Raw genomic sequence first — 107,415 nt, 5'->3', positions numbered from 1 at the left:
CTTGGTATGATTGATAACAAGGCATAGTTTAAGTAGTAACTGATGGATGACGGGTTCGAATCATCAAGAAAGTAAGTAGAAAACTACAATTGATCTTTTGAATAAAATAAAAGGAATTTAAAAAATTCTTAGTATGATTCAATTTCTAAAGAATTAAAACTAGGGGAAATTACTAAATACACCCTTGTTATTTAGCTAGAGCTGTCAACGGGCCGAAACCAGTCCCTAGTCAAACCCAAATCCAGTCCATCACATTTCCAGATCGAAAATTCCTTCCAAGTCCGTTTATCCGGTTCGACTTGAATCTGAATGATATATCATCCTAAATGGGCTGGATAGATATGTTGTAACCCGTTTCGCTAAAACGAAGTCTGTGGAGGAGAATTTGATAAACCAAAGCATTCTAAGGTTTGAAACATGTTGAAAAAATTTCAATTATGTTTCATGTACTTTGATGGTTGATGTACAACCATTGCTCTCTATATCTGTCTGGGCTCCCGCACGTAAAATTTCCTATTTCCTTTTGGTTACTTATGGTGATCATTGATAAGCAAATGAAGAATAGGGTTCGTAGTTTAATTGAGTTTGAGCCCTCGGTATCATTCAAATTTACCAATTGAGTACACTATAACATTGATTTGAGAAACTTAAAAGAGTCAAATTAGGGGTTGTTAAAGAACATAAACAATACTATAGGCTTTCACGAATCAACATTTTGTTCATGATGCAAAAGTTGAGATGTACAACAAGAAAGATAAAAACTTACGAATTATAGAAGAAATAACATTCATACTTATAATTCCTGACCCCCATGAATTAACAACTAAAGAATAGTCTTAAAATAACAACCAAACCTGGAGACATTTTTTGGCATCTTCTCATAGAAGGAAAAAAAAAAAAAGGTCATGACGTTTTTACCCTAACGTGTTTGGATAGCCATTATTTAATTGGCTCCAAATTATTTGCTTGCATCACAAACATAATATCCAACACAGTTTCTAATCTTTCCAATTATCATTTTATCTTACATACATTATATCGCAAAAAATGTCACAGTATTTATTATTTCAAATAACATTTCAAATAATCTCCTGTCCAAACACATTTAGCGCTTTAAATGAATGCCACAAATTACATGGGGGACACAGAATACATACATACTCTTGTTGCCGTGGGATAACATGTTCAACACAACTAGGTGCAATATGAGGTTAAAAAAGAAGATGCTGAGATTTGTAACTCAGCCAAAAACAAAAATAAAAAATAAAAAATCAATAAAACAAAATAAAGTAAAACTGACAATTAATTATTCATTCACAGTAGCAAATGTTAAAACTGACAATTAATTATTCATTCACAGTAGCAAATGTTCCTCAATTTAAGGATAAACCTCAATCAGGGACCTTACGGTACCCAAGATTGGATATACCTTGTAGCTAGTAAATCCAGCCTCCATAAACAGTTTTGCCCATTCCTTCTCAGTTCTTTCTTTAGCAGGACCGAGCGCAACCAACATCTGCATGTCCGTGTTGATCTGTGTTTGAAGTGATGCTTTATCTTGTATCTGGCTTCCCATTACAATGTCTATAATGATCACTTTACCACCATCGTGTTTCTCTGCAATGGCCTTTCTGCAGTTCTTGAGAATTTTCGCACAGTCTTCATCACTCCAGTCATGGAGGATCAACTGTTCAGACCATAAAAATCACGCATTACTATCTTGGACATATGCTAGTTCCAGATCATGCAAGCAAAACAGTTCCTAAGAGAACAGCAAAAAGGGATACAGAAAATCCTAAATTCCCGGGAAGAATGTCTTTTATTACCTTGAGTAAGATTGCATTAGCATAGGGTACACTTTCAAACATATCTCCAGCAACAAAGTCCACGTTCTTATCTCCTCCTTCATTAGCAACCACATGTGGGAGATCATACACAGTACATTTGATGCTAGGAAACTTTTTGGCGATGGCCCTAGCAAATTTGCCTGTGCCACCCCCAACATCAGCCAAAGTTGCCAAGCCCTCGAACATGAACTTGCATTTGGTCATCAGAACCTCTATACAAAACTCAGAATCATTAGCCATGACTTCATTCAACATTTGCCCAAATGGGACTTCTCGAGCTGCATAATGCCAGAAATTATTCCCGTGTGCGGTATCGAATGGAGAGAGATCATCATTCTGGAACCACTCACTCAAGAAAAACGTACCAAGGCTTCAACACGACAGGATCAGCTGCCATAAAAACGTATGCCCTTACATTGAATGGCTCATCTTTTAAAAGAAGCCGGCCTGCAGGGGTGAGTGCATAGCCTTGATCAGGTTTTTCCACGAAGAAATCAGAGTTTGCTAGGAATTGCATCAAGCGATGAAAGTGATCAGATTTATAAGGGTGGATTGGGAGGGCAGAAATCAGCTCAGAAAGTGTAATAGGCTTCCCATGTTTACCTATTACTTCTGGGATTCCCAACTCAACTGCACATTTTACACATGCAGATTTCTTGAAGTTGAACAATGCACGCTGTGTATGAGTTAGAGCTTCAAGAAGCTCATCAATATTCACAGCTTTTTCCATGTGTTGCTAAGAATTTTTTGGAACTATATCTTCAAATGCAACGCCTTTAGATCAGTTGCCAAGTTAATTTCCAAGTGCGCAAGCAGGAGGTCCATTTATAAGCTAGTAATGTATGCAGCGCATTGCTATGCCTCCTATCATTGATTGGTTTCGGCTCTTATGGAAGCAGCAGTCAAACTTCGCCCAATGAATTTGGGTTTTTTAAGCTGTTACAACTAGAAGGTGACCCAATGACAGCTGCTAATATTTCAGCAGATTCGATTCCCTCTCATCACATCTGACTAATAATTGGGCAATTTTTTTTTTTATCTGTCAAACCTAACTAATAATTTGGCAGATTCGAGTCACCCATCAAACATCTAAACCACACTTTAACTTTTTTTTCCCGACTATTTTCTTATTTATGCAGCTTGGAGTTGGAGCACATAAAGCAACTTTGAAACTTGAAAAAAGAAATACTTGGTCATACATTTGATATGTTATAGTTGGTTAACCACCTAAGTACATTGCAAAAAACAAAGGAAGGATTCCACGAGAAAATTGGCAAATAATTGTACCATGCCAGTTTCCAGGATGACCCTCGCTAATTTTTTGGGATCACTTGAATCATGCTGTTGATGTTTTCTTTACTGAATCATGCCTGCAGAAGTTTCTTTCTTGATCTAGTTGGTGGAATCTCAGATTGGACTTTACAGTGCTCTACTGTTTCGAAAGTATTTATTAAAAACCTGAATCACGAGTTTGTAATTTATCAAAGAATTCACCTGCATTTTTTGACTTCATTGTGAAAAAATAAACTAAAATATCTTGAGTCCAGAATATCTGTTATAGTATCTTCAGTCAACTGTAGTAGCAGACTAACAGTAACTTGCCAAAATTTTCTCGCAGCCATAGAATTACCTTGCTCAATCTTCATTTCCCTACCTCCACTCGCTGACTGCTTATGGCGAACTGAAATAAATGCACAAAAGGATGATGGTATGATATTTCCACTGAAGCGGATTATGTAAATCTGTGTTTCTTGCCAGCACTTGCCATTACTATGCATAGCATAATGTGGCCTTATTATGTTTTAAGCAATAATCTTGTCCTGAGGTTAAAGCATTTCTTAAATACAATACTTATAATCAGATATCCAGAAAGCTAGACAATTAAACGATAGAACCCTGCCATTTTTCCTGAGTTAGTCTACACATCAATGTTGATTAATGAACACTTGTCTTGGGGTGCAGTAATTGGTGGATCAACTAACTGTATATCCCACTTGTGTTCCACTAATTGTATTTCCACTCTAAATAAACAATGGATCCATCATTTCTCGACACAAGTTATGAACACGAGCAGTGAGATCAATTCTCTACTTCTCCGAACCAAAATTCTTCGATCTCTCACAAATCTTAGTTTCTAGATTGGGTGTTTTGAAAACCTTATTTCGGTTGCATAAATTTCAGGGCAGCATTATTGGCTCTAGACTTCATTCACCATCTTCAGATTTCTTAGAAGAAAAAACCAAGAAAAGAAAAAAGTAAAAAAAAATGTCAGCAAAATCAGAGTCGTCTATACTACGTCCAGGGATGCTGGAGGAAGAATTGCCTGAAGAATGTAGGAACATTCTTTCAAATCTGCCCAGAGAAAGGGGATGGGGTGAGCCTTATTTGTACCTGTTCGAAGGATTTTGGTACCCAAACATAGCGTGTACAAATCTCCCAACATGTCAAAAACGCTTCCAAGCTCATGATACCCATATCATTCTTGCCTGTAACCCCAAATGCGCACCATCTGGCTCAAGTCTTTAGCATTTGCGTGTCGAATTGAGAACGTTATCCTCCTAGAGACAACAGCCACCCGCTGCTGACGAAGAATTCCCACAAACTGGTGCCGATGCTGGAGTACGATTATGAATTTGATGAACAAGTGCCTGATCCTGATCCCGCTTCTCCTCCTAGGATCATAGCGATTCACATGTCTTACGGTCATTGCCAAAATCCGTGAAGGACTCAGGGTGCAAGCTGATCTACATCTGCAGGAAGCCCAAGGATGCTTATATATCCCTTTGACACTTCACAAACAAAATGAGAAAGCCTGAAATGGGAAGCCTTTCACTGGAAGAGGCTTTCTACAAGTTCTGCAGGGGAGTAGTGAGTCTGGCTGGACCATTTTGGAACAATGTGCTACTGTATTGGCAGCAAATCCTGGGAAAGTTTTGATCTTGACATATGAAGAGCTGAGATGAACCCGATTTCCACATCAGATGAATCGCTGAGTTCATGGGGTGCCCTTTCTCTGAGGAGGAAGAATCAGCAGGCATTGTGGATGAGATTGTGGACTTGTGCAGCTTTAAACTCTCGAGCAACTTGGAGGTAAACAGAAGTGGTAAAGGTGATGATGGATTAGTGTTGCTCATTCCTGCTTGTGACGCATTTACCTAAATATGTCAAGCAATCTAAGATCTGAAAAACCTTTCACTTATTTTTTCAATAATGTACTGTGGATAAAAGTATTTACAATGTATCAGCTAAAGAAAGGTCTAACTATTTCCTACACAGTCTGTGTTATCCTCAGAGGCAAGAAAGATTTAAGTCAATCCTAATTTTATTATACTCTCTTGATGTGGGAAACAGAGCACATATCAAACAGCACAGAAAGACCACAAATATATTCCAGAAGAGAAGAAATCAAATCTTACCTGCCACGGCTTATGTCCACTAATATAAATGGTTCTAACAATTAGAAGCAAAAAAAAAAAAGGGATTTTAACGTGGCTGTATGCACGATTGCAATTGTGAGAGAATTTACCACAAAATGCAGTCCAAGCGGCTTACCCTATTATCCTGCCATCCAACATTTCATCTATGTAAAATCCTCTGCTAGAAAGTAAAATTAAAAAAAAAAAAGAAAAGAAAATAAATGAACAAATGTTCAATCCACTAAGGAATGTTCACAAACATATGCAACTAGACGCAAAAAATTAAAAGGATGTGAAGAAAACTATAAACTCGATTCAAGTTTATTATATAGAGCTTGTTCAAAATTGAATTAGTACTAATTAGTGCAGATTTCATGATATGAAATTATATTATTTTATAAAAAAAAAAAAAAAAAAAATTGAATTAGTACTAATTTTGAATACCAATTAATTGCTAAACTTGAGTCGAAGATCCTCCATGGGGACATAATTGAAAGTAGCTTAAACTCTAATAGACCAAATAGTAATTACTAAATAATACCTTTCAGCACAAAACTCACCACTCTCCATTCCCCAGTTCCCCCTCGCCACCGCTGTGTATGGCTTCTGCAGCCCTCTTATCAGCCACCAGAAACAGAATCACAAAGACCCATTTACCCCTGAACTTAGAACTATTCTCCATTTCATCCTCGTTTTCTTCACTCTTCTCCACCTTCTGCAAAAGCCACCATTCTTTCAGCCAACCCCAGGCCCCTCCAGTCCCAAAGAAAGTACCTTTCACAGTCTCTGATCATGGACTGTCGTGGCAAGACCCCTACCATTGGATGTCCAATACTAACGACCCGGATTTCATCAACTACCTTCGTCAAGAAAACTCTTATGCGGATGCTTTCATGAAAGATACAGAAGAACTGCAAAGAACCCTTTTTTCTGAGATGATAAATAGAATGCCCTCCAAGATTTCTACCCCGCCTGAACGATGGGGAGATTGGTATTCCCTTTTGCTCGAATCCCATTTTAACTTATATTGATTTATATATTCGTAATAATCGTGCATGAATAGGTGTAATTGGATGCTAGTGTGTGAAAATTTAATTTCACATTTATGAATGTGTTGAGTTTAAAGTGGGAAGGCGTAAGCCTTTATTAAAGAGTGTGTGTATGTGTTTGGAGGGATGAAAGGAGGATCAAGCTACTCACATCGACTCGAGCTCCACTTGATGAGAACTTGTTCAAGAGTGGATTGGTTTGTCAACTAATAGAATGAGTCTATACCAGATCAGTGTTTTTTTAGCTTTTCAAGCTCAATTTGAGCTCGGCTTAACAAGCTTAGCACTTCCAATGTTACATGTGAATAAATCACCTACTTGAGCTCGACTGGGTTTCGACTTGAAGAAAGCTCGTTTTACTTCATTTTACATAATTAGGAAGCCAAGTTTAAACACGATTTTAAGTTTGTTAGAAAAGTAAACCCAGCCTGAACTGTATCGTGCTTGACTCGATTAGGATCGTTTACTCCCAGGTCTGTCTGTGCGGCTCAATTGTTTTGTTTATGAATGTTGTGATTTTAAAAGTGGTAAGCCTTGACAACATGTCAACATTGCTTCATTTTCTTACAATTTCTGATGCATGGAATCAACTTCATGGCATGCAGGAGTAAAGCTGAGAAGACCTAGCTCCTAAATCCTTCTCTGCTTTCAAGATATTCCATTTTTCATAAGCTTTTACCTTATTGGTTTTTATATAAGTGTCTCGTATATATTGTTGAAGGAGCTGAATATTGCTCAGCCTTCATCTTGTATCCTTCTGTGTCTTAGTTAAAGATAACATTTTTTTTAAGTTGTTGACTCTCTGACTAACATGACTTTCTTTGTTGAACGTTATTATATTGTGTTTATGCATCCATCTTCTTTATATATGACCAGAATTTAGTGGGTTCTTAAATGTTGAATTGAAAATTTTTCTTATGGGGTTCATCAGGTTGTACTACCAGTATATTCCGGAGCGAAAGGAGTATCCGGTCTTATGTAGGAAGTTGGCTAATGATGGGAAAGGTTGGATGAAGCAAGTTGTCAACTACATGAGCAAAGGATTTTGGGAGGAAGAAATTTTGCTAGATTGGAATGAAATTGCTGAGCTATATGGTAACTTTATATGTCTACTTTTGCTGTAGATCTCAAGGATTTCATATTGCTCAGAACTATTGTTTTCTAACATACATTTCCTTTCTTATTGGCAAAATATTGCATTATGAGGAAATCAACTAATATATTGTTCTCTAGTATATTTGGAAAGACTTACTAGAAAGTTGTTCGTAAGTTCAATTGTTTCAAAGTAGCCTTTTATACAATTACCATGCATATTATATTGCTAACACAGTATAGTGCCTTATAGCACTTATGGCTTTTGCAATCTGAGAAGCCTACAGCGAGCAACTGTCCCTATTAGTTCAGTGGGCTGATTTGTATTTTTGTGTTTTAGAATCTTGGCAATAGATAGCCTTATCGATTGAAGTGATAAGGCTGGAAAGTACTCAGTTGTAGTTGTAAAATTGTAGTGCATCTGAAAGCATCGATTTTTTAAGTTCTTTGTCTTTAAATGCAGTTTGTCCATAGTGCTGTCCTTGTGGCTCTTATGTTGCTTTTGCTTCTATAGGATATGTACATGTGGGTACATGTCGCGTATCACCAGACAACAGATTTCTTGCATATACGCTTGATATAACTGGTAATGAAAAATTTGTGCTTCAAATCAAGGACCTTCGAAGAAACTTTGTTCTTTCAAATCACAGAGTTGAGGGCGTTGTTAGCTTGGCATGGGCTCAAGATGGCTGTACTTTGTTCTACACATTATGTGACCAGAACCAAAGGCCATACAGGCAAATTCCTATTCATGTTTCTTCGGCCTTGAGCTTGATATCATTATGTAGTCTTACCTATATGTTTTGTTATTAGTGTACAATGCATGAAACTGGGATCAGATTCTGTGGACAGTAATATCCCAATATTTGTGGAAAGTGATTCCAGATACTGTGTGGATATAACAAGCACAAAGGACGGCAAGTTTATAACTGTGAATTCAAACTCAAGGGCTTCATCTGAGGAAGGAACTTGTTTGTATCATTTTTACTTCATTCCTTTCAATTGCATTTGGACAAGCTTTTGCTCATATATTTTGCACCTTGGTGGTTGCAGGTTTATGTTATAGATGCATTTAATCCAAAATCTGGGATTCTAAGATTTTGTGAGCGTGTCTCTGGTGTGCAGTACTTTCTGGAACATCATGATGGCTTCTTCTATATTCTAACTAATGCTCCATTAAGGAAGGACGAGTTATCTAACTCTGGAGATTATTACTTGGGTAGGTGCAGAGCTGACAATTTGCACTCAACAAATTTGCAGGTAATCATCAGTGGATAGTGTATCTTACTTTCAATTCCAGGATTTTGTTTTCCTAGGTCATAGGCAAGCTAGATTCGTTCATATAGGTGGATTTGGTTAATTCTTGAGGGCAGTACTTGCGCCTGAAAGTACCAGAACTTTAGTGTATCAGTGTGTTGCACTTAACCCTGCTTTCTCTTCTTGTGTCACAAACTGGAGCTTTCATGCGAAAATTTTAAGTGCAGATACTCTAGTTACATGTTTTGATTTGATGAATTTATTTGTTCTTCCTTATCAGCCTATCATTCTTCCAGATGAAGATACTTGCTTTCTAGATATGGACATCTTCAATGAACATCTGGTACTGTTGCTCAACAAAGAGGGATCTTTGTCTATGTGTTCAATCAAGATGCCCATTATGTCTGACTGTAAGGTAGATTCTCTTCCCTATTTCTTGTGCCTATAAATGGAGGCCTGGATGTATGTAATTTTCTACACATTTTAACTTAGCAAAAGGAATGTACTAATTACCTTATGTCCTTAAGTGGAATATATCCGCCTGATTTCCATTTGGTTAATTAAGACAAAATACATGTCCATTCTTAACTTGGTACTTTAAAAACCAAGATTCCGTGAAATGCAATTAGACTAAATACCTAATCAGATGATATCATGCATCCTTGTATGCTTTGTTTTACTTGTTTCTGAGACATTTATTTGGTTTTGTTGGTGTTCTTCCTATTCCCGTATTGCATTTGCACTAAAGGAGATTTGGTTCTGCTATATTGTTCTTTTCGAGTGATTTAGTGTCATGCCTGTGAGATCTTTTCTCTTGCTATAAAAGGATGGCTAATATATACATACAGTAGAACTTAATACACATGGCTCTCATGCATCTTCTAGATGTTGGTTATTAAGTAAAGATCTTAACTGAAATCTAGTGGGACACAATGCAAACAATACCAATCTCTCATAAGAGGAGGTTTAAGATTTCAATTTCTTGTAAATTGTCATTTCACTTTGGGGTTTGTACTTTTGTTTGTAATGACCCTCAGACTGTGAAAGCTGCATGCATCTGATTAAAGTTTTCCTAACTTGCTGAAGCTGGGATTCATTTCTTGGTCCCTGGTACGGATTTCAAGATGATCTGACTTTGTAGTGAGAAAATCTTTTCAAAAATTTACTCATTCATGGTTCACTTGGATTCTTGGTCCACTAATACTTGATTATCAAGAAATAACTATCTTTAAGTAGTGTTGATATATACATCTAAAGATGATTTTCTTTTTAACTGCAGACAGAATTGAAGATTGATGATCTTCATGCATGGTTTTTCCCTCTGCCTTCGAATATGTGTACAATATCGCCTGGCGCAAATCTTGATTTCATGAGTTCAGTCTATCGTGTTGTGCTTTCTTCTCCTGTGGTATGATGCCGAACACTCCCCTACCGATGACATCTATAACTGTAACCGCTACCTTTAAGTTGCTTGTTCATTCCCCACCTTATCTCTTTTTGTTGATATGTATATTCATGTTACTCTATGATGGCTTATAGATCTTTTGTCTACAACAATATTCTTTTCTTGATTCAGATAGACTGCCAAAAGCATTTATCCATGTAGTCATAAAATATCAAGAAGAGAATGAATTACACGTGTCAGGCTGTTTATTTTACCCAGTTTCCCACTGTTTGAGTATTGTTTTCAGACTTTAAGTTACGCTTAGATTAAATAAACGGGTGCTTGAAGTCTCACTTTATGGTTCTTAAGATGAATAACAGGCATGATATCCATAAATATGCAATGTTTCAACTTCTAAGGTTTGCTGTTTGAAGGCTTGTGTTATTGCTCATTCAATAGTTTAGTTTTTACTAGATATGTATAAGTGCCTTGTGTTTCTCTCTCTCTCTCCATCGTTTTTGTTGTTCTTTATTCTGGGTCTCTTTTTGAGATCAAATAATTTGGTTAACACCTGATTGAGAAAGCTCCATACATCCTTTTGTCTTCATTTGCATTTTTTGAAGCCTTTCCCTATTCTTTTCCTTTTGTTTTCTTTTGACTTGAGGGGAAGGGGGAGTTCTTGGGGGTTGGGGGAGAAGTTTAATTAAACTGCTATGGTGGAAACTTTTAATCGAAATGAACGATGTTAAATGAATATTTTCTTTCTCCTCCTATTTTATGCTTTTCTCTGTACCACTAGTTTATCTTTTGACAATTGAACTTAAAGACCCTCAGACAGAATATCGGTGGGTGGAAATTAGAAATTCTGCTGATGTAACAAACTCAAGTAGAAGGCACTAAGCACAAGCATCTCATATTCCTTTTTGAATTCCAGATGCCTGATGTTATTGTCGACTATGACATGTCGAGAAATTCGCACGTTGTTGTGCAGCAAGAAGAGGTGTCTAATATTTGTTCCAGCACTAACCACTTGCAAAACTATAAGAGCGCAAAGGAGACTGAGGACCTTCTGTGTGAGAAGAAAACAAATGGTCATAAAAGTGAAGCATCGGGATTGAAAGACCTTTCTGACCTGTACTTTTGTGAGAAAAAAGAAGTTATTTCACATGACGGCATCAGGGTTCCCTTGACTATCTTGTATTCTAAAGAGCTTCATAGAAAAGGAAAATCTCCAGGGCTTTTACATGGCTATGGAGCGTATGGGGAACTCCTTGATAAAAGCTGGTGTGCAGATCGGTTGAGCTTACTCGATCGTGGTTGGGTGATTGCATTTGCTGATGTAAGGTAAATGGAAAAGAAGTGAGATATTTGTTTTCTAATATTTGGGGTGATACAAGGAAGACTTCTGCACAAAAGTTTCATTTCCTTTAAGAAGAGTGACCTTCATGATTCTTTTTCACCAGGATTTAAATTGTCATATTATGGCGATGCTTGGTCATTTGTGACAAAAGCTACGTTCTTTTCGTGGCTTTAAGATTTTAAAGGTGGATATATAGTTTGTAGTTTCCATGTAACCTGAAGAACAGATTGTAAGTGTGTCAATGTGCTTGCTCAGTTTTCCAAGTGAAAATGCTAATGAACATTTAGCTATTTATGTGCTGACCAAAGCATGTGGTAGTTATATTAACCTTGGGAGAGCATTAGATGCTAGCGGACTGTAACCTCATAAGCAACTCTGTAGAGCAAGAAATATAAGAAAACAAAGACTCTAGATCTCTAAACTGTTAACTCTTCATTCACCAAGGTGGTTCTGTGATTTCCTCTTAAATCAGCCATCTTATCTAATTTTGGTCAGTTCTGAAGAAATATTAAATTAATGATAGTATCCTTGTATATTGCTTGACTGTCATGTGTTTTGAGGGCAGGGGTGGTGCTGGTGCTGATTCTTCATGGCATAGCTCTGGCAGTGGATTGCACAAGTTAAACTCGATATGCGATTTTGTTTCTTGTGGCGAATACCTAATTAATGAGGGCTATATTCACAAACAGCAACTTAGTGCTGTTGCCCACAGTGCCGGATGTTTTCTTGTGGGTGCAGCCATGAATATGCATCCAAATCTATTTCGAGCTGCCATATTGAAGGTAGGTACGTAGTATGGCTCTGTTTGTGATCTTACCTGGTACAGTAATGATTGGATTTCTTTTGTTTTATTCTAATTCTTTCATGCAAATGTTTGCTGGGAGATCAAAGTGGGTGTGGCTTTGTAAAATCATCATAAAAGACAAATGGATAAGGGAACTCAATTAAACTGATATGCTAATGATTAAAAGATCAAAAATTACATTGAAGACAAAGACTCATTAGTTGATTCTGCAACAAGATGCTACTCAATTAAAGGAAAAATGATGGTTAGATGAAGAAAGAAGTATGAAGAGAAAAAAGAAAGGCCAGAAAGCTATAGTTTGATGGACCCTTTTAAGAAATGTTGCAAGTTGATTTTTTCCTGCCATGACACTACTGGTTCAAATGTCTGGTGAACACTTCCTGTAATACCACCGTTTGTATTATCCAGATTGTCTTTGGGAATAAACCCAATTTTTGGGTTATTTATGCCAATATTGTCCATTGTTTTTGTAATTAAACAATAGTAGTTGCTTTTATTAAGCTTCCGAAAACTTAAAAGTTGATTTTTAAGAAGTCTGCTTCTAAGAAATCGAAGTTAAAGTCTACTATTAAGCTTCCGATGTTAAAGTCTACTTCTGAGAAATCGACTGCCATTCTTAAATTATCAAATACTCATTCCCTTAACGGCTTCCTAAGAAGAAAGAAAAGACAAAGAGGATTCCTTGCAACCAGGTTGATACTTTTAAAATTTTTCCTTATGCTGCTCATGTGCATAATTTTTCATTGCAACTCGCTACAAAGTTTAAGACAGTGGACCACGGCTTTGCTTCAGATGGTGTTATCCTTGATTTGTTTGGGTTTGTCTTCAATTTTTTGACTGTTGCTTTTTGATTCCTTGCAACTTGTGTATGAAGTTTGAAACAACTAAACATGGCTTTGCTTTAGATAGGTTTCTCTTCATGGGTTTTTGTTGAGAAATAAGGAGAGAATAAAAAGATGGGAAGGTGTTGGGAAGACCCAAATAAGAAGCACTGAGAGAGTTTGGCATAGAGAAAGAAAGAAGAAAGATTACAGTGAGTTTTGAAGTCGGATGTCTCCAAAATTGACTTCCATAATTTGGGAAATCAAATAAAAAAACCCCTTTTGTTTTTTATTATGAATACAAAGGTCAATATTCTTGTTAATTCTTGCAGGGTCATAGACTCTTAGGTTTTTTTTTATTTGTTCAATTAATGTTTCAGCAATAAGCTTGTTGGGGAAAATGATGTGTATAATACATGTATCAGGTGCCCTTTCTTGACGTATGCAACACATTGTTAGACACTGATTTGCCGCTCACTGTACTGGACTATGAGGAGTTTGGGAATCCGCAGATAGAGTCCCATTTTCACAACATCCTGAAAGTTTCTCCTTATGATAATATCCGTCAAGGATTTTGTTATCCTGCAGTGCTGCTTAAATCCTCATTTAACGACTCAAGGTAAGCTTGCATCTGAAATTTCCTTTTGCATAATTCTTCTCTACATGACTTTGTGCTTGTCTTCTAAATTTAACCCTTTAAATTCATGTCTCAATTTTTGCCTGCCTATTTATTTGAGCCTGAATGTTATGCTTAAATTCTTGGCGAACAATGAGCCATTTTGCCTAAAAATGATCTTGAATCATCTTCATTTGTATGCGCATAATGCCTTTGCATGCATCCTTCTAAAACAATGATCCTGAAGATGTTTGTGCATTCAAGGGTTGGTGTTTGGGAAGCAGCCAAATGGGTGGCCAGGATACGGGACGCTGCGTGTTCAACTTGTTCTTCTTCAGTCATTCTGAGGTGTAGCATGAGTGGAGGACATTTTGATGAAGGTGGCCGCTTTAGTCATTGTGAGGAAACGGCTTATGAATATGCTTTTCTATTGAAAGTCCTGAGTACTTGTGGGTGATGAAAATGCCAAAAATCTGCCGCTTACAGGTAGAAAATTGTTGGAACATGCATCGGTCATGGTCGTTATTCATGTAAGAGGCAATCAAAGGAATAGGGAGGAAAGAGTATATTAGAAAGGTTTTTAGTGTAGGACTTCGAACTCGCAATCGAGAGAACACATTTGAGACCAGGTAAACTACTTGCTATCTGCAACAATATGGTCAGGCTACTATTAACTCCCTATCTGCAACAATATGGTGGTTGGATATTCAGTTTTGCTTGAGTTCCATGAATTGTTGGTTACCGTATGTGACCTATTCTTATATGGAGATTTCTAACATCTTAGAGCAACCTCCTCAACTTAAGAACAGCTAGCGCAGGTATATCAGCAATTGCTGGTATTGAATGTACCTCTTTAACACCTTGTAGCATGGAACACTAGTGCTCCGTAAAAAATGACATTTATTCAGACGGCTTACCATTTAGTCAGATGGATTTTCTTTGTGTAAGTTGTACTCAGACAATGATAACCATGGACCATGCGTCCACTAATTGGACGTTACAACGTCCGTCTACACAACCTTCGCTCGCGCTCATTTACATTATGCGTACGTGCATGTTCATTCAAAATTGCTAGAATCAAAAGACAAAACATGGTACAATGAAGGCAAGAATGTTTGAGGGCTCCAAGGCCTTTTTTATGGTAACCACCTGCAAGGAACTGAGAAGAGACTGCACAAACGCCTTTGAACTCTATCACGTCAAATAAGCTGGAGGGTGGATTCTTCAGTCCGCGAGCAAAGTGGAAGGGGAGATTGGGCAAACAATGAAGAGTGTTTTTGAACAAGGTCCATTGCATTTCAGATGGGGATTAAAAAAGAAAAAAACGAAAATTGGCGGGGCAGTACCAAGCCTCTAATGATCACCAGAAATTTTGTACAGAGATAAACCATCTGTTTTTGAAAGCTGAATCGTTGCCAATCGATGAACCTAATTCCAGTTTCCAACAAAGGAACAAATATGAACCACTCCAGGCAGAAAGTCGAGAAGGCGCAGCATATAGACAAGCAAGCAGAATAGCCTAAAGCCCAAAGATTAACATGAGAATTCCAGCATTTACATTCAACTAGCCTTTTCTCCATCGGACGAGACAAAACTGAGCCAAGCACACATTGATTCGGAAAGCATGGACGGTCACCTTTTCAGCCTCTTTTGGGCTTGACTGAAATCTTCACCGTTGCTTGTGTCCCGATATTGCCCCGCTAATTGATCACCAGAAGGTGAAGGTCGCTCATGATCCTGAAGCATAATAAGGGAATGAAATTAGCATAGAATAGAGAAGTTACCAACTGCAATCCAAGAAGCTGAGTACTCTTCCACACACCCCCCCCCAAAAAAAAACCACAAAAAAAAAATACTGAGATCATTAAAATGTCATTACTTTAGTGACGGAAATCCCAGAAGCCAGTCCGCTATTTGCTCGCTTTCCTAGATTAATCTGCACCGAGACAGTGGCCTGAGAGAGATCCACTCCAGCAGTCTGCAATGCTTGCGTCAATGTGTTAAGCAACCTGATTAGAAACAATTGCAAAGCAAGGTCAGCTAAAATCATCATAACCTACTGAAAGATTTCCTAAATCTATTGACAGAAGAACATTAAGCTACACTGGACTATCTCCTGCTGAACATGCGATCACTGCACAAAGAATACATAGAAACCTTGTAGAGAGGTAGAAAAAGAAGAAAGAATTGAATAAAGCACAAAACAACTGATTTTAAACTCCAAATGCCCAGACACAAGACACTACATAGAGACAACCTCGAAAAACCAAATCAGTCAGCACAATTACAATGATGGAGCCAAGGGGGGGCAGAGGGGGGCCATGTTTTGAAAATTTTAATTCATAATATGTAAATATGTGTGTAAAATAAAATTGGCCCCCCCTAAATTTTTACAATTTTAGTTTATATTATGAGAGTTGATATATATATATATATGTATAGATATGAATTAGTCATCTTTGAATTAATTTTTTTCTTCAAAAAAAGCTTTATTTTTTATTGTACTAATTATTTAACTTTCAAAAATTAAACATATAATTTGATGATCCATAGTAAATTGACTCAATGTGATGTATTAGAATAAAAAGACCCAATTTATAATTGTTAAAAGCAAGAACTAGTACGTCTAAGAATAGAACTTCAACATTTTGAGCTCGACATTCCAAATCATCCTGAATTGCAAGAATTATCTAGTATTCATGAGTTATGTCAAGGCTTGGTGAAGACAAGAAAATCAGTGATATATCCTCTTATTGACAGATTGATTATATATAGAAAAAGCTCCGAAACTACAGAGCGTAGAATGATTGTCTTTTTCTATATATCACTTGTTCTTACTCTTCCTGTATCAACTGCAACTACAGAGCGGGCATTTTCAATTATCAAAATAATCAAGACAAAGCTCCGAAACAAGATGGAAGATAATTTCTTGAATGATTGTCTAATTGTGTATATAGAAAAAGAAGTTGCTGAAAAATTTAGCAGTGATTCAATCATAGATGAATTTAGTTCTATAAAAGAGCGTAGAGCTCAATTTACTTCTAAGAAACGATGTTGAAATTTCAAATTATGTTAACATAACTTTTATCTTTTTTCAATTGAAAATAGTTACATTTATATTACATGGTATATATATATATATATATATATATATATATATTGCATAGGTAACATATTGAGATGGTTTGTGATGTATAAGATATTTAATCAAAAGTTATCTTTTTTGTTAATTTTTGTTATGACTATACCGCATATTTATGAATAGACATACCTTTATAATTGAATTTAATATTTGATATTTTTAGATGTCATATATTTAAATAGAAGAAAATTATTTTGAACATAATATATTAAGATAATTTTATTAGGAAAAAATTTTGCCCCCCCCCCCAAAAAAAATCCTGGCTCCGTCACTGAGCACAAATATTATGCACCTGAAAGCAGAGCCATAAAAACAATAAATCCTACTTAATATATCAAAATCTCTAATAGTGAAACCACCACCACAAGCTGTCCTCATCTTAGCAATCAGGCCAGAACACTAAAAAGTCCCCAAGCGCTTGACTGATAATACGTAATTGGAGATAATCTCTCTCTCTTTCTCTCTCTCTCTCACGCCTCCAATAATTCCCCCCATCCCAAAGAAGGAAATGGATATAAAATTATATATTGCATTGTGACCACATTTTAAAGCAAATTTAGGAAATGGCAAGTAAAACCTTAATGAATGCAGGACATTTGTCAATGGTTCTAGCTACAAGTTTCATGATGCACCAACAAACAATGAAACATACTCATTTATTAATGCCTGCCCCAGAGCATACAAGAGAGTCGGGATTAACAGCAACTATTGAGAATTCTGTGGTAAGAACATAATTTGAATTACGCATCAGAGACAGTAATAACAGCCACAGAAGTTAATTAACATGAAACACCATGTGCCAATCCATAGCATTAAAACCAATATACAAGCTGTAAAACCACTCACCCTTGCGAATATATGCTTGAGATGCTAATTGTGCCCCCTTCAATAGTTAAGCCCTCCGGATGGTTTAGCATATCATCAGTGATCGGACAGTCAGAAGACTGCGCATCAGGAGCTGGCCTAGGTTGGGAGTGGGAGAAGGCACCATCATTCTGGATCGGAACTGGCATGGCTGCCTGCAAAGGCATTGGCATGGGCATCGCCTGGTTTGTCAGTTCAGTTTGCTGATCAATGGTTTTAGAGGTAACCTCCCTCCCAAGGTCAGATTCAATTGGATTTTGTTGACTTGGTTGCACAGTTGAAGATACGGTGATATTGTTGTCCTCTAACCTTCCAGGATACAGTGGACCAGAACCAGAGCCGTTTTTCATTGTTTGTGGATGACTGACAAAACTCTGAGTCCGCCAATGACTGTTCCTCTACTCCAAGTAAATGCCATAAAAACGTGGTCAGTTTGAAGATATGCATCAAAACAGAAATGGAAACCAAAATGCAGTTTTCTTGAGAAGATTTTGATAGTAAAATGAATTTCCTATATGGATATCCAAAAATCTTGCTAAGTTTCTTCTTTGTGTCAGAGAATATGTTGTTACTGTCGAGGAAGGAATGGGGAAATGGACCCCGGGCCGGGGGGGGGGGGGGGTAAGGCACTAGGCATGTAAGAATAGCAAGAGAAAAGGGAAAGAACATTGAAGGAAAACCTAGATTAGTATTCCAACCAAATAAGCCATGGAACATTAGTGAAATTGACAGTAACAGCCAAACTATATCAGTTAAAGTATAACAGCAGAATGGCCACGAAACATCTTACTATAGTTGTGTGTAGTTGCGCAAGTGGGAAAGAGAAACAAAATAATTACCATAAAGGACACCCAATTAGTACATATCTTCCATGATCTAGCCAAGTGAAATACATGTTTATAGAGCCAACAAAGATGGCTTGCATGGGTAAAATGATAAAATTCATTTATATGGTAGATATCAATGTTTTACCCAGGGCATCAGCTTTGTGGGCTCTGAATTCCAAGCCTGATATGATCCTTCATATTTTTGAACCTTTTCCTGTAGATATTGTACATACTGGATCACCTGTACACAGGCATAGACAATCAGCCAACCTACAGTAAATCAACCATTGAAGAGACAAGGAGGCAATTGCAACAACTTATTTTGATCAACTGATGTACCTCCAATAGGAAAGATGCAGTATCTCGCTTTTGATCACTATGGGGTATCAGCTCTCTCAAAATCTGAAATCTGGGAAAGAAAATAAAATTTAATTACTGGAAGAAAGACTAAATTTCCAATATGGATTGCCTGAACATTAAAAGTTTATTCCTCTCAATTTCCTATCATAATTCACTTTATTCCAAAAGAAGTCTCCAGAAGCTCTGAAGTCTTATAGACCCACGTGAATGTCATACATAAGCCAAATAATTTCCCAAACTTCACATTTCCCTAGACAAGTCAAGCACGAAGAACGTGAAACTTAAAAAAGTGTAACTTATTAGGGAAGGGAGTATTTGGCATCATATCAAGACAACAGCAGTATTGGTCAGACAAATGTCACTTGGCAAACAGTTATATTTGATATTTAGGCACCACGCGTGGCCTCAAAATTTAACTGCTAGGTGGTTAACGGAACCACATGCCGCAGGGTTTCAGAAGAAAAAGGAGGAAATTGCGCTTCTAAAGACAGCCAACCAATAATTTCTTGATGGTAACTTGAGCAACAATAGCAAAATCAGATCAAAGCAGTAAATATAAGCTACTCACATGCTCACAATTATTGCACCCACCATTAACACAGGAAAGACCAAGTCTTTTTCTCCTGGTGAAAACCAAACATTAGAAGAAAACAAGAGCTACACGTATTACAAGAACTAAAATGGCCAGGAAACCAAATGCCGCAAGTACAGATAAAAATGTCGAGACATACACAAAGCCACAAACTCCACAATTCTGATGCCTTCAGAATAACTTGTCTCATTTCACACCTAGAACAGCTGTGACCAATCAAAGTAGATAAACCATTGAATGCTATTGGAGCTTTAAACTAATTTTGGATGAATCCTGTTAACACTCTATTTTTTACTTGCATCTCTGTCAGTTCCTCTTCCTGCTTGTCAACCCCTGCTACTAGGTACTACTTGAACTAATATAACAGTGAAGGCAATGCCCAGAAGAGGCTGATTTTTCACCAAAAAGGAAAAGCATTAATCCAAAGTTTTTCATTCCACAATCTCCTTATCAATTTGTTAATGAGAAGATTTATATGACATAGTTCCACTTCCCAGGTCAAGGATTCAACAGCATAATCCCACACGAATCCCAAACATCCACTCCAAAAGCTAGAAAACTCGCAAGTAGGAAAAGAGGCCAAGCAGAACTGTAGACAAAGTAGAGTTCTTCTTTGACTTACAACATTCTGTGTTTGACACGACACAGAGAGTCCACAATTGTCAAGCAATGGCCCCACATTCTGTGTTTGGCTAGATATGTGGGCCATATCTAGCACTTCTTAGAACACCAATGCAGCTGACTCATTCATGAGAATTGGCATTTCAATATCTTTGCAACTTCAGTGAAATGTATCTTTACTTATACAAGGAATTTTGAGAAGAAAAGACAGAAAAGAATTCTGGTACTGTGCTACAGGTAGACTGCAATAACTACAAAAACAGATTATCCTGAAACCACAGGACAAAGAAAAGACATGGCCCCACATGCTGTGTTTGGCTAGATATGTGGGCCATATCTAGCCCTTCTTAGAACACCAATGCAGCTGACTTATTCATGGGGATTGGCATTTCAATAACTTTGCAACTTCAGTGAAATGTATCTTTATTTATACAAGGAATTTTTGAGAAAAAAAGACAGAAAAGCGTTCTGCTATTGTGCTACAGGTGGACTCCAAGAACTACAAAAACAGATTATCTGAAACTGCAGGACCAAGAGAGGACACTTTTTTCCTTTACAGGGACTTGAGAGAAAGAAGGAAAGACCTCAAGTTAGTCATTCAATATGGGAACAGTAAGACATGCTACACAGTATCCATTTTTTTTTATTGCAGCCCAGATTTTTTTTTTCCCATCCCTGACCAAGTTGTCACAAAAACACCCCCATCTTCAAGTAACAAAAAGGCTTAAAACGCATAATGAGAGAGAGTTCATCTCTATTGGAAGTTGAATGTTCTCTAACCTTCCTACCTATCCAAAAAGTCCTCAATAAGTCTCATGACCACCATGCATTACGGTAAAGCAAAAGAAAGGCATCTTACTAAAGCTCAAATTCTTGCATCTTCTCTTGACAAAGAAAGGATTATGTAAATGAAGATTGACTACGATAAATCAAGCAGCTTGGTCACTTTATCACTCTGTAGCCACATCAAACATTGGCCTTTAAAGGTATAGTCTTCAGAAAAGTATCATAACTAATTCGAAACTACACCAACAAGGAGTTAAAGATTTCATGAAACTGATCATTACAACTACATTTCACTCAATTAAAACTCGTCCAATTAACTACTAAACAATAAACAGATACATGATTAACAATAATAAAAGCCACCAAATATAGCATACCTCTCATTAATCTTGCTTCTTCTTCGCTGCTCTGTTACTGAATGCTTCGACCTCATTGCATTTGCCTTATCACTGCTCTTCCCATCTACTCCTACCAATTCATCCAAAAAAAAGTCATAATTCTGAAACTCCAAAAAAGAGCCAATTGTCACTTCTTTTCTCAACAAATCCCAATAATCCAGTTATAAAAGGGGCCAATCTATCAAAAACTGCACTAAAATGAAATATAAGTGATCCTGAAACTAGACTAGAACAATTAAAGGGCCACCGTCAAAAATTACTTATCTATATATGCATTGGAAAAGAAGGAAAAAATAAAAATAAAATAAAAATTCACCTATGGGATTATTTTGGGATGGTGTGGAGTCTTTTTTGGCACCAAAATCGTCCTCCTCCTCTTCTTCCTCTTCCTGATGACCCTTTCCAGATTTCATACTATTTTTTCCCCAAGATTCAATTCTTATAAGCTGATTCTGTGCATAAAACCCATAAATTAAGCAAACCCACAACATCTATGCAATCAAATGCTAGAATAGAAATGATAAAAAGAGATCTAGACAAGAATATCGGCTGAACTAAACCAAAAATAACGAATAACACCCAAAACCATAACCAGAGAGAGGAGCAAAAAATTACTTCTTTATGGTAAAGTTTGGACTTTGGAGCTTTGGGAGAGAATTTGATTAATTTTGGCAAGTGGGTTCCAGAAATTTGGTTGAACTGGGGTGTCCACTGCTCCGGTGAGCGTGTGTGGCCGCAACACTACTAATGCACCGGCTTTTGCTTTGGTATGATGACCAGAGTACAGAAATGGGCTGGTTTTTTAATTTCACCTTTCTTCCCATTTATTTTTATAAAGGGTTTTTTCTTTTTTCTTTGCATATACATAACATATCTTTACCACCAGTGAAAATAAGAAGAGTCATGGGTTTGTAATGTCTTGTATTTACTTTCTTACGTGTATTTTGTTTTGTTAATTAGCATATCAACACCAAGAAGCAAGAACTAGTAGTAAATACGAAGAAAGTCTATAAATAGAAATGCAATTAACTGCTCCGATTTAAAATAAAAGATAAAAGATGGAGAAGCACCCGTGAGTCACGTGATTCATTTAGCCAAAAAATTAAGATGAGTTAGGTAGTTTAAATAAATTAGATACATGGAACAGGTTAGGATGAGATGAGGGCTAGCCCATTTAAACCTCGTGATTTTTTTTTTTTTTGGGCTCCCTATATATCTTCATTTAAAATCAATTAGTGAAGCCTAATTGGAGGATGGAGCAAATAATGCAACATTTTCAAGGGAAAATGCATGCTCCAATGCATGCTTTCTATGGATTAAATGTTTTTGGAGTATTTTTCAAAAATTTTATAATAGCAATGTATGTCAAAATCTTACGAGCCTATTTGGCAAGCAAGTTTTTGGTCAAGTTTGTCTGTTACAAGTTTTTAACAACTTTAATTACAGTAACTTTAAAAAACTTTTCTAAAATTTTAAACTATACACTTCAAAACATTCAAAATTTACACACTTCAAAAAATTTTTATACAATTTTTTACAGTAAATAAGTTACAGTTTTAGACAAACACCCTAAAATTCATTTGTCAAATGCAACCTACATTGTAGATATATTTAGGAGTGTTATAAAATTTAAAATTTTATTGAATTTTTTAAAATTTGTTTAAAAAATATCCTACCACAACTACCCACCACCCTACCCATCACCCTCCGCCAACACAACCATCCCTCTTTTCTTCATTGCTATCACCATCTTCCCTTATCCTCCTTTCTTTTCTGTCTCTCCTCCTCTTCCATCTTCCTCTTCCATCTTCCTCTTCCTTCCCTATCTTCCCTTCCATCCTCTTCCCCTCTCCTCCCCTCATGTCATTTCCCTCTTCCCAGCATCCCTCTTCTTTTCCCTTGGCGATTGGTCGTAGCTCGTTATCTAGTCATAGATTGAGACCAAATCTAATTGCGACCCGAGACCAGATTGCAATGAGGGAAAAAGCAGGAGTTCGGAGAGGCAAAAAGTGAGGAGAAGAAGAGAGGAGAAAAGGGAGGAAAGAGGGGGAGAGAGGAGAGATGAGGAGAAGGAGAAACGGTGACGACAGTAAAGGAGGGAGAAGTGTTGGCAATGGCAGTAGCGGAAAGTGATGGGTGGTGGTAATGTTTGGAAGAAGAAAATGGGAGTTATTTTACTTAAATATTTTTTTTGTTATTTCTAGGTGTTTGAATTTGCGTGTTTTTTAAGTTGTTTTTTGGAGTTTAATTTTCTTACTATAGACTCCACAAACAAAAATAGTTTTTGAGCAGAAGAGGGAATCCATACGGAGCCGTAGTTTTAGTCTAGCAAAATCAAATTAGATTATCAATATTTAGTATATGTACAATTTTAGTCCGTAAATTTTTAGTAAGAACAAAGCTGACTCACAATGTATCCAATTGAAAACAAATTTAGGATATTTGAAAATTTTTCTCAATTACTAACAAAATTAGGTCACGTGCAGTCATGTATCCGTTGAATTAAATCTATAAATAAAAAAGCAAAAAAGTGATTAATTTTAAACAACAAGGTTAAGGACTAATAATTTACATGCTAATTAAGTATGTATAAAAATAAGAAATTTGTTAAACTACAAAATTGAAACCAATTAGTGTACTGGTTCATTGATTCATGAAGGCTTATGGTAACTATAGTCTTCTAACATACTATTTTAGGGACTCTGATATCTAAATGATAGTGTATTGTCAAAAGTTTAAAATGTTGAATGAGTAATTAAGTGTGCTAGTTACTTCTTTTTCTACCTGGGACATAAAAAGAATTTTTTTTTTCTTTTGCAACTCCTTAGATCTAATTTTGAGATGTTACTATGCTAAAAAAGGTAAGTGCTGTATGGAAAAAATACAACAACTTCACAGCACCTCTTCGTGAAAATGTCATAACAAAAGGAAGCTAACTAGCACTTGGTAGATTGGATCATTGGAAGGACTACCCAAAAAAAAAAAAAAAAGGCTTTTACAAAACCAATCCTTGCTTCTTATCGACTTTGTTCCAATGTTCTGGAGAGTTAATTCCATTTTGTACCTCTCAATTTTACTAATTCTTATTTTAGTCACTAAATTATAAATTAGGATATTTTAGCCTCTATTCTATGAAAACTATCCCACTTAAGAACAATTATTAATGGAATCTCTAAAAAACGACAGAATACTAGTCAAGTGAGTACAAAAAAAGATTAAACAATAACCCAAAAGACTTCTAAAAGTAGAGAGAAGAAAGGAGTTTAATGATCAAATTAAGAATCGTGATATAATTTAAAGGCTAGTATTCTAATTGATAGTCTAGGGATCAAAGTAAAAATAAATAATAGTTGAAGGGTGCAAAATAAAATTAACTCTTTTTGGGACATACAACATAGCTCATCCATTTAGACTTTTTCTTTTTTTAAGTCATTCTCGTGCAACATGTTGACGAAGGTATACATCATGTGATTAGGATGTTTTACTGGGTGTCATGCTGTTTTTTAGGGGTTTTTTTTTTTAGGAAAATTTTTTAGTGATTCAACGCGGGACAAGGGATTCAAACACTCGTTAGAAAACTGTTCAAAACAATTTTGTGCAAAATACACAAGATGTTGATTTGTATGTATACAATGTAATAAACTTTCAACAACACGTACTTATAAAATACCCCCTCATTTCATTTTGATGGTCCTGTATTCATTTTTCATCTGTCCCAAATTATAGTTCACTTTCCAATTGAAGAATATAGTTGTATTTTAATTTTTCTAAAATACTCTTATTCAATGTAAGTAGTTGTTACTATAAATCTAACCCATTTAATGAGAGTTGATTCTTTTTTTACCATCAATTCAAGTTCTCATAAAATTGTACCATATTTAATGTGAGGGTATTTTAGGAAAATAGCAATCTAAATTTACTTTTCAAACAAAGTTAATTACTTTTTCTTAAACTGTGTGAAAAAAGAAACAGAACTATCAAAGTGGGACGGAGGGGAATAAATTTTTATGAATCTCACACATAAAATATAAAAAATAATATACAACATAAAATTTTGACTTTAGATTATTTTTTCTGGCCAATTTTTGGCCCTGACTCTCCAATCGTCCTGCCCCTCCTCCTTCAATGCCATGTGCTGACAGTTTGAAGTCACGTCACGTTAATCTGCATTCCCAATAATGTTTTTTTTTACAGTCTCCGAAGTTCGGATGATGCATTTCTTAAACGTGTCAAATTATAGTACACAGACTCATCTTTCACCTTTCACACTAACATCACTGGAGCAGCTGCATTCATATCACATCATTTGCGATTATAATGGAACAAGAAAATCATGGAATCTTTACAACAATCATTTTCTTGTCTATTGCTTAGCTTCTGTTTTGGCTAACCAATGCATCTCCTGCACGGCTTCACCTTCCTGTCATTTTTCACCTTCCTGTCATTTTTGAAGCTGTTTATCGTTCTTGTTTTAGGAATCATGCTTCTGCCTTGGATAATTCCTGCTCTGATCTTCCTCTTTCTTTCTTTAGTCCTACTGTTTCCAGTATTTTGTATCCTCTTCTGGGCCTTATTGTTGTTTAAGGTCATATCCAAGTGTCAGACAAAAGCCTCACAAGGAATGGATCATCATCAAGAAGTAAGTGAGCAGCAGGTGAGCCTGGAGATGGATTCATCTCAGTTTTCCTTTGATCCCGGTGAATCAGGAGAAAGCAAAAATGAGACACCGGAAACACCAAAGGCGAGCAGCAGGCATTTCGAATTGTGGCAAACTTGGCATCCACAATCTGTAGAAATTCATGAACGAAAACCGGTTAGTTTTCTTCGGAGCTGAGATTCTTCTCATATTTGAAAGAGTTGTACCAATATTCAGTCATGCATCGCGGCATTCAGGGCTTAAATTGATTATCATATTCCCCTTAAAACTGTGCATTTGCTTGTACTGAATTTAGTGCTGAAGTAACTTGTTGTACGGCAACAGTAAAAGCCTTCAAAATTTCTAAAATTAAAACAAAAATACAATCTTTGTAGACCACTATTGAATACTTGGCCAATCACAAGTTTGTTGTCTGGACTCTGGAGCTGAATTGAGTGTGACAGTTAATTTAACCAAACTCCAGCTTACAAGTCAAAGAATATACATCACCCACTCTGCTCATAAAAGACATATTGCTGTCTAGTTCAATTGTTTTTTTTTTCCCAATGTTATAAACTTCTGCTACTTCTGCTACCGTTTATTCTCATGAGATGCTGTTCTGTCTTTCCTTTTATAATCATATGTTAATGTTTGCTGCAGTTTAATGAATTAATGGCATTTTGGAGAAGGCAAGAGAAACTCACAAGTGAACAGAGATAGCAGCAGCACACTACGGAAGGCATAAGCCTTCAAGACCCATCTCTGGAACTCCTATGCTTGCTTTCAGCAATGGTTGGAGTTTTAAGAAGGTAAATACCAAATACGTTATCAAATGCATACCCGGAAACTAAACTGCAGTTACCATGTACTACATATTTTTGCATGGTATAGATTTATCTTGATTCTGGGATGCATAATTAACAGGACGAAGTAAGACACGATACATGAATATGTCACATGGCACGCTTGCCTGGGGTTTTTAATGATTTATGGTATCTAAGATAAGCACATTCGTTAGGAAGCTGAGGCAGTATTAATGTTTTGTAAATGATCGACTTACATGCAATCATTGGCTGCCACAACGCTTTGTTAATTCTGGTAGTTTGAGTGGAAAATTACGAAGTTTCAACAATTCTGGTGGAATCTGACTTCTGTTCTTGAATAAGACAGGGAAGTAGAACTGAACTTTATACTTGGAATGATACAGGCATTGATCAGCGATGATGACATCCAACGAATCCTGAGCAAATCGGACTTTCTGGGCTTTGGAGATATGCTCTGCTACAGCAACCATGGCTGCTGGCTTCAGGCACTGAAGGTGCGGTATAACATTTTCGCTATCATCATCTATGAGAAAGATTGAGAATTCTCTTAATTGTTAATGGGAGTAATTAATACTCGTGAATGCTTTGTTGCAACCAATTCATCAGTGTCATTAATTGCGAAGTTATCTTTGGCTGGATCGCATGTTCAAAAATATCATTGCAAGAACTTCCGAGTCTAATGAATCGATAGCTGATTTTTGGTTGAGAAACTACAGAATCATAGATTGATCTGAACAGAAATGGAATAACACAGCTCGTGGGACGATAATGTCGCAGACACTTGTAAATGTAAGCAATTCAGAGTACAATTTGCACCAAAAATGCATGTAGACAATACTAGTACTATTACAAGTATGATTTCTGTATCAAATGGAGTACCAATCTTTCTTCTTCTTAATACAGAATACAGTACCACTTGAACCATCCATAATCTCGAGGAAATGAGATTTTGCTCTTGCAACTGTTTTGACGAGTATAATTAACCAAAGTGCACTTTATGGGCGCTAGAGAAATGCTTTGCAGCTGCTACCATAGCTGCCTCAGGGTTACAAGGCACTGCAGCTGTTGAAGTCTTCTTGATTTCATGCTCAGTTGAGGCTGTAAAGCACGAGCTGAATAACCTAAAGACTGCTGAGTACCACTTCATTATTGTATTATCCTTACTCCTCTTGTTGCTATGTTGTTAAATGTTCAAACAAATTGGGCTGCTCTCTTTTAATCAAATAAACTAGAAAATGAACAAATAAAACTCTCTCGAGACTAGGAATATTGAATCTGCTGTGTAGCACTGGAGATTTAATTCTTTTGGATGTTTGATTTTTGAATGAGCTAATAAGTAGACATATTCATCAGCCTTATACATACTTATAGCTAAGATTTCTTGGGGATGCAGTTTCAAGTCCAAAGGAAATTATCTTGGCAACCAAGCTAGTAGAAGGTGACAAAATGGTTCCTCTTTTGAGCTTAATTTGACCATTGACATTCACCTCGTTTCAGGACACGTTTTCTTTGATTTTTTTGAAGCACTTTAGCTTCTGATATGAGTGTGTTTTCTTACTTTCGTAGAAAGTGATTTTAACGACAACCAACCTTCATTTCTCGCTCTGTGCATCGGGGGGGAAAAAAAGAGTGGCAAGGAAAGGAAGAAGTTTGTGCACCAAGAAATAAAAACCAATAGATTATACTCTCTGGTTTTCATTTCCGCGTTGTCCCAATTCGATTATCTCCTTTTATATATCGATTAAAAAGAATGGGCAAATAAACTCCATCATTGTTACTTTTTTTTTTCCTATTAACACAAACTTGATGAATTTCCAATCAGAAAAACAAGAAAAAGGCACGAAGGAAACATTTGAAATGACTAGTAATAAAAATAATATGCTGAGGTTGATTTTGTTGGAAATGTGCTTGCTGGATGAGTTGTATTAAATTTTGATCATAAGTTGACGATATTATTTGGGGGATTAAGTTCAGGTTGGAAGAAGGTCCAAATGAATGTAACCAGTCAAGCGACCGAGGAGAAAATGACACACATATGTTTTTTCCTTCTTTTTGAGCTGACTTTTACCTAGGGGTGGCAATTTCTGACACGACCCGAAAACACGACACGAACCTAACACGAAATTAATGGGTTTGGGTTGAAGTTTTGGGGGTTCGGGTCAGAATCGGGTCGAACCCGATGAACCCGAAAAGAAAACAGGTCGATTTCGGATCAACCGGTGGTGACCTGATATGACCCGATATGACCCGTTTACAAATTAAAAATAATTTAATAAACATAAAAATTATTTTATCTAAGTAAACTAAATCATTCTTTTTTTTTCAAAAGCATTAATTACTTAATTCTAAATGAATTTATTTACCTTGTGTGAAGTTAAAATTATTATATTTGGACAAATAATATAATTCGTTTTAATTTATTTTATATTTGATTTGGGATAAAACAGTTTTACGATGTTTAATTTATTTTGGATTTGATTTGAAATTATTTATTTAAATTTTTATTACTTGATGATGTAATTAATTTTGTGAGAAATTGATTTTATTAGAATTTACAGTGATAAATTAATAAATTAAAATTAATTTCGGGTCATTTCGGGTCGACCCGCCAACCCAAAATTTTCGGGTTCGTGTCAGATATACTGACCCGTCACGGGTTGACGGGTCGGGTTCGGGTCAACAGATTTTTTGACGGGTCAGGGCCAACCTGATTGGACCCGAATTGCCACCTCTACTTTTACCACATATATACCTCACATATGCTTTGAAACATTCTCTCGGAAAGTGATTTTAGCAGCAGCGTGGCAAAACAAAACAAAAGATTAGCACCACGAATGGAAGCAGCCTTGTTTAGATTCCCATTTTTCTCTAAAATTTTTTTATATTTTTTATGAATATATTTTTCAATTATTTTTTTATTTAGCATATATTAAATTGCTTCGGTACGTTATTTTATTAAAAAACCTCCAGAAATTAGTAATTCAAACCGGCTGAATTATGAAATTTTACGTGATTTGATCGAATTGACCTAAGTGCACTAGTGAAGGAATAGCCCAAAAGAGAGTACAAAATCCTAAAACAGAAAGAGAATATAAAAAGAAAGAGAATATAAAAAGAGAGTACAAAATCCTAAAAAATAATTTTAAGGCCCAAAAGACACCTAAAATTAAAAACACAAAAAAATATAAATAACACAAATTACTTTAACGATCCAAAGGTCTATAATTTGCTCTTTTGGTTTGATATCTAACCGGAATGCACCGACATAACAAACCACGTCACGAACCTTGCACACCCAATTCAGCCCCTATGCTGGTGGCCCCGCCGATACTTCCCAATTCCTTTCCTCCCTACCACTGCCCCCCACCCACAAATCCACTGTCTTTGCCTTCATTTTTCCTCCACTTTGAGCCTTCTGCTCCTGAGGCAGCCAATATAGCAGCTGCTAAGCATTTCTCTAGTGCCCATAAAACGAGTCTTGGGTGATAATATATATAGCTTTTGGTGACAATTGTTTGATCATCAAGAATCAGATGTCCATGGCTATGGCTATCGGTGCTTCCAAGGAAGAAAACATGGAGGGGGCAAGGGTTGGACAACGTTTCCAACTCTTGTTCCCTGCCATGTGAGACGCATGGAGTATGTAATATTTTCTGAATCGACTTCCGGTTCCAGTTTGAAGTAGTTTCATGCTCTCCTCTCAATCTTTTCGGAGGAAACGTTTTCTTCCTTTGGGAATAAATGATCAAGAATCAAGAACGTGATATGAGAGGTCCAGGGCATTGGATATTAAATTATGTAATCCAGTAGTAACTATAAAAATTTCGTTTGTTAAACTTAAATCATCGTGTGGGTTTATATTGATTTGTAGCAATTTTTTGTTAGATTAAGCACTGTGAACTTGCATTACCAGCAACTCTAAATCATTGCAGTCTGAGCGATTTGTAGCTATCCGAACGAAGTATTGGCAATTTTTGTAATTTGGTTAATTAGTAGAGTTGCTAACAAATTTTCATCAAGCATAAATATCAATCTACAGAACCCTAATTTTAGCGCCTAACAAATTCCACTTTATAATTAAAAACAGACGAATATTTTAATGTTGGATTCCTCACCCATTCAATGAGCAGATTTTGATAAAAATTGGACAATCCAGACCTGTAGTGCATCTGAGCCCTGAACAGTAAATTCAACAATTCATGCTTTTCAGTTCATAGGTTTTTTTTTTTTTCATTTTTAACTTCCTTCTTTTATTTGGTTTTGCCACAGCTGACCAAAAATCACTTTCCAGGAAACTGGTTTTAGAAGCTAATAGTAAAATGTTTCAAAGCATACATGGGATAAATAGAGGGATAAATGTGGTCAAAATGAGCTCAAAAGAAAAAAAGGTGTCTTTTTCTGCTTGGTTACTTGACTGGCCGTATTTCATTTGGACCAAACTGGCTTCCAAGTTCCCACCTGATCTTACTCCCTATGAAATATAGTCAAGGTTGATGACCATACGTCTTAAAACAACTCATCCAACAAGCAAATTCCAAGAAAATTCTTGTCAGCATACCAGATTTCTTACTTCGACTGTTTCTTTTGCGCTTTTTCCTGTTTATCTGATTTAAAATTTATCCAGTCTGTGTTGGTAACCCCCCCCCCCCCCCCAATACCCACAAAAAAAAAATAGCATGATAATTAAGGATTAGAAAATGATGTAATTGAGAAGAAGGCAATTTTTTCAAATTCTAATCTCATTCAATTCCCACTTCACATAAGAAACCAATATAGTCCTTCATACCTCTTTCTTTTTCTTTTTTTTTTGGCACTTTATTTGGCATTCTTTTTGACCAATAATGGAACTTATTTTGCCGTTCTGTTCAACCATTGTATATGTGGAGACGTTTGAATGGGAAAACCAATTATGCTAAGCTTTTAAATAATTGGAGTTGTATAATATATGGTTTTCATTTGATGGTGTACAAATCTTTTTTTATAATATTTTTTTGAAAAAATGAGAAATTTAAGGTTGGTTGTCGATTAAATTCACTTTCTAGGAAAGTAAGAAAATGATATATCGATGTTTGGATAGTGAAATTATCCCAAATATTATTTCGCTTTTATCATAAACACATTTTTCGACCCACCTTTTTATATTCTCAATCACCTTTTTATCTCACATACATCACATCACATCACAAAAAGTGCTACAGTAATTATTCCAAATAATATTTCAAATAATACCCTATCCAAACAATATCACGAGCTAAAATGTTGCCAAGCAAACGCGTCCTATAAGACAAGGTGAATGTCAATGGTCTAACTTGTGGTTCACAAGAGGAACCACTGAATTTCTACTAGGTTGATTTCTAAGATACTTCCCTTGGACTTGGAACTGCATTCAACTTGATGTTCAATCTTCACCCCCAAGAAATCTTAGCTATATAAAAGCTAGGCTGATTTATGTCTACTTAGCTCATCCAAGAACCAAACATTCAAAGAACTAAATCTTTAGTACCACACAACAGATTCGATCTTTAGTCTTGAGAGACGGTAATCTCTATTCATTTTCTTGTTTCCTTGATCAAACGAAAGTAGCCCAATTTGTCTTCACATTTAACAACATAGCAACAAGAGCAGTGAGGATAATAGAATGAAGTGGTACTCAGCAGTCCTTGGGTCATTCAGCTTGTGCTTTATAGCCTCGACTGAGCATGAAATGAAGAAGGCTTCAACAACTGCGGTGCCTCGTACTCCTGAGGCAGCTTTGGTAGCAGCTGCAAAGCAATTCTCTAGCGCCCATAAAGTGCAGTTTGGCTAATTATTCTGTCACAACTGTTGCAGCATATTAAATTATGTAGGAAAATGGCAACATCACGGTACGTAACTTGATGCTAAGTTACGGACAAATGCTGGCCATTCATCCATGTTGAAGGGAAAATGGCTACCGGTCAAACCAGTCAAATTACACTTATCCCATTCTTGTTCTCTCTCCCTTCAACCCATCACATCATCACCTCTTCCTCCTCGATGTTCTTCAGCCACCAATAAACTCCTCTGCCACATGAAAAAATTGAACACTTGAAAAGAAAAGTTGGCAGTCCAGATTAGTTTAATTCCATCAGGGGCTAATAGGGACTAGAGGATGAAGGGAATATGTGAAGAGAGAGATTGCAAGATTAATGACAAAGCCTCAAAGTGGAGGAAAAATGAAGGCAAAGACAGTGGATTTGTGGGTGGGGGGCAGTGGCAGGGAGGAAAGGAATTGGGAAGTATCGGCAGGGCCACCAGCATAGGGGCTGAATTGGGCGTGCAAGGTTCGTAACGTGGTTTGTTATGTCGGTGCATTCCGGTTAGATATCAAACCAAAAGAGCAAATTATAGACCTTTGGACCGTTAAAGTAATTTGTGTTATTTATATTTTTTTGTGTTTTTAATTTTAGGTGTCTTTTGGGCTTTAAAATTATTTTTTAGGATTTTGTACTCTCTTTTTATATTCTCTTTCTTTTTATATTCTCTTTCTGTTTTAGGATTTTGTACTCTCTTTTGGGCTATTCCTTCACCAGTGCACTTAGGTCAATTCGATCAAATCACGTAAAATTTCATAATTCAGCCGGTTTGAATTGCTAATTTCTAGAGGTTTTTTAATAAAATAATGTACCGTAGCAATTTAATATATGCTAAATAAAAAAAATAATTGAAAAATATATTCATAAAAAATATAAAAATTTTTTAGAGAAAAATGGGAATCTAAACAAGGCTGCTTCCATTCGTAGTGCTAATCTTTTGTTTTGTTTTGCCACGCTGCTGCTAAAATCACTTTCCGAGAGAATGTTTCAAAGCATATGTGAGGTATATATGTGGTAAACAAAAAGAAGGAAAAAGCATATGTGTCATTTTCTCCTCGGTCGCTTGACTGGTTATATTCATTTGGACCTTCTTCCAACCTGAACTTAATCCCCCAAATAATATCATCGTCAACTTATGATCAAAATTTAATACAACTCATCCAGCAAGCACATTTCCAACAAAATCAACCTCAGCATATTATTTTTATTACTAGTCATTTCAAATGTTTCCTTCGTGCCTTTTTCTTGTTTTTCTGATTGGAAATTCATCAAGTTTGTGTTAATAGGAAAAAAAAAAAGTAACAATAATGATAGAGTTTATTTGCCCATTCTTTTTAATCGATATATAAAAGGAGATAATCGAATTGGGACAACGCGGAAATGAAAACCAGAGAGTATAATCTATTGGTTTTTATTTCTTGGTGCACAAACTTCTTCCTTTCCCTGTCACTCTTTTTTTTCCCCCCCGATGTACAGAGCGAGAAATGAAGGTTGGTTGTCGTTAAAATCACTTTCTACGAAAGTAAGAAAACACGCTCATATCAGAAGCTAAAGTGCTTAAAAAAAAAAATCAAAGAAAACGCGTCCTGAAACGAGGTGAATGTCAATGGTCAAATTAAGCTCAAAAGAGGAGCCATTTTGTCACCTTCTACTAGCTTGGTTGCCAAGATAATTGCCTTTGGACTTGAAACTGCATCCCCAAGAAATCTTAGCTATATGTATGTATAAGGCTGATGAATATGTCTACTTATTAGCTCATTCAAAAATCAAACATCAAAAGAATTAAATCTCCAGTGCTACACAGCAGATTCAATATTCCTAGTCTCGAGAGAGTTTTATTTGTTCATTTTCTAGTTTATTTGATTAAAAGAGAGCAGCCCAATTTGTTTGAACATTTAACAACATAGCAACAAGAGGAGTAAGGATAATACAATAATGAAGTGGTACTCAGCAGTCTTTAGGTTATTCAGCTCGTGCTTTACAGCCTCAACTGAGCATGAAATCAAGAAGACTTCAACAGCTGCAGTGCCTTGTAACCCTGAGGCAGCTATGGTAGCAGCTGCAAAGCATTTCTCTAGCGCCCATAAAGTGCACTTTGGTTAATTATACTCGTCAAAACAGTTGCAAGAGCAAAATCTCATTTCCTCGAGATTATGGACGGTTCAAGTGGTTAAGATTCTTGACTCCCAAAACCAGCAAAGGGAAATACGCTGTAATCAGATTATATAGGTCCCAGGTGTGCTCTCTTCGTTTCTTCTTATTCCATTAACCAGGGGCTGAGGGTCCATAGCAATATTTTGGTTGTGAAATGGTACTGTATTCTGTATTAAGAAGAAGAAAGATTGGTACTCCATTTGATACAGAAATCATACTTGTAATAGTACTAGTATTGTCTACATGCATTTTTGGTGCAAATTGTACTCTGAATTGCTTACATTTACAAGTGTCTGCGACATTATCGTCCCACGAGCTGTGTTATTCCATTTCTGTTCAGATCAATCTATGATTCTGTAGTTTCTCAACCAAAAATCAGGCATCGATTCATTAGACTCGGAAGTTCTTGCAATGATATTTTTGAACATGCGATCCAGCCAAAGATAACTTTGCAATTAATGACACTGATGAATTGGTTGCAACAAAGCATTCACGAGTATTAATTACTCCCATTAACAATTAAGAGAATTCTCAATCTTTCTCATAGATGATGATAGCGAAAATGTTATACCGCACCTTCAGTGCCTGAAGCAGCAGCCATGGTTGCTGCAGCAGAGCATATCTCCAAAGCCCAGAAAGTCCGATTTGCTCAGGATTCGTTGGATGTCATCATCGCTGATCAATGCCTGTATCATTCCAAGTATAAAGTTCAGTTCTACTTCCCTGTTTTATTCAAGAACAGAAGTCAGATTCCACCAGAATTATTGAAACTTCGTAATTTTCCACTCAAACTACCAGAATTAACAAAGCGTTGTGGCAGCCAATGATTGCATGTAAGTCGATCATTTACAAAACATTAATACTGCCTCGGCTTCCTAACGAATGTGCTTATCTTAGATACCATAAATCATTAAAAACCCCAGGCAAGCGTGCCATGTGACATATTCATGTATCGTGTCTTACTTCGTGCTGTTAATTATGCATCCCAGAATCAAGATAAATCTATACCATGCAAAAATATGTAGTACATGGTAACTGCAGTTTAGTTTCCGGGTATGCATTTGATAACGTATTTGGTATTTACCTTCTTAAAACTCCAACCATTGCTGAAAGCAAGCATAGGAGTTCCAGAGATGAGTCTTGAAGGCTTATGCCTTCAGTAGTGTGCTGCTATCGGTGCTTACAAGGAAGAAAACATGGAGGGGGCAAGTGTTGGACAACGTTTCCAACTCTTGTTCCCTGCCATGTGAGACGCATGGAGTATGTAATATTTTCTGAATCGACTTCCGGTTCCAGTTTGAAGTAGTTTCATGCTCTCCTCTCAATCTTTACGGAGGAAACGTTTTCTTCCTTTGGGAATAAATGATCAAGAATCAAGAATGTGAGATGAGAGGTCGAGGGCATTGGATATTAAATTATGTAATCCAGTAGTAACTATAAAAATTTCGTTTGTTAAACTTAAATCATCGTGTGGGTTTATATTGACAATTCGAACGAAGTATTGGCAATTTTTGTAATTGGTTAATTGGTAGAGTTGCTAACAAATTTTCGTCAAGTGTAAATGTCAATCTACGGAACCCTAATTTTAGCTCCTAACAAATTCCACTTTATAATTAAAAACAGACGAATACTTTAATGTTGGATTCCTCACCCATTCAATTAGCAGATTTGGATAAAAATTGGACAATCCAGACCTGTAGTGCACCTGAGCCCTGAACAGTAAATTCAACAATTCATGCTTTTCAGTTCATAGGTTTTTTTTTTTTTTTTTTTCATTTTTAACTTCCTTCTTTTATTTGGTTTTGCCACGGCTGACCAAAATCACTTTCCAAGAAACTGGTTTTAGAAGCTAAATAGTAAAATGTTTCAAAGCACACGTGGGTTAAATAGAGGGATAAAGTGGTCCAAAATGAGCTTAAAAAACAAGGTGTCATTTTCTGCTTGGTTACTTGACTGGTCGTATTTCATTTAGACCAAACTGGATTCCAACCTGATCTTAGAACCCATGAAATATAGGGCCTGTTTGGAACCTGAGTTTTTTGGGAGTTTGTCTAAAACTTTACTGTAGTGCACTGTAGAAGTTTTTAAAAAAATTTTATAGAAGTTTTTGTAAGGTGAAAAATTTTGTAGAAGTTTTTGTAGGGTGAAAAACTTTTTTTTTCCTTTTTTTTTCTTTCTTTCTCTTTCTTTTTTTCTTTTTCTTTCTTTTTCTCTTTCTTTTTCTTTCTTTCCTTTTTCTTTCTTTCCTTTTTCTTTCTTTCCTTTTTCTTTCTTTCCTCTCTTCTTCTTTTTCTTCTTCTTCTTCCTTCCCCCTCCCCCTTCCTCGTTACCTCCGCCACCCCCAGCAGCAACTCCACCAATGCCACCTCCTGCCACCCCTCTCCTCCCTTTCCCCTTCTCTTCCCCTCTGCCCCGCCACCTCCCTCTGCGCCTTCGCCCTCTGGCCCCGCCACCCCCTCTGCTCCGCCTTCCCCCTCTGTCCCGTCACCCCCTCTCCCATCCCTGCAAAAGCTCCCTTTCCCTCTCCCTATGCCCGCAACCCCCTTCCCCCACCCCTGCAAAAGCTCCCCCGCCACCCCTCTCTCTCCCTCCCTCTGCCGCCACCACATGAGTTTTGCAGCAACAGAAATGATTTTTTTTCCAATGTTCCATCTCCTCTCCTCTCCTTTCTTGCCGGCAGAATAAGCAGCAACAGCCGAGTGTAATTTTTTTTTTTTTTTTGCAATTTTCCTTCTCCCCAAGCTGCGGGAGGGGGAAAAGGCAGAGGGAAAGAGGGGAGGGGGGAGGGAGAAAGAAAAAAAAAGAAAAAAGAGATTTTGGAAACCAACATATCGGTCAAAGGGGGAGGGGAGGGAGAGAAAAAAAAAAAGAGGAAGGCCGGCAAAAGTTGGCTGGAATAGTTACCGGCGCCTGAAGTGGTGGTGGAGGTGGTGGTCGGTTGGATGGGGGAGGAAAAAGAAGAAAAGTTGAAGGGAAAGTTTTTTGTGTATTATTTTAAAGTGTGCAAGTAAAAAACTTTGATAAGTTTTTTGGAGTTCCTGTAGCAAAAGTTGTTAAAAAACTAGTAGCTAAAAAACTTGGCCAAAAACTTAATATTTCATGGGGACTAAGATCGGGTTGGAATCCAGTTTGGTCCAAATGAAATACGACCAGTCGAGTAACCAAGCCGAAAATGACACCTTTTTTTTTTAGCTCATTTTGACCACTTTATCCCTCTATTAAACCCACGTATGCTTTGAAACATTTTATTATTTAGCTTCTAAAACCAGTTTCTGGGAAAGTGATTTTGGTCAGCTGTGGCAAAACCAAATAAAAGAAGTTAAAAATGAAAAAAAAAAACCTATGAACTGAAAAGCATGAATTGTTGAATTTACTGTTCAGGGCTCAGGTGCACTACAGGTCTGGATTGTCCAATTTTTATCCAAATCTGCTAATTGAATGGGTGAGGAATCCAACATTAAAGTATTCGTCTGTTTTTAATTATAAAGTGGAATTTGTTAGGAGCTAAAATTAGGGTTCTGTAGATTGACATTTACACTTGACGAAAATTTGTTAGCAACTCTACCAATTAACCAATTACAAAAATTGCCAATACTTCGTTCGAATTGTCAATATAAACCCACACGATGATTTAAGTTTAACAAACGAAATTTTTATAGTTACTACTGGCTTACATAATTTAATATCCAATGCCCTGGACCTCTCATATCACGTTCTTGATTCTTGATCATTTATTCCCAAAGGAAGAAAACGTTTCCTCGGAAAAGATTGAGAGGAGAGCATGAAACTACTTCAAACTGGAACCGGAAGTCGATTCAGAAAATATTACATACTCCATTCGTCTCACATGGCAGGGAACAAGAGTTGGAAACGTTGTCCAACCCTTGCCCCCTCCATGTTTTCTTCCTTGGAAGCACCGATAGCCATAGCCATGGACATCTGATTCTTGATGATCAAACAATTGTCACCAAAAGCTATATCTATTATCACCCAAGACTCGTTTTATGGGCACTAGAGAAATGCTTAGCAGCTGCTATATTGGCTGCCTCAGGAGTAGAAGGCACCCTGGTTGAAGCTATGAATTCTTTACCATTTGCCTTGTCTTTAAAGCAACAGGTGAATGACCGAAAGGCTGCTGAGTACCAACTCGTTTTCTTACCCTTACCCATCTTGCTGTAGTATTAAGTGCTAACAAATCTTCTGCAAGTTCGAATCAGATAGCAAAAAGAGTGGAGGAGGCTTTTTTGGAAAGTTGTTTTGAAGCTAATAACGGCTGCTGCTGTTGATCAGATTTCTTTTGGAAATTTGTTTACTGGATGATGAGTTGCGGGAAGACATTTTTCAGGATTATATACTGCTAAAATTTCTTGGGGATCAAGGGTGAGCAATAAGATTTGCCCAAAAGAAGGTTCGTCGCGACCGAGCACGTAGAAAAGTAGAAACTGACCTGTCCATCTGGCAAGCTTCTATGAACCACCGGAGTTTGGGTCATTCTGTGGGGCTATCAACAAACCTAGTGGCCCAATTAGATGGGCTCTCGAGTTCAGTTCAAATCAAGTTAAAGTTGAAATCAAGCTTACTGATTAACGTTTATGAGTCAGGCTCGAGCATGGCGATATTACTCAACTTGAATGTTGCTCAGCAACTCAATAGTACACATGTATATCAACAATTATAATATAGTTATCAATAGTACTCGTGATTGACTCGACTAATTTAGACCCCTAAGCCATCTCTATAGCCGGAAGTGTAGACCGGCCCAGTTCAGGTAGCGTAATTCAGCTGGAACGGGCCTCTACAAACAGTTTGCCTTGGTCAAAGCTGGGCCTCGAGACACAATATATCCTTAACATGGTCGCCATGGCCCTAAGACAAGATTTTCCCAAAGGAATTGCTTTTATTATTCATCAATACGAGGAGCCTATTCTTCAAGTTGCAGGCAAAAATGAGTAGTTCCAGTTGTTGTTAATTGTTAATATGATAAATTCTTTATGAATTTAGTACAGGAAGCACACATGTTCTTCATAGATTACACAGCACATGCATATCCTTGGGATGTGTAGAACATGAGTGGGGGAAGTGCTTCAACTTAAAGTTAAGAATCATAGTACAGAAATAATCTATTGATAATTATAATTTAACGTGTCATCATCACCCCATCCCGTCTGGACAAATTATTAAAGCTGCAGAACAAAATATCTACTTGTGGTTAAGGCACCGATCTGCTTGCACTAGCCCTATAGGAGATGGGGCAAGGATTGCAATTGTTCGTAAAGTTCGCGGTCATGATTTGATTAAAAATGAAAAAGAAAAGGATTTTTTTTAATAATATATTAAAAATGAGTTATATTTTAAATAAATGAAATTTTTGATGACGGCTTGGGCTCTGGTCCAACCCTATATTAAAAATGAGTTACATTTTAAGGAACCTGGAACGTACACGTACAAGTGTTCGCTTTTGGGTTGGAATACTTTGAAAAAAAAAAGTTTTCCCTTTTTCTTTTGGACGTAGACCCAAAATCGGAGAACCATTGTTCCATTTTGGGCTTTTGCCTCACGTTCATAAATGTATCTTTTTTTTTTTCTTTTCATGCATTTGAGAAAACCCTTTAGTGTAACAACTTTTCTTTTTCTAATTGAAACTTTTGTACATAGATTAAGGTTAGGAGAAGAAAAAGTCCTTAAAAAGTTTCAAATCGCACTATATACACAAACATTGGAGATGTGAAATTAATCTTTTGATTACTACATGAGTCGATATGTAATAAAAATATGTGCACGTCAAAGTAAATGAATTCTTCGAAGTGTAAATATTCAGTTTATGGTCACATCAAATGCTCCATCAAGTTTTGGTCAAAATGCAATAGATGAATCGCATAAAAGTTAATGTGATATGGAAACGTTACCATCTTACACTGTAGTTTTCCCCTTCCCTTCGTACGTTGGTTGGCCGAGAGACTTTGTCAACCAAATTATGTCACCTTCCTTATTCCAAAGAAGTGTTGCTATCAGTAAAATTAATCATCATCAGTAGAAGTATCAAACTTCTTCTCTTTTTTTTTTTTTTCATATTTTGTGTTCTTCTTGCATTTTTTTCCTTCTGGGTTTTTTTTCATAAAATCCTTAAATCTCCCCGTTTGGAAGGTGAGTTTTTAGGGTGTTTGTCTAAAATTTTACTGTAACTTACTGTAAAAGTTTTTTAAAAAATTTTTGAAGCGTGTTTTATTTTTTGAATATTTTGAAGTATATAGTTTAAAATTTTTGAAAAGGTTTTTGAGGTTACTGTAACTAAAGTTTGGTAAAAAACTTGTGGCTTCCAAACAAGGTCATAATGTTCACAACGTCTGTTTCCTAGCTGCAGTTGAACATAACTCACAAAAATTTTTAAAAAAATCTGCCCAAAACCCTAGTCCAAGAGTGAGTGCTCACAAGCAGGTTGACTATGCATTTTTTTGCAAGCCAATAATTGCTATTGCAGTTATTATCATGATATCATTATCAGTATAAATATGATGGTTCAGCAAATTGCAGAAAGAAGAAGAAAATGAAAAAGGTCATGGTTTTGGAAATAGTCGGGTATGGGACGCACATAGAATTTGTTCCTTGTCAATAATGTCGAAAACCAAAATACGTACAAAAAAATCCAACCAACAAGAAAAAAAAAAAAAAAAAACAGCAACGTTGTAGCCGTACAATGAATCTTATCCAGAAAAACGGCTAAATAATATACATAATATAGAACACCCAAAACAATAGGCGCAGAATTGGAACCCTCGTGCCTTCACGACTTCACGACCTGACCGCCCCCCGGAAAACAAAGAGAGAATTTTAGCCCAAGTGAGTCCCCCTTGCTTTTACTTATGAAAACAAGGCATATATGGTCCAGACTATGTTCCATAAATTAGTCTATCTTCATAGTTCATAGAACTGTATCTTGTTCCATCTCCACCCATACCGGATAATCAAATTATTCACCTGTCGTTGGCTACATTCATTTGGATACCACATCTCTCTCTCTCTCTCTATATATATATATATTCACCTAAAAAAGTTAAAAGAGTTCTTTTATACAACTAGGAGATCAAATGCAATAGAAATGAAGGTATAATAGAGAGTGGTTCGAAATTAAAATGGCCAAGTTATTAACATTTTGAAAGCCAATTAGATGGTGGCAGATATAAATTGATTGATTAGAGGTGATTTACTAGTGTTGGCTAATCTGTCTAGTCGTCAGACATTATGACACTTATGATCCAATAATCCAAGAGCTCGGAGTCCATTTGGATTGAATTATTTGGCAAAATTTTTTCTTATTATACGCAAAACATAATTGCTTAAGACTAATGTCAGAAAAAAAAGATAGAACAAAAAATAACAGTTTCATATGGATTAGGTGTTTTTGAAGTGTTTTTCAAATACTTTACTATAACGGTGCATGTGAAAATTTTATTTTACTTTACATGGTTCATTTGGATTCGGTATTTTTGAAGTGTTTTTTCAATTAAAATTTTTTTGAATATTTTTTAAAAAAATTTGTTAAAATTTTTCTATCACCAACCACTGGCTACCACCATCGATACGCATCCTTCCTTTTCTCTCTCTCTCTCTCTCGACTTCCTTGATGACCTCTGGTGGTGGACAGTTGTGGGGGGAGTGGTGGTGGTGCGTGAAAGAAAAAAGAAATTTAGAATTTTATTTTATTTTTATAGTGTATTCGAGATTGTGTGTTTTTGAAGTTCAATACTATAGATCCCACCAACAAAAATAACAACAAATCCAAACACAGCAATGTCCAAATTATTAAAATTTGCAAAGCCTAAATTAGTCTCAATCAGTAGGTGAGATATGGTAGTAAATCGACTGATTGGAGGTGTGTACTGGATTTAGGTAATCTGTCTAGTCAGGCATCATTATTTATAATCCAAGAAAACAAAAACGCAAAACTGTAGCAAATACTAGTACATATTTTCAAGAATAAGGGTTGCTTAACTCCAAATCCGAGAAAAAAGAAAAGCAAACATTGCAGGGGAAGGGTCCAAATCCCCTGTCGTGAATGGGTATTTTTTCGGTCGGTTCAGAGCATCTCCTCGATTCTCATCATATACCTAAGACTGTCAAAAGAGGATCAGCCTAAGCCTGTCGGACAGAATTCATAGAACCGTCCAAAAGTACTCGAACCATTTTTCGGCTTAACTTCTAGTTCTAGCTCATGTTTTTCAACTTATCATCAACAGACTTAGTACCATGTTAATCATGCAATGACCCAAAATGTTTTCCCTCAAAGTCGGTTAATAACACATCAAAAATCCAAATTATAACCGGAGAGAGAAAAAAAAAAGGGAAGAAATCTTGGTTTGAAGCATTTAATGAAGTTGTAGTAGTACTAAAGCATAAACAGTAAGGCCATCCGTGACCCAATTTCAAGGCTTAATCAAATAAGCCAAGAAGAAAATAAGAAAACACAAGGGCACATGGGTATGGAAAATTAACCAATTACTTTTAGAGTAATTGACCATTAAAAGAGTCTTAACCTCTATTTGAATGTATCCTTTAACCTGTATTCTAAAAATTCAGAATTTTTTGAAATATTTTATTAGCGAATGTGTAAGCATCCGTCTAAATCGATAGTGATTCAATTCTCTTGAATTCCCCTCCTTTAGTCTCGCTGAATTATACTCTTCCCGTAGTATAGAGTAGAAATAGCTATATGGTATCTAGAGAAAAAAAAAACACAGGTATGGAAAATTGGTACTCAAAATAAGGATAAAATAAAAATTTCAAAAAAAAAATGTAAGAACAAGTGGGGCCATGCAAGAACGTGGCAGGATAATGCCAACAGGTCAGAACAGAATTCAGATACAATAAAAAGAATAAAAATTAGCAATTAAGAGTAGCACCGGACATCAACAACCAGTCACCATCACGTGCAGTCTTGGCTTGTACGTTGACTGAATTAATGAATAGTAGTAGTTGGTAACATTTAGAGGGACTGCTAATTTTTTTTTGGCAGAAAAATGATTAAAAGGAAAACGAAAAAAAATTGTAGTCAGAAAAATCGTGCAGATGAGTCAGCGCCTAGGGAGACCAAAAGAAAGCCTATCTATGAAACCGCGACCGTCCTGGCGTCCTTGCATGGCCTTTTTGCCAACAAGCTTCATCAACAGTGCCGCCTTCCACCGTTCAAAAACCCATTTTTTATTCTTCGCTGTTGGCTCCACAAATATATCTTCCCATTTTTGCAATTAAAGGCCATCTCCACCCGTATCAGTTGAACTGCACAAGAAGAAAACACACAAAACGGTACGGTCAAAGGATGTTATGCGGCTAAAAAGGGCTCCGAGAGCTCCTTTAAACCTTTTCCGTACAAAGTTGGGGTTCAAATCCCGTCCAGTCTTATAAGAAGTTTGGCAGTCATTTTCTTTAAAGTAACGCACTTATCTAGTTTGGTGGTTCACTTTCAATTTCTATATAAGTCTCTTTAAGTTCTCTTCCTAGGATAAGGGTAGGAGTATGAGTAGGTTAGATAGTTGTCACATAAAATATTATGAACTATATTTTTTTATAATAAAAAATTTAGGTAAACTCGACTCTGGCCACCATTATGAATCAGAACTAACTATTAAAAGCATAAGTTGTTTATAGAGATTCTTACATATTGTAATACAACATTCACGTTGGCAACAAGATTCAAACACAACTTTTTTATGAGAAATTAATTCATTCTTACCAATTAAATCAACTTGTATTGGTAATTGTGAATTGATCTAGTGGTAAGAATCTTTACATGTTCAAAGTACTAGATGATAACCATTACGGTGTGTTTTCACCAATGAAATTGTTTAACTACTTTTTTTGTATAACAAAAAATTTGAAATTTCATTGCATCAAATTGAAAATGAAATTATTTAACTGCTTTTTTAGTATCATGAAAAAACTAAATTTTCATTGCATCAAATTGAAATTAACTCCTCCTCGATAAATTTTTGGCTTAGTTTAAGGACTAAATGTATTGTACGTAAAACAGTAGGAGATCAAAATATTTACTACCATAACAGATCTAGAGGGTATGGAGAAAGAGGCCACGACACTTCAAGATTTGAAAATTTAGGTTTTTTACTCCCAAAAAATTGAAATTTTTCAATAAAAAATCTTTTATTGAATAAACCTTTTGATGACCCTATGGTAAACTTTGCTCCTTCAATGTAAATTTTCCGGTTCCATACACAATGTACATATTTCTTTTAGTATGGTGGTAGATGTGAAGCAATTAATTAACTATATATATGTCATCTTACGTATTTACAAGGATAGAAATTAGAATAAGACCATCATTAGGAAGTCAATCCATTGTGCCTAAGAAATGGAAAAAAGGGTGAAAGTTTGAATATTTCTAGTGACACTTGCCAAATAATAGATTGACACGCTTATCTTTTTTTCTATTGGAACATCGAGATAGCCGATGTTTTGGCTCTTCTATGAACTTTTTCCACAACTTGATCGAGATGTTGAAACTTGAAACCAATCAATGCCTATCGAGACGAAAATATGTATGAGATAGGTCACATTTGAGGGGCAGCTCAACGTATTCCAAAGACATTGTGAGGAAGCAAAATACTTAGCATGCATGTAGATTATTCAGTTTTATGTGAGGAGAATAAATCTACTTCGTGACTGCCACCAGAAGCCCCCTCTCTTTAGCTTAGTGGAGGATATTTCATGCTGATGTACCTATCACCCCAAGAAATGTATCTATCATGCATAAATAACATAAGAAAGTTCCATCATTGATTTATATATGAGAAATGCATGTAACATAAGGTCACAATGATCGCTAGGGTTTCAATGGTGCTTCATACCAATATACTAGTTTTGTTATTTACTTATGATATATTGGTTAAACTAGTTTTACCTCAAGACAAATTAATCTTCTACCTCTAAATGCTGGTCATTTGGAAAAAGAAAAATGAATGATCAAACAAAATGTTCATGTGGAATGAGTAATAAACTCGATGCACCTGAACCTCCCATACGTGAAACTTTTCTATTTGTTCCAGTTAGCTGATTTTATCGGTAAGAGCATTTAACAAAAACAGGAAGCTTAATCCTGATTTAGCCATGCATGCAAGAGTTTTAATCAGAAACTCGACTTTTATAGTGGCTTTTTCTTGGGATTAAATACTAAGCTGGATCCAGCACGAAAGTCAAGGGTTTGCCGCGTCTGAGTAAGAGACTCCAAATCAATAAGATGGCCCTTTCCTGCGACGTGGATAGCATGCATTAAGCTGGCTTGATTAAACGTTTACCAAACTATATAAAAAATTTCACCTAATCCTAATTCCGAATTATCAATCCATCATGCCTGCTTTTGGGTGATAGTGAAATGCTTCTATATGGATTTCATGTAAACTAAAGTGAAATGTCGATGAGATTAGAAGAAGGAAGTTTGATGACACTTGGTTTAGTAACAACAAATAAAAGCGGTTTTGAAAATAGTTGTTTGGATGGTAATTAATGTTTTTATCAACTCACGTTACAATTACAATTTCCAGTCAATTTTTTATCTTTTCAATAATCTTTTATTTATCTCATATACAGAACATTTACATTACAAAAGTGTTATAGTAATTATTTCATATATCCTCCTAACCAAACAAACACGAATAACGAAAGAAAATTGAACTAACACAATATTACATGGAACTGTGCAATTGAATTCAGACAAACAACATCCACTGAATAGAAAATTATACTTCTTTGGGTAAAACTTGTAAATGTTTTTAGACTTTGTGAGCAACTAGAAAGTTGGCCGACTCAAAATTCTCTAATAATGGGGCAAAATTTGTATGTTCTGTACGTAGTTGACAACATGATGGCGTGACTCGAAGAATTAATTTGCTTAGATAATCCTCACTAAATGAAATTCCAATTTTTATGTACCTATTTTGTGGCTCTAAATGCTAATATTAGCTTCACTAAAAAAAAAAAAATCTCATACCTGCAAAAACTTTGCCTTTTTTCACGGATATAATAAAATTAGGCGTTGATTTAGTCAGATAGTGACTTATTAGCTTGGCAGTTACAGTGGATGTTACAAAATGTTGGGAACTGGATATGCAAGAATAGTTAAGCTTCCTCAATAATTAATTCCACCAAATACCTAAAATATTGCAAACTACTTGGCGACTTGAGTGGCTTCTTGGATCTTTTGCTGCCTCCCTAACCAGTTTAAAAAGAACTTGGTGATACTCCAATAAGTACAAATGGATAGGGTTTTAGAGGATTAATCTTTAAGGCTTTGTTTGGATTAAGGAATTTGACGAAAGATCGATTTGAAATCCACCCAAATCCCTCTAATTGTTTGGATTATTTAGGAGGTTTTTAAATTTATAATTCATCAATTATCAAAATACATTTTAAACACTATAATAATTTGTGATTTATAAAGTCAAATACATCCTAAATAATCCAAACAATTAGAGGGATTTGAGAGAATTTCAAATATTTCGTTAAATCCCTCAATCTAAATGAAGCCAAGATTTTTCTAATGAGTGCATTTGTTAAAACACTTAAATTTATGCACTTATCCTAAATAATCTTAACACTTGAATTACATATTAAAGAGGGCACAATGAGCATCCCTTAGACAAACCGGCTCTTTAATAGGCACTAATAATTTTGTTGCCTAATAACTATGCTTAATACTATTGTTTATTTCTCCATAGACCACTAAAATATCTCATCTATACTGGCTATAAATCATTCACAAGAACATTTATTATTATTACTGCACAATTGCTTCAGAAAACTGTAGGAGGGATTTGGCAACCCCATGTATTATGCCTCCGATTGATTATCCTACTCTCCAAGACACCAGTAGAAGTAAGAATTAAATCATCGGAGGTTTCCAAACCATTTCAAATTAATTAAAAAACAAGCATAGAGGAAATTATTATTGAGACAAAATTGATCCATACAATCCTATTAAATTTTGTTCCTTATCTACCGAGAAGAAATGGAAAACATTATATTATTCAATTTGAAGAGAGCCGAGATTGAAATCCACACATTTGTCAAAATTTAGGGGAATTTATTATTTATTTTTTCTTGTTTAGTTATAAATTGAGGAAAAAAAAAATTCCCACATTAACAAATAATAATGATTGTTGTTAGACTCTTTAACAATACATGCCATATTTTCTTTTTGCAAAATTTTATTCACTTTTGGACTTGACTAATAAAATTCTAGTTAAAAATCAATCAACATACTTAAAAATTAATCCCTGCAAATCAAGAAAGAAAATGACACCAAAGCTTCTTTTGTAATTGTTACTGATGTCCTTAGTTATAGGAACAACTCAACAACCTCCAAACTCTCCATAATTCCCTTTGATTTGATGATCAAAGAAACGAAGAGGAAGAAGAATTCAAGTCCTCAAATTCTCATCGCTACCGTGTCCTCCAGGTCCTTGACCAATAAATATCAAATTCAACCAAATCAGCCCCCACCATCACAAATGACAAAACCCTTCTCTCTAGTAGTAATAAAAGATAAAGAACACTCCATGTGGGCCCACCCGAGAGAGAAGTCCTCCGTGATCCCCTGATTTCACATCATCATCCATATGATCCACCCCTTCTCTCCCCCGTTACCGTACGCACGCGACGCACCGACTCAAAACCTCGTAACTCGTCAAACCGCTCTTGACGATTTTTTGATATTATCCTAATACACAGGGATATTTTGGTAATTTCATCTTGCTAAAAGACAAAAGCCCAAATACTACTAACTAGTCTAGGGACCTGAGAGCACAGAAAAGGTCCTGCCCGATTTGTTACGGGTATGAGAAGCAGTCTATTTAACGCTGCCCCCGCCACGTCACGGCCCAATCTCTTATCTCCACGTCATCCTCCTTCTAAAATGATCGACGTTTCAGAGTCATCCTTCCGCTTCAATCCAACGGCGGAAACCCAACATTCCAGACCCTTCGGTCATCCTGCAAGAATAAGTAGCCAGGGTTAGTCAATCCAGTAACCATGATTCCCGTAACATTACCCACTGTAGACTGTAGAGGGGTGAGAGAGGAGAGTTGGAAGGAACATTCTTGGAAAAAACCCAAAAAAGAAAAGAAAAAAAATTTAAGAAAAAAGGAAAAAAAAAAAAGAGATCTGTTTCCTATTAATATATATTATTGTTGATACAGATTCCAACTATATTATACAGTGCCAGGACAAAAATAATAGAGTGTTGGGAGAGATAAAAAGGCGAGAGAAGAAGAGCTCAGTGCAGAAGAAGAGGAATTGGAGATAGAGGTTTGGAATTGCAAAGCCGTTGTACTTGTTCTGATTCGGTTGCTGGATTAGTGGGGCGGGGACTTTTGAATCTGAATTGGGTTCAACAGTCTCTCTTTTTCGTTATTTGGTGTGTGAGCGGAGGAGGGAGGCAGCTGCATAGGAGGGAACAGGTGGAGCTGCTTCTCAGATCTGGCCATCTGGTGAGTAATTTGATCAACTTGGTGATCTGGGATTTTGATTAATTGTAATTTATCTTGTTCTTTAATGTGGGTTCTGGGTTTCTTTTGTTTCCTCCTTTTTGGGGGCTTTGTTTTGTGATTTGATTGGATTATGTTGGATTTGCATGCTTAATCTGATTAATCCAAATGTGAGTAATGCATGATATGAGTAATAAGATTAAAGAGTGTGCGATTTTTCAGGAAAAGGTTGATTTTTGAATGCGTGTGAGTGTAGTTTTGGGGAGTGGCTCTTGTTTTATCAAGAAGTAAAAGGGAAGGAAGTTTTTGGATTTAAACGTTAAGTAGATCGTTTACTTGGATCAGTTTCAGTGGATTAAGTTTGTAAAACGCCTAAATGACGCGTCTTATGCAGTGAAGCTTGGCAGGAATTTAAAGCTTTGCATTGATTAGTCGTTTGAGTATTAAAAGTACCACTAGACAAGGCCTTGGTATTTATATTTTGAAGATCTTGTCATTTCTTACTGTACTAGAATATGTAAAGGAAAATCAAGAAATCTAGTAATGGGATCTTGTAGCTTTGTAGCATATGATAAGAAGTGACCTTTTCCTGCAAGCATGGACGTATCAGCACTTTTCATTGTAGTTATGTTCTTATTTGGAAAGTAGAGACCGCAGAGAGATTTACTTGGTGAGATTTTCAAATTAGACCGTTTTAGTGTTGGAATCCTGACGGCTGTATTTTGATATGCTGGTATTTGGTTTTTGTTATAGAGTACTTAGTGCTGCAGATCACTTTTTTTTTTTGTTGGTTTTTGATTTAATTGTGTTTCTTTTTACAGATTGTTCGTTTTGTATTATCCGAATCATCAGATGGCTCTCTCGATGTAGTGGTCGGGATTTGTTATCTTTTTTGTCAGTTCTTGTAGTCGCCAGTCCTTGCTTTGTTCCGTTTTTCTCATTGGCTGAGTTTTGGTTTCGGTGTGGATTTGCCAATTGATGATCATTTCTGCACCGCTTATATTGGTGGTTCAGTCACAATCGGCTTTGGAGTTGGCGCTCGACTGAGAGAGGAGCAGCAGTGCTCTTCTGCCGCCACTCTTTTGTCGGCTGTGAGAGCCATTGGTCTCTCTCTTCCTTTCATGTCTCCTAACTTGGATAGTCCTGTTCAGACTCAAATGGCTGTGGCAGTTTTTAAAAGTCCGATTGCTGGGGAGTACCACGGGAACAATAGGATGGAAGGGAAAGCTGCAGGGAGGAGACGTGTTTTTGTCCAAACCGAGACTGGTTGTGTACTGGGAATGGAGTTGGATCGAAGCGACAATGCACATACTGTGAAGAGGAGGTTGCAGCTGGCCCTCAATGTTCCAACTGAGGAGAGCTCATTGACATTTGGCGATATGGTGTTGAAGAACGACCTTAGTGCCATTCGAAATGATTCCCCTCTTCTCCTGACTCGGAACTTGCTGCACAGAAGTTCTTCGACTCCCTGTCTCTCACCCACTGGGAGGGATATCCAACATAGAGATCAGAGTGGTCCCATTGAGATATTGGGGCACTCAGGTAGCTTTTCCAAAACTAAACAACTTGTTAAGGAAATAGTGAAGGCGATCAAGGCAGGGGTTGATCCTCTCCCAGTTCATAGTGGACTTGGCGGTGCTTATTACTTTAGAAACACCTGGGGGGAGAGTGTTGCCATTGTGAAGCCAACTGACGAGGAACCATTTGCACCGAATAATCCGAAAGGTTTTGTTGGGAAAGCTCTTGGTCAGCCAGGGTTAAAACGCTCAGTCAGAGTTGGGGAAACCGGGTTCAGAGAGGTTGCTGCTTATCTTCTTGATTATGACCACTTTGCTAATGTACCACCCACTGCATTGGTGAAAATTACACATTCAATATTCAATGTCAATGATGGTGTGGGCAGCAGCAAGCCTCAGAACAAGAAGCTTGTTAGCAAGATTGCATCTTTTCAGCAGTTCATTCCGCATGATTTTGATGCGAGTGACCACGGAACGTCAAGCTTTCCAGTTGCTGCTGTGCATCGAATCGGGATATTAGATGTTAGGATTTTTAACACAGATAGACATGCAGGTAACCTTTTAGTTAGGAAGCTTGATGGTGTTGGGAGGTTTGGTCAAGTGGAACTCATTCCTATTGATCATGGCCTCTGCTTGCCAGAAAGTTTGGAGGATCCATACTTTGAGTGGATTCATTGGCCACAGGCTTCAATTCCGTTTTCAGATGATGAGCTTGAGTATATAGAAGAACTTGATCCTATTAGGGACTCTGAGATGCTTAGAACTGAGCTACCTATGATTCGAGAAGCTTGCCTTCGCGTCTTGGTCCTCTGTACCATTTTCCTGAAAGGTGCTGCTAGTTATGGGCTTTGTCTTGCTGAGATTGGTGAGATGATGACCAGGGAGTTTCGAGGTGGTGATGAGGAACCCAGTGAGCTTGAGGTTGTGTGTATTGAGGCCAGAAGGCTCATTGCTGAGAGGGAGATGCTATCTCCCAAGGCTGAAGGGCATGATGAGGAGTTCCAATTTGACATAGATTGTGAAGATGATATATATAAAATTGATCCAAAAATGGTCTCAGAGGACTTCATGGTTGGCTCGCCATTTCATTTTGGATTTGGTGGTGTAATTGGCCGCTCTCCACTTTCTAAACTGGATGAGAGTGTTGAGGAGGAAGATGAAAGTGATGTTGAAGAAGAGGAGGATGATTTTGTAGGTGTTTTGGGGCCTGCAAGGAACTCGAACATTTCAAAGTTATCCATGTCGCTCAAGAATACCAGTTTTGGTGAAAAGAACCAGAAATTCTCCAAGTTGTCTGGGACAAAACCAGAGTATGGCTACTTAACTAGTTCATCATCTGGCCACAGAAGCGCGAATGAGCAGCTTCCTGTAAGTGCGAGTTTTGTGAAGCTGGCAGATATGAATGATGAGGAATGGGCAATGTTTCTAGAGAAGTTCCAGGAGCTGCTGTATCCAGCATTTGCTAACCGCAAGTCTATAACTCTTGGCCATAGGCAGAGACAGAGGCTTGGGACTTCTTGTCAGTTTTGAGATAGAGCCAATACCATAAGTCGTTATGAGCAACATCGAGGTTGAAGAATAAGACTGCAGGCTAGTGGGAGTGAGAGACTATTAGGGGTAGGTTGAATCCGCGGTTTTCTTGGTGGAAGTTGTTGAAGCAGTGAGTAGCATTATAAGTCCTGTAAATATATGCTTTGGAGGCTGCTGAGTGAAAAGGGCCGACTAGAATTGTTTGTATTTTCTTTTTGACATTTTTGCTTTTAACTTCACTCCTCAGAGGGCTTGTTAGATAAATAATTTGTAGAATGAATCTGAAAAAGGGAGAGCATGGTTTTGTATATACTGTGGAGCACATGTTTCCATTTCATTCTATTTATTTGTTTGCATTTTGACGAGACTTGAGCAGTGGCTTATTTGTAGCTGTGATTTGATTCTCAGACTGTTAAAAGGGGTAATATGCTCCCCTTTGGATTGAGATAAAAGGAGGAGGAAAGCTCTAACGAGAGATCTGGAAGTGCATGGAGAATTTTTAGTCCTCTTGCTGTCTGATCAAATTACAAGGAAGATTTTAATGGAAAAACAGCAACTGAAAAGTGGGATAATTTTTGGTCCACTGTTGTATATATATATATTTTTTTGTTGCCCTCTAACTTTGCTATCAAATGCCATCAATCTCTCTCCATCATCAATTGAGGATATTTTGCATTTATGACCTTTTTTTTAATTTTATTTTATAAACAGCTGGTGATCAGTTCTGACGTATTATGTAATTATGATGAAGCAATAAAACCTTCACATGACCAGGTCCCACTGATCATATTCAGCTTGATTTGGCCCTTGAGCGTAATTGGCCAAGCAACCCTTCTTGAGGCCGTACAAGCAAAAATGTTTGTGATAAGAAAATCCATAACACAGAATTCAGCTTTACTTCTTGATGGAAAAAAAAAATTAGTCCATTTTAGGAAGGCAGAAACTCAGAAATTAAAGGTCTTGGAATCAAATTTCCATTATCCCTTTTCGCACCTTAAATCTCACTCCTCTCCTGTTAGGAAAAAAAATATTATATAAAAAAATTGTATAGTTTTAAGAGTGTATTCTGCAGCAGAAAGCAGCTGAAATATTATTGGCATGGGTCCAAAGCCAGATTACACCATTATCTAGGATTTCGTACTAGCAAAGTTACACAGCACCTGAGCTCTGACTGTGAGATCACAGGCAATGGCCGTAGCAGTACAGTTTTAACCATATTCTGAAGCCTAGTGTTGTGGTAGTGCATGCCAATCATGATAAAAAAAAATCTAGTGATAGCTAAATTGCAGAACAAGGATAATCACAAAAAGTTGGCGAATCCATAATAAGAGTAGTAGGAAGGGGAGATTAATTAGTAGCTAGTTGTAAGAGACAGTTGTAAAAGTTGGTTTTATCCTGTTATTGGTGACTGAGGACTGCATTGCACGTATAGATCAAAGTTAGCTTTGAAAGGAGACGGGCATATCAGGCTGGTGGAAGTCTTCATCAGAGGTCTCTTCATCTATGAGGATTAGAAAGCTACTAATAATTTTTACTACAAATGGCACAGTAGGGGGCATTTTTAAATTTAAAAGATAATACTAATACTTTGATGCCGTGGACGTGGAGACCTCATCTATAATTGGCCTTGCTTTGTTTCTTACTGCCACTTGTTTTTTGGTGGGGTGTTGCTGTGGGCAAATATTTTTCCTGCCTTGAAGTTGAAGTTATAATGATAGGGAAACAGGATAAATAGAAGTGGGGCTGAGAATTGTCCCTTTGCTCCTCCTTCTCCTGTATATTCCAGCAAAAGAATGTCTTTAAGGGGGGCATTTATTTTAAGATTATAGGAAAAAAAAATGATTCATCTAAGAACATATCATCTGTAAAAGGTCAGTAAGAGGATAGAGTGCTTCCTGAACTCGTACAAATATGATTAACAAACGGATTTCTTGAATATTTCTTGACTCGGACTACCAGAAAGAGAACCATCTTATGTGCTTCTGGTATAATAACATAAGACCTGTGAAGGTGTGGATTGCAGCATGAAAGTGGAAGCAGAGAAATTATTACACGGTACAAAAGATCAGTAATTGAGGATGATGAGGAGACAAAAAGAGAGCGTGTTTGTCCCACAGTAGCCGGAATTGATAACTTCTCTTATTCCCTAACACATTTGGCATGGTCAAGCTATCCAAAATCTGCACTCAGTATGGCATTGGGCTACGAATTAAAGAAGCAAGATCGTAATCTCACTTTTCTTTTGAACTTTAGTTCAGAAAGCAAAAGCCTAAGCTCCACTACCGAGTTTAAACTATTATAAAAGGCTCACTTGTTAGAAGCTGCATCTTAGTAGGTTGATTTCATGGCTGAAAATGTAGATATCTTTCTTGATTAAGTTAGAATATGATTGCTGAGACATGCCAGCAACAGCGTGTAACTTCTAGCCAAAAAGAATAGTCGTACGCCCATAATACATGCGTTACCTACATCTACAGGCCAGTGATTTTGCATTTGCAGCAGGACTGCAGCAGCCTGAAGGTTGTCTTGGAGAAATAACGCAGTAGGAAAATGCATCTTGCTTGAAACTGGGGGACTGAAAACATTGCGCTTGGCTTAATGCTAGCTAACATTCTTGGGATTAATTTGAATTTCTTTATGATTTCCATAATGATGGACTAATGAAATTTGAATTATTCGTTCGTTACTGAAACTAGAATCATTCATTTTGGCCTGGAAATAGGCGATCTGTGTCATCGAGATCATTCCAAGAAAACATTTTCTGCAGTCATGAGCTCAAGACTCAGAGGTCCCATCCTTGGTGTAGAGCCCAGGACTGTGTATGCAAATGTCACCTCATGCATCCCCTCCTTGTTATGCGCTCAAGCAGAGCAATTTTGTCGTCTGGTGCCTCTGGAAAATCGGCATATGTAGGCGTCATTGGTTATCCTGATTACCGCGTGCAATTATGTGTTCTCTTTTGCATGGAGAATAGAGATGATTCAGCTGACTAACAAGGCTGATTAGTTGACAGGGGCCTAACATTCGGAAGATTTTGTCGTCTTGATGTTTACTGCCTTGTGCAATTTTCGGCCTACCTTAGCTCAGAAATTTTGGTAAAAGTCAGAAATTTTGGTAAAAGACCATGCTAAATGCTTATACGTGGTAGTGTAGACCCTAAAGCAGCCACTTTGAATTGCTATTTTTTAGAGTTTTTGTAAAAGAATATACTATAGCGACTTCATTTATATAAAGTAAAACAGTGATTGAAAAATGTATTTATCAGAATACAAAAACTTTACGAAGAAAATGGCAATCCAACAAGGCCATGAACAGAAGGCCATGAACAGAATATGAAGAACTAGTTCTCATGGGCAATCTGGGACATCTTTTCGTTGAACAGGGTTTTCAAGGCCTAAATAACAAGATCGTGAAAGCCCAATTGTATATCGAACCCAAACTACTGTACTTCAACAAGAATAGCAAAACATTTCTTATGGTCTCCCGGGATCGGAACAGAACATTTCACTCTCCTAAAAAGTACCAAGAATTTGTCGCTTTTTATTGCAGTATCCACTTTTCTGTCCTCCGCCTCCGAGTAAGCTTGTAGCTAGGATGGTGTGATTAATATCTTTAACCATTTTCTAAATCAGAATTCAGTCACCTAAAATAAGTAGACGGAAAACATACTCTATCTCCAGATGTTTATGCATTCTTTTAACATGTAAGGCAGAAAAAAACCTTATATATCTTCATTCATTTAGTCATATTCAAGCCGAGGAAGCCTTAATCAAGTGGTTAAGTTTGAAATCCCAGGAATTAGAGGTCATGGATTTAAACCCCTCTATTCCCTCCCCACTTTTTAAATTCCATCCCTCTCTTATTGAAAAAAAAAATAAAAACAAGAGTCACATTCAAGTTTCTATAATTGAAAAGTTGAAGTAGGAAAGTAATTAAGTCGAGCCGAACTCGAATATTGTCGTACTTGAGCCCAACTCAGCCCTAGGGAAGCACTGCTCTAACTCGAGTTCGAACTAGTAGCAATAATAAAGCTTGAGCTGGAGTTCAAAGAATTGTTCGAAAATTCGAGATCTACTTAATTATACTCGATTTTTTTGCAAGTATGATCGAGCTCGAAGTCCTTGTCCAATACCAGAAATGCACAATCTTATTTTTTACCTATAAAATTAATTTTTTCCCATGTGAAATGACTATATGGCCTATAAACATTTTAAAACCATAGCCAATATTCTGGTAATTTATACAACTCCCAAACCTAAAAGAGTAAAAATATAATAACTAAATATATAATTTTTAATTAATTACTTGGTGCTAGATAAGTCTCAACAAGCCTTCGAAGCTAAAAAAATAACACTTGAACTTTGATTGAAATACTATCGAGCCACTCCATCTCGACTCGCACTCGGCTTTCTTGACTGCACTACTCGCAAGGTGCTCGCGAGTAGTTTGGTTCAAATACATCTCTAAGTTAAAGATTGGAATTTCTTCAGTTGCAACTTTCATCTTCGTATTTGGATTATGAATGATTAAATATGATCATAAACTTCAATCTAGGGAACGTGGTCGAGAAGGCATCCATCCCTGTCCTTGATATGATGACTTAGGAGCAATTGAAGCCAATCAAACTGACTCAAAATATAATCATACGTGTTAAATAGCTTCTTCTGTCAACAATCAGGAAGTGACTGGACTAAAACCATCATTGGATAAACCCCATGTGTTCTAGACATAAATTTACAAATAAATTATCCAACAAGAAAGCCATTGCTTGGAAATTTAAAAATTAAAAGAATTACAGCAACAATAATAATTTAAATCTGTGTGACTTAGTATTAAACATGCCTCCAAGGTCTTTCGGCAAGGTTTACGCATTCACTATATCTAAAACAATCAACAAGATGATCAATTGTCAATCCGGCAGCTTGCATGAATGAATGCACAATCACAGGTCCTACAAATCGAAATCCACGTTTGAGCAAGTCCTTGCTTATGGCCTCAGCTTTTGGACTCCTCAAGGGAACATTTCTGGGATGCTTGTATCTGTTGATTATTGGCTTGTAACTCACATAGTTCCACATGTAGCTGCTGAAAGATCCAAATTCTTTCACGATCTGGCAAATGCTCATTTGCAACAGCAGTATGAAATTAGCAAATTAATTTGGTTTTCGGATTAATATAGGATTAACCATCTATACACTAGCTTGCAGGATCGATTGAGTGTATACAGGCTGCGTACATGAAATTTAAAATTTAAATTTAATTTAAAATTAATTGTCATCAGTGTATTGAAAATTAATTCATAATTAATATACAGTTATGCACTGGAACTGAATTACCCTTTTCTATTCCAAATCGATTGGCAATGTACAAAACTTACTTTCAATATGCAATTGGCATTATCGACTATGCATCTAACTCTGCACTCAGCTAACATCAGTGCTTTGTTGGAGACTATGTCCATAATCTCTTTTTCCCCCATTTTGGCCACATTGTTAGCATCAAATCCAGCAAAAACTTCCCTGCGAGTACAAACAGTTCCTCATCAGTACGAAAGTAAAGAAGAAAGACATCAAAATAAAAAAAAAAAACCTTGATTGGATTTCTCTTTGTTATGATAAAAGGAAATTAATTAAGGGCCCAAATGGTTGTTAATGACCCAAAAAAAAAAAATTGTACGTGTTACTCTAGCTTCCGTATACAATAATCCAATGAGTGTACACTCAAATCAAAGTATATATAAGCATTACATTTTCTAATGTACGATCAATTTTGACAAAGTGAAAGTATATATATTCGCGAGTATCGATCGATTGCTCCTCTTGAAATGCAAGCAAAACTTATACCTGAATAATTCTTTCCTTTTTAGAATTTCCGTCCAATTGAAATCCATCAGCATCCCGGATAATGCTAGCAGCTCGAAGAGTTGACTGTTGAATTCGTTCAACAAGAATAATTTTAGTCCTTGAATCCCATGATCAGCCATGCATGCATCAATCAACCTTTACAATTATCAAAAAAAAAAAGAATATCTGCACTTACTGGTCATCATAAACTGGAACTCCCCAGCATTCGTCATGAAATTGTACGTAAATATTATCTGCACATGAAGTTCATTTAGTCAAAAGGGTTATTGGTACTCACCTACTTCAGCAAGCCAAAATGTTAACGTTGTCTTCAAAAATATTGATAAAATGGTGAATTTTGGAATAGGGAGTGAATGATTAATTAAGTTCAGAGAAATTCATATTGGTAAACACATGAAAGCAACAGTATATCAACACTAATAAACATCGGCTTTTCTTGAGCAGCGAAGTGGTTGTAACAACTATACTATTCAATAACATATGCTGCATGAATCTGGCCAGTGACATTACTCAAATTAATTCAAATCTTTTTTTTTGGGAAAGCAAGTATAATAGTATTGTTTTTGATAATTCAATGTCTTCAGTTAACTGAGCACACGAATGATTCCACGTCCTACTCCAGCCGGCCAATATTGTTATAGTAATCAATCACTATAGCTATGTTAAACCTGATTTAGCAGTTGATTATTTTGGGTTGGAATTTAATTTTATTGCAAGCAGAAGAACCAACATGTACATATGCACATGAAAAGCATATATTCAGACTAAGGACAAATGATGTCCAGACTTTTCTTGTTAATTGATCCACCAAATTTTTGTAAGTTTAGTTTTGTGTTCGAGAATTTTTATCCTAGTTATCTGTTCCCTCAATTGAAGATGGTAGTCTCTCCGAATATAAAGCAGTGTGACGTGAGTGTAATATTTCCTATTCCACGGTGTGAAAAATCTTAATTATCTTCCATTCTTTTTTTTATTTGTTTGCAAATAGGAGATATTGAATTCAGGACCTTTTATTGACAATTTCAAATTATCTTCCATTCTTATTTGCAAGTGCAATCCTTCATTGTCTAGTAATACACGAATAGAAATTGTAAGCTTTCGCTTGGTTGAGAGAAATGAGAAAAAAAAAAGGTGAAATTTTTCAATGCATCAAATAATGCCTTACCACTATTTTTCGTAATCCAGTTGCACCTCCTAAACCCTTCTTCCCCAGGTTCTGTACAGGCCGCTTCAGTAGTAGGTTTTTGGAAAGTTTTGGCAACTGGGACCTCTCTTCTTTTAGGCGATTCAATAAGACGGAGTGCCAATGCAATCTTTTGATCCAGCTGAGATGAAGAATCCGCGAGGGAAGAATCATTTGAGTTTTGAGACAAGGATAATGATAACGAAGAAAGTGAAAGAGATGAGCAAGTCTTGTACAGCCCTATAGGGTACACTTTCTTCATGTGTTTCGATAAAAAACTAGCAGCACTTCTCTGCTTCTCATTTTCTTTAGAACTGCTGATATTTTTGTTAATCTTCTCCAGAGAATACCGTTTTGGATTTTGCTTGGACATGGTAGCTAGAGAAGAAATGAAGAAACGAAAGGAAGTGTATGCTTTGAATTTGGTAGAAACTTCAAAGATGGTTTAGCAGTTTATATGGAGAACAGGACCCGGAAGAAATAAATACAAAACAAAAGGTGGTTGGTGCTATGTGAGTTTCACTACAAGGCGCTCCTTTTGCTTCTTAGTTCTAAAGCAAAACCAATAAAACAACATCGGATTTGTAAAATATTATGCTTTGAAAGTGACACTACAATTTGAAAATAGCAGATGTAAACTATATATCTGTGTTGACCAAGGAAAAAAGAAAGGATCGAACTTCCTATAAGCATAATATATGTTGTTTCTTGATCAGTGATATTCATGTTTTAGGTTTTGAGATAAAGAGTAATATAGTTCAGCAGATATATGCCAAGTGAAAGTATCGACTGATTCGATGTTGTAGCTCTAAGCTGGATTTCAGAAGATATATAAAGGGAGTCAGCAAGATGAACTAAATTAGATTAAGGGAGGAAGGAATCTAATTGCAGAAACATAATTGTTGCAATAGATCCAATTATTTTGGACAACTGACCGAGAAGATGATTAGATCATTACTATTTACTAGTACTAAATTATTTTTACTTGTGTGAGTCAACACCAGAGGGCCTCTCCTACGTTTTAATCCTTGGATGGGCAAACTTGTTCTCTAAGACAATGATTAGAACAAAAAAGAAAGGGAGAATGGAGTATGAATATATATTTTTAGGTGATTATCATATATGCATGTCTGATCATGTCTAAAAGAACAGATGAACTATAGCTATAGCACTATCTTAACTATAGATTAGGATACATAGGTTCATGTTTTATTGGGGTGTTAGCATGTATTAACTCCTATTAGCCTTCCATATATACCTTCATCAATGCCTTTTTCATTGTATAATAATAAGAACAATTGTTGAAAGGAAAAGAAAAAGGAAAAACAAAAGCTTTGGTCTAAAGGAGTACTGATTATGGAAACATAGTGAATGTCTTTCATAAAATTACTTACTATCCAAAATGTAGTTAATTAAGGCAGACTCCGATTAGTGGTTGTAAACCAAGCTATGTAGGATGAATTGGGGGGTAGCCAATTACTATGTAGGATGAATCACCAGCATCAAGAATCACAATCAATGAAAAAAATTGTGGGGTAGCCAATTACTTACTACATATGTAGTCACTTTTCTTGTTTACCATTTCAGCAATTGCTAATCATAATTGTTAAAACCCTTCAAGTTTCAAAGCTTGCCACTACATCCCAATTATTCACGTCCCAATTTTAGTTGAAGCGTTTGTCTCATTGCAAGAAAAATGGGTCCGCATAATTCTTTATGCCTACTCATTTGCACTCAAGAAAACTCTTGAGGCAAACAGATCGCCAACATAGATAAAGATACAGCATCCATCGACCATTCTTTTCCTCATATATTAGACCTTATCTACAATTCTACTCCTTATGCTTCAACATCTTACGGCTGAGCTGAGGCCTTCTGAACAGGGTATCTCCCCATTCCTCATTCATGGGAAAAGGATGTTCATACCTTAATTAGTTGCTGAAAATCCAGCCCAACGTATAAAAAGAAATGTTGCTGACAATACATCCGAGCTTAATTAAGTACTGTTCACCAAATAAATTGCAACTTTTGACGTCCTATTAACATCATGCGTGAATCCCTTAAGCCTACAATTTTGAACCACATTGTTGGTATAAAACCACATTATTCTTTTAAGCTTGATCATTAGGAAATGGAATTAATCTAATGTATTCAAACAAGTTTTGGGAGTGTAGTTTTGTAGGTTGGTATGACATGTTTTCTTCCGAATTCTTCATGAATCTTGTTCTTGTGCAACTCCTATATATAGCGCTAGATGAAATTCAAGTTCTCAAACGCAAAATTCTTTTGACAAAAAAAGAAAAGATGTCAATTTCACCATGAAAAAGGTCTAGGTAGTTTACTTTCAATATGAAGTTCAACAACTATCTATAAATGCCAAATGTAGACCTTACTCTTCAATGCCAAACCCTTTTCACTCACATACATGTGCTTTCAAATCTTATAAATCGAAAAAATAATAAATTACTTTTTTTTAATGTGATATGTCATGACTAATTATATATAAATATATCAATCGCTAAACAAATCAAATCACTTCATATTGTTGTACACATATATACACACACATGTAAGTATTTTAGATTTCATTACGACTTTGGCTTGGTAAAATACATATTTTTCTCCCATATGAGCAAAAATTGAACATATTTAAGGTACTCTTCCCAAATAAGTAAATGGGAGGGGGTAAATGAAAAAGTCCTTCAAAATAATTTGCAGAAAAATGAACCGAGCCCCAAAAAAAAAAAAAAAAAAAAAAAAAACGATAATAACGGTTTCCTTAAACCCTAGCAATTGAAACTTCCCTAGTGCTCCCTCTTTCTTCCCTTCTAAAACCCCTGTCACTCCTCCTCCTCCTCTTCCCAGGATGCTCCATTCCAACCCCTAAATGCGTCGCTTAATTCTCAAGCTTTCCAAAAAGCTACCAAAGTATTCCCTCACCTCCCTCTTCTTCTTCAGGCCCATATTCTCCTACGCCACCTTGGCTGCGGTTAACCATCTGGAAGCCCCGCCAAACGACGTCGCTTCAGCAATTTTCACCCGCCTCATTAACTTTAATTACGGGGACAAAAGGGGTTTTGCTAAACGTCTTGGCCGTGACCCAGAATTTAATACCTTAATGTCGGGCTTATCTGCACCGGAAGTTGACGGGATTCTTGAGAAATTGAAAATTAAGTACCCGGAAACTGCTCTGGATTTCTTTTTCCTGTTGAAGAACGATTATGATTTTAAGCATTCAAGAGCTTCTTATCTTTCTATTGCTCATGTTTTGGCCAAAAAAGAAAGGTTCAGAGCCTTGAAGTTACATTTGCTGCAAATGGTTCAACTAGAAGGTACAACTACAACCATGCAATTCATTTTTCTTAATGCATTGCTGTAAATTGGGGAAAAATTATGCATGGTAGACGCGGTTTTATCAGAATCTGTGGCAATTATATTAGCTGGATGCAGTGATTTTTGGTTACTTGTCCTATTGAATTATGTAAATGGTGGAGGATTTCAGATAAGTGGGTGCGTTTTTTGATATGTTGTTGTTAATGAAGTGATAAAGTTGATATTTTGACTTTATGAAGCAGAAAAATCAGGGTTAAATTGGCTTTTGGCTTTGAAAATTTCAAGTATGATTAGTGAATAAGATTTTGAATATCTCTTGAAATAATAAAAATGGATAGATTGAGAAGCAGTTGGGTTAAGACAAACTGGAGTTGGAGCACATACATGCTTATATTGTGCGATTTTAGATGAAAAAATATTGAATGGCTTTAAAGTTAAAAATCTTTGCAATAAACAAATCCGTATTATATTTCTTGGGATGTTTAATACTATTTACAGCCATATTGTTGTGAAAAGTTAGTTCTAGATAATTTTTGAAGCAAAAGTAACTTGTTAAACAAAGTTTAGCTCCCAAGATTGCTTAGCCATGATTATCTTAGCAGTAAAAAGTTGTTGCTAACTTGTTTGCGTGTTAGGGGATAAACATTCTACATTCATGGAACTTCAGATTCATTCACATTTAACTGAAAGTGGAATTAAAAAGTATTTGTGGATAGAGCTCCATGTTAGTAACATCCTTCTTCTCCCCTCCACTATCGTCTCTCAACACTTGTGGTGGCTGAAAACATTAAATCTTAATGTCATAGAAACATGGAGTTCGCTCTAACAGATTGTCTGTCCTTTCATTTCTGGTCGGATTATTTGTTTTGTGTGGTAGTGGAGCTATTTTATGTGTGCTTTTAGGAATCTCTAGTTGACATCTCGGAGCTGAATATTTCAATATTGATATCAGCTTCGAAAGCTAGAATATCTCTTTACATTTTTCATTTTCTGTTTATATAGAGTTCTTGTGATTTCCATAGGCTCTGGCTCTGCACCTTCACTTTGTGAGCTGCTTTCCATATCAGATTTCAGTCATACGGTTTGGGATATGCTGGCTTTTACTTACTCCAGATCTGGGATGGTGCATGATGCACTCTTTGTCCTTTTCAAGATGAAGGATTTGAATGTTCAGGCTTCCATCATGACATTAAATGGTTTATTGTACAATTTGAGGCTCACTGATGTAATGTGGGACATGTATGATGTGATAAAAGCCAGTGGGATTCGTCCTAGTAGCTATACAAATTCCATTATTATAGATGGTCTGTGCAGACAGTCCTTGGTTGAAGAAGCAGTTGCATTTATGCAAGAAGCGGAAAAGGAAGAATCTGGGCCTTGTATAGTTTGGTTTAACAATCTCATGACAGGTTTCTGTAAATTGGGTTTTGTGAATGTGGCAAAGTCATTCTTTTGTGTCATGCATAAATGTGGTTTACTTCCTGACACCTACAGTTACAATATACTCATTAATGGATTATGTATAGCGGGTTCTATGGAGGAAGCACTAGAGTTTACAAGTGACATGGAGAAGCATGGATTGGAGCCTGATATAGTGACTTATAACACTCTTGCAAAAGGTTTTAGTCTCCTTGGGTTGATGAGTGGGGCATGGAAAGTTATTAGTTTAATGCTTTATAAAGGATTAAATCCGGATCTTATCACATACACTATACTGATTTGTGGGCATTGCCAGACAGGCAATATTAAAGAATGTTTCAAGTTGAGAGAAGAGATGCTTTCACGGGGTATGCTGTTAACCAATATCTCATATGGTGTTATGATTAGCTGCCTGTGTAAGAGGGGAAATGTTAATGAAGCTCTGTCTTTATTTGATGAGATGAAAACTATTGGTCTAGAAGCAGATGTTGTGATTTATTCTATTCTCATTCATGGCCTATGCAAGCAAGGTCAGCTTCACCACGCTATTCATTTATACAAGGAGATGTGCTTGGAGAGAGTCATGCCAAACCTTTTCACTCAGCGATCCATTCTCTTAGCTCTGTCTGAGAAAGGGACCATAAAGGAGGCAAGGAGATACTTTGACACCCTGATGCATTGTGACTTATTGGAGGATATTGGTTTGTGTAACATTATGTTATATAGTTATGCAAAAGTAGGTTATATGGATGAGGCTATCCAGCTTTATCGTATGATCTTGGAGAAAGGAATTACACCAACTGTTGTCACATTCAATTCTCTAATATATGGTTTCTGCAAATCTAGACGACTAGCTGATGCTCGAATCTGGTTGAATGCTATTGAGAGTCATGGTTTGGTGCCAAGTGCTGTAACTTACACCACTCTTATGAATGCATTCTGTGAGGAACGGGACGTGCAAGCTATGTTTGAATTGCTCAAGGAAATGGAAGCAAGGGCCATAGAGCCTACTCATGTTACTTATACTGTGGTCATAAAAGGGCTCTGCAGACAAAGAAAGGTGAAAGAAGCTGTTGGAGTACTCCAGGACATGTTTGCTAAGGGAGTCTCTCCTGATGAAATATCATACAACATCATCATTCAGAGCTTATGTAAAACCCAGGATATGAAAAGAGCATTCCAGTTACATGATGAAATGTTGCTGCGCAATCTTCAGCCTAATCATGTCACATATAATATTCTCATTAATGGTTTGTGTGTTCGTGGGAACTTGAAGGATGCTGAAAAGCTGTTGACTTCTCTTCAAGATCAAAAAGTCAGACTGACAAAGGTTGCTTATACCACATTGATAAAAGCACTTTGTGCAAAAGGTAATGTACATAAAGCAGTAATGCTGTTCCATCAAATGGTAGAAATGGGTTATCAGGTCTCAGTCAGAGATTGTAGTGCTGTGTTCAATAGACTTTGCAAAAGACATCTGATAAGTGATGCAAAAGCCTTCCTTCGTCTGATCTTGCAGTATGGCATTGCCCTTGATCAACAAATTTGCTCAGTGATGCTCAATAATTTATGCCGAATTCATGATAGAGATTCCATGTTTCGGTTATTTGCTTTAATGGTCAAATGTGACTTAAAAGCTGTGAGAGATGGGTGATTAAGTTCATTGTTCACAAGGGTGAGGCATCTGCCCTGTGAAATTTTTTCTAAGGACTTGGCATCTGCACCTGCCTTCCCCCAACAAAATAGAAAGTAAATCAGTATTTTAAGAAGGAAAAGAAGAAAATGACCTTTTTCCATATGTTCCCTTATATGATTACAGGTGATTTCAATAACTGGGGTGTGAGAACATTCAGTGCCAACCTGTAGTTGGGTGCCAGTGGTGGCAAACCAGCAAAGACTAAGGGGGCGTTTGGTAAGAGGGTATCGGATTCGGGGAATGGAATGAACCCCATAAATGGTGTTTGGTTCACTGGAATGGGAATTGAAATCTTGGAATGATTTCTAAAAATTTGGTGTTTCTCCATTCCCAAGTATTTTGGTGGGTTTTGTCCGATTCCCAAGTTTGATTCCAAGAAACAAATCCAATTACATATTATAATTATACAATGATATAATTAATATTTATATATATTATATATTATAATATATACATATATATAATATATTATAATTATAATATTAGTACATTATATAAATATATATTATAATTATTTAGTTAAATATAATTATATTTATATAATATATATTATAAATTTATTAATATTATATAATAATATATTTATAATATATATGTATATCTATAAATGTATATTATATGTGCATATAATTAAAATAAATACATGTATATAATATTAATAAATTATATAATTATATTTATACTTATTATTTTAAATATAATAATATATAATAACTATATCTAATTAATATGCATTATATTTATATAAAATATTAGTACAATTAATATTTATATATTATATAATTATAATTATATATTTATATTATAACTTTCATGTAATTATAATTAATTATATATAATATTTAATTTAATTAGTTACAAACTTATAATAATGATATTATTATATTATTATATTATATATTATAATTATTTAGTTAAATATAATTATACTTATATAATATATATTATAAATTTGTTAATATTATATAATAATATATTTATAATATATATGTATATTTATAAATGTATATTATATGTGCGTATAATTATAATATATACATGTATGTAATATTAATAAATTATATAATTATAATAATTATTATTATTTTAAATATAATAATATATAATAACAACTATATTTAATATGTAATATATATTACATTTATATAAAATATTTGTATAATTAATATTTGTATATATTATATAATTATAATTGTATATTTATATTATAACATTTGTATATTTATATTTAATTATATATATATATAATATTTAATTTAATTAGTTACAAACTTATACTAATAATAATATTAGTTATATATATTATATAATGTATATTAATTTGTGTAATATAATTAATATTATCAATTATACTAATAATTATACATGTTTACTAATAGAAATTATTAATCAGTTAGACTAAATTTACTAATACATTTATACTAATATATTTAATTAGTAAAAATTTCTTATATCTCATTTACAAAGAGCCAATAACTATCATTTACAATGTGATTTATAATATATTTATTATATTCCATTCCGAAAGAGTCGACGAACCAAACATCAACTATAGTAATGATACACATTCCAGGTACTTGAACCAAACAAATGTATTGGAATGAATGACCTCATTCCAAACCCAAGATATCCGATTCCGAATCCGAATCCAATTCTGATGTGCGAACCAAACGCCACCTAATTCTTTTGTCGGCTGACTTAGATATTATAATTCTAATATGTACTAAATTTATGAGATTGGTTTGATTGTTGGATGAAATGTATAAGAATGTTGATGCATGGACTTTGATTACAATATCTCAACCAATATTAATTGGAAAGCTTTTTTTAATTTGAAAAACATGTTGCTAGTAAGCGGAAAGTAATTTTTTTATTGGAAAATAGATTTTTTTTTTTTTTAGGGGTGAATATCCTATGACCCATCCTTTTTTTTTGGGTACCTGCTTTTCGGGTACCTGAGTAGCAGATACCCGAAGACATTAAGCACGGGTTAGGGTCGCAAAATAGCCGATCCGATATATTAGAGTCGGATCACCCAAATCATGTTAGGGGCAAGTACCTGATCGTTGTCCACCTCTACTGACTATTGAAAGATCTCAGTACCTATTGATTTACGAATACATCTTTAGATGAAAAGTCATAGTTTAACAATGAGATATGTAAGAAGAGTTTCTATTTGTTACTTCCTCCGTCCTATATATTTAGTCATGCTTGAAAAGATGTGCTTTTTATGCATAGTATACTCCACCAAAAATTTTTTCCTTTTGTTCTACTTTTGTCCTTAATCATGTGTTGGTCAAAATAAAAAATACAAAGCAATCTCATCATAGTTGTCTTTATGCATCATTAATGATAGGTATAAGGGAAATTTTAGAGTATAAAATAGTTAGAAATGTCAAACATGACAAACATTTTGGGACAGCAAAAAAAAGAAAAGTATGATACTTTCAATGGGACGAAAAGAGTATTATAAGAAGACTTCCATCTCTTTTTTTTTTTATCATTTATATATATAATAGTATTGTAGTTGACCTGATTCATTGTATGCATTTAGTAAGAATGGAATTGGACGTCTACCATTTAATATTCCCATTTAAAATGATATCATTTACGTACATGTATTGAAGACATTAATAATATTCCCAAGACTTTTTGAGCACTTAATAATAGAAAAACCATATCACTTACGTACATGTATTGAAGACAGTAATAGAATTAAATTACACTTGCAAATCAAGTAGATATAGATTGACTTAGCTTCCTTTTATTAACAGAATAATTTATATTTTTGAAAAATAAAATAAAACTTTAGTTGATTACATATGTGTTTCTTTGAATTGTAAGTACGCTCAATAAATTAATAAATTATTAATTTATCGATTAATTAAAACCTCCTTAAACTAATAGAATTTGTATGATCCAAAGGTTATTAATTTATAGAGATTTTAATGTAACTCTTTTTGGGATGGAAATTGTTATCCACATAATTATAGTAATTCTTTTGTGTTCTTTGGATAGTCTACGTGCCTAAATAGCTGAAGTAATTCTTTCTGCGATGGCAATTGTTATCCACATAGCCATAGTAATTCTTTCTAGGATGGAAATTATGTTCTTTGCATGCTAAAAAGATACCGTTATGCTAATCAACGTTTTGGATTCTTTGAATGTTATTGTGGAACTAATAGCTATTTCTATCATTAAAATACTGATATATTCTTCCAAACCATGAAACGAGTTGTTATTATATAGATAAGTTTGCATGCTATCTTGTTTGAAAAAATTCTAAACACTTTATTTTTTGTGTAACAGACGTAAGAAATGTATAACAACAAGAACGTTTCACATAGTAGTATGTTTATTAGCTAAATACTGTTATTTTAATCCAATCAAATTATATGAAAAGACACAATGCCCACACCAATTCACAATTACTCCAGAAAATAAGCATCTCAAAGGTGAGAGTTTAGCAACATTACTAGCACAAATTGCTTTTTTATCTGTTAATAGGATATAATGGACGTTCAAAGCGGAATAACCCAAAAGCATAACTTGTAAAAGAAATTTTGTTGGAAGGTAAATTACATCAGTATATTTTCTGCTGGAAATTTCTTTTACCATGTATTTTCTTTTCTTTTTAACCGTTATTTTTTTCACAATCAAGACGCAGACAGCAAACTGTTGTTATCATGTGTATATTTAGATGAGTTCTATTGATCAAAATCGGAATAGGTTGCCTCAAAGAAAATATGCTTAATATCTGAAGGCTAAAAGTGTCATTAAGTAATTACAACTTAAATAATGGGATTAATTCCACTTTCTAGTCCCAAATTTGTACCTCTACTTTTTCACTTGCACCATAAACTCTCAATTTTAAACACTTTGTATCCTAAATCTCAAGTTTATTCTATTTACGTCCAATCAATGACAACATTAGCAAGATTATCAAGACAAGAGGACATACAAAATTAATGACAATGTATCTTATTATTCTATTTGTGATCCCTTAACTCCTTTTGACCACTTTTAAATATATAGTTATTCACTTGTATGGTCACAATTACTAATATCATTAGCAAAATTAACAAGATAAAAGATAGTGTAAATTAATGACAATGTATTGTTTTGTTATAGTTGCAATATCTTGGCTCATTTTGACCAATTTTAACACATTATTATTGATTTATAAGGTTCTCCTTAGCATTAATTTTGTTAACGTTATTATTGATTGGACTATAGAGTTTCCTCTGTATTATCCAAAATGAGTTCTCCCAGTTTGATACAAAAACTCCAAAATGAGGACGAGTCTTTTAACAACTGGTATCCACATAGAACTCAATTAACTTTTCAAAAACATATACATAATAGGCGAGGCTGATTTTAAAGTATCACGAGATAAACTAGGAAATCGGTTTTAATACTAGTAGAGGTACCTCGGCTGTGCAAGACAACTAGGGCCCCTAAAAGATTAGTTGACTACATAGTAAAAAATATTTTTTGTACATAATGAATAGAGATATAGGAGAATAGGGCCCCCCTAGAAGATTAGTTGACTACATAGTAAAAATATTTTTTGTACATAATGAATAGAGATATAGGAGAAAAATTGAATATTAAAACAATTAAAATTTGCTGTGAAGAGAAATTTCATCCATGAATGTAGCCTCCTATTTATTATGATTTGGATAAAGATTTTTTAACCAATATTATATGTACGTAATCATACCAAAAAAGAAGAGAAAGCAAATTCATTATGAGTGCATTGTTGGTTTAATAGCAGTATAGTTTTAGTTGTAACTAAACAAAAAGCAATCATATTGTTTCTTGCACTTTAATAATTATAAAAAGTTTAGAAAGCCTCCAAAACATGTCACAATTTTCAACATCAATAAAAACATATAAACTTGCTCATTTTTCTTTCTTTTTAAGAGAAAGAGTGAGTCAATCCATCCATTTAAATCCTATCTAATAGTATTACAAACAGGTGAGAACATTATCTCACGAAACAGCTCTAGAATACACGTGGGTTTTTACGACATGCAAGGCAAGTGCGTTTGCTCGTGTACTTCTTGATGTTTGTTGCTTGATACAATCAGTTTGGATAACTAGATACTAACATTTTTGTAGTGCTCTTTCTTTTTTAGGAGGTATACAGTTTTTTTTTTTTGAAAAATAATTTGATTCCCTTGAGAATCATAGGCTGTTTCTTTGTTGAACACTTACTGATTTCTTCCTTCCCGTCTTTGGTGCCGGAACATTTACTTGGATAATTACAGTAGTCTGTGGTATATCTGTTCTCAAGTTAGTACGTTTCATCTTTTTGACATGGCATCAGGTAAACATCAGTTGCTTTCTATGCCACCTACTTGTGTGTAGCTGCATAGGTTCTTTTCCTCTTGTTATTTGTACCTGGTCTTTCCTGTTTGCGAAATCATTGATAACACTGCTCATGTTTGTGATTGTGGTGATCGCTCTGTTCTCATTGTAGTAATGACATTCTGCACATAATGTCCAGGAGCCTGGAGGATTTGAAAATTAGACCAGTTGGCCTTTTGCATCATGTTAAAGTTGGTCTTGAAGGAAACTTCACCGAATCTTTCTTGGCACAAAGGTCAGATTTAGTATTCTGATATTATACTTTTTGTGCTAAGGAGTCAGTTCTGGGCAACTTATCTCATGCTTGTTTTCCTGTCTATGTTCAGGTGCTTGTCTTCCTGTCTATGTTCAGGTGCAGCAAGAAACTATTTCTCGTGTTGTTTCTGGCGAAGTGATTGTTTATAACGCATGCGTTATCGCAGCATTAGCATATGAACAGAGCATTTTCATTGGCTGGTGGAAAGTGGAATCCAGTGTTTGTGTATGACTATTTTGATTGTCAATTGTGCAGATCTCGCAGAATGTTCATGCGTCAAGAAAACTATTTACTTTCGGATTAATCTTGTACTTATTGCTGCTACTCTGTACACTAGCAAGTAGATGCATGCCACCAAATTTTAATTTCGAATTCGAACTTCAATTTTTGCACATATGGCAATGCCTGTCAGTGTATACACCGTCATGTATGTATATAAGATTGATCCCTTCTGCCCTGAAACACATATGGTCAAAATTTAAGCAGCTCTGCAATGATCAATAGCTATGCCATTCAGGCCTACCAGTTGTATGTGCTTGCATGTCTGGTTCATTATCTTACCTATGCTGTCAACTTGAAAGATTTTTCATACAATCAAATTAACTTTCATTACAAGTGCATATTAGATTGTCTGAAATTTTAAAAACGATTTAAGATACAACTCGCAGCAACACCATAAGAAGAGAGTGGCTGACTGCTACTGGATGTTAAAGGGAACTTGGAAGCAAATTGATTAAATAGTGTAACTCGCTATTCCATTCTTCATCCCCTCACTTCAATTGGGCCAGTTCCCCCAGGAGCCCATCAACATCTTTCATGGAGCTCCCACCAATATTAACACCTTCCAAGGCCTTATTTCTCAACTGCTTTGCCATTTCCATCCCAATTGTGTCCCCCCTCATGGACTCGCCAATCGTTTTAGCTAAAACAGTCGGATCGGGTACTGTCTCAGGACCCTCGCAAACTCGAACCCCAGCTCCAATGTAGTCAACTAACAATCTTTCATTCAAAAACTGGTCAGCTTCCATAGGCCAGCCCAATATCATTACTCCGGCCACTATTGCTTCCAACATCGAGTTCATACCACAATGACTCAAGAACCCACCTACGGCTCGATGATTCAATATAGCTACCTGCGGAGCCCAACCTTTTACAACTAGCCCTCTCCCGGAGACCCGATCCTCGAAGCCGTCAGGAACCGATCCATATCCCTCTTCTACTTGTGGAGCTGTTAACTGCTTAACAACCCAAATGAAACGGACTCCGCTGCCCTCAAGCCCAATTGCCAAAGCCTCCATCTGGGCCTTCTTAAGTAACTTTTGGCTCCCAAAACAAACATAAAGAACTGACCCATCAGGCCAACCATCAAGCCGTTGCAAGGTGCTACTGCGACCATCAGCCGACTGCAGATTCACATCTCCCCGGCCCACCTTCTCAGGGACACCAATCAAATTCAGCGGCCCAATTGCAAAAACGCGCCCATGGCCCATTTTCTTCCTCCACCATTCCAAATATTCACCTTCCAATGCATCGAAAGTATTAAAAACAGCTCCCCAACTCTTACTATTTGCAGCCATACCCATCCTGACGACCAAAGAATCCTGATCCGAGGAATCTCTACACCGTCGGAAAACCGAAGGAAGATGGTCCCAGACAAAACTAGGAGACCTGGGTAAATCCGAAAAATATACCACATTCATAGAACTAGTAATAGACTCAAAACTAAGCCACAGATGTTGCAAAACCGCCGTAGCAAATGCCCCAGATGAGTAAAAAACAATTCTAGGAATCCCAATTTGATGGGCTAAATTTTCAGTCCAGCCAAGGAAGAAATCAGAGATGAGGGCCACAGGAGGGCTGGGGTGGGACTTAAACCACTGGATGATTTGGTCATGGAGTTTGGAAAGTGCACTGATTATTGGTATATTCCCATGATTTCCTATGTCCTTGGCATTTTCTACCCCAGACGGGATTGAGGGGTGGGGTGGGAATGGAAAGACTAGCGTTTGGATTGAAGGATGAGTTGAGAGAAGTGGGTTCAAGATTGGGAGGTTTTTGGGTGTAACCAAAATGGTAATGGTCAATCCACGGCGGGCTAGTTGATGGGTGAAATCTAGCATTGGGAGGATATGACCTTGAGCTGGGTAGGGGAAGATTAGAATATGGACACCATTTGCAGAGATTGTGGACATGGTTTGGGTAGGCCAGCTTAAGGCCAGTGGGGGAAGAGTTTGAGAAGAAATTGGAGACGAAAGACTATGGACAGAAAACAGGAAATGAATGCACTATTTGCTTTGGTAGCTGTATAGGGATGCATTATTGCAGAAATCAGGTAGAATTCGTAGAAGAGAATAATCAATCGTGGTGGAATTTGTGAAGTGCAATGCTGCAACGTCAAGTCAACATGTCATTTTGGTCTTGGAAATTCCTTTTTTCTTTTTTAAATGAATGGCGAAAATAGTTATCAAAATACTATCTAAAGTGGCATGGTATGGTCATCCAATAAATGTTTTTTTTTGGTCAAAAAGTTACTCAATTCTTTAAAATGGGCCTCTTGCATCATATAGTCTAATTTAGTTGGTAAATCAACTGAAAAGAAGTACATTTGACCTGTTATTATAGATTTTGAGGGGCAAAAATTGCCTAAATTGTCATTTTTGGTTGATTTAGTAGAAAATGATCCAAAAACCTTATTTTAAGGAGTTAAGTAACTTTTTTGGTAAAAAAAAAAAAGAAAAAGAAAAGGCTCGCTAACAACAGCGTGTCATTTTAGATAATTTAGAGATCATTCTCGTCATTCACTCTTTCTTTTTTCTCAAATAGAAACTTTAGTTTTAGGGTATAAATCTACAGCAACCAGATTTTTATTTTCAAATTTTTTTTAACAATGTCACATTCCAATCCAAGAATATACGTTCAGATATTCATACGTATACGCTCAGATGCTTCAAGAATATACGTTAGTGATATTAAATAGTAGCAAAATTATATGGAAACTCGGGTTGATGTTGATGCTTTCATAGTGAGTTAAAAAATACAAAGTAGATGAAATACTCTTTTAACTTTCATCAACCTCACAAAGCTTTTATCAGAATATTTTGCTAGTAATTAATTTAGTAAATTGAATCACGGAAGAAAAGTAGTATTTCGTTATGAAAACTGATTAACTTGCAAGGGTACTCTTGCAACAACATCTATTATATGATGATGCTCTTTTTAAAGTTTTGTTTTACCTACAAAATTTCCTCCAAAAACTAATTTTGAAACAAACCCCTTCAAAAAACCCCCAAAAAAAAAAGAAGTAAAAAAGTTGTATTGAACTGTACTTAAATATTGAGACAAAGGTTAGAAGAAGAAGAAGAAGAACAAAGAGAAACGTGGGCGCCTTTTATAGCTAACCAATTCTGTTTCAAGGATGAAACAATTTAAATTTGTTGTTAAGAAGAGCAGCTAAATAGAAGTCTACTAGACAAAGGTTGATGAACTGACAAAAATCTGGAAAACAAAAAGTACATCAGAAAGGCAATTCATTAATAGTAGCTAAATCACTAATGGCTAAAAGAAAAGTTACTGCAGAAAACAAAAAATGATGGATACATCTTTTGTCTGTTAACCATCAAAGGTCGAGACTAAGTAGACATCTTCCTTTACAGGCTCAGTTGTTTCTAGGCGGATGGTGCATCGGTCCCCTATAGGCTATAATCAGCAGTGAAAGCTCCAAATCCACCCAACTTCTTCTTTTCCGAGAGGAGGCTTCTCATCTTAGCTGACGTTTCACAACGTTGATAGACATCTGCCTTTGCTCTTCTGCACTTGCCCTGGATGATGTTACACGAGTTTCTTGATATTTGGCATTATCGACTATGCATCTAACCCTGCACTCAGCTAACATCAGTGCTTTGTTGGAGACTATGTCCATAATCTCTTTTTCCCCCATTTTGGCCACATTGTTTGCATCAAATCCAGCAAAAACTCCCCTGCGAGTACAAACAGTTCCTCATCAGTACGAAAGTAAAGAAGAAAGAAATAAAAAAAAAAAAAAACCTTGATTGGATTTCTCTTTGTTATGATAAAAGGAAATTAATTAAGGACCCAAATGGTTGTTAATGACCCAAAAAAAAAATGTACGTGTTCCTCTAGCTTCCGTATACAATAATCCAATGAGTGTACACTCAAATCAAAGTATATATAAGCATTACATTTTCTAATGTACGATCAATTTTGACAAAGTAAAAGTATATATATTCGCGAGTATCGATCGATTGCTCCTCTTGAAATGCAAGCAAAACTTACCTGAATAATTCTTTCCTTTTTACAATTTCTGTCCAATTGAAATCCATCAGCATCCCGGATAATGCTAGGAGCTCGAAGAGTTGATTGTTGAATTCATTCAACCAGAATAATTTTAGTCCTTGAATCCCATGATCAACCATGCATGCATCAATCAACCTTTACAATTATAAAAAAAAAAAAAGAATATCTGCACTTACTGGTCATCATAAACTGGAACTCCCCAGCATTCGTCATGAAATTGTACGTAAATAGGGAAATTTATCAAATTGGTCCCTAACATTTACACAAAAAACTTTTTCAATCCCTAACATTTAAAATCAATCAGAATAGTTTTTAATATATAAATTATGATTCATTTTGGTCCTAATGCTCGTATTTGCTCATTTTTTCGACTAAAAATAGCACGTCTCTCTCACGTGGGCATATTTTCAATTACAAAACTAGAAAACACAAGCTTTTCTCTCCTTTTCAAGGACAACATTTTCGCATATTTTTCTTACCCTGTTCTGAAATTAGGGCTTTTCTCCCCTTTTTCTTCTGGTCATGGACTCTTTGCTAGCAAGTTACGCCTCTTCCGATGAAGAACAAGATTAAGAACAAGAAGATAAACCACAACTTTCAAATCCTAGATCAGCTGGATTCCTCTCCTCATTGCCACCCCCAAAATCTTCATCATCATCTTCTTCCTCATCTATCTCGTTTCCACTTCCCCCACCCCCCAAAGCCCCCGGTCTCGTCGTCTTCCTCAACTCTGAATCCACATAAATCTAATAAACTTCAAGAAGAGAGGGATGTGCAGCAATTGCTAAAAAATCGGGAAAGTTCGAAACTTTTGGCATTGCTTCCAAAACCATCGTCATCTTTGTTCGCTTCGCTTCCTCAACCCAAATCATCATCCACGTCATCTTTTTTCTCTTCTCTTTCGCAGCCCACCAAAACCCATAAATATTGATGCCCGGGTTTCGCCTCCTGCACAATCTGGTAGAAAGAGGGTGGAGGTGGTTCCTTGGCGGTTAGATCACACAGCTTTAACGGAAAGGTAACAGAATCAACCTCGCTGGATTTAATGGTAGTGGTTCCTTGGGGGATCAACAGCAACAGCCACACCGCTAGGGAGATCAAGCCTCAAATTGACGCGGGTGCTTTACAGTTTGAGGAGAATATACTGAAGCAGCAGCAACAAAAGCTTCAATTCCATATTTGCACTGAAAATAATAGTGTTTTCCAGTTTTGCCCTTTAAAATATGCCCACGTGAGAGAGGCGTGTTATTTTTAGTCGGAGAAATGAACAAATACGAGCATTAGGACCAAAATGGATCATAATTTATATGTTAAGGACTATTCTGGCTGATTTTAAATGTTAAGAACTAAAAAAAATTTTTGTGTAAATGTTAAGGATCAATTTGACAAATTTCTCATGAAGTTCATTTAGTCACACCTACTTCAGCAAGCTAAAATGTTAATGTTGTCTTCAAAAATATTGATAAAATGGTGAATTTTGGAATAGGGAGTTAATGATTAATTAAGTTCAGAGAAACCATGAAATTCCTATTGGTAATCCATGTAAACACATGAAAGCAACAGTATATCTACACGAATAAACATCGGCTTTCCTTGAGCAGCGTAAGTGGTTGTAACAACTATACTATGTTTTATATACATATATATAATATATTATAATATTAGTACATTATATAAATATATATTATAATTATTTAGCTAAATATAATTATATTTATATAATATATATTATAAATTTATTAATATTATGTAATAATATATTTATAATATATATGTATATTTATAAATGCATATTATATGTGCATATGATTATAATATACACATGTATATAATATTAATAAATTATATAATTATATTTATATTTATATTTATTATTTTAAATACAATAATATATAATAATTACTATATCTAATATTAATATGCATTATACTTATATAAAATATGAGTACAATTAATATTTATATATTATATAATTATAATTATGTATTTATTTTATAGCGTTTGTATAATTATAATTAATTATATATATAATATTTAATTTAATTAGTTACAAACTTATAATAATGATGTTATTGTATTATATAATTATATATTATAATTATTTAGTTAAATATAATTATACTTATATAATATATATTATAAATTTATTAATATTATATTTATAATATATATGTATATTTATAAATGTATATTATATGTGCATATAATTATAATATATACATGTATGTAATATTAATAAGTTATATAATTATAATAATAATTATTTTAAATATAATAATATATAATAATAACTATATTTAATATGTAATATATATTATATTTATATAAAATATTTGTATAATTAATATTTGTATATATTATATAATTATATAATTATATTTAATTATATATATAATATTTAATTATATATATAATATTTAATTTAATTAGTTACAAACTTATAATGATAATATTATTATCTAAATTTACTAATACATTTATACTAATATATTTACTAATACCTTTATACTAATATATTTAATTAGTGAAAATTTCTTATATCTCATTTACAAAGAGCCAATAATTATCATTTATGATGTGATTTATAATATATTTATTATATTCCATTCCGAAAGAGTCGACGAACCAAACATCAATTATAGTAATGATACACATTCCAGGTACTTGAACCAAACAAATATATTGGAATGAATGACCTCATTCCAAACCCAGAATATCCGATTCCGAATCCGAATCCGATTCCGATGTGCGAACCAAACGCCACCTCAATAATATATGCTGCATGAATCTGGCTAGTGGCATTACTCAAATTAATTCAATGTCTTTTTTTTTTTGGGAAAGCAAGTATAATAGTATTGTTTTTGATAATTCAATGTCTTCAGTTAATTGAGCACACGAATGATTCCATGTCCTACGCCAGCCGGCCAATCTTGTTATAGTACTCCCTCCGTCCCACTTTGATAGTCCCGTTTCTTTTTTCACACAGTTTAAGAAAAAGTAGTTAACTTTGTTGGAAAAGTAACTTTAGATTGCTATTTTTCTAAAATACCCTCACATTAAATATGGTACAACTTTATGGGAACTTGAATTGATGGTAAAAAAAGAATCAACTCTCATTAAATGGAGTAGTTTTATAATAACAATAACTTACATTGAACAAGGGTATTTTAGAAAAATTAAAATACAACTACATTCTTCAATTGAAAAGTGAACTATAATTTGGGACAGATGAAAAAGGAATACATGACTATTAAATTGGAACGGAGGGAGTAATCAATTACTATAGCTATGTTAAACTTGATTTAGCAGTTGATTATTTTGGGTTGGAATTTAATTTTATTGCAACCATAAGAACCAACATGTACATATGCACATGAAAAGCATATACTCAGACTAAGGACAAATGATGTCCAGACTTTTCTTGTTAATCAATCCACCAAATTTTTGTAAGTTTAATTTTGTGTTCGAGAATTTTTATACTAGTAATCTGTTCCCTTAATTGAAGATGGTAGTGTCTCCGAATATAAAGCAGTGTGACGTGAGTGTAATATTTCCTATTCCACAGTGTGAAAAATCTTAATTATCTTCCATTCTTTTTTTTTATTTGTTTGCAAATAGGAGATATTGAATTGAGGACCTTTTACTTACAATTTCAAATTATCTTCCATTCTTATTTACAAGTGCAATCCTTCATTGTCTAGTAATATACGAATAAAAATTGTAAGCTTTTCCTTGGTTGAGAGAAATGAGAAAAAAAAGGGTTAAATTTTGCAATGCATCAAATAATGCCTTACCACTATTTTTCGTAATCCAGTTGCACCTCCTAAACCCTTCTTCACCAGGTTCTGTGTAGGTTTTTGGAAAATTTTGGCAGCTGGGACCTCTCTTCTTTTAGGCGATTCAATAAGACGGAGTGCCAATGCAATCTTTTGATCCAGCTGAGATGAAGAATCTGCCTGGGAAGAATCGTTTGAGTTTTGAAACAAGGATAATGATAAAGAAGAAAGTGAAAGAGATGAGCAAGTCTTGTACAGCCCTATAGGGTACACTTTCTTCATGTGTTTCGATAAAAAAACTAGCAGCACTTCTTTGCTTCTCATTTTCTTTAGAACTGCTGATATTTTTGTTGATCTGCTCCAGAGAATATCGTTTTGGATTTTGCTTGGACATGGTAGCGAGAGAAGAAATGAAGAAACGAAAGGAAGTGTATGCTTTGAATTTGGTAGAAACTTCAAAGATGGTTTAGCAGTTTATATGGAGAACAGGACTCGGAAGAAATAAATACAAAATGTGGTTGGTCCTATGTGAGTTTCACTATAAGGCGCTCCTTTTGCTTCTTAGTTCTAAAGCAGAACCAAAAAAACAACATCGGATTTGTAAAATATACTTTGAAAGTGACACTACAATTTGAAAATAGCAGATGTAAACTATCTGTGTTGACCAAGGAAAAAAAAAGGATCGAACTTGCTATAAGTATAATATATATTGTTTCTTGATCAGTGATATTCATGTTTTAGGTTTTGAGATAAAGAGTAACATAGTTCAGTAGATATATGCCAAGTGAAAGTATCGACTGATTCGATGTTGTAGCTCTTAGCTGGATTTCAGAAGATAAAGGGAGTCAGCAAGATGAACTAAATTAGATTAAGGAAGGAAGGAATCTAATTGCAGAAACATAATTGTTGCAACAGATCCAATTATTTTGGACAAATGATTGAGAAGATGATTATATCATTACTATTTACTACCAGAATATTATTTTTACTTGTATGAGTCAACACCAGAGGACCCGCAACGGATCTTCTGTCCCACACTCTGTGTCATTCTCTGTTTCACTTTTTATTATATTGCTATTTTTTCTACATAAACATAATGTTTTAGTTCTTTTTTGTTTCCTTAAGATCCAATAATTATTAATTGAGTTATACACAAAATTTAACATACTCAAAAAATCAAAATGCATAAAAAATGAGATTTTTCATGAATTTTCTGCTGTATTTTTTAATTTTTTATTATATATTGCTTTTTTGAAGTTGCTGCATTTATTTTTTATTCAATTAATAGTTATTGGATTTTAAGGATTCAAAAAAGAACTAAAACATGATATTTATGTAGGAGAAATAACAATATAATAAAAAGTGGAACAGAGATTGACACAGGGTGTGGGACAGAAGATCCGTTGCACAGAGGGCCTCTCCTACGTTTTAATCCTTGGATGGGCAAACTTGTTCTCTAGGAGTCCAGTGATGGAGCCAGGACTTTTGGGGTGGGGGCAAAATTTTTTTTCTAATAAAATTATCTTAATATATTATGTTCAAAATAATTTTCTTCTATTTAAATATATGACGTCTAAAAATATCAAATATTAAATTCAATTATAAAAGTATGTCTATTCATAAATATGCGGTATAGTCATAACAAAAATTAACAAAAAAGATAATTTTTGATTAAATATCTTATAACATTACAAATCATTCAATTTGCATATTATGAGAAGATGTTGTCCAATATGTCACCTATGCAATATATATATATATAACCATGTAATATAAATGTAACTATTTTCAATTGAAAAAAGATAAAAGTTATGTTAACATAATTTGAAATTTCAACATCTTTTCTTAGAAATAAATTGAGCTCTACGCTCTTTCATAGAACTAAATTCATCTATAATTGAATCACTGCTAAATTTTTCAGCAACTTCTTTTTCTATATACACAGTTAGACAATCATTCAAGAAATTATCTTCCATCTTGTTTTGGAGCTTTGTCTTGATTATTTTCATAATTGAAAATGCCCACTCTGTTGTTGCAGTTGATACAGGAAAAGTAAAAACAAGTCTAATCAATCTGTCAATAAGAGAATATATCACTAATTTTCTTGTCTTCACCAAGCCTTGACATAACTCATGAATACTAGATAATTCTTGCAATTCAGGATGATTTGGAATGTCGAGCTCAAAATGTTGAAGTTCTATTCTTAGACGTACTAGTTCTTGCTTTTAACAATTATGAATTGGGTCTGTTTAGCCCATTAACAATTATGAATTGGATCTTTTTATTCTAATACATCACATTGAGTCAATTTACTATGGAACATCAAATTATATATTTAATTTTTGAAAGTTAAATAATTAGTACAATAAAAAATAAATAACTTTTTTTGAAGAAAAAAATTAATTCAAAGATGACTAAATCATATATATATATATATATATATATATCAACTCTTATAATATAAACTAAAATTGTAAAAATTTAGCGGGGCCAATTTTATTTTACACACATATTTACATATTATGAATTAAAATTTTCAAAACTTAGGGGGGCCATGGCCCCCCTCTACCCCCTTGGCTCCATCATTGTCTAGGATAATGATTAGAACAAAAAAGAAAGGGAAAATGGAGTATGAATATATATTTTTAGGTGATTATGCATCTGATCATACCTAAAAGAACAGATTAACTATAGATATAGCACTATCTTAACTATAGATTAGGATATATAGGTTCATGTTTTATTGGGGTGTTAGCTTGTATTAACTCCTATTAGCCTTCAATACCTTCATCAATGCATTTTTCATTGTATAATAATAAGAACAATTGTTGGAAGGAAAACAAAAAAAGAAAAACGAAAGCTTTGGTCTAAAGCAGTGATTATGGAAACATAGTGCATGTCTTTAATAAAATTACTTACTATCCAAAATATAGTTAATTAAGGCAGACTTCGATTAGTGGTTGTAAACCAAGCTATGTAGGATAAGGTGAGTTATTTTTAATCTTTAATTCTTCAACTTCTTTGAAAAGGCTTTGCAAACTACTAATTATGAAAAGAAAAGTGCTCCCGAAAAGAAAGTCGTGACTTACATGAATCACCAGCATCAAGAACCACAATCAATGAAAAAAATTGGGGGGTAGCCAATTACTATATATGTAGTCACTTTTCTTGTTTACTATCTCAGCAATTGCTAATCATAATTGTTAAAACCCTTCAAGTTTCAAAGCTTGCCACAACCCAATTATTCATATCCCAATTTTAGTTGAAACGTTTGTCTCATTGCAAGAAAAATGGGTCCGCATAATTCTTTATGCCTACTCATTTGCACTCAAAAAAACTCTTGAGGCAAACAGATCGCCAACATAGATAAAGATATAGCATCCATCGACCATTCTTTTCCTCATATATTCCCCTAGCCAGACCTTATCTACAATTCTACTCCTTATGCTTCAACATCTTACAGCTGAGCTGAGGCCTTCTGAACAGGGTATCTCCCCACTCCTCATTCATGGGATAAGGATGTTCATACCTTAATTAGTTGCTGAAAATCCAGCCCAACGTATAAAAAGAAATGTTGCTGACAATACATCCGAGCTTAATTAAGTACTGTTCACCAAATAAATTGCAACTTTTGACGTCCTATTAACATCATGCATGAATCCCTTAAGCCTACAATTTTGAACTCATGTGGAACGAAATATATATATAATCTAATTGACTCCAATTATTTTTTGATATTCTTTTCGCTAAAAACCTACAATAGTCAGTCATCCAGTTACCAAAGGAGCTGAAGTTGTTGGAGTGGTTTGGAAGGTCCGTTTTAAAGAGATTGGTGACCTTTGTGACCAAAAAAAATGTTAAACGAGCAACCGGCACAATTTTAAATAGTTTGATGACTTTTTTGGCCATTTACTCAATATATAATCTATGGGAGAGTTAGTTCTTTGTATGCAGGGGCAGATTTAAGGTGGCGGCACTGGGGCCCTTTAAATTCTTATAATATTTATACAATTTTAACGTAATTTTAAGTGTGCCCCCACTCTCCAAATTCCCTTTCCTCTTTTATCCCCAATTTCCCCCCCACAACCGACGGTCACTCTTTTTTAATCCATCATTTACTTCCTTTGTCCCCACTTCCCAATTTTCCTTTCCTCCATCATTTATTGCTCCTCTGGTTTCCCATTTTCCCCCCAACAAAGCCACAAATCTATCCGCACCAAACTTTGCTCATAAGCACATCCCATCTGCCGTCCCACACTGAATTGGATATTCTAAGTTGGATATCCTTGCACTTGACACTGAATTGGATATTTATATTAATGACTTGAAATCTGCTAAGGAATTTCTCGATTTAAGAAAAATCTCTTAACTAGCTCAAAGGTTGGTGGAGACTAAGAGAGATATTGTGTATCTATTGGTTTATATGCTCTTAAAGTTGGCTTTGATTTTGTTTGTTGCTACAATTACAGTAGAAAGGACTTTTTCAACTATGAACATAGTGAAGAATCGGATACGAAATAAAATGGGAGACACTTGGATGAATGATTGTTTAGTTACTTATATTGAGAAAAATATATTTCGTGAAGTTCAGAATGAAAAAGTCGTAAACCGTTATCAAAATATGAAAACTCGTCGTGAACAATTGTAAATAGTTTAGTTTGTTTTTGAAATAAAATTATTATTACATTAATAATTTTGAGTTTGTCTTTTTATGTTTTTCATAGAATATACGTATCATTTGTACTTGTTGTGAATTTTTTTTTTTTTGCTTAAAAAACTAGAAAAATAGCAGATAAAAAATTTTAATGTTATTTTTGTTCCCACTGAGATTTTGTATGTGTGATATATATGTGAATAACTAGATACCTATTGGTATAAAACCACATTATTCTTATAAGCTTGATCATTAGGAATGGCATTAATCTAATGTATTCAAACAAGTTTTGGGAGTGTAGTTTTGTAGGTTGGTATGACATGTTTTCTTCTGAAAACTTCATGAATCTTGTTCTTGTGCAACTCCTATAGCGCTGGATGAAATTCAAGTTTACAAAATTTTAATTCCAAAGCAAGTTCTCAAACGCAAAATTCTTTTGGCAAAAAAAGAAAAGATGTCAATTTTACCATAAAAAAGGTCTAGGTAGTTTATTTTCAATATGAAGTTCAACAACCATCTATAAATGCCAAATGTAGACCTTACTCTTCAACGCCAAACCTTTTTCACTCATATACATGTGCTTTCAAATCTTATAAATCGAAAAACTAATAAATTACTTTTTTTTAACGTGATATGGCATGACTAATTTATATATAAATATATCAATCACTGAACAAATCAAATCATTTCATATTGTTGTACACATATATGCACACACATGTAAGTATTTTAGATTTCATTACGACTTAGGATTGGTAAAAGACATGTTTTTCTCCCATATGAGCAAAAATTGAACATATTTAAGGTACTATTCCCAAATAAGTAAATGGGAGGGGGTAAATGAAAAGGTCCTTCAAAATAATTTGCAGAAAAATGAACCGAGCAAAAATTTAAAAAAAAAAAAATCAACAACGGTTTCCTTAAACCCTAGCAAATGAAAATCCCCCAAGTGCTCCCTCTTTCTTGCCTTCTAAAACCCCCGTCACTCCTCCTCCTCCTCCTCTTCCCAGGATGCTCCATTCCAATCCCTAATGCATCGCTTAATTCTCAAGCTTTCAAAAAAGCCACCAAAGTATTCCCTTACCTCCCTCTTCTTCTTCAGGCCCATATTCTCCTACGCCACCTTGGCCGCTGTTAACCATCTTGAAGTCCCGCCAAACGACGTCTCTTCAGCAATTTTCACCCGCCTCATTAACTTTAATTACGGGGACAAAAGGGGTTTTGCTAAACGTCTTGGCCGTGACCCAGAATTTAATACCTTAATCTCGGGCTTATCTGCACCGGAAGTTGATGGGATTCTTGAGAAATTGAGAATTAAGTACCCGGAAACTGCTTTGGATTTCTTTTTCCTGTTGAAGAACGAATATGATTTTAAGCATTCAAGAGATTCTTGTCTTTCTATTGCTCATGTTTTGGCCAGAAAAGAAAGGTTCAGAGCCTTGAAGTTACATTTGCTGCAAATGGTTCACCTAGAAGGTGCAATTACAACCATGCAATTCATTTTTCTTAATGCATTGCTGTAAATTGGGAAAAAAATTTGTGTGGTAGACGCGCTTTTATCAGAATCTGTGGTAATTGTATTAGCTGAATGCAGTGATTTTTAGTTACTGTCCTATTGAATTATGTAAATGGTGGAGGATTTCAGATAAGCTGGTGCTTTTTTGGATATGTTGTTGTTAATGAAGTGATAAAGTTGATGTTTTTGACTTTATGAAGCAGAAAAAATCAGGGTTAAATTGCCTTTTGGCTTTGAAAATTTCTAGTATGATTAGTGAATAAGATTTTGAATATCTCTAGAAATAATAAAAATGGATAGATTGATAAGCAGTTGGGTTAAGTCAAAATGGAGTTGGGGCACATGCACGCTTATATTGTGCGTTTTTAGATGAAAAAATATTGAATGGCTTTAAAGTTAAAAATCTTTGCAATAAGCAAATCCGTATTATATTTCTTGGGATGTTTAATACTATTTACAGCCATATTGTTGTGAAAAGTTAGTTCTAGATAATTTTTGAAGCAAAACTAACTTGTTAAACAAAGTTTAGCTCCCAAGATTGCTTAGCCATGATTATCTTAGCAGTAAAAAGTTGTTGCTAACTTGTTTGCGTGTTAGGGGATAAACATTCTACATTCATGGAACTTCAGATTCATTCACATTTAATTGAAAATGGAATTAAAAAGCATTTGTGGATAGAGCTCCATGTTAGTAACATCCTTCTTCTCCCCTCCACTATCGTCTCTCAACACTTGTGGTGGCTGAAAACATTAAATCATAATGTCATAGAAACATGGAGTTCGCTCTAACAGATTGTCTGTCCTTCCATTTCTGGTCGGATTATTTGTTTTGTGTTGTAGTGGAGCTATTTTATGTGTGCTTTTAGGAATCTCTAGTTGACATCTCAGAGCTGAATATTTCAATATTGATATCAGCTGCGAAAGCTAGAATATCTCTTTACATTTTTCATTTTCTGTTTATATAGAGTTCTTGTGATTTCCGTTAGGCTCTGGCTCTGCACCTTCACTTTGTGAGCTGCTTTCCAAAGGCTTCAGGGAATCAGATTTCAGTCATACGGTTTGGGATATGCTGGCTTTTGCTTACTCCAGATCTGGGATGGTGCATGATGCACTCTTTGTCCTTTTCAAGATGAAGGATTTGAATGTTCAGGCTTCCATCATGACATTAAATGGTTTATTGTACAATTTGAGGCTCACTGATGTAATGTGGGACATGTATGATGTGATAAAAGCCAGTGGGATTCGTCCTAGTAGCTATACAAATTCCATTATTATAGATGGTCTGTGCAGACAGTCCTTGGTTGAAGAAGCAGTTGCATTTATGCAAGAAGCAGAAAAGGAAGAATCTGGGCCTCGTATAGTTTGGTTGAACAATCTCATGACAGGTTTCTGTAAATTGGGTTTTGTGAATGTGGCAAAGTCATTCTTTTGTATCATGCATAAATGCGGTTTACTTCCTGACACCTACAGTTACAATATACTTATTAATGGATTATGTATAGCGGGTTCTATGGAGGAAGCACTAGAGTTTACAAGTGACATGGAGAAGCATGGATTGGAGCCTGATATAGTGACTTATAACACACTTGCGAAAGGCTTTAGTCTCCTTGGGTTGATGAGTGGGGCATGGAAAGTTATTAGTTTAATGCTGTATAAAGGATTAAATCCGGATCTTATCACATACACTATACTGATTTGTGGGCATTGCCAGACAGGCAATATTAAAGAATGTTTCAAGTTGAGAGAAGAGATGCTTTCACGGGGTATGCAGTTAACCAATATCTCATATGGTGTTATGATTAGCTGCCTGTGTAAGAGGGGAAATGTTAATGAAGCTCTGTCTTTATTTGATGAGATGAAAACTATTGGTCTAGAAGCAGATGTTGTGATTTATTCTATTCTCATTCATGGCCTATGCAAGCAAGGTCGGCTTCACCACGCTATTCATTTATACAAGGAGATGTGCTTGGAGAGAGTCAGGCCAAACCTTTTCACTCAGCGATCCATTCTGTTAGCTCTGTCTGAGAAAGGGACCATAAAGGAGGCAAGGAGATACTTTGACACCCTGATGCATTGTGACTTATTGGAGGATATTGGTTTGTGTAACATTATGTTATATAGTTATGCAAAAGTAGGTTATATGGATGAGGCTATCCAGCTTTTTCGTATGATCTTGGAGAAAGGAATTACACCAACTATTGTCACATTCAATTCTCTAATATATGGTTTCTGCAAATCTAGACGACTAGCTGATGCTCGAATCTGGTTGAATGCTATTGAGACTCATGGTTTGGTGCCAAGTGCTGTAACTTACACCACTCTTATGAATGCATTCTGTGAGGAACGGGATGTGCAAGCTATGTTTGAATTGCTCAAGGAAATGGAAGCAAGGGCCATAGAGCCTACTCATGTTACTTATACAGTGGTCATAAAAGGGCTCTGCAGACAAAGAAAGGTGAAAGAAGCTGTTGGAGTACTCCAGGACATGTTTGCTAAGGGAGTCTTTCCTGATGAAATATCATACAACATCATCATTCAGAGCTTATGTAAAACCCAGGATATGAAAAGAGCATTCCAGTTACATGATGAAATGTTGCTGCGCAATCTTCAGCCTAATCATGTCACATATAATATTCTCATTAATGGTTTGTGTGTTCGTGGGAACTTGAAGGATGCTGAAAAGCTGTTGGCTTCTCTTCAAGATCAAAAAGTCAGACTGACAAAGGTTGCTTATACCACATTGATAAAAGCACTTTGTGCAAAAGGTAATGTACATAAAGCAATAGTGCTGTTCCATCAAATGGTAGAAATGGGTTATCAGGTCTCAGTCAGAGATTGTAGTGCTGTGGTCAATAGACTTTGCAAAAGACATCTGATAAGTGATGCAAAAGCCTTCCTTCGTCTGATCTTGCAGTGTGGCATTGCCCTTGATCAACAAATTTGCTCAGTGATGCTCAATAATTTATACCGAATTCATGATAGAGATACCATGTTTCAGTTATTTGCTTTAATGGTCAAATGTGGCTTCGATCCTGGTTGAACCCGTGAGAGATGGTGATTAAGTTCATTGTTCACAAGGATGAGGTTCTGCCCCGTGAAATTTTTGCTAAGGACTTGGCATCTGCACCTGCCTTCCCCCAACAAAATAGAAAGTAAATCAGTATTTTAAGAAGGAAAAGAAGAAAATGACCTTTTTCCATATGTTCCCTTATATGATTACAGGTGAACATTCAGTGCCAACCTGTGGTTGGGTGCCGGTGGTGGCAAACTAGCAAAGACAAATTCTTTTGTCGGCAGACTCTTCATGGGTTTTTACTAAATGCAAGTACGTTTGCTCATGTGTTTCTTGATGTTTGTTGCTTGATACAATCAGTTTGGATAACTAGATACTAACATTTTTGTAGTGCTCTTTCTTTTTTAGGAGGTATACAGTTTTTTATTTTTTTGAAAATTAATTTGATTCCCTTGAGAATCATAGGCTGTTTCTTTGTTGAACACTTACTGATTTCTTCCTTCCCCTCTTTTTCGGTGCCGGAACATTTACTTGGATATTTATAGTAGTCCTCTGTTCTCAAGTTAGTACGTTTCATCTTTTTGACATGGCATAAGGTAAACATCAGTTGCTTTCTACGTCACCTACTTATGTGTGGCTGCATAGGTTCTTTTCCTCTTGTTATTTGTACCTGGTCTTTCCTGTTTGCGAAATCATTGATAACAGTGCTCATGTTTGTGATTGTGGTGATCGCTCTGTTCTCATTGTAGTAATGACATTCCGCATATAATGTCCAGGAGCCTGGAGGATTTGAAAATTAGACCAGTTGGCTTTTTGCATCATGTTAAAGTTGGTCTTGAAGGAAACTTCACCGAATCTTTCTTGGCACAAAGGTCAGATTTAGTATTCTGATATTATACTTTTTGTGCTGAGGAGTCAGTTCTGGGCAACTTATCTCATGCTTGTCTTCCTGTCTATGTTCAGGTGCAGCAAGAAACTATTTCTCGTGTTGTTTCTGGCGAAGTGATTGTTTATAACGCATGTGTTATCGCAGCATTAGCATATGAACAGAGCATTTTCATTGGCTGGTGGAAAGTGCAATCCAGTGTTTGTGTATGACTATTTTGATTGTCAATTGTGCAGATCTCGCAGAATGTTCATGCGTCAAGAAAACTATTTACTTTCAGATGATTAATCTTGTACTCATTGCTGCTACTCTGTACACTAGCGAGTAGATGCATGCCACCAAATTTGCACATATGGCACGCATTCATGCCTATTAGTGTATACACCGCCATGTATGTAATAAGATTGATCCCTTTTACCCTGAAACAGATATGGTCAAAATTTAAGCAGCTCTACAATGATCAATAGCTATGCCATTCAGGCCTACCAGCAGTATGTGCTTGCATGTCTGGTTCATTATCTTACCTATGTTGTCAACTTGAAAGATTTTTCATACAATCAAATTAACTTTCATTACAAGTACATATTAGATTGTCTGAAATTTTAAAAACGATTTAAGTTACAACTCGCAGCAACACCATAAGAGAACTTGAAAGCAAATTGATTAAATAGTGTACCTCGCCATTCCATTCTTCGTCCCCTCACTTCAATTGGGCCAGTTCCCTCAAGAGCCCATCAATATCTTTCATGGAACTCCCACCAATATTAACAGCTTCCAAGGCCTTATTTCTCAACTGCTTTGCCATTTCCATCCCAATTGTGTCCCCCCTCATGGACTCGCCAATCGTTTTAGCTAAAACAGTTGGATCGGGTACTGTCTCAGGACCCTCACAAACTCGAACCCCAGCTCCAATGTAGTCAACTAACAATCTTTCGTTCAAAAACTGGTCAGCTTCCATAGGCCAGCCCAATATCATTACTCCGGCCTCTATTGCTTCCAACATCGAGTTCATACCACAATGACACAAGAACCCACCTACGGCTGGATGATTCAATATAACTACCTGCGGAGCCCAACCTCTCACAACTAGCCCTCTCCCGGAGACTCGATCCTCGAAGCCATCAGGAACCGATTCATATCCCTCTTCTACTTGTTGAGCTGTTAACTGCTTAACAACCCAAATGAAACGGACTCCGCTGCCTTGAAGCCCAATTGCCAAAGCCTCCATCTGGGCCTTCTTGAGAAACGTCTGGCTCCCAAAAGAAACATAAAGAACTGACCCATCAGGCCAACCATCAAGCCATTGCAAGGTGCTACTCCGCCCATCAGCCGACTGCAGATTCACATCTCCCCGGCCCACCTTCTCAGGGACACCAATCTGATTCAGCGGCCCAATTGCAAAAACGCGCCCATGGCCCATTTTCTTCTTCCACCATTCCAAATATTCACCCTCTAACGCATCAAAAGTATTAAAAACAGCTCCCCAACTCTTACTATTTGCAACAATAGACCACCTTGCAACCAAAGAATCCTGATCCGAGGAATTATCCCTACATCGTCGGAAAAGCGAAGGAAGATGGTCCCAGACAAAACTAGGAGACCTGGGTAAATCCGAAAAATTTACCACACTCATAGAACTAGTAATAGACTCAAAATTAAGCCACAGATGTCGCAAAACCGCCATAGAAAATGCCCCACATGGGTAAAAAACAATTCTAGGAATCCCAATTTGATGGGCTAAATTTTCAGTCCAGCCAAGGAAGAAATCAGAGATGAGGACCACAGGAGGGCTGGGGTGGGACTTAAACCACTGGATGATTTGGTCATGGAGTTTGGAAAGTGCACTGATTATTGGTAAATTCCCATGATTTCCTATGTCCTTGACATTTTCTACCCCAGACGGGATTGAGGGGTGGGGTGGGAATGGAAAGACTAGCGTTTGGATTGAAGGATGAGTTGAGAGGAGTGGGTTCAAGATTGGGAGGTTTTTGGGTGTAACCAAAATGGTAATGGTCAATCCACGGAGGGCTAGTTGATGGGTGAAATCTAGCATTGAGAGGATATGACCTTGAGCTGGGTAGGGGAAGATTAGAACATGGACACCATTTGCAGAGATTGTGGACATGGTTTGGGTAGGCCACCTTAAGGCTAGTGGGGGAAGACCGGAAGAGTTTGAGAAGAAATTGGAGACGAAAGACTGTGAAGTGAGGGATAGACAGGAAAGAGGAAATGAATGCACTATTTGCTTTGGCAGCTGTATGGGGGCCGGGGGGACCTGGGATGCATTATTGCAGAAATCTGGTGGAATTCGTAGAAGACAATAATCAATCATGGTGGAATTTGTTATGTGCACTACCGCACAAAGTCAAGTCAGCGTGTCATTTTGGTCTTGGAAATTCCTTTTTATCTTTTCTTTTTAAATAAATGGCGAAAATAGTTATCAAAATATCTAAAGTGGCATGGTATGGTCATCCAATAAATATTTTTTTTTGGTCAAAAAAGTTACTCAATTCTTTAAAGTACATTTCTCCTGTTGTTATAGATTTTGAGGGGCAAATATAGCCTAAATTGTAGGTCATTTTCAGTTGATTTAGTACAAAATGACCCAAAAAACTTGTTTTAAGGAGTTAAGAAACTTTTTTTGGTCAAAAAAAAAAAAAAGGCTCGCTAGCAACAGCGTGTGATTTTAGATAGTTTAGAGACCATTTTCATCATTCATTTTTTTTTTTCTTCTCAAATAGAAACTTCAGTTTTAAGGTATAAATCTGCACCAACAACGAGATCTTTATTTTCAATTTTTTTTTAACAATGTCGCATTCCAATCCAAAAGAAGTGTAAACAATACGTCAATTATTCATAGGTATACGCTCAGATGCTTCAAGAATATACGTTGCTATAGTGATATTAAATAGCAGCAAAATTATATGGAAACTCGGGTTGATGCTGATGCTTTCAACAACTATTAATTAATTTAGTAAATTGAATCACAGAAGAAAAGTAGTATTTTGTTATGAAAACTGATTAACTTGTAAGGGTACTCTTGCAACAACATCTATGATATGATGATACTCTTTTTAAAGTTTTGTTTTGCCTACAAAATTTCCTCCAAAAACTAATTTTGAAGAAGAAGAAGAACAAAGAGAAACGTGGGCGCCTTTTATAGCTAACCAATTCTGTTTCAAGGATGAAACAAATTAAATTTGTTGTTAAGAAGAGCAGCTAAACAGAAGTCTGCTAGACAAAGGTTGATGAACTGACAAAAATCTGGAAAACGAAAAGTACATCAGAAAGGTAATTCATTAATAGTAGCTAAATCACTCACTAATGGCAAAAAGAAAAGTTACTGCAGAAAACAAAAATGATGGATACATCTTTTGTCTGTTAACCATAAAAGGGGTCAAGATTAAGTGGACATCTTCCTTAGAATGCTCAGTTGTTTCTAGGAGGATGGTGCATCGGTCCCCTATAATCAGCAGTGAAAGCTCCAAATCCACCCAACTTCTTCTTTTCCGAGAGGAGGCTTCTCATCCTTAGCTTACCTTTGACAACGTTGACAGACATCTGCCTTTGCTCTTCAACACTTGCCCTTGATGATGTTACACGAGTTTCTTGATATTGGCCACATCCATTCACCTTCTCTAGCCTGATTTTGCGTCCTCCCAAAGCAGATTTTCTCAAACCACTTCGATTCTGCGAACCATCTGCTGCTAATGGCTATAAAGCAAAAAGCACTAGTATCAGGCTATTACTAGTGGCGAAGGCCAAAATTTAAGAAAACATGCGTATAGGATAGAGTAGGATCATTTTAGCATTGGGACGCAAATTGTGAATTTTTCTGCAACATATAATGCGTAGCATCGACTATCATTTTGAGAGTAAATAGTAGTATATTTCAGAATTTCTTGGCTACTCCTCTTATTTTGACTGTTGAAGATGATAAAGAATAGATTCTACTATAACGTCCACTACAAGTTTGTAAACAATTTTACCAACCTCTCCAATTGAAGCTGCATTGCATCCTCCAGCTGCCATTTTTGGACCTACAAATTAAATCATGGGAACAAAAGAATTACATTTGTGGATTAAACGTAAAGGATATTGTCTACATTAACGTCCCTTTCCTGATTTTCTTTTTACATAAAGGACTACAAAATCTAAAAAGAGAGATGGATGGCAAGAATTGTATATATATAAAGAGAAAAAATCACCTTCCGGGGAATATGCATTTGAGAGCTTTCCTTCAGACAGCACTAAAATTAGTAGCAGAAGTGTGACCTTTACAGATACCAGCATCTCTTGATTTCTTCTGTTGAGTGTATGTCCCTCGTTCAAGCGTCTAAATTAAGGAAGTGGAGCACAAGCTACGAGCATGAGCTTTATAAGGAATGAGAACAAGTCAAAGATATGGTCCAAAAGTTTTCAAACTTCCACAATCCCTAGATTTTACAAAATACTATGCTTCTTTTGTGTTGTAAAGATGTTAATTTAATTGGCCATGATCAGTTAACTGAAAATAAAGAAAAGGAACTTTTCCTCATAAAATGTGCTATACATGTAACTCTGTGATGATCCATGTGTCAGTTAGGCTCCCAGTTCTAGGATCTCCATACAATTTAGTTGCCAGAGATTCAAAAAGGTTCTCAGCACTTCTCCTCCAATTGGAAATGGTGACTCTAAATTCTACAACACATTGTCATATTACACCAGTACGTTGGACTAAATGGATGTTTCTTCACTTCAAAGTTGAGAGTCATGGTAAACTAATTAACTTAGTAATCTAATAAATCACTAATATAATGCTTAATTACCTTTTTTTTAAGAATAAGATCAATATTTTCTTGGAGCTCTTTCAAAATTAGATTTTATAATCGATGGCCACAACACAGATCTTTCCGGAGAGTAGACAAACTTATATTTATTGTCCCACTTTATAATTAGATATGTTCCCTATTTAACTCAAAATTTTTTCAAAAGCTAACATTTGACAGCCCTCTTAGCTAGTGCACTAAAAAGACTCGTTAGACCATTTTTCTAAACTTTAGTTTGAGTACCAGTCCTGACCATCTCGGATACCATTTAATCGGATTTGATCAATGATTTGGTGCAATTTCTTTCTTCGCAACCATTTTTTGGTTGAACACACAGAGATGGTTTGCATATGGGCCGCAGATTTATTTGATTACTGTGGTTTTGCAGTGGTCCAAAATGAAGTGAAAACTGGTTGATGATGGGATTGGGAAATGGAAACTCTGTGCCATTGCTTGGGACTGAAGACGAAGATATAAGTAGTGTTTCGCGCTTGTCTGCCCCATGCATCTGCCAATCGAGGTCTCTACTCATTTCCACGCTAGTGCCTTCAACTTAGCTTTCCTATGTGCTCTATTCCCCTTATCACCATTCATGGTGGACACTTCTTGGGCCTCCCACGTTGGCAGCGACAAACAAGAAGATACATATGTGAATAAACAAACAAAAGGCGGACGTTTACAAGTTTTTTTTTTTTTTTTTTGCATTAAAATTCAAGAACCTAGCTGCAAACTTCTGGTTGAGATACGAATCACTTCGTAAGAATCTGTTCTTTTCATTGTGCAAATATTGTGCACGTTGGAGTGTGAATTTAAATGGCGACCTCTTTAGTTTTCCAAGAACTTTTCTTTGTTTTTTTGGGAGTTTCTGCAATAATCTTTTTGTAGCTTCCAAGAACTTTTCTGGACGCTTTTTTTGGGAGTTTCTGCAATAATCTTTTTGTAGCTTGGCGGAGAAGCCATGAAAGTTGGACACTTCCATGCACTCCCACATTGGTATTAATTAATTAACAAGCCAGAAAATCCATACTCATGATGTTAATTGTCGACAAAATAAGCAATAAATTAAGAGGCCGACCTTTTCCTCACGTTCATACGTTTTCATGAACCTGTAAAAACTTCATACCAATCTGTTAAGATCGGCAAGTTTTTAATTTTCCTCCTTTTCGCTAAATTCTTCATCTAATTATGCAAATGTGGTACGCATCTCAGAGACCTGAACCAGCATGTTTCTTTTATAATTTTCCGAGTAAGTTTTCCTAATTTTGGAGCTCCTGTGAAAATCTTCTTGTAGCTTGGCGGACAACTTTTAAACAACCTTAATTTGCAGGTCTCTGAGGGATAAGAAGACGCTCTATTGCTTTTGGTTTGAGCTGCAAAAGCGACATTAACAAGAAGTAAGTGCACTAAAACTCTATAATGCATTGGCTTCCGCAGATTTGCATTGAAAATTAACGGTTGTACCATGCATGCACGTCTTGGCACTCAAGGAATCCACAAAAACTGGCCTTGGCCGTGTGTAGTCAGGCTTAGGTTCCATTTGATAAAACTGAATCTGAATTCTGAAGTCTGAATTCTGAAATCTGAATACTAAAACAATTAATTTGCTGAATTTTAAGCACCGAAAAAAATATATGAATGTTTGAATTTTAATACTAAACCTATTTATACTGTTTGATAAATATTTATAGCTGAATGCTTAATAAGTTTAATTTGATAATTTTGCCCTTATGTCCTTTCATTCAAAAAAGAAATAGAATCTATGATTTAATTAGTTTAAAATTGTTAGGTATGAAAATGAAAATATTTATTTTTAAATCAAATTAATATAAAATACGAAATATATTATATGAGGAGTATGGAGAATATGTGAAAGTGATTTAAAAAGGAGAAAAGAGAAACTAAAAATCGTTAGATAGAGAATATTATATTATTTAATTAGATAAGAATTTTGAACATAATTAACAAACAATGGTAGATTTGGTAGATAAGATAAGGTAGCTGAAGTAATTCTATTGATTCTTATCAGAATTAAGCATTCAGTTAGGATTCTTGTGCTGAAAAAAATACATACAGGTTCAGCACTATTTAACAAGTTCAGCAAATAGATTTTCATTTATCAAACATTCAAAACATCTGAATATCTGAAAAAATTCAGATTCAACACTTTTTTATGTTATCAAACAGACCCTTAGTGCGAAGAATCCGAATTCCAAAATAATGTTGATAAATTAACACCCCAATAGCCCTTCAATGCTTTTTTTTTTTTTTCAACGCCATAGGTACCCAGGTCTGTACCCGACTAATCCCACAACGTTCAAATAGAATGAATCAGACCGATGCCTGAAACGATGACAACTGAAACTCGAACTAAAGACGTTGGTAAAGATCCCAAGTGGTAACCAGCCTAACTATTCCAGCATGGGCCCCTGCAATTCTTCGTTCGAGAGCAAGGGTTTGTAAAGTCAAAACAACAATTAGCTCCAAAAAAATACTAATCAAACTGTATTAGTCAAATTTCCTGAAATTATAAAGCGTGAATCATGTGTGCAAATCTGTCGTGAGTCATGACTTATAAAATTATGGAATTCGTGAAATCGATTTTACAGAAGTAGGCTCCCATTTTCCAAGACTTAAATAGTAGTGTATTTTTCTTTTTCTGGGTCAAAACCAACAGTCAAATAGTATTGATTCCTCTTTTTCTTCCCCAAAACTACTGTACGCTTAATAGCTGAATATATATGTATGCATAAGCACATTAAAACAATTAATTATCTAAAATTAAATTTATGAACAGGTGAAATATTCTAGTGACAGCAAACAAATTCTTTACAACGAAATTACTTCTACATCTTCAATAAAACCGTATCCAAAACTTAGAAGTTAACATAGGAGGCATTCATTGCTTTTACGATTTAGCCTTTTTTTAAAAAATTTTTTAATAAGTGAAAGATTTTAAATTCAAAATATTTCAATTTACAATCTTTTTCACCTTGGCTCCGTTTGGATTAGCTGTTTTTGGGGTTGTTTTTCAAAAACACCACTGTAGCATTTCGAATCTGAAAAACAAGTCCGTTTGGATTAGTTGTTTTTGGGGTTGTTTTTCAAAAACTATATGAAAAACTTTTACTGTAGATTTTTTTGGATTATTTTTAGAGGTATTTTTGAAACATATTTTTGAATATTTTTAGAATATTATAATTTTTATATTTTTATATAAATATACATTTATGCATTTATAATAAATTTATATTTACAAATGTATAAATGTATATTATTATAAATGTATAAATTATAAATTATAATTTTCATATAAATATACATTTATGCATTTATAATACATATATGTATATTTATAAATAAATATATTTACATATTCATATAAAAATATATAAATGTACTATATTCTATATAATACATAATATAAATATATTTATAAATGTATAAGTGTATATTATTATAAATGTATAAATTATAAATGAATATTATAAATATATTATAAATTATAAGTGTATATTATTATAAATGTATAAATTAATATATTATAAATATATATTAATACTATGTAGAAATGTATTTATATAATTAATATAAATGTATATATGTAACAGCCCCACCTTCCCCTAAGGCGAACCAAAGGGGTTAGCGGACTGCCTGCCCAGCTCTCGCCAGGACTACGGTACAGTTTACGTTGATCTATAATGTTCCGGAACATACCATAGCATGCAAACAAGTCAAAATAAAAAAAACGAAAATTTGCGCCGAAGATGAATAGTGCAGACCACGTTAGAATCCGGTCAGAATCTGGCCGGATTACCGGCCGGATTCTCGGCCGGATACAAGGCAGTGAGCAATCCAAAATTTTTCGAAAACCCTTCACAATCCGGCCGCCAATCCGGCCAGTTTATGGCCGGATTCCCGGCCGGATTCAGGCCAGAGCCTTTCCGCCAAAAATTTTCTTCTGCCGTTTGAAGGCCGAAGCGTTCCGAAGTTCATCCAAACATCAATTTAACATATACATATGGAAATCCGACATCGTCAAACCAAAACGGCATACCAAATAGCTATTTAGTTCATACATAAACAAGTAGCCATTTACACACCAAACATTGGTGAATCAAAACACTTAGGGTTTTCACCCTCAAGGAGCTAATCAAAATACATATACATGAGCTCAACTTGTCATAACCGTTTCCAATTCCTGTAAGGAAAACAAATGGAACGGGATGAGCTAAAGCCCAGTGAGTTACTACCACATAAGCAACTAAGAGCATATAGCATAACCTTTCATTTCAAGTACACAATTAAGGAATGAAACACATCGATAAAAGGATACGGACGGCTCTCAAGAGCCCATTTCCACGCTTCCATTCTTGATCCAACCTCATTGACCCTCCGTCAATGTTGAAGAGTAACCAACCGTAGACTCCTCTTCTCTCCCATTCCTTCCACCAAACATCCCCCTACCGGGCCCGCACTCCAAACACTTGCACTGTGGTATTACTCGAGTATACCGGAATCAAGAGTCTCTCATACTACAAGATTCCTTATAACTTTACCCAAGGCTCATTAATTGTCACGACCAAACCCTTGTCGGCTCGATTCAATCAACTACCAATGGGGTTGAGCTCAATGATAACATTTGTAGTCGTTGGATACTTGTCCAATCGATACCAAGTCATGTATTTCATTTCATATAACAGTTCATATAACTTTCCAATAACTTTTCAATAACATGTGAAACAATAAGTGAGAGTGATAAAGTACACTCTCACATCAATCCATTAACATACAACATCTCAAGTTCAAATATCAAAGCCATATAATAGCACACAAGTGAGTAGTACACTCACCAATCAATTAAGTGCTATTTCATGCACTTCCGTCAGGAGAATGTCGTGAGCTATCGTCACGCCCTAGAACATGTAAACAAATACCATAAGACTCGATAACGAGTCATAAAGTCAAACCAATTATCGCCCAATAGGGTTTCATGCATGGAAATTCAAGGGTTAAATACTTAACCTTTACTCAAGTCGAGAATATAGTTTTCTAAATCTCGAGTAAAAATTCGGGCAGCATGCCCTTTGTGTTTACCAAATTTTCCAGCCATAAGGCTTCATTATTTTTCTTCAATCACAACCCAACAACACACATATAAGCATTTCATGTCAAGAGCCGTTCCATAGGCTCACAATATCATACAACAAGAAACCATACCGAGCCATAAACAACACCAATTCACAACCCCAATAGGGTTTTATAAACATATACAAGCATGAAAGCAAACCAGAAATTAAGAAAGGGCTTTAACCTAAGCCTTGATAAGAAAACCAGTTTTGACGTCATAATGCGGTAATGGCACAACTCTCACTACAAATGTCGGTTGGGGGTGTAAGACCCACCGTTTCGAAGCTATGGAACAGGGCTACAACAATGTAGAAGACCACTCAATCCAGTTCTTAACACAACTAGGTCAAATATGCCAAATACGAACCCAGAATTACCAAAACAGGTTTGCAAAACACACAAAACTGTAATACGTCAATCTCAGCCTACACAGGTCCAAATGCCGAAATTCCAAAGGCATAAGTTAGCTAAGACATCCAGCTACATTTCCTCAGAAGACACCAACTTCAAAATCCAAACCAATTCCAGTCAAAACAGGCAATTTCTATCGCAGTTCGGACATTCTGTGCACCAAAAACAGCAACAGTAAAAACGGCATAACTCACTCTACACTTGTCCAATTGCCCTGAAATTTTGCAGGCACACTAAACTCATCAATACCTACAACTTTCATGTTTTGAGCAAAGTCCAATTCGGCCTCTAGCTATGACCTAAAATTTCGGACAGAATAGGGGTTCAAGAACCCTAACTTTTCACATTTCATTCCAAATCCAAAATTGATTGCATTTAACAACAATTCACACCTACTAGAGCCAAAGCCCCTTATTACCAAGCATCATACTAGTCCACAACATCAAAATCATATGAAACCAGAAAATTCATCATAAAATGGAAAATTTCACCAAAACTCTTCAAATCAAGAAATAAATCACATTTTCCAACACTCAAGCCACTTCTAAGCATAATATAACCATCATTAGGTGTAGTAGGGTGTTCAAGCATCACTTACCAAGAAATTAAGAGAGATAGAGAGGTTGGCCACCTTAGAGCTTCAAAACAACTTCACTAAGACAATTACTAGCACTAGAAGGAAAGATTTTATGGAGTGAAATCTAGTTTAGGCTTTTGTTTTGGTTGATTTGAGCTAATTGGGAGCTTGAAAATTGAAGAAGCTTTCTTCTTTCTTGAGCTAAGAGGGCCGGCCATCCAAGAGTTAAAAATGGTGATTTTTGGGCAATTTTTGGATATTTAATCCTTTGGTCAAAAAAAAGTCAAAAATTGGAATAGTAAATCTTAAAATTCACCCAATGAGAAAGTGACACTTGTCACTCTCATTAATGCATTCCTATCCTTTCTTTTCTCTCTCACATCAATCAAATCTCACTCTCTACTTATCTCTTAACACCCGATAAATTTTCCACAGTATCCGAAACTTAACCTTATTGGCCGAATTTTTCCAAACTTTTCGCACTAGTGGGTCCCACGTCCACTATTTACTCTTAATTTCCTAAAAATTCACCAATGCTAGAAAAATCATCTTAAAACTATAATTGCTCATAAAATCCACTAAGAAAATATTTCTAAGCCAGAAAATGCAGAAAACATGCAATTAAGGGGAAATAAACCCTAGGAAAATAATTAGGGTTTTTACGGGTTCTCACACTCTCCCCCCCTTAAAAGAATTTCGTCCTCGAAATTTTCCTTCAAATTTAAAGTAACCAATGGCCTGTACCTTCTCCGTCTTCAGAGTCAGAAGAAACGAGGTTCTTCATTCCAGTCCCTTCTCCACTTGACGGTGCAGGGTCGGTCTGGGTTGGTTGTTGAGTTCTTTTCTTTTTCCGCACTTTAATCGGGCAATATGCAATTCGATGCTCGATGCTCCCACAACGCAGACATCTACTCCCCTTTCTCCAGCAATCATTCTCAGTGTGATTGGCCTTTCCGCAATAGTCACAAGTCAAGTGGAAAGTCATCTTTTTGCTTTTCGGAGAAATCTCCCCCTGTCTGGTTTGGCTTTCATTGACAAATCTTTTATCTACCGCCCCCATTGTCCATGGCGGCCCGAATAACTGGTTCACTTTCTGTACTTTAGAAGGTGTCATTGCTTCGCTAGGTTCCTCACTCACGCTACCCACTGCACCCTTTTTCCGTATTTGGGAAGCTTTCACTTGCACCTTTGCATTCTTGATGCATTGAGCCTTTTCCAGGGCCTCCTCGGAAATCCCTTCATATTTCCTTTTTAGCTCTAAATTTTTGTGCAGGAGCTCAATTTTCTCTGTATACTCGTGCTTCCAGCGCCCTTCCCAGTATGCGACTAGGTTCTTTTGGACTTCTATTTCGTCTCGAAGACCCCCGATTTCATTATACATCTCAACCCTACGTGCCATTTTACAGAGTTGCTGGACCTCAGATGGTAGCCTGTCGGCAAAACAATGGGTCATAAGAAAGTCTTGAATACAAGTAGCACTCTTGGTCCATGTTCGGTTCAGGTGTTGTTTCCTCCCTTTCTTCTCTTTGACTCTTGGTCTCGTTTTGTGTCACTGCTATGACCATGTCCGCGGGTTTTTTTTTTTCAAAAGGGTACTTCCATGCATGAATGCAATAAATTGACTAACATAACAAAATCTATCATACCAATAACATATCGCATATAACACGTTATATTCAAAGACGGATAAGCAAGTAAGCAAATATAGACTTAGTAATATACAGTCGAAAAGTCATCCCAGTACCAGCCCGTCTGGTCTCTCACGTCACTTACTATCCAAACTAGATGTCCATTGATCTCTTGTGCTCATTTTAGTCAGACAAAGCCTGTTCACGTTTCCAAAATACAAGGCTTGTTTCCAAAACACAGGGTTCAAATACCTAGTAGCTTGCATCACCTCAATTCTGGGGTACTCGGGCACGAGAATCCGAAATAAGATAGTTCACATCTCGAGCTGGCCAGTCCCAAGAGTAAACCATCTACAAATCAAAATTCCTGTCCGACATACTTATCTAAGGTCCTTAAATACCATGAAAAGATTAAAGACCTATAACACTTCAAGGTTCATAGCTTATGCTCAAACAAGCACTTAAACATATTCATGAAATTAGGACCACAACACCACTTGGCCCAGTCTCACTTCGCGCAGAGACCACGCGACGTGGCTCTGATACCACCTGTAACAGCCCCACCTTCCCCTAAGGCGAACCAAAGGGGTTAGCGGACTGCCTGCCCAGCTCTCGCCAGGACTACGGTACAGTTTACGTTGATCTATAATGTTCCGGAACATACCATAGCATGCAAACAAGTCAAAATAAAAAAAACGAAAATTTGCGCCGAAGATGAATAGTGCAGACCTGCTTCCTTGTTCACCTAAATTGTCTAGGGAATACCTTCGCTCTAGAGGTTCCTAGCGATTAAATCGGTTGGCAGGCTGATCATCTAAAAGAAAGTGGATTCTAAGCTGGTTTCAGGGGCTTGCTCTTCCATAGGATTATAAAGGACAAAGCTTCAATTCAGGTTGGCCTTGGAAGGAATTATTTTCGCAACCAACTTCTATAGGCTGATTAATTCCTTGAAGAATTGTGTTGGGTTACTCTTCAAGCTTTGGCTTTATCACAAAAAAAGAAGGAAAAAAAAAAGGAACTCAAATGTTTAAGTTCATCAAGATACAAATCCTAGGATTTCGACAAGAAGCTGACTAGTTCGGACCTTGAATCTTGCGAAGCAGTGGAATTCATGATTGATCAAGGAACAATGCACTTGTCTTATAATTGGAGTTGGGAACTTCCTAGGCCAATGAAAAGGTGTTTTACATGTAAGGTGCACTAGTGCACTAGTGCTTGATCAATCATTTACGAGATTGAATTCCATGAAGTTTGATTAATCACTTATGTACCTATTTGGTCATTGAAGTCTTTGTGCGGCTGGCTTCCTACTTAGGTGACTTGATTCACAAAGTTTCGAAGTCCAATTTGGCCAGAAAGGAACTTAAGCAAATTAAAGAAAGTCAAAACTTGTCCGTTCAAGTTGTACTCTTCGCAAACAAGTTTTGAGGGGCATTTGTAGACAATGAAATTTTAATTAAATTCCAAAAATTATCATTGGTCTATAAAGTATTTTCATGACTTATTTTTATCCAATTGGATATTGCCATATGGCATGTACACTTGGAAAAATTGGTTATTAAATGGCCAATTATATTTTGCCACGTGTCAAGTTGAGGTGTTCCAAATCAATTCAAATTGTAGGGATATCTCCACCAACCAAATCATATCATGTCACATGTCTATTGGATAAATACCTAAATATTTATTTCTTATTAAAGGAATAATATTTAGAGTTGTTTAATCCAAGCGTATTTCTTATATACTGCAATAGCTTGGCCAGTCAAACGGCGCCACGTCACGTGTCCCCACGAGTTTGGCCAATCGATGAATTACTTATCTATTTATTAATAAATATAAAATGAAGAGATAATATTTGACTAGCACAGTCCTAATAGGACTGCTCGTCTTGCAAGACAAGTAAAGTGGTACACAAGTCTTCAACCTATACCTCTTGCTACAGCTATAAATAGGGGTCTCTCAACCAAATCAAAGACACAGACACAGAGACATCCAGAGGCATCTCAAACGCTCAAGCATTGAAGCTCCAAGCTAGAAAGGTCTGGGTCTTCAAGCTCCCCAAGTCTTCCATATATCAAGGCTTGAGTCTTCAAATATTTTCAAGTTCTTCAAATTTTCCATATCAAAATTTGAAGGAATCGGTGATTGATCCAAGAACAAACTGCGAAACCCTTGGATTAGCGTTCGAAGAGAAGAATCGAAAGAAACTCTCTATAAGCTCTAGAAAATTCCAGAGATTGTACCCACATATTTTCAAATTTATATATTACATATTTGTCGTGTATTTCTTTTTCTTGTCGTTTTGCAGACTTGAATTTTTAATCCCGTACATATGGATTTTCTGTCAGTATTATTTCTACACAAGTAGGCCTAGATTTACAATGCATCTTCTCTGTTTGCTGTTGACATTTCCAACTTAGACCTGTCTGTATAAAGTGTTTTACATAATTAGTAGATAACTCTAATTCACATTGAATGTCCATTTCTTTTAAAGTTCCTAATGGGTAAAATTTTGTTGTTGAGGTCACATTCCTTTCTTTTTAGACAATCTATCTAAATCATGGTTTGATATTGGTTTCAATTTTTGTCTTTGTCAAACTAATTGAAACTACATAGCTGCGAGTTTTCCACTTTTTGTAAACAAAGCTTTGACTTGATTACTAACTTGTAACTACATTATTTGATTTGATATACTCGAGTTTATAACTTCAATGGGCGTCAAGAAACATGAAGATACAATATAACCAAGGAGAACATTTAATTACTCTTTTGTTATTGTTATGTTCTTTGACTGAGCACCATATATAGTGTTCTCATACTTAGGTCTAAGGTGTTTTAGAGTCTTAACTCCTTAATTCGGCACCCTCCGGTTCATCTCTGCCAATTTATCTTGACTTTTCGTGGATCAATTCTTTAGGCTCAGCAGAGGCGTCCTTCTTTAGATTAATCCCCTCTGTATGTAGGGAGATATGGAAAGTTAGGCAAAAAATAATCTTTCTAAAACTCTGGGGGTATCTAATTAGGGATTTTTCCAATGTGAGCGGGCCTCACAAATTCCATTTGTAGCAATTTCATGGTCAGGATAAAAAGTCAACCTATTAACGGTTAGGATCAAGGTACACAAGCATTTTAAGTAAACCTGCAAAATTACGTCATTTTGCAATAAAAAAGCAAAATTGAAAAAACAAAATAATTGACAAATGGACTTGGTGCTTCCGTCAGGATTAATAGTCTGCATGTTCTAATTAATTGAAGAAGAATCCAACGAATTCTCAATTTTCATAGACAAAGGGGCAATAGTTCAAATTGTTGGAGAAAGATTTCAGTTTTGTGCTTCATCTTCTTCTCCCCTATCCCATTAGAGTGTGCAAAATATCCCTCTTTATCTTCTTCCAACTCCCATGAATCAGTTAAAAAATGGAGCATAATATTTCCAATTGTGGGAGATATACCTCTTCTTGTGTTTAGCTTTCTTCTTCTCCCCTATCTTCATTGGAGTGTACAAAATTTTTCACTTCATGTTCTCCCTTCTCCCATGGATCTGTGGAAAAAATGAAGGAGAGAAATATTGAAAGCAAGTAATAAAATTGAACTTCCAAGCAAAGAATAGAAGGTGGATCTAGAAAGTCCAAGAAGGAATCTCATGGCCAAAGTTAAGGTATTAAAGTTGTTCCTTAATTCATATAGGTTCTCCCCTATTCTAGTTAATATATTTGAAATATTGACTTAATTTTTTTTGAAATTCTATCTGCCATTTTTTTTTGACTCATATGGGATGTCCTGATAACCTTGCAATTAATCAATGTGTAGAAGCATGTAACCCAATAACTTACACCACATGATTGAACTATTACACCCAATAACTAGTTTATTACACCTATAAACTGTTGGATCCTTAATCTAACGTTGGATTTATATGTGAATAATTATGTAATGCAAACTGTCAAATAAGATTAAATCCAATTAAAGTGATCAAATATGGTTTGGACTTAATGTATCTAGTTGGATATGGATCTTTAATGTGTAGAGACGTAAGAGCTCTTATTTCTATGATGGGCTGAAATAGGATTCCAAAGGATAACGGGAATGTTACCTATAAATAGGGTTATGGTTCCCAAATCACACGTAACATTCTATTTATCGTATTTTCTAGTACCACAAAATAGCTCTTCCCTGATATCCCATCGTCAGGAAAGATACCAGAGAGGAACTAAAGGGCTCTCTCAAGGATTGGCAATTACATGTTAACCTGGAAGGCCACCCCAATATCTTTGGATATTCAAATATCAGTTTGTCGATATAAATTCAAGTACGCTTCCGCTATTTTATCGTTAATTTATTTCTTAATAATCGCCATATAAATTTTGGGTTTAATAGGTGATAGTTTTTACCAAAGGTTTAATTTAGGCAACCACACTAACAAGTGGTATCAGAGACTATATGGTTGATTATTAAGAAATAATTTTGTTTAAGTAATTCATAGTTTTATTACTATTGGTTATGTTTTCATGGCTACTGGCTGCGGACTTTGATGCTATTAAATACATGATTGTTATGTGTTCAAATCTTCGGTTGCTAGTTGATTCATTGTTTTGATTATACGTGAATATGATTTTGGTTGCTTTTGCCACATAACGTGAATTCAGTTTTGACTCTGTGGTTCTGTCTCGTTCACAATGCCATGCTTGTACGTAATCTAGTATATAAAAGAAAAAAAATTTGGATGTTGGCATGTGTTTTTGGCATCAGGCTTTCTTGATTGTTTAATTTGGTCGTATCACATGAATACAAAACTTGGACGGCACAAGTCATGATATGACTTCCATGTTCACTGACCTTCAGGGCATTGATTGCTCACTGATTGGTTGCATTTTACTGTCACATTTTGACTCTTAAATTAGATTATTTGATTTGTTTTTCGTTTGAGAAATAATATTAAGAAAATTAGGGTTTCTTTAATTTAAGTGAACCCTAATAAAGTTGATAAGACATTTAACCCCTACAAAAGTCCATATGTTTGGCCCACTAAATATATAATTTTATAAAGTATTTATGGATTTCAAGAAAAAAAAATTGGGCTTGAATAATAAATTGGATCAAATTATGGATATGGACCTTTGGTCCAATAAGTCTTAATTCAATTCACTGGTTTGACTAGATTTGACTGGATTGACTAGGTTTAACCACGTTTTGACCAGAGTTGATCAAAGTTGACTTTGATCAAAAAAAATTTTTAATTTGGACAATTTTTAAATTTAAATATTGGTATGATTATATATATTTTGGAATAAATTAATGAAAATAATATGCCACCAAAGTGACCTCTATTATAAAAATTAATTTATTTTAAAATAGAACTAG

The 107,415-nt window shown here is 35.6% G+C and overlaps 9 protein-coding genes, 2 long non-coding RNA genes and 2 pseudogenes across 18 annotated transcripts; 5 read left to right on the top strand and 8 right to left on the bottom strand.

Moving 5' to 3' along the window:
- Positions 1 to 1,378: 1,378 nt before the first annotated feature.
- On the bottom strand, positions 1,379 to 2,577 carry LOC113752617 (annotated as a pseudogene).
- Positions 2,578 to 5,851: 3,274 nt separating this feature from the next.
- Positions 5,852 to 14,955, top strand: LOC113751765 (protease 2). 3 transcript variants are annotated; one of them, XM_027295886.1, is made up of 11 exons: positions 5,852 to 6,254; positions 7,244 to 7,407; positions 7,919 to 8,141; positions 8,218 to 8,365; positions 8,458 to 8,664; positions 8,942 to 9,076; positions 9,941 to 10,069; positions 10,980 to 11,389; positions 11,971 to 12,187; positions 13,457 to 13,650; positions 13,912 to 14,955. In XM_027295886.1, the coding sequence occupies exons 1-11, from the start codon at positions 5,863 to 5,865 to the stop codon at positions 14,102 to 14,104; spliced, it is 2,412 nt and encodes an 803-aa protein (XP_027151687.1). In that variant the 5' UTR covers positions 5,852 to 5,862; the 3' UTR covers positions 14,105 to 14,955. The 3 variants fall into 3 exon arrangements, with proteins under 3 accessions (XP_027151687.1, XP_027151689.1, XP_027151690.1); XM_027295888.1 differs by having other exon boundaries at positions 13,895 to 14,088; XM_027295889.1 differs by lacking the exon at positions 13,912 to 14,955 and having other exon boundaries at positions 11,971 to 12,191; positions 13,457 to 13,568.
- A 13-nt stretch (positions 14,956 to 14,968) lies between these two features.
- LOC113751767 (transcription factor BIM2) lies at positions 14,969 to 22,043 on the bottom strand. Of its 3 annotated transcripts, none has more exons than XM_027295890.1 (8): positions 21,853 to 22,043; positions 21,554 to 21,689; positions 21,217 to 21,307; positions 18,820 to 18,889; positions 18,626 to 18,721; positions 17,636 to 18,051; positions 15,527 to 15,656; positions 14,969 to 15,384 (listed from the first exon to the last, which is right to left on the bottom strand). In XM_027295890.1, the coding sequence occupies exons 2-8, from the start codon at positions 21,648 to 21,650 to the stop codon at positions 15,280 to 15,282; spliced, it is 1,005 nt and encodes a 334-aa protein (XP_027151691.1). In that variant the 5' UTR covers positions 21,651 to 21,689; positions 21,853 to 22,043; the 3' UTR covers positions 14,969 to 15,279. The 3 variants fall into 3 exon arrangements, with proteins under 3 accessions (XP_027151691.1, XP_027151692.1, XP_027151694.1); XM_027295891.1 differs by having other exon boundaries at positions 21,217 to 21,301; XM_027295893.1 differs by lacking the exons at positions 21,554 to 21,689; positions 21,853 to 22,043 and adding an exon at positions 19,409 to 19,463 and having other exon boundaries at positions 21,217 to 21,301.
- A 3,533-nt stretch (positions 22,044 to 25,576) lies between these two features.
- Positions 25,577 to 27,147, top strand: LOC113754137. Its single transcript, XR_003465132.1, has 3 exons — positions 25,577 to 26,050; positions 26,534 to 26,682; positions 27,044 to 27,147. It is a non-coding gene; the product is annotated as an uncharacterized LOC113754137 (long non-coding RNA).
- A 7,192-nt stretch (positions 27,148 to 34,339) lies between these two features.
- Positions 34,340 to 35,864, bottom strand: LOC113753718. 3 transcript variants are annotated; one of them, XR_003465066.1, is made up of 3 exons: positions 35,770 to 35,864; positions 34,967 to 35,408; positions 34,340 to 34,852 (listed from the first exon to the last, which is right to left on the bottom strand). It is a non-coding gene; the product is annotated as an uncharacterized LOC113753718 (long non-coding RNA). The 3 variants fall into 3 exon arrangements; XR_003465067.1 differs by having other exon boundaries at positions 34,340 to 35,149; positions 35,262 to 35,408; XR_003465065.1 differs by having other exon boundaries at positions 34,340 to 35,408.
- A 12,868-nt stretch (positions 35,865 to 48,732) lies between these two features.
- On the top strand, positions 48,733 to 52,588 carry LOC113751049 (phosphatidylinositol 4-kinase gamma 5-like). Of its 2 annotated transcripts, none has more exons than XM_027294897.1 (2): positions 48,733 to 49,177; positions 50,326 to 52,588. In XM_027294897.1, exon 2 carries the CDS (start codon positions 50,332 to 50,334, stop codon positions 52,219 to 52,221), a length of 1,890 nt encoding a protein of 629 aa, XP_027150698.1. In that variant the 5' UTR covers positions 48,733 to 49,177; positions 50,326 to 50,331; the 3' UTR covers positions 52,222 to 52,588. The 2 variants fall into 2 exon arrangements, with proteins under 2 accessions (XP_027150698.1, XP_027150697.1); XM_027294896.1 differs by having other exon boundaries at positions 49,996 to 52,588.
- Positions 52,589 to 56,939: 4,351 nt separating this feature from the next.
- LOC113754297 (DNA-3-methyladenine glycosylase-like) lies at positions 56,940 to 59,670 on the bottom strand. Its single transcript, XM_027298676.1, has 5 exons — positions 59,251 to 59,670; positions 58,261 to 58,318; positions 58,065 to 58,148; positions 57,599 to 57,740; positions 56,940 to 57,332 (listed from the first exon to the last, which is right to left on the bottom strand). The coding sequence occupies exons 1-5, from the start codon at positions 59,639 to 59,641 to the stop codon at positions 57,054 to 57,056; spliced, it is 954 nt and encodes a 317-aa protein (XP_027154477.1). The 5' UTR covers positions 59,642 to 59,670; the 3' UTR covers positions 56,940 to 57,053.
- A 2,461-nt stretch (positions 59,671 to 62,131) lies between these two features.
- On the top strand, positions 62,132 to 89,928 carry LOC113754128 (putative pentatricopeptide repeat-containing protein At1g13630). The gene is made up of 5 exons (XM_027298470.1): positions 62,132 to 62,600; positions 63,624 to 65,839; positions 88,827 to 88,929; positions 89,394 to 89,489; positions 89,581 to 89,928. Exons 1-2 carry the CDS (start codon positions 62,156 to 62,158, stop codon positions 65,672 to 65,674), a joined length of 2,496 nt encoding a protein of 831 aa, XP_027154271.1. The 5' UTR covers positions 62,132 to 62,155; the 3' UTR covers positions 65,675 to 65,839; positions 88,827 to 88,929; positions 89,394 to 89,489; positions 89,581 to 89,928.
- On the bottom strand, positions 71,928 to 73,692 carry LOC113754127 (UDP-glycosyltransferase 89A2-like). Its single transcript, XM_027298469.1, has one exon. The coding sequence runs from the start codon at positions 73,535 to 73,537 to the stop codon at positions 72,116 to 72,118; it is 1,422 nt and encodes a 473-aa protein (XP_027154270.1). The 5' UTR covers positions 73,538 to 73,692; the 3' UTR covers positions 71,928 to 72,115.
- LOC113752616 lies at positions 75,103 to 79,759 on the bottom strand (annotated as a pseudogene).
- Positions 85,088 to 88,829, top strand: LOC113754125 (putative pentatricopeptide repeat-containing protein At1g13630). Its single transcript, XM_027298467.1, has 2 exons — positions 85,088 to 85,565; positions 86,591 to 88,829. Exons 1-2 carry the CDS (start codon positions 85,121 to 85,123, stop codon positions 88,642 to 88,644), a joined length of 2,499 nt encoding a protein of 832 aa, XP_027154268.1. The 5' UTR covers positions 85,088 to 85,120; the 3' UTR covers positions 88,645 to 88,829.
- Positions 89,929 to 90,030: 102 nt separating the features above from the next.
- Positions 90,031 to 91,785, bottom strand: LOC113754126 (UDP-glycosyltransferase 89A2-like). Its single transcript, XM_027298468.1, has one exon. The coding sequence runs from the start codon at positions 91,626 to 91,628 to the stop codon at positions 90,204 to 90,206; it is 1,425 nt and encodes a 474-aa protein (XP_027154269.1). The 5' UTR covers positions 91,629 to 91,785; the 3' UTR covers positions 90,031 to 90,203.
- A 948-nt stretch (positions 91,786 to 92,733) lies between these two features.
- Positions 92,734 to 93,796, bottom strand: LOC113752615. The gene is made up of 3 exons (XM_027296715.1): positions 93,712 to 93,796; positions 93,497 to 93,543; positions 92,734 to 93,217 (listed from the first exon to the last, which is right to left on the bottom strand). Exons 1-3 carry the CDS (start codon positions 93,794 to 93,796, stop codon positions 92,933 to 92,935), a joined length of 417 nt encoding a protein of 138 aa, XP_027152516.1. The 3' UTR covers positions 92,734 to 92,932.
- Between the last annotated feature and the right edge of the window lie 13,619 nt (positions 93,797 to 107,415).

Source organism: Coffea eugenioides, chromosome 11 (assembly GCF_003713205.1).
Source record: "Coffea eugenioides isolate CCC68of chromosome 11, Ceug_1.0, whole genome shotgun sequence".
Lineage (NCBI taxonomy): Eukaryota > Viridiplantae > Streptophyta > Magnoliopsida > Gentianales > Rubiaceae > Coffea > Coffea eugenioides.
This window is presented reverse-complemented; position numbering and strand designations above follow the sequence as displayed.

Coding starts and splice junctions, on each gene's coding strand:
- LOC113751765 (XM_027295886.1), top strand. CDS start 5,863: ATGGCTTCTGCAGCCCTCTTATCAGCCACCAGAAACAGAATCACAAAG. Junction 7,408..7,918: donor TGAAATTGCTGAGCTATATG/GTAACTTTATAT, acceptor TTGCTTCTATAG/GATATGTACATGTGGGTACA. Junction 10,070..10,979: donor TTGTGCTTTCTTCTCCTGTG/GTATGATGCCGA, acceptor TTTGAATTCCAG/ATGCCTGATGTTATTGTCGA.
- LOC113751767 (XM_027295890.1), bottom strand. CDS start 21,650: ATGAAATCTGGAAAGGGTCATCAGGAAGAGGAAGAAGAGGAGGAGGAC. Junction 18,890..21,216: donor AGAAGCAAGATTAATGAGAG/GTATGCTATATT, acceptor TTTCTTTCCCAG/ATTTCAGATTTTGAGAGAGC. Junction 18,722..18,819: donor CTGCATCTTTCCTATTGGAG/GTACATCAGTTG, acceptor GCCTGTGTACAG/GTGATCCAGTATGTACAATA.
- LOC113751049 (XM_027294896.1), top strand. CDS start 50,296: ATGTCTCCTAACTTGGATAGTCCTGTTCAGACTCAAATGGCTGTGGCA.
- LOC113754297 (XM_027298676.1), bottom strand. CDS start 59,641: ATGTCCAAGCAAAATCCAAAACGGTATTCTCTGGAGAAGATTAACAAA. Junction 58,149..58,260: donor GTTCCAGTTTATGATGACCA/GTAAGTGCAGAT, acceptor CGAATTCAACAG/TCAACTCTTCGAGCTGCTAG. Junction 57,333..57,598: donor ATGCCAATTGCATATTGAAA/GTAAGTTTTGTA, acceptor AGCATTTGCCAG/ATCGTGAAAGAATTTGGATC.
- LOC113754128 (XM_027298470.1), top strand. CDS start 62,156: ATGCGTCGCTTAATTCTCAAGCTTTCCAAAAAGCTACCAAAGTATTCC. Junction 62,601..63,623: donor GCAAATGGTTCAACTAGAAG/GTACAACTACAA, acceptor TGATTTCCATAG/GCTCTGGCTCTGCACCTTCA.
- LOC113754127 (XM_027298469.1), bottom strand. CDS start 73,537: ATGTCCACAATCTCTGCAAATGGTGTCCATATTCTAATCTTCCCCTAC.
- LOC113754125 (XM_027298467.1), top strand. CDS start 85,121: ATGCATCGCTTAATTCTCAAGCTTTCAAAAAAGCCACCAAAGTATTCC. Junction 85,566..86,590: donor GCAAATGGTTCACCTAGAAG/GTGCAATTACAA, acceptor GATTTCCGTTAG/GCTCTGGCTCTGCACCTTCA.
- LOC113754126 (XM_027298468.1), bottom strand. CDS start 91,628: ATGTCCACAATCTCTGCAAATGGTGTCCATGTTCTAATCTTCCCCTAC.
- LOC113752615 (XM_027296715.1), bottom strand. CDS start 93,796: ATGCTGGTATCTGTAAAGGTCACACTTCTGCTACTAATTTTAGTGCTG. Junction 93,544..93,711: donor AAATGCATATTCCCCGGAAG/GTGATTTTTTCT, acceptor TTTAATTTGTAG/GTCCAAAAATGGCAGCTGGA. Junction 93,218..93,496: donor ATGCAGCTTCAATTGGAGAG/GTTGGTAAAATT, acceptor TTTGCTTTATAG/CCATTAGCAGCAGATGGTTC.